Source organism: Malaclemys terrapin, chromosome 6, assembly GCF_027887155.1.
Source record: "Malaclemys terrapin pileata isolate rMalTer1 chromosome 6, rMalTer1.hap1, whole genome shotgun sequence".
Classification (NCBI taxonomy): domain Eukaryota; kingdom Metazoa; phylum Chordata; order Testudines; family Emydidae; genus Malaclemys; species Malaclemys terrapin.
The window spans coordinates 16,840,250-16,984,428 of NC_071510.1; the positions used below are offsets into that span (position 1 = coordinate 16,840,250).

The 144,179-nt window shown below is 43.7% G+C and overlaps 2 protein-coding genes across 3 annotated transcripts; one reads left to right on the top strand and one right to left on the bottom strand.

The window, feature by feature from the left end:
- Nucleotides 1–11,565: 11,565 nt before the first annotated feature.
- RIGI (RNA sensor RIG-I) lies at nt 11,566–48,595 on the top strand. Its single transcript, XM_054031693.1, has 18 exons — nt 11,566–11,976; nt 14,906–15,040; nt 19,234–19,412; nt 23,907–24,057; nt 25,839–25,970; nt 26,967–27,074; nt 29,425–29,578; nt 30,385–30,643; nt 31,321–31,483; nt 33,507–33,608; nt 35,932–36,089; nt 37,318–37,453; nt 38,634–38,782; nt 38,953–39,043; nt 39,819–39,989; nt 42,224–42,375; nt 43,968–44,114; nt 45,998–48,595. The coding sequence occupies exons 1-18, from the start codon at nt 11,871–11,873 to the stop codon at nt 46,301–46,303; spliced, it is 2,799 nt and encodes a 932-aa protein (XP_053887668.1). The 5' UTR covers nt 11,566–11,870; the 3' UTR covers nt 46,304–48,595.
- A 951-nt stretch (nt 48,596–49,546) lies between these two features.
- Nucleotides 49,547–97,760, bottom strand: ACO1 (aconitase 1). Of its 2 annotated transcripts, none has more exons than XM_054031695.1 (21): nt 97,676–97,760; nt 77,964–78,081; nt 77,205–77,373; nt 74,504–74,641; nt 72,177–72,246; nt 71,879–72,062; nt 69,862–70,001; nt 69,061–69,232; nt 68,310–68,410; nt 67,235–67,351; nt 65,861–66,020; nt 61,870–62,005; nt 61,116–61,200; nt 58,161–58,317; nt 57,482–57,606; nt 56,695–56,799; nt 56,114–56,256; nt 54,401–54,548; nt 52,888–53,010; nt 51,405–51,590; nt 49,547–50,328 (listed from the first exon to the last, which is right to left on the bottom strand). In XM_054031695.1, exons 2-21 carry the CDS (start codon nt 78,058–78,060, stop codon nt 50,215–50,217), a joined length of 2,670 nt encoding a protein of 889 aa, XP_053887670.1. In that variant the 5' UTR covers nt 78,061–78,081; nt 97,676–97,760; the 3' UTR covers nt 49,547–50,214. The 2 variants fall into 2 exon arrangements, with proteins under 2 accessions (XP_053887670.1, XP_053887669.1); XM_054031694.1 differs by lacking the exon at nt 97,676–97,760 and adding an exon at nt 97,343–97,529.
- Nucleotides 97,761–144,179: the final 46,419 nt, after the last annotated feature.

The following is a 144,179-nucleotide window of genomic DNA, read 5'->3' on the forward strand; positions in this document are numbered from 1 at the left end:
AATCCTAATTTCCCTTGAGGGGCTTTATAACCTTGGGGAGCTTTTGGGCTAAAAGACAAGCTCATCTTGGCTGAACTTATGACAACGTGGCAACCCTTCAGCACAACTCCTTTCACAAAAGAACAATTTCATATCTAGCGGGGTGATTGTTTTCAATTACTTGACTGTGTTTTCATGCTGGTGATGGTCAAATGCACAGATAATTGCAGCATGTATGCAACTGACATTTGCATAATAATAAAATGTTGAAATTTTATGACTTTCAAAAATATACACTAAATATACAAGTCAGAATGCATCAATTCTCCCCATGTATAAATCTGTGTGGTATAAATCTGCTCCTTGAACATCTGTCAGATACTTCTTTGTATAATGTGTGAGAAAATGTAAGTGCACTGATATGACACACAGAATCACAACACCGACTGACGTACAAGCAGAAGGACATAAATAGACAAGACAGAGGTGCTATAGTTGTTACCTAAACACAAAATCTTACACTAGGTGAAGTACCTCCACAGGCTACGGCAAAGGTGATTCCAAGTCACAGGAACGATGCTTTTCATGCCCATACAGGGTAAAACATACTCTTCAGTCTAGATTTGTTTTCAGGTCAAGGAAAAACATCAAAGAAAGGGCTTAAGCACTTAGAAAGAGGCACTAACCGCTTCCTCCAAGGTACTGAGCACCTGAACTCCCACTGAACTAGTGGGTGCTCAGCACTTCTCAGAATTGGGCCCAAAGACTGAACAAATACCATGACAGAGAAAACACAGTGACTGTAACATGCTGCATCTTAAGGACAAGATGGCAGCTGCATTAGGCAGGGAGAAAATCTACTTTTAAAAGTATAGTATTTAGAAAACAGCCTTTAATTTACATTGCTACGTGTAGAAAGAATAGTTAGACATAATAGGCAAGATTCTGCCACCCCGACTCACACTGCGTAATACCTCACTCACTCTACTAACACTGGTTTCAGTGGGGGTTGCTTGTGGGGTATTGTACTAGTCAACATAAGGGTGGCAGAATCTGGCCCAACATGAGAACAATGGGCCAGATCCTCAGCTCATGGAATGCAGCGCCTGGCTGGCCCAATATCATTAGAAGAAAACAGATAACCCAGAGTAGAAGTCAGGTACAGTGACTGGTGTAAGAGAGTGACAGCCAGAGCCTGACAATAAAATTCATATATATATATATGGAGAGAGAGAGAGCAACACTCAGAGATCATCCAGAGTTCTGAGATAATAATAGAGAGCCCTGACTAAGCCAGCCCTGATTACAGAATAGGCCCCACCTGAGAGAAATTAGGTGATTCCAAGTTTAATTACTGAGTGGGCCCAGCTGAGGCAGGGCTGGAGGAAAGAAAATGCAGGGAGTCAAAAGGTGCCTGCAGGGCCTTGAGTGAGCAAGGAGGCTTCCAGGGAATAGATTGGGTAGACCTGGAAGGGAAGTAAAGAGGTGAGGAAGGAAATAGTATACTGAAAACTGCAATATGGGTAGAGGATTTGGCGTAACTGTGCAGTACAGGGCCCTGGGCTGTAACCCAGAATTGAGGTGGGGACTGGATTTCCCTACCAGCCCCAAGGAAGTGGTGTACAAGGATAGCTGAGCCCAGTGAGGGGGCTGTAGGTTGAACGTGACCTCGCTGACGAAGAGCTGTGGAGAGGGTGGGAGCTTTTTATTTCTGTTAGATAGTTTTGAACTTTAGTTTGGATGGCTTACCCTGGAAGGAACAGGCTAAAGACTGTGCCCTGGCTGGAGGGATGCGTTATCTGAAAGAAACCACCAGGGCCGGCTCCAGGGTTTTGGCCACCCCGAGCAGCTAAACACACAAAAAGCTGCAATCACGATCTGCGGCGGCAATTTGACGGGAGGTCCTTTGCTCCGAATAGGAGTGAGGGACCATCTGCCGAATTGCTGCCAAACAGCTGGATGTGCAGCCCCTCTCTGAAGTGGCTGCCCCAAGCACCTGCTTAGTAAGCTGGTGCCTGGAGCTGGCCCTGGACACCACCACAGCCCCAGAGTGACTGTTGACAAGGGCTGCTATGCCACAAGGATGCTGTGATGCCATGCCTGGCCATGAGGAAGTGCATAGTGGTGAGTAAACCCTGTTACAATGCTTTTTCTTGCATTACTTTAACTGCAGCATGTCTGAAACAACTATATTTTTGTAGTTTTCCTTGTCCACTCTCTTTTCCTATACCTCATGGCAAGCCCTGTATCTCAGCCCTAGTCTACATCCAGCTCCTACTTCCTTCCAAGGCAGTCTCACTGCTGATAGCACCTTTGGCAAACAGTAAATGACTTACTGTCCTTGGCCACTTTTCTATTGTGTGAGTACATGTCCTGCCAGACCCCTATCTGCAGAAGGGAATCTTTCAGCAGCAGACTAACATGAAGTGATTTACTTTGTCCATATTGGATACAAGGTTAAGGGACTGGGGGGAATCACTCCAGGTTGCACTTGCTTTTGAAATCTTTACTTCCATATCCCATAAGTCCTTTTGGAAGAAATTTCATACAAAATGAAATCCAAGATTGCCTACTTGAAACTTTTTTTTGGCTGGGATAAGTATTGCTGGTAAGACATAAATAATTGTGCTGCTAAAATTTGAATTTACTTAGCTCCTGGCCTAGCCCAAATTTGGTTGGGTTTTTATTCTTTATTCTACATAGATTGTGCTGCCTTGGAACGATAATAAACTCCAAACTAGAAAAGGCAGATTTAATGCATTAAGAGCTGGCTTCCTCTCTTCTTTACTTTCACTGAGCAGTGCTTTTATTCCATGAGTCGTCCCCCTGATTTCAGTGAGAAACTTTACTCCTAAGATACTAACCGTGTGAGCTGTAGCAGCATTGCTCCCTTGTTGCCACACTTTCAAGAGCTCAGTTCCCATTTGGGTGCTCTAGTGAAGTGGCCAGACTTTCAAAAGTGCTCCATACCTGCCAGCTCCCACCATTCTAGCCTTTTGAAAATCTGATGTTAAATGTTTGTCAGTGCCCTAATTATGTTCTTCAAAGGCAGATGGAATGTGGGATCTTTTATGGTAGAGTAGTTCTGAGACATTGTAGCTCAGGATAATAGAACAGACTTGATGCTGCAATTCAGCTAATTAAAATGCTTGTAGTCGCTTGCTGAACTACATTTCCCAGGATTATTTCAACCTAAGAGCAGAACTCTTCCGAGGTATAAATGCCAAGCTCTGGAAAGTCTTGCTAGAGAGTCTGAAACAGCATAGTGTAGAGACATCTAACCAGATACGCATGCATGTCTAACTGACTCAGTTTCATTACTGCTCTGAAACCTGTGTAGTTTAAATTTTCCTATGTAAGCAGAGTCAGGATGAGCTCTAACCTGACATCTGGTGGTGAATTATGGCAAGTGTGGAAAAGAACTCCAGGGGCTGATCTTGTTTGCATAGGCACACCCACTTGCCTGGTATGAAACAACAGCAACTGAAAGTGGTTACTTCGGCTGGTGTGGGATCCCCAGTTTCTCTGTTATTGGGGCAGGGAGAATAAAGTTTTGTTAGCCTGATTCTGTGAATCAAGGCCAGTGGAACTGTTGTATGACAGAAGGACTCACCATTACCTAAGTAGCACCTGCTTGACAAGGGGCATGGGTTACAAAACCTAATGAGTTGACAGAGGTTGGGGGCAGGTATTTGTACCTGGTGGTGTGGGTGAGCTTTTTTTTTGTTTTTTGGGGAGCCTGACACACCAATTGCACCTCCTCCTCTCTCTACTGTTGAATGTTAGAGCTAACTTTGATTCCATTAGGAGTCTAGTTACAGGCTGCTGAGCTGAGTTCATGTCGGGCCAATAGTGCACCAGCACTGGGGCTCCCCTACTACTAGCTGAAATCACAAAAGAGCTAAAGTTACCAAAAGCTGAGATCACTGAGGCTGTGTTAACTAGCGGGGGAGCCTGAAGCTATATTGCTAAGCGGCTGGTGGAGCAGCTAGCAGAGTGGAGCCTCATGGGGATGGTTGGAGCGGAGCCAAGCGGCTCACAGGTCGGTGAGTGGAGCAGCTGCCGGAGCAGTTCGTGAAACAGCAGGAGCGGCTCACGGGACAGCTGGTGGAGTGGAGCGGCTCGTGGTGAAGGCTGCCGCGGAACCCCACGGAGAGGCAGCCAGTTGGCCTCTGATCACGTAAGGTGCCCCTTAACACCCTGTGCGCCCCCCCTCCCCTTGAACTCTGGGGCTGCACTGACCAGGGACAGAGACTTTGGGGTTGTTGGACTTTTGGGACTTTGGTGATTCTTGGGTTGCTGGTTTCAAGAACCAAGGGGAAAGGACACGGCCCAATCTGCTGGGGGGGGTCTTCGCTCATGGTTTGGTCTATGAATTCTAGTTGTGGTGTTTTCCCAATTTAATGCTATGTAATTTACCTCATGTTATTAAACATTTTCTGCTACACCGAGGCTCTGTGCTTGCGAGAGGGGAAGTATTGCCTCTTCGAGGCGCCTGGGGTGTGTGTAAGATTTTCCCAGGTCACTGGGTGGGGGCTCGAGCTGGTTCTGTGTCACGCTGTTGGGAAGGGACCCCTATGTACTGAACCCGGCCCTTGCTGCTATCAACTGGCCTGGCAGAAGGGTTACACCTGTAATTATATGCTTTCTTACATACTCCTTTTTCACCAACTCACTACCTGTCTGAGGTCATGACCTGCATGGTTCAGGATTGCTTGTGTGTTTGTCATACTCAATATGCTGGACACAAAAAGAAGTAGGGGGGTGGGGTGAAGCAGAACATATCCATGCAGACATCAGTTCATTTGTATACATGCATCTGCGTATTCCATACACTCACAGGAACCTGAGATCACCTGACTCATTTGCTCACTGGCATAGCAAGCCATGATTCCCCAAATGAGAAAATAAATCCAAATAAAGGATCACCTCCCCCCCCGCCCCCAGTCTAATTCACAAAATAGAAGCACTAGGTAATTGTGCAGCTGGTACCATGTCCAACTGCTGCAGAGTATGTATCTACCCTAGCCATGAGTAAAATAACCATCACCATATACTTTATATAGGTGGCTAACACTATTAAAAAAAAAAAAAAAAAAAGTTTATTGCTGTATAGAAAATGAGCCCTATGGGATGTATTGTGCGTTTATGGAACGGGACGCCTTTTGAAGTTTGCCCCATTGTCCTCTTTTGGGGGACAGGCCTTCAAGGATGTTCCAGCATTTTATTTTGTAAAATATATGGGCTCTTCCTGATCTCCAGCTCCACAGATCTTTTAGGGCCAAACCTCGGCATTTGCACACAGTCTTAAGCAAATCCGGAAACTACATGTAACTGACCAATTTGCCATGCACATAAATCTGCCTACAAACATTGAGGAAGCCTTTAAAGAGGTCTGTTAAACATTTGGCCCTGAGTCATACAAGAAAGGTAGAAATGTAAAAGTTGTTGCACTTATTTGTATCAAATTGCTTCTCTATTGTCCACGTCCAGCATATGTACGTGTGTCTTGATGATGACAGTCAAGGGATTGGGTAAATCTGCTTTAAATTGCAAAATCTGTTGGAAAGAGGGATGATGTCCCTTGCCTGTTTGCCCAAAGGTGGGAATGGGCGATGGGGTGGGTCACGTGATGATTACCTGTTCTCTTCATTCCCTTTGAAGCACCTGGCATTGGCCACTGTTGGAAGACAGGGTACTAGGCTAGATGGACCTTTGGTCTGACCCAGTATAGCCGTTCTTATGTTGAATAAATTTCAAAAAGATGTGTTTGGCTATTGAGGATCTAATCGTCCAAGAAGAAATGTAACATTTTCATGGACTCTCACTGGGCCAGCACCCGACTCTGGCTGCGAGGGTTTCACTACACCATTTACCTCATTCAGTTGCTTGATGACCTGAAAGGGCCTGTCCCAGGCAGCCTGTGGTTCGTTCTTTCTCATGGGAATGAGAACCATCACCTGGTCCCCGGTAGCATAGGAGCAGGCACGCGCTGAGCGGTTGTACCAGACTTTTTGCTTCCCTTGGGCCCTGGGTAAATTCTCCCCGGCCAAGTCCATGAGCTCAGCGAGCTTTTCCCAGAAAGTCAATACATACTCCACCTCTGATTTTTCCATCGGGGGAAGCCTTCCCTTCCCATTCGTCCCTCATCAAGTCCAGGGGTCCCCTCACTCTCCTCCCATACAGCAACTCAAAAGGAGAGAACCTGGTTGATTCCTGGGGCACTACCTGGTACGTGAACATCAGGTGGGGTAACTACTTGTCCCAGTCCTCTAGGTACTTGTTCATAAAGGTTTTCAGCATCATCTTTAGGGTCCCATTGAACCTCTTCACCAGCCCATTGGACTGATAGTGATACACTTAGGTTACAGCAGGTGTGTTGGACCCCACACTTCTCCCACAAGAACCGGAGCAGAGTTGACATGAAATTGGAGCCCTGGTCTGTAAGGACCTCCTTAGGGAACCCCACTCTGCTGAAAACAGTCAGCAGTGCATCTGCCACCGTATCTGCCTTGATAGAGGACAAGGCCACTGCCTCGGGATAGCGAGTAACGAAATCTACCACCACCAGAATGTATTTTTTCCCTGTCTGAGTTGCCTTGATGAGGGGTTCCACTATGTCCATGGCCACCTTCTGGAAAGGCTCTTCTATGGGGGGCAAGGGCCTCAAAGCTGCTTTCCCCACCCTCTGTCAGGGATTGCAGGACCTGCAGTACTGCTGGACGGCATCAAAGATCCCGGGCCAGTAAAAGTTCTGTAGCAGCCTCTGCCTGGTGCACTGGATTCCCTGGTCTCCCAAGAGAGGGACATCGTGGGCCAGGTACAGTAGCCTGTGGCGGTACTTCTGGGGGACCACTAGCTGTCTCCTGATCTCCCACGATTCCACTTCCCCTTGGGGAGCCCGTTCCAGTACAGGAATCCCTTCTCCCACAGGAATCTTTCCCAGAAGCCTTCCCCCAGGAGTTTCACCATGCTGTGGCCAGCAAGTTCCCTTAGCTTCTCTAAGGAAGGATACTTCCGCAGCTCAGCCTGGAATTCAGCGGCTGGGGAAGGGATGGAGACCTGCTCCCTCTCAGTGGCTGGGTCAGAGGCTGCAGCCCCACCAAGTCCTGTCCCCAGTGACTCCTTTCCCACCAGGGTAGGGACCTGCACCCCCAGCAGGGTACTGCCCCGGTGCCAGGGCAGAGTGCCCTTCGCTGGCTCTGGCTACAGGTGATGACTAGGGTGCTCTGGGGGCTGCCCAGCCAATCCACCAGGTCACCCCCCCCCCCATCAGCACTTTGGTTGGCAACTGATGATGCACCCCTACATCTTTGGGCCCCTCCTTGGCCCCCCCATTTCAGATATACCCTTGCCAGGGGTACCTTAAACTGGGGCCCACACACTCCCGTCAGGGTTAGGTAGGTGTTGGGCACCACCCAGTTTGGGGCCACCACCTCACGCTGGGCCAGTGTCACTTCAGCGCCCGTGTCCCAGTACCCAGTGACCTGCTTCCCATCCGCCTCCAGGGGAATGAGGCACTCGCTCCTCCAGGGCTGCCCCACACCCACGCTGTAGACTGAGATCTTTGAATCCAGAGCATTAAGAAGCTGGCCTGGGAGACTCCTCCCTCTTGGGCCATTGCTAAACTGCCAGCCCCTCCCGCCTGGGGAGCCAGCCCCTCCTCTGGCTGGGCTACCACCCAGTTAACCCTTCGAGGGCTCGGTTTGCTCATCCCATCCCTGAGCTTTTGGCACCGGGCCCATCTGTGGGCCCCCCTGCCCACAGTAATTACACCTCAGGTCCCGTTGGTCCCCTGGGGCCGGTCGGTCAGTTCTGGTACTGTGCCTCTCGGGCGGGATTTATCTGTGATTCCCTTAGGGAAAGCCCCTGGTGACCCCCTCTTTTGCACTGATATGGGCCTGTCCCCCTGGGATTCCATTCCATATCCTGTCCTGCTGTCTACAAACTCGTCAGCCAGCAGCCCTGTGCAGTGCAGGTCCTTCAGCCTCTTGTCCACGAACCACATCCTCTGCTCAGGGGGACAGAGTTCATATAGTCACTCCAGCCCCATTAGTTCAATCACATCCTTCTTGGTCTGGGCCCTGGCCCCATTCACCCACTTGCAGATGTATTTTCCCCCATCAGTGTGACCAGTTCCAGATAGGTCATCCCTTGCGTCTTCTGCACACTCCGGAACCTTTTCCTGTACGCCTCGGGGGTCAGCTCAAACTTGCGCAGCTGGGCTTGTTTGAACAGTTCATAGTCCCTTGCTTCCACCTCATCCATCTGGCTGAACATCTCTGTGGCTTTGGGACCCAGTGAGGGGGTGAGATGCCAAAGCCTGTCAGCAGGGTAAACCTGGTGCACGTTGCGGGCCTTCTCAAAGGCAGTGAGGAAGGCATCTACATCATCCCCTTCCTTAAACTGAGGCAGCACTTTGATATCAGTTCCCTGTGGGCTTAGCCACCCAGGGCCCATCCCCGCTCACCACGGTTGGAGTCTCTCTGCTTCTCAGCTCCACCATCACCAGTTCATGTTGCCTCTGTCTCTCACAGTCCTCCAGTTCCTTCTCACGGTCCTCCAGCTCTTTCGGTTTCAGTCCCATTTCCAATTCCAACCGTCTCAGCTCCACCAATGGGGATCTCGGTCGGGAAGATCCCCTGCTGGTCACGTAGGTGGATTCTGGGGCTGCCTGGCTGCTTTCAGCTCCTCCAGCATCCCTGGTTGGGTTGGAGGCTGGGATGACCCCTGGGGTTGCCTGGCTGCTCCCAGCCTCTCTCGTGGCCCCAACTGGCTCCGGAACCAGCTCCTTAGTGATCATCTTCTTCCAACTAGGCAATCAGCTGGGTAAAAATTTCTAAGTCATTGTAGTGACTTAGTCATTTCCTGTATTCTAAGTCATTGTAGTCCTTGGAATGTAAAAAGTACTGTTTCGTTCTTCATGTAATTATTAGTAAAATAAGAGGTTTGCATGTTTGATTAGCTGGTAGCCACAGCTAATTTCCTTTGTGTTCTTGCTCAGCTCTTCCCCTGGAGGGGTGTGTGTGACAAGGCTTGAGGGTACCCCACAGGGAGGAATTCCCAAGTGCTCCTTCCTGGGTTCAAAAGGTTTTTTTTGGCATTTGGAGGTGGCAGTGTTTACCAAGCCGAAGTCAGAGAGAAGCTGTAACCTTGGTGTAATACAAGCCTGGAGCAGCCAGTATTAATTTTTAGAATCCTTGAGGGCCCCCACTTCCTGCACTCGCAGTGACTGAGTGGGGATTCAGCAGCTAAGTATTGGTGCAGTACACTGGGAAACTAAGGTACACACAGTATTAGTATAGGACAGTAAGACTCACATGCAACATAAGATGAATAAAACCCCACTTTGTCACATCTCTTCTGCTCCAAGACCGTACTGAGCAGGGGCCACTTTAGCTAGTGGCCTGGGGAAATTCTGGCCCCCTCTCCAGGACAAAGTATCGGCTATAACGTTGGCACTCCACTTAACGTGGATCACCTCAATGTTATAACCCTGAAACTGGAGACTCCACCTCAGTACCTTGGCATTGGCCCCTTTCATCTGGTGTAGCCACGTCAGGGGCGAATGGTCAGTGTACACGGTGAAGCGCTGCCCAAATAGATATGGCTGCAGCTTTTTAAAGGCCCATACCATGGCCAGACGTTCCTTTTCTATAGCTGCATAGTTCTGCTTCCGGGCAGCAGCTTTCTGCTCAGATACACGATGGGATATCTCTCCCCGTTTCCGTCAATCTGCATTAGCACTGCACCAAGCCCTTTTTCTGAGGTGTTGGTGAACACCATAAAGGGCTTGTCGAAGTCCGGGCTTACCAGCACCAGGCCCTTGACCAGAGAGACTCCTTCAGAGCACAGAGAGCCCTCTGGTGCTGCTCAGTCCAGACCACCTTATCTGGCTTACCCTTCTTACATAGCTCAGTGATTGGGGCGGCTATGGAGCTAATGTGGGGTACGAACCTCCGGTACTAGCCTGCCATCACAGTGAAAGCCTGGACCTGCATAACAAACCTCCCACAACTTGTCTAGAAGCTCATCAGGCCTAGGCATGGGGTAGGCATCAAACTTGATGGCATTAAGCATCCGGTAATCCACACACAACCAGATTTACCTATCCTTCTTGGGGATCAACACCACGGGAGAGGCCCAAGGGCTGGAAGATGGCTGGATCACCCCGGCAGCCAGCATGTCCTTGATCTCTCTCTCTCTCTCTCCTCCCCCTCCCCCCAAGTTCTGGGCTGTTTTCCCTGTGACTCGGAATGGGGAGCATCTTGAGTAACTGGTCCACTGGATGGTGGAAGGTGCCCCCTTTGGTCCAAAAGGTAGGACCCGCAAGGCCGGGGGGGGGGGGGGTGCGCCCCCCCCCACTGCCGATGGCCGCAAGTTTCCTGTAGGTCAATAGTATTTCTGAAAATACTACTTTGCCTGAAAGGACGGGGGCAGGGAATCTAATGGGACCAGAGCTGAGATGCTGCAGGTCTCTGTGTCTGGAGAGACCTTTTTGATCAGTGCAGAATCCATAGAATGTGCTGACTCTGGAGCTGGAAGGACATCCAGGCCCATGAGAAAGTTGATGGATTAACCTGCCCCCCTCCTTCCTTCTGCCCATGAATGGACAGCTGTGGGAGAATCTCCGAGGGAGATACTTACAAAGTTTTCCTCTTAAGAAATGCGAGCTGGGATTCCCCACAGGCATGCCTGCTCCTAGTACTTACCTATAAAGCTCTGAGAAGAAAGAAATCAAAGCCGCAAAGTACAATATTATGTCTTCTCTATAAGGTGCCCTATGGGTGGGATAATTCCACCAATCTAACAAGTACTATGTGTTACAATGGTCAGTTACCCAAAGGCACCATTACCACCCGACAGTAAGATGAGATAAGGCACATTATGAGCTGGTCTATATAAACTGCTGTCTCAAAAATCTGTGTCTTTAGGGGAGGGGGGGATGCATGGTATGACCTGCTTTGGTTTGGAGTTTACTTGCTGGGTTGATTATTCTGCCTTTTGAATATGTTAATAGACTGTTTCCATTTGGTGGGAGGAACATGAAGGTGCTTAAAGGAGCTTGTGGCCTTGTTGAATCTGAAGGATTTGTTGTGCCTTTAATGGATGTAGGAACATAAAAACAGTGTCCTACTAGACTAGACCCAAAGTCCTGCTAGTTCAGGGTTCTGTCACTAACAGACGCTTTAGATGCACACTTTGCAGTAGGCAGATGTGGGATAATCTGCCCCCCCTCGCCCCCCGCCCATGAGCTCTGATCCTAATCTCTAATGGTTTGGGATTGGTTTAAATCCCAAAGCATGAGATTTAATATCCCTCCCAAAACTTGTTCCCGTTAGTTATAAGAGCGCTGGATAGTCTTGTCACACACGTGTGGCAGAGTATATGCGCCCCCTTCTGGAAGGGCAGGAACTTGTGGAAAGCAGGATCACAAGCTGTGCCTTACTGCGTCTACTGCTGTCATTCATTGCTGGTTATCCTGGCAGCCTGATTGGCTGCATCTCTGCACCTCCCCTCTGCGTGCCTTCTGCCTGTGCTTTTGGTCTAAGTTTCAGTTTCCTTTCTGCTGCTCTGCTTAGTTTCTTTTCTCCTACCCCGCTGGCTTGGGAGTTTTCCTCTTCCCTCGGAGTCAGCCCATTTTCAGTGGCGAGCTGTGAGCTTGCGCCGAGGTTGTCTCCCTCCTCTTTGAAAGGTCAGGGGGAATTTGCCTTCCCTGATTTCAGCCTGCAGACCAGAGCCGGGGGCACCACCGCCCACCAGTTGCAGCGACAGGGTGCTTTGCACCGAAGGGATTTTCTCTCTTTTGCAAGCGTGAAGCCAGAGCAAAGGACACAAAGGAAAGCTGGGAACTAGTTCTACAGGGGCTGCGCCAGTAAACTGGAGCCCAGATGACTGCGGAGCAGAAAGAGAGCCTGCGATGCTACAGGCAGTACATTGAGAAGATACTGAATCCTGCCTATGTGCTGGGCAACATGAAGGACTGGCTCTCTGATGGTGAGATGCTGGCTGTGGGCTGGGCTTGCTGTGGGTGGGTGCTCTGGGCAGTCCTTGGCCACGACACCCCTGGCCCGCCATCCCCGCCCCTCTCATGAATGCTTCTCTCCTGGAGAGCAAGTGATTGGTGACAGGGGATTTCTGTTCTCTTCTCCCCTCTCACCACTTTTGTTTGTCCCTCTTTGTTCATTCTGTTGTCTCCTCTTTATGTCCCATCTAATGAAGATATTTCTATTGAGTGTTGGCTTTGTTTAAAAAAAAAATAGTTTTTCAGACAAGTACAGCGAGAGTTCATGGTGTCCCTTTAACGTATAACGACAATTTAACCTCAGCTGTACCCTGCAACTCTCTACACAGCTCCTAAACCTCTTGAATTGCAAAATAGCTGTAGTTTTCCTCACTTAGTACCCGCTATTGAAGTCATTGGGAGCTTTGCCACTGACCTGAATGGACACAGGGTCAAGTCTTTTATTCTTTCTGTGCCGTATTGTCCATAGGTCTAGGGTTCAAATGGGAGAAAGGGAGATGGAGAGAATACCATTTCCCTTGTTAAACTGATGGTAGCTTAATACACCTAGCGAGAGGACTGAAGGGAAGAGGCAGTTTCCGTTTTGAAATTTTTGGGCCTTGTATCTGATGTACTCTGTGCTGAGTCTTTATATTTAGTTGCTTGGGTGCTCTGTCTATACTTGGCACTGTCTGTCTATGGAAATGAACATTTATTGCTTCCTGATGTTTGAAGTGCCAGTTCCTGCTCTTGGGTGGGGACCACCTTGATATGTGTTTCTGTACCACCTTGCACAATGGGTCCATTACCAGTGCTCCAGCGTGCTGCGCATTACAAACAGAACAATGCTGGAACATCCATGAATTAAGGGATGCTGCCGCTTTTTGCTGCTGCACATAGACTTTGGCAGATGACGGCAGCAAATGGGTTAATATGGTACCTAGCTTTGGGGTTAACAGAAAAGTATCAGTCTAATGCCCCAAAATATGGTAGGTGCCTTACAAAGCATATGAAATGCAAGGCTTGTGATTTTTTTCAAAGCCAGTTGGCAGATTTAGCCACACAGCTCAGTGACCGAGACTCTTTGGCAAAGGGTCCCCTGTTCTTTGCAAACAACTCTCACCCCAGAGCTGACAAACTCATTACACCAAATGCATGTATTTACCCATAAAGAGTAACAAGTAAGGTATCTACAGAAAGCTCTTAACTTGCAAAATACATGGTCTTTATATTTATATGGGTTGTATTTTAAGAAATTTATATGGGTTGTATATTAAGAAATAATATATTTATATTGAATGTATGCTTTATGGACATGGAGTAGAAATTAGTCACCAGGGGATAATGTGTGTCGGTGGTGGCCCATTCAGGCAAGAGGGGAAGTGTCACCCTACACTGTTTAGCTAGTGAGGCAATGCAAGGCTCAGTTGTTTAGCCTTCTGCAATACTAAGGCCTGGTCTACACTAAAAAATTAGATTGGCATAACTACGTCATTCAGGACTGTGAAAAGTCCACACCCCTGAGCGGCGTAGTTAAGTCAACCTAAATCCCTGTGTAGACAACTTTAAGTCAATGGAACAATTCCGTCGACTTAACTATGGCCTTTCAGGGAAGTAGATTACCTTTGTTAATGGGAGAACCCCATCCCATTGGCATAGGTAGCATCTACACTGAAGGGCTACAGCAGTGTACCCTCAGTGTTTGAAGTCTAGACAAGTTCGAAGACTTTGAATGGGGAAACTATCAGAGGCAAATGCAAACAATTGAAATCAGTTAAAGGGAAGTTAACAACAAGACGGGTTCACTCTGTCTATGAAAAGAAAGATAAAGATGTTGTTATACTGATAACACAGAGGAGGGAGAAGCAGTCTGCATCCATTCACTGAGGAAAAACCTTTGTGGAGTGCAGCGGTGCTTTTATGAACGTTTGGTTCTTGTTTTTTGAGAAACCAGCCAGTTTTGCAACAGACTGAACTTTGGAGGGTTATGGGGGGAGACTTCCTTTATTAGATAGGAAAGGTACTCTTGATAGGTTCGCATTTTATTATTTTGTTTTCTATCATAACCATTTGTTACCATCACACTCAGTTCTAGTGAAATCTTTACTCGTTCTTAAATAAACCTACTTTTGTTTTATTATAAGTGCTCACAAGTGCTGTGTGGTTTGCAGGAGCAGCAGTTTGGGGTAAAACTGGTAAATTGGGGTACAGTGTACATTTGAGGGCAGAGGATCTGGGATATCTGGGAATAGCCAGCTGGATATCACATGGAAATGATTCAAAGGGCCTCAGGGATTGGGTTGCATCTATTAGGGTTGGCATAGCCTAGAGGGCTTGGGTGGCTGAAAGGCTGGTGGTACCATGGAGCTGACACCCAGCTACCCCAAGACAGACTCCCTCTTGCTGGAGGCAGGGGTTAGGGTGACCAGATGTCTAGAATTTTTTTTTTTTTTTTTTTTTTTTTTTTTTAATAGGGACAGTTCCGATTATTGGGTCTCTTTCTTGTATAGGCTCCTATTATTCCCCCCCGCCCCCATCCTGATGTATCACACTTGCTGTCTGGTCACCCTAGCAGGGGGTAACATAGTGTCTCTCTCAGGCTTGGATTCCCCAAGAACTGTTAGACTGGCAGTAATTTCAGTGAGACTTGTGTGACCAAATCCCTTTGGCAGCTTTCTCAATTTCAACCAAGAACTTGTAGTCTGAATTTGGGTTTAATTTGTGCATCTCCAGAGATTGTTTCCCACTCATAAGGTGTATATGCTTCCTCTCCTTGCCTCGGGAAAGTGCAGTATAAAGCAGATACCCATAATGTAAATATACCCAGGAAATATTTCAGCACTCTGCACCAGGTGCTGTCCCCACTGCTGTCCGCACACGAGATCTACAATTTTGACTTATTCATATCTGATTTCACGCTAGGTGCCAGAGAGAGAATTCAGATTGAGGAACAGAAGGAGGGGCTGACTGCTGCTGCGGCTCTCTTTGTTGACTCTATACTGCAGCTCGAATCAGAAGGATGGTTTCAGGGATTTCTAGATGCACTGAATGAAGCAGGTTTGTTTTCGTTGGTAAAGCTGACCGTTTTCATTTTCCCTACTTTTTCATGTCGTGTGTGAATTTATTGCTTGTGAAAGGTGCTGGATTGACCACCCTGGAACGTGAACACCTTTTAGTTCCATAGGTCAAGTTGTAGCAGTACAAGCTTCTCCACCAATCCATCTCGTAGCTAGAAGGTTGAGAGCAGAGGTTAAATTGGGCTGGCTCATGGCAGCTTGGTGAGATAGGACATGTGCGTGTGCATACACCTGCACCATTCTGTGTCCCAGAATCTCAGCTTTTGTTAACTCAAAAAAGCGAGCCAACAAAAAAACAAATATTAAGTCTCTAGCCCTTGGGTTGCAAAGAAAACCTGCAAAATGTGAACCATGTAACTGATGCAGTGAGGTCTGCAGACAGCCTGAGACAGTAACTCCGAGAGGTATGAACTGCACCAGTTCCTCGAAAGCCTAATTATGACAATATAAAAGTCAATATTGTTAATTTTCTATGTTGATCAAAGCAAGAAGTTGTATTATGAGGATCTGGGCAATCTACTTTTTTAGTGATATCTTGTTTTGGTTGGCAGAAGCTGGTTTTTTTATTATAAAACTTAAGATAATAGCTATAAAAGAATGTGATTTTTATATCCCAGACTGTTTGCAAATATTGGCAGTAGGAAAAATCTTTTTATTTGGGAGTTGAGGAAATTTGATCCATGATTCAATGAGACTTAATAAATGGGGAACTCCAACATCATTCGTCATTTTTCAGAGTAAAGACCACACTCTAATGGTCACGCACAAAAGAAATATATAGCAGTTTCCTTTCTCCCTTTGATGGATTTACCTATAAAGAGTAATATTGTTTAAAAAAAATCTAAAATGACAATTTAAATGTAACTCTCTTCTTTTAATTTATCAGCATTGTATTTTATTTCCATAGCACTGAAGTGTATACAATGCTATATAATGGATGTGCCAAATAAGTAACAGGTCACTGCCTTGAAGAACTTATTTTCAAATGGTCTCTAAATGCTCTGATATAAGCACCAGCTTTTGTGTGTGTGTGTGTGTGTGTGTGTGTGTGTGTGCATGCGTCCGTCCCGAGGATTGCTATAAGGTAGCATTTAAACCCCTCTGACCTGAGAGAGAGGAGCTTCTCTGCTTTTAATATGATCAAAAACGAGGAGTCCTTGTGGCACCTTAGAGACTAACACATTTATTTGGGCATAAGCGTGAAGTGAGTTTTAGCCCACAAAAGTTTATGCCCAAATAAATGTGTTAGTCTCTAAGGTGCCACAAGGACTCCTCATTCTTTTTGCTCATACAGACTAACACAGCTACCACTCTGAAACCTGTATGATGTAACTCTGATGTAATATGATGTAACTCTTGATTTAATTGTATGCATAGGCAACTAAGAGTGAACTGCCAAAAATATATGTGCCCTTTGCGACTTCTGTATGATCTATACAGATAACCCCACATTGCACTTTCAAGTTTTGCTGGAGGACTCTTTCATAGAAGTTGGAGATTGAAAAGGCCCCACTCGGTTTTCTTAAAGCAGGATTGTTGCCTACTCTGTGTGTATAAACGTTCTGACTTAAGCAGTTCCAAGCAATGAGGCTTCTATCATTTCCCTTGGGAGACTCTTCCACAGCCCATCTGGGATTAAAAAAATCCTACATTGCCACTGTATAAGTCAATGGTATGTCCGTATGTATAACAGTGTTCAGATCTTGTCTGATATTTTCAGAAATAGAAGGGGTTCAGAGACTGACCATGAAAGTGATTTGAGGCCTGGGGAGACTTCCGTAAGAGGAGAGAGTAGAAAGACTGGGGATATTTAGATTCAAGAGAAGATGAATGAGAGGATGTAATGAAGGTACACAAAATAACGAAAGGCATAAAGAGTTAAATTGGGCATTCATAATTCTCAGAAGGCCTGATTTAAAACCAATTCATATCAATGGGAGTCTTGCTGTTGACTTCAGTAGCCTTCTGGTCAGACCCTTGGGCTGGGATTTTTGAAAGCACTTAAGGGAGTTAGGCACCCAGATCCTATTGAATTTTGATGGGTGTTATGTGCATGTGCCTCCTTTAAAAATCTCAGCCTTAATACAAGAATATGGGGACATCCAGTGAAACTGGAAAGCTATAAGCATATAATTGATTAAAGGAAACACTTTTTACAGCATGTGTAATTAACCTGTGGAGCCCATTGTCATGAGAGAACTCCGAAGCCAAGGGCTTAATAGGATTCACAAAAGGATTAGTCATTTATGTGGCTTGTGAGAATATCTCCAGTTATTTAATATTAGGCTAATATATGTATAAGGTGTATGAAGCCTCATGCTTCAAAATGTAAGCCAGCTATTAATTGCCTAGGGATGGGAAGAAAGTTCCCATACGGGCAGGTTATTAAATGATTGTCCATTACGGAGGTTTAGTGCAGCTTTCTCCGAAGCATCTGAGAGATTGCGATACTATAAGTATAGTACCTTCAGGGTGTGCCAGCTTTCTTCCACACTAATGGATTTTAACTCTTCCTCTCATTGGCACCCTGACTTACTAGGCTTCTTAACTTCTGAAAACTTGCTTTCATGAAAGCTATTGTTGCATTCTTTGAACTCTTTTTTTTTATTATGCAATAGTGCAGTTCCTGGTCAATTGCTTCAAGCTTCCTTCTTACTCGTACTTTTTATAAATTTCTTATCAGTAAGAAGTAGATCCAGGGTAGCTTCTCCTTGGGCTACAATCTCTAATTTCTGAATCATAAAGCTGTGTTACATATAATTTAGGAACATTTTGTCTGCTTGGTTGTATCTGTTACCCAGCTGATACGAGGGTAGTTAACCTCCAGCCCCAATGAGTGCTTTCAGATAGTTTATATTGCAGGATAAACATTGGCCCAGGAGTTAATTTTCTCTGTTCCAGTGTTGGTCTGTAAAACATATTGATCGTCTCGAGTCTCAGACTAAAAATTTAGCATCTCTTCCCTGCTCAGTGGAGGGCTGAGCTAGATGATGGTTTAGGTTAAACCATACTATGATACCAACATTTCATTCTGGTCCGTCAGGAAAAAAGGAGTTGTAGTGTAAACAGGTAAGCAGAACCCTATTTTCTCCTCCCACTTTTGTGTGCCTGCCTGAAGCAGATTTTTTGGGGAAAGTTTTTGTTATTCTCAGAAACGGCTAAACTGTTTTTGAGATTAGGAAACCATTAATTGATTTGTCCTTTTTTTAAATAACCTTTTAATTGAGACGCTCTAGCTCCCCCATGCTTTGCAACAGGGACTTGACGTTTGGCAGGGACTTGATATCTGGTGTCCGCAATGGACCTTTTGCTGTTCTCAGGAAAAACCTCCCAAATTTGGACAAGTGTATAAGCCTTTGAAAAATCTGTGTGCACATGCCCAGTAGAGAGGCTTGTTAGAGTTTGGCAGTCCAATTCTTTGAACATTCAGTCTGCACTGAGCATGTTCTATTCTCTCTCAGCTCCTGTGTGCTGACTGGACTGTGCATAGTCCCTTCCCACAGAGCAACTGAGCATGCTTGTTCCCAGAGGTACATGGACTGAAGACTTTCCCCATAACTGCTCTTCCTTGCCACCAGGATCAGTTGTGGCACTGAGTACCAGAACTAAGAGCAGGGATCCTCTCTCCTGTGCTCTGAGGGAAAAGAGGAAGCAGCTTGATATGAATGTAGAGGAGTGAGGAATGTATGGGGGGAGAGAGAAGAGATGCAGGGAGGAAGGGCAGAAGATGGGGAAGAGGATAGAAACAGGGAGGGGAGAGGGGCCGTAGCAGAAGCTGGATGGGAGAGGGACATGAGCCAGGGATGAGGAACAATAGGAGCTGTGGAGATGGCAGAGCATTCTGAGCGAGGCCCAGGTCCTGTGGGAAAAATAAGACTGCATCATAATGCATACGTACAAGGGGGTTGAGTTAAGGTTGCACAGGCAGTATTAATTTTGGCATTTCCTAACTTTTCTTGCTTGACTTTGCAGTCTTAAAACTTCTTTAACATAGGGTGCCTTTTCTGGGTTGTGTGTGTGGGTTGTTGTTAAATGTAAAGGTAACCCAACCCCCTTTTCAAAATGTGGTTGTAGTTCACCCAAGAGCTCTTAGCCAGTAATGGGTCAAAATATCTGTTTTAATTAAAAGCGGTGTTTGCTGGTGTAATTCGCCCCACCCCTTTTGTTTTCAAGGTTACACTGGTCTGAGGGAAGCAATTGAAAACTGGGATTTTAAAAAACTTGAAAGCCTGGAGGTGCATCGACAGCTGCTGAAACGTATAGAAGCTACGATGAGAGACATTGATGCAGAACAGATAATTCCTTACTTAAACACTTGTCTCATAGACCGAGAATGCGAAGAGATTCAGCAGGTATTATTTCAAAATCAAAATTGCAACTTGATTTGCAGAGTTTACAGTTCTATGATAATTGTGTAGCCCTGACTGCAGCTTCAGGTATGTCCGTATAATATAGAAACTAGGGATGTCAAACAATTAAAAATTAAACACAAGATTAAAAAAAATCATGATTAATTGCAGTTTTAATCGCACTGTTTAACAGAATAACTTTTTTATAACTATTTTTGGATGTTTTCTACATTTTCAAATATATTGATTTCAATTACAACACAGAATGCAAAGTGTACAGTGCTCACTTTATATAATTTTTTTATTACAAATGTTTGCACTGTAAAGAGAACCAAAGGAATAGTATTTTTCAATTCACCTAATACAAGTACTGTAGTGCAATCTCTTTATTGCGAAAGCACAACTTACAAATGTAGAATGTCTTTATTTTTGAGTGCAGTTATATTAAAAAAAATGTAAAACTTTAGAGCTTACAAATCCACTCAGTCCTACTTCTTGTTCAGCCAATTGCTAAGACAAAAAAGTTTATTTATGGGAGATAATACTGCCCACTTCTTATTTACAATGTCACCTGTACATGGGAACAGGTGTTCTCATGGCACTGCCTGTACATATTGGGGTGGACACCCGTTCCTGCCCTGAAGGGCTTGAAATCAGCCCTGAGAGAGGGCTGCAGGGGTAAAAGCAGCCCTGGAGAGGGCTGCAGCTCTAAAAGCTGGGTTGATTGGGGAAGCGGCCGCAGCTGGGCCACGCCCCAATCAGGCCACAGCTGGTCTATAAAAAGGCTGTGAGCCAGAGGCCAAACAATCTCTCTGTAGCTGTAGAGGGAGAAGGATCTGGCTGCAGAGAGATAGAGACAAGGTACCTGAGTGGAGCAGGACTGGGGAAAGGCAGAGGAGCTGGGGAGCTTCAGCCTGGAAAGCCTCAGGCTGTGGCCTAGCAGAAGGCCAAGGGGTACTGGGGGTTGCAGAGGGTAGCCCAGGGGAAGGCCAAGGCAGCAGGTCCGAACCCAACCTGGCCTGTGATGAGTGGCTTATACTGCAGTCTGCCCCAGGGAGCGGGGGCTAGTTGGTGACGGGCAGTGGCCTTATTCTGAGGCGAGGTGGGGATAGTGGGTGGGGGCTCCCTGGGGAGGGGAGACTCGAAGAGTGTGTGGGTACTGCCAAGGGGCAGCAGCCAGAGAAAGGGGCAGCGGGGTCCAGGGAGGGACACAGGGGCCAGAGGACAGGCAGATCACTGGCCTGCAGAGGGCGCTCCAAGGCTGAGGGAGCTAATTCCCGGAGATGACCAGCAGGAGGCACCGCAGGGGTGAGTCTGCGCCAGTCTACACTGCTGTAGCTGGCATTGCAAGGTATTTAAGTGCCAGACACGCTAAACATTTGTATGCCTTATCCTGCTTCGACCACCATTCCACTGTATACTTTGTATTGTGTTGTGTTTGAAATCAATATATTTGAAAATGTAGAAAAACATTCAAAAATACCTACAACAAATTTAAATTGGTATTCTGTTTAACAGTGTGATTAAAACAGCAATTAATCACAGTACATTTTTTTTAATTGAGTTAATTTGTTTTGAGTTAATTGCTTTAGTTAACTGCAATTAATTGACAGCCCAGATAGAAACCACATGTTCCTGTGTCTTTCCTTCTGCTTAGAAAAATAGGCAGCAATGTGTCCATAGACCTATGACTGCAATTGGGACCTGACTGTTGCATCAGGTCACAAAACATGTATTTATCTGCAGGATAACTGGCTGTAGCCAGTCATATCAGTTGCCCACTTTTATCAACACAAGATTGAATCATAGCATTTTAAATGAAAAATATATCTTGTATGTAAAATAGGAAACCAATTTGCTATGCCTTTTTCTGTCAATCTAGACCACCTTAAGAGTTATGAAAATGGATCTTACAGGGTGGTTCATGTTCCCATCAGTGGATAAAAGGGTTTGAAATTCAAGTTGTAATTTCTAATGCGTATACTTTGGTTAATATTAAACGTGCCTATTTCTAGATGAAGGCCCAGTCCTGCAAACACTTATGCACTCGAAGCTTCTCTTCCCAAAGAGCTCTCAAGTATGGGGAGCCATGCTGCCCCTCCTCTTCAGTGTGTATGGGGGTATTAATGTGGCCTGAAGGATAGAGCAGAGCAGGGATCAGCAACCTTGGGCACACGGCCCACCAGGGTAAGCACCCTGTTGGGCCGGCTAGTTTACCTGCCGCGTCTGCAGGTTCGGCTGATTGCGGCTCCCACTGGCCGCGGTTCGCCGCTCCAGGCCCATGGGGGAAGCGGCGCGGGCCGAGGGATGTGCTGGCCGCCACTTCCCGCAGCCCCCGTTGGCCTGGAGCGGCGAACTGCAGCCAGTAGGAGCCGCAATCGGCCAAACCTGCAGACGCGGCAGGTAAACAAACCGGCCCGGCCTGCCAGGGCGCTTACCCTGGCGGGCTGCGTGCCAAAGGCTGCCGATCCCTGGAGCAAAGAGTCATGAAGCTGATATAGACCTTTAGTGCGATACAGATTTGTGTTGTAGTAATTCTATTTAAGAGAAAAATGAAGCTCTTAAATTAGATTATCACTTGCTAGATAATTCACAATTACAGGTGCAATTGGGCCTGCTATGGTAATTATCGAAACTTGAAAAGCCTTCTTTTGTTTTCCAGCAATGTTCATGCCCATTGTGACCATGGCTGCTGGAGGAGCTATACTGAGAATGCTCAATCAGGGCAAACTGCAAAGAATAGATGAGATTTATTCTATAATTAGTTTTTACCAAGCCAGTAATAAAACAGCTTCTGTAGTACGTTACTTTTTACCTAAAAGCCAAAATACAGTTCCCTTTAAACAATCCAGCCTTTGGCTCCCACCCAGACCGCCAAGTCTAATATAGTGAGGGTTACTAAAAACCTTATTCACCATATATAAATTTCTACCGATCCCATTACTCATCCAGCAGGTCAATGAATATTTCAGATCTTACCAAATATGTGCTTACAGCCAATCCTTATGAACTACGTTTATTAAAGAAAAGAGTTATGAATAAAGTTCTTAGGTCAGTTTCATAGCCGAGATGGCGAGGTTGATTTCTAAAAATCCTTCTGAAATCAATTTAAAAGGGTATAGTCCAATAGGAAGTCCAGGTGCATAGTTTGTTGCGATTCTTCCATGAGAAATTGCAGGGATAATCCAGTAAAGGCCTGGAGACTTCAGTCTTGCAACTTAGACTTTCCCTGACAAAGTTGAAGAACATCTGAGATAAAACAGGATCAGGCCCAACTTCCTTTATAACTAAAGTTCAGTGGATAAGCCTCTTGTCAGCAAATGATCACAGCAGGCTTCCCTTGGATGAAGAATAGGGTAAGTACATTGTTGCTTTGAAGCTAATCTGTTTCCTAGGCATACACTGGTATCTAGTTGCATTCATTAGCATAAATCAATTAACCATTCAAACAGCTCACAGGTAGATTTACATTGTGGAGTCACACATTTCAAAGAGAATTGAATACAATAATGTCACTACACCACAAGTGCCATCTAAATTTTAATATCCCCTTTTGATCGTTGAATCAATAAAATACAATAATGAAACATTATAGACAGGAACAGCATCTACAAACTGCTTAGATCACATTGCTAAACTCTAACAAGATGCATAGATAAATACAATTAGTATCTTCTACTTGGTTCTCTAACAATATAGACCTACATTTTAAGGACTCTGGTTTATTTAACATGGCTTTGCTAACTATCTATAAGGAAGGGCCCTGTTTGCCATTTCAGTACTCTTCTAATATGTCCTTAAGGGTTGTTTTCAAGTCATACAGCCTGCTGGTTGCTTAACCCTCGCTGGCTCAGCCGCACACCCATAAAGGCCTTTAAAAAGCAAAATGAAACTTCTAATCTGTAGCTTTTAAATCCACCAGTTAGATTCCCTCTTCTTAGTGAGAGTTAAAGTTATGTGCTTGATTTTTACCTCTTTTGGCATGTTACAAGCCATGTTATTTATCTGTTAAAGCATCAGTATGCTTGACACATTACAAGGCAGCCAATAAGATGGTCTCCATCCCTGCTTTTACTGGCTTCCAGACAACTTGATAGGCCGAGAGGAACTTTCTAAGCTATTACAATATTTTATTCAGATTTAAAGCAGTGCATCATTTCTTTTGTATGTTTTGAAAAATGCTCCATTTCAGTTAACTTAAAAATCTTTCATCTGGGTTTATTATAATACTTCGTACTTACAAGGGACTCTTCATCATGTGATCACAAAGCACTTTACAAAGGTGGATAAGCATTAGTATCCCCTCTTCACAGATTGTGGATGCCCGTGCTTAAGTGTTTACAGGATCAGAACAATCGTGGGCTAGACAGGTATGTCGATACACAACAGAACTTTAAAGAGTTTTCCCCTGTAAAGGCTCAACAATGTTTTTCTTTCGAATGACACACTTTTTGATATTTTGGAAGCAGTCACAAACTTTGCTTGTGCATTATGCAGGTCAAAGAACTGAAAGGCAGAATGGCTGGTGCCGTAAAGCTCATTGAATGCCTTTCTAGGTCAGACAAGGAAAACTGGCCCAAAACCTTTCATCTGGCTCTAGAACAAGCAGGATATGACCGAGCAAGCAAACTGTGGAATATGAAAGAAGGTAATATGCAAATTTTATCATATTCTATGCTTAAGGTTCTGTTGTTGTACCAGACATGAATTGTCTTCAGGAAGATGAGATTACCTTAAAGGGACACTGTCAGTGTGATTCTTTTCTTTTTTTTTTTTTAATTGACTCAGTTTTAAAAAAAAGTGTGTTCTGGTAGTAAACAATCCTGAAATATAAAAATGTTCTAAAGATTTTTATTTATTTTTTTTTTTTTGCTGCCCTATTGATAATGATGATGATGATGATAGGGTCTTTTTTAGCAAAGGAGAAATTAATTATATAAGATAAATGAAGAAACTGACTGCACAAAGTGAACAACTGGAAAAATTTGTCCCACACCATCGACTGTATTTATTTATCATTATTGTATGTGTTTGTAAATGAAAGGCACAACATTTTCAGACAAATGTGATTTGTCAAGTTGATGTCTCTTATTGAAGCTGATAAACCTACCTTTGACTTGCCGTCCCTGTTGTAAAGTGATCAGTATAGGTTTCCACAATACCTAATGGACTGATCACCTTGTCCCTACACATCTGTGCACACAACAGAAAGGTAAAGACAGTGTGTTTCAGAATTTGTTGAGCAGCATCTACTGGCCCTCAGACTGAGCAACTCCTTTTGTTTTCTGCAAATGCGGAATTTCCCATTAAGTCCACCCTCTGCCACTGAATTTACCATGTTGTTGTGTTTTTCGTTTGAGATTCTTCTTTGAGATTATAAAAATACCCTCACAATTGAGCTTGCTTTGGAATTACCAGGGACATTCTTGAGTTGACGATGGTAGGATTGGGCACTACATATCTAAACCAAGTGATTGTTATGGGTGAATCTAGATTCCATTTTTTTATACTTGATCTGCTTTGACCTGGAACATAAGGAGCTTGTTTGAAATAGTTTTAAGTAGCAAATTGGGGAGAAAAAATATTTTTTTGTAAATGTTTAGCTATTTTAAGTAACTTATGTGGTTGGCTCTGATTTGGAGACAGCTTTATATTACAGTAACCTGGTCTGTGTAATTTTGTGTGTCTTTGGGTTCTCCCCTCCCCCCCCCAACTCCCAAATCACCTGTATTTTATAGCCTTTTTTTTTTTTTTTTTTTTTAAAGGCTTTTTGGGCCTCTTATGACATCTACCTTAATAAAACGAAAGTGTACGCAATTGGGGATGCTCTTGGATCATAAGAGAAATTATCCATGTTGGAGATGTCACAACTCGAACAGTAAAAGAGTTGCTGACAGGAGGCACTGCTAACTAAAGCCTACTCTTTGGAACTTAATTTCTTGGCTAGCAGTGAAGAGAAGAAAGGTAGCTCTGATGTGCTTTTTGGTTTTGTATGTTTTTTGTCACAGCTAAACTAATGATAGTTCTATGAGAAAACTGTTCCAAAACACACAATATAGGGGGAGCAAGGAATATTTAGCATATGCCCTCAGAACTAGTCAGAAATAAATCTTAGACTGATACAAGGAGGAAGAGGAGGTTGAATAGGCTGCGCTTTTATGAGCATGTGGCACTTCTAAAATCATAGGGGTCCACATAGTCATTTGTCTACCTTAAGCCCAGCCTGGACAAGGCATTTTATTTTTACCTCATAGACATAAGGCCAGAAGGGACCATCATGATCATCTAGTCTGACCTCCTCCACTGCCAGCAAACAACTTCTTTCCCAATAAGATTCGGCATTGTGGGAGAACCACTTTCCTGACCTGTCAAAAGTATGACTTTTAAAGTGGAAAAGATGGCTAAGATGCTTGCCTTGGTGTTGTTCAGGTGACAATAAAGAGATGGATGTTGAAATGATGGAGGACCAGAATGGGACCAGTAGTGCCTTCGACATAAATGTACAGTATTCCGAAGAAGCAGAAGTTCACAATTTCAGTGAAAGTCCGTGTTCTCCTTCAGGTAATATTCAGCAGCTTAACACGCTTGCAAACATTAGAACTGTGCACTCCTTTGCACTTTTAAAATGTGTGTGGTGTCCTTAAAATGGCTCAAAAGAAGATAATTGTAGAAAATAGAGCCTTCTGCATTGAATTTCGTACTTCCCAGTTTAATTGTTTAACTTCACTGTTTGCTGCTAAAAATGCCCAATGCCTTGGGCATGACATGCATCATATGCTGCTCCTTGTTTCCCATACACTCACTGGAAAGTTGGTGTTTCAGAGGAGCACCCTCATGAAGGGGTTAAAATAATGGAACTCAATCCATGGCTCTTCTCTGATTTGAGTAAGTCACCACATGACTTAGTAACTGGTAATTTAGATAAACAGCAGCATATTGGTCTGTGCCCTGGGTGGAACAAAGCTAAGGGAGCCCTAAAATACTGCTTGTTTTCTGAACTGTTTTGACAAATGTTAATTTGTGCTATCACTATCTGTTAGTCACAAAACAATAACTAGTAACTCTGTCAGAACGGCTCTTTGGTTTTTAAAGGCTGAGAGCCCCTGGATTAAAGAAAACATTGAATGGTGTAGGAGTCATTGGACCAGAAGGATTAAAATAAGACACATTCAAGCTGTACATAGTGTTCATACAATCTGTTCTGGGGAGACACAGACCGACATTTTTATCAGGTGCTATGCTTTCTGGCTTGAAAAGATTGGGTCAAGGTAAGATCAGTGTTGACTCTGCCAGCAAAGAGTTTGAAAGGAGTTCATCTGAGGGAGAATAAACAGGCTTTACAAAATGCCAGCTTGTAACACACAAACCACGTAAAGTTCCAGTCTGGTATATGGTCTGTTAAAAAAATCTTTTCCCTCAAGTGCTACTCATTAATTTTAGATCATAACTATATATGGGGGATAATGGATAAGTAATGCTTTGGTTTGAATACATTTTATATAATGGATCATGTTCTTCACCACAGCATATATTGAACTTTGCTTATTTATGTTCTAGAAGTGTCTCAACAACCTACTTATGGACCAAAGAAGGCTAGAAGTTATCAGATTGAGCTTGCCCGGCCTGCTGTCAGTGGGAAAAATACAATCATATGTGCTCCTACTGGTAAGAACGTGTATTCCCAGTGTTGAATTTTTTTTTTTTTGAGACATGCTCTTTATTTTGCTGTGTGGTATGAGAGGGGAGGGCTTGGGGGGGAAGAGTCTGGGGGAGGGGAAATGGACATCACAATGTTGTCGTTTAGGACAAGAATTTGTCAAATTCTCCCATCAACCTTTTATTTAAAAGCAAACTACCCATTAAATTTAATCCACAGTGATTACAGAGGACCCCCAAGGACTCGCTAGTTATGTCCTGCGGAGATAGTGGGTGAGGTTCTGTGGCCTGCAACGTGCAGGGAGTCAGACTAGATTATGATGGTCCCTTCTGACCTTAAAGTCTGAGTCTATGGCATTTACAGCAGAACTAAAATCCCTCTCTTTTGCACTTTGATATTTGAATGTTCCCTGTGAAATTTCCAAACTAGTCCTTCATGGGCCAATTACATTTTCCATAATGTTTGTATGGGGCAACATTTTGCTAACTTTCACAGAGAAAAGGTTTAAAATTGAGACCTTAGAAATTTATCTTGAGACTCTGCTGGAGATTTTCTGTCTAAGTAAAGAGCTGCAGTCTCTACAAACTCCAGACCTCAGGGACATTTTCATGTCCGCTCAGGAACAGGTCAATGTTAAAGTTTAACCACAAAACAGCTGTTCCCCTTCTGCAAAGAGTAGCTGACTGAGCAGTCACCTTTCACTGGCTACTTCCCTCAGATGCTGCCAGCCTGAATCACCAACTTCATTCCTCACAGAGGCTTTGGGAAGAGGGGCTGTGGAGGGAGAAACTGAAGTGTGTGGGAAGGGTGAGGAGGACTGTGTGGGGAGACTTGCAGATGAAGATACCGTGGCAGCAGATATGCACCAGTGACCTGATCCAAAGCTCATTGAAGTCAATGGAAAGACTCACATTGACAGGCCACAGATCAGCTTCTACCTGTAGTGTGAGACTATCGGAGGATCATAAGTCTGGCTGAGGGACTGGACCCCCCCACCACCTCACATACACCCACAATCCTGAAGAATCATGATGTCCTTCCCCCATATCTCCGCTCACTTAACTGTTTAAAAAAAAAAAAAGACTGCAATTAGGGAAGAAAGCTGCGGGAGGACAAAGGAGGACCATGGAGCAATCCAGACTCTGCACTGGGAGCAGTGTAAGGAGTGAGTAAAGGTCATATGGGGGAGGAGTGCAGCAGTATATGGCCCAAGGAGAAAGTGGGCTTCAGGGGGAGGGGAAGTGAAAGTGGGGAGAGGAGGATACAGAAAGTTGGGGATCTGTGTGGGGCACATAAGAGTTAATGCAGCGTGAATAGGGTAGCATAGAGGCCATTGTGTCGGGAAGTATTTGTGTGTTCTTTGTGCACTAATTCCCATATATAGTTACATTTTTTTGTATTCATAAAATAAACTGTGTGTGCAGCAATACACGAAGTAGTTACAAAAAGGTTGATATTCTGGCTTAAAGGAAAAGTTGGAAATGAGCAAAATTTAATGGACCTTAAACAGCTGTAATCTGATGAGGAACATCTCTGGATTTTACACTTTTTTTTTTTTTTCCCCCTTCTCTCTCTCCTTTTATTTATTTATTTATTTAAAGTTTTGTTTTGACACAAGTACTGCTCTAGAAAAACAAGCTTTTCGTGCATTGGGGAGTTCCTGTGATTATGAGATATAACTCAAAACACCGTTGTGGTTCAGAAGATAGCCGTAATGTTATTTAGAGTGCTGCTGATAAACAAGGAAGCAATCCTAGCAAAGCCATAAGAAACTGAAGTGAAATGAAATCAGGGTTTGTGAAACAGAAGAGGACAAAACTGATAGGAAATTTGCATCCCATTAAATAAATAAAGCCAGTACACTCTGAATGACAGCTATCACTCCCCCCTTAATCCATTGCTTTATGTCAAAGGACTATCATTCTATATGGTAGATAAGTTTCAGAGTAACAGCCGTGTTAGTCTGTATCCGCAAAAAGAAGAACAGGAGTACTTGTGGCACCTTAGAGACTAACAAATTTATTAGAGCATAAGCTTTCGTGGACTACAGCCCAGTCCACGAAAGCTTATGCTCTAATAAATTTGTTAGTCTCTAAGGTGCCACAAGTACTCCTGTTCTTCTTTTTATGGTAGATAAGTTGTCTTTGGTACTACTGAGTCTGTTTCAGTACCAAGATCACGAAATAGAGAGTGATGCTAAGTATCCTGGATCCCCCAACTGCATTCCTGCAGTGAGCTTAAAGTAAGAACATGGGTTTGCCCACAAGGAGCCTTAAATTGTTACAGCTGCACTTGTGGTGAGGGAATATTCCAGCTTTTTGTTACTAATCCTTTGTTTTCATGCTTGATGTTTAAAAGGATCTGGGAAAACCTTTGTGGCACTTCTGATTTGTGACAATCATCTCCAAAACATGCCCAAGGAACAGAAAGGGAAGATTGTCTTTCTAGCTACTAAAGTTCCAGTATATGAACAACAGAAAAAAGTCTTCACGCAACACTTTGAAAGAACTAGGTAGGTACGAGTCCACACGTGTAGTCTTCAGGTTTCTTTACTTCAGAGTTCCAAACCGTAGGTTCCTTTACATCCTCATGATCCTACCTCTTGGGGGCTCTTTTTTTTTTTTTTTAAACACCATTTCAGGACTGTCTCTCAATAAAGTTCTGGTAAAAAGTGTGGCCCAAACTCAGAAGATGAAAATACATCCAATCAAAAAGTGACCAAACTGTCTTTGAGGTGTAATTGAAGGCTGCCTCTGAAAAGCAGCTACTTAGGTGCAGCCATATAGAGCCCTTGTATGGACTTATAACTTTCATTTAGGTTTAAAGGAGCTAATTGACATGCATCCGCATGTAAGTGTCTCAATACTAAGTTCAGGAAGTGTCTTCTCTTTTCTTATAGCCCAGATACATAGAGGGTGGGATGGATTGTATTCAGAAAACCTATTTCATAAGTAAAGGATGATGGTTGAATAGATGATGCTGATAAAAAAATCCACTGTCCTAAACCAAACATGTTTCAGTTGGGGGAGTTGCAGGGGATCAGTACCTCTGAAAATGTGGTCACCTATTTAGAGTCCTGTTCCAAAGCCCATATGAATCAATAGACTCTCATTGACCTTAATGGGTTTTGTATCAGACCCTGGGTATCTAACTTAAGGCACTCACAATTGAAGATTTTGGGCCTGATATCAAATCTCACTGCCTTGGTTGATTCCCCAAGGAGATCTTGCCCTATCTTCTTGCTTTTCCTGCTCTGTGGATGTACTAATGTGAACATACTCTGTATTAATGTCACGACACACGTCTTTTCTCTCCCAGGTACGAAGTTGCGGGGATTTCTGGGGAAACGGCTGGGGATGTCTCTTCAGCAAGCGTCATTGAAGGGAATGATATCATTGTCTTGACACCTCAGATCCTTGTGAATGCTCTCAAAGATGGAACTGTTCCTTCCCTTGCCATTTTCACTTTGATTATATTTGATGAGTGCCACAACACCACTGGGAATCACCCCTATAATGTGTTAATGACCAGCTACTTGAATCTTAAATTTGACTCCGCTGTGAAACAGCTGCCTCAGGTAAGGCACCACCCAGGGTTGGGAGCATTTGAAATCAGGACCACCTGCTGAGGTTTTGTTAGCTATGCCTTTCATCTTTTTTCCATTTTTCCTGCAAACCCCAACTTGCTACCACTGCAACTTCAAATATTAACCCCGTGTTTCACTCGGAGGCTTCTGGCTGGGCCACTTTTCCAGCAGCAGTCTCCTTTTAGTCAGCAAGACAAGACCTAATCTTTTTAACTCCAAACTGGATTCTGATGAAGGGCTCATGGGAGGAAAGCCCAGGTTACAAAATATAATCCTTGACTTGCTCCTTCCAGGACAGCAGCACAGGAGTTGGGCCACAATGATTCAATTGTGACTTAATAATTTATAGCCTCTAAAAGTACATTAGGTGCTGTGTTGTCTTTAAGAAGCAAAATTGACTCTGAAGGGGCCAGAATTGAAGTTTCTCCTACCACTGATGCAAGACTGGCAAGAACATCTGGATCTTGAGAAAAATCTTGGAGGGAGGAGAACAGAATGTAATAGATCTTGCTAGCTTTTTATTCAGAATATCCATGCCAGTGTTCTTGATTTCTCCCACCTCTGACCTCTCTTTACTAACAAGGAAGATCAGTCAGGGGACTATCATGTTACTGGCTGCTTCTTTTTAATGACATGAACATGTCTATTTTGTACATGAATGTGTTCAGATTGTTGGCTTAACAGCCTCGGTCGGCGTGGGCAGTGCCAAGACCCTCGAGGAGACGATAGAATACATCTGTACCCTCTGCGCCTGCCTCGACATACAAGTCATATCTACCATCAGAGAGAACACACAAGAACTGGAGGAGATTGTATACAGGCCCCAAAAATGTAAGTGTTTCAGTAGGAATGTATCACTGCTAAGGTCCTGCGTCAGTCTAGTGTCTGAAAACAGACTTAACTGCATCTCCATTCAGGACAGCACTTCAATCGAATGCTCAAAATTAAGCAGCATGTGATTGAGTCCTGTTAACTTCAATGTGACTTATGCCCACACTTAAAGAATGTTCTGAAGTGCTGTCCTGAAATAGGGATGTTTTCCTGAATCGGGGCTGAAGTTCTGGTGGGCCTGATGTTCCTCTCACATAAACTGCTGTAAATTGGGAGTACCTTCTTTTAGATCAGTGGAGCTGCACAAATCCAAAACCTGTGTAAGGATCTCATCCAGCAAAGCACTTGCCCACGTGCTTAATTTTAAGCACACTACTCTCACACGCTTGTGCTTTGCTGGATCAGGCCTGAAGTGAGTGTGAAACTAAACTTGATCTATCTTTTGTTTCTTGTATATCTTTAGGGTTGGAAAACATAGTGCCAAAACATTGAATGTAATGTGTAATCCTGTTATGCCCCATTTTCTTGAGAAATTTTTCAGTCCAAGATGCACTCTCATCTGAGGTAACTTTGTAAAGATAAATGTTGGTGCCTGGTCATATTTGATATCTGAAAGGAGGGAAACAAATGTTAACCTGTCAGGAATTCTAGTGCCTGTCTCAGAATTACTTGACGATAAGCTCTAGCCGCAGAATTTAGATCCAAATCTTGAGCATTCCTGTTTGGATGCAGGTTTTGGTTTAGGGCTATTTCTATTAAATATGAATGTGCTGTCTAAAAGATTAGAGTTTGGAGTATATGATTAAGTTGGACTGTCTCCACGTCCCATTTAGTTTGCCTGCCTGTGCGGTGTGTGGAGAAGGAATATGTACAGTGCTGCTTCTAGAGTGTGAGTGTGTGAGTGTGTGTGTGTATATATATAATTTTTTTTTTAATAAAAGAAATGGATTTCTGTGATCTTAGTGAAGAATTGAGTCAGTTGTGAAATTTGGAAATAGGGGAGTTGGAACTTTTAACTATGGAACCAGAGTTTTAAGGTGTGTGTGTGTGTGTGTGTGTGTAAATTCATAGTGTTAACCAATATTGCCTGGGATAGCTCATTTGTACGGAAGCACGACTGTTAAATTCCAAGGTAAAATTCTGCCTGCCTCCTAGGTGGTTGCTAAGAATGGGCAGAGGGAGAGCACGAAAGGAGCCTTTCCCAGTGTACGTGGCCTGAGTCAGGGCTAGATAGAATGTCAGTCCGTGTGCTCCTCTAGTGCCAGGGCAGAGAAGTCTTACTACCCAAGGGCACCCAAAGGCAGCTGGACTGTGGATCAGTATCTGTCATAGACTTGACCCATGGATCTGGCCAGCCGCATGCAAGGTAGTGATCTGTATGCCATGGGTGCTCTGCCTCTGCGTGCCCAAGCCTTTTAGGAAGTGGCGTGCTTTCCTGAGCTCCTGTCTCCTGATGCTCCCTGTAGGGCCGTGCGACTCCATTGTGCTTCCACCAAGCGCATAGTCAAGCCCCTAGGGAACACTGCGCTGTGACGGTTGTAACCAAGCCTTTACTGAGAGTTGCATGAAAGGAAATAAAGGAAGAGGAATGGACTGAAACGCATTAGCTGGATGTTAGATGGGAATTTCCTAGAGCTGAAGGGCTCAATCATTTCCTAGGTTTGCTTTTTGCAGGTGCTATTTGCAGTGTAGTATAGATCAAGTAACTGATCGCATAATAGTACATTATGAATAGTAAACCTGAAATGGTGAAAATCAATTCTTTCCGCACTGATCTTGCCCATAGAATTTTGCCTGCATAGAGCTAGGGATTCTTTCTGATGATAAAGGCTTTTTTTTGATTGCATAGCTAGGTCCAACTTGGCCCTTCCAAGGCTCAAAGACACAGCAACAAAGGAAGTTAGCAAAGAACATCCAGGCCCACTGTTCTTCGGTCCAGGCTCCATGTAGCAGTTTGTCATGTTTGATAGAGGGCCTGGAAATGTTTATTAATCCGCTTTGTGGTTCCTTCTTGTGACTCTAGCTTTCAGACTAGTCGGGAAGCGCCCCAAAAACCACTTTATGGCCATTATCTCAGTCCTGATGTCTGAAACTGAGGCCCTGGCAAGCAAGATTTACCCAATAGGTAAGATTACACCAAATGCAGACCAGTGGGAGAGAACTGGGGATTCATTTTTAGACTATCAATAATGAACTCCTCTTACTTACTGCAGCAGCATTCGTTCCTTCAGCTTCCTTTCCCCTCTTTATTTTTACCTTTTCTTTTCCTTCCATTTTCTCTTTTCTAATAGCTCTTAGATTAAATAAGTTACACATGGAAAACTAGCTTTTTGCTTATCATTCAAGCTGTCTTAATTTGTAACATCACCGATCATTTGACATGCCATGAAACCAAGTTGCCTAGTCTGAGTGTATAGATCGTGAAACTGTCAAATAATTGTAAGTAAAAATACCAGAGCTTTCTTCAGAATGCAGGTGGTTTTGTTTTTTGTTTTGTTTTTGTTTTGTTTTTTCCTACAGAGAACATTCTGGTATGTGGTATTTCTCTAGATGTTGCCTATAAAATGAGCCTAAGCTAAAGGATCGCATAATGAGGCCTTGGGCATATCTTACCTTGACTATTGCAGTAGCATCTTTTCCTGTCTCTGTGCTTCCCCCTTCTCCTAAAACGGCAGCTGAAACTTATCATCCTCTTCTGCTACTCTGACATACACATGGTCCCTTACGCTCTTTGAGTTCGGTCACTGGCTTCCTGTGTGAATTAAGTTTAGCTTCTTTGTCCTTTGAGGTTCTATATGGCGCTGTCCTGCCTACATTTTACCTCATGTGCTGCATCTCCCGACTGTTCCCTTGGACTCCTCTTCCCAATTACCTATCTTAGGTGTTTATATATGCCTCCTCCCCTTACTGTCACGTATGAGCACCTCCTAATCTTCAGTGTATCATGATGACCCTTGTGAAGATAAATTTTACAGAGGGGGGAACTATGGCACAGAGACTGTCAGAGAATGAGCCAGGATTGTGTAGTGAAGGACGCTGCTGTCTGTAGGACCCCAGCCTCATTTGTTAGGTGTGTGGTGACTAAGGCAGGGGATTGCAGGACTAGAGGGTGGATTCATGGCTGAGATAGTTGATTGCCACCCTAGAAATTGGATTCTATGCCTGCCTCTGCTAGAGTTCCTGTTTGGGCAAATAACTTTGATTTATCATAGAATCTCAGGGTTGGAAGGGACCTCAGGAGGTCATGTAGTCCAACCCCCTGCTCAAAGCAGGACTAATCCCCAGATAGTGGTTTTTTATTTATTTATTTTATTTAACCCCAGTTCCCTAAATGACCCCCTCAAGGCTTGAACTCACAATCCTGGGTTTAGCAGGCCAATGCTCAAACCACTGAGCTATCCCTCCCCCAGGAAGCGCTGAGTGCTCACAGCAGCAGATGACATCAATGAGAGCTCTGTTCTGAATAGCTAGTGCTACAAAATGCTAAGTATTCTGAAAAATCAGGTCCTATGAGTCTTGGGCTATGTCTACACTGCACGCCTTAAAAAGATGTGGCTGTGCCAGTGTCGCTGCAGCCATGCTATTGTAAGTTGCGCGGTGTAGTTGCTCTTTATCACCGGGGGAGAGCTCTCCTAGAGACCAAATAAAGCCACACCCAATGAGGGGCGGTAGCTTGGTCAGCGTGAGCATCACGCCTGCGCTGATGAAGCACTGTTCACATGAAGAAGAACAGGAGTACTTGTGGCACCTTAGAGACTGTTCACATGGGCGCTTTTCGTTGTTAAAACTTTTGGTGTTTGGGATGTGTTTTTTTCATACTCCTGATTGACACAGGTTTTAACGACAAAAGCACCAGTGTAGAGACAGCCTTATATTGGGTAACCAGAAGTAGTGGCTATTTGTGACCTTAATCTCTCTGACTCCATTCCCCATGTATAAAATGGGGATAATACCACCCCCCCCCCCCACTTCACAGGAGAGTTGTGAAGTTAAACCAAGTGTTTGCAAAGCACTTGGATACGATAGTGATGAGCTCAATAGAAAACCCTAGGAGGAAATCAAGGCTTGGTCTACATTAGCAACTTCTGTCGGTATAACTGCTTTGCTCAGGGGTTTGGAAAATCCACACATTGAATAATGATGATAAAATTAAATACTGACTAGCTGTTCCTTCCGTGAACACTATCCATCCTGTGCATTGAATGAGGCAAGGGTCCTGTGGAGAAAATAGGATGTGATGATATAATTAAAGCCAGTGACACAATGCATACACACAGGGGCTGAATTAATGTTGCAAAGGTTTAATTCTGGCATTTCCTAACTTTTGAGTGCTTCGCAACCTTTATGCTCTTTTACTATTTCTGTAGAGTGCCCTGTATCTTGTTCTGGCTGTTTTAGTTAGCTACTCAGTAAGATGTAGTGATGCTTGCTGCCTCTTTCCGCACCAGATGCGTTGTCCCACATTAAGAGTAAACGTTTCGGAATGCAATGCTATGAACAGTGGATCGTTGACACTCAGAAGAAGTGCAGAATGTTGCAACTGCCGGATAAGGAAGAAGAGAGGAGGATTTGTAGAGCTCTCTTTATTTATACTGAACACTTACGGGTAAGTGAATGCCCTCTCCTGTTGCATGTACAGAGGGATCAGTCATGTTCCCAGCAATGCAGGTGCCTCCAATTGGAAGTTGAATAGGACTCTACACAGTTCCCAGATTTCTGGGTGCTCTTATCTTTGTAGTAATTATGGGATGATGCAACGGGCCAGACTTTCAGCAGTACAGATTGGCATAGCTCCACTTCCTTTACTGCAGAAGGAATGCAAAAGACCTTGAGCCAGATTGTGGGTTCTAGCCCACGAAAGCTTATGCCCAAATAAATGTGTTAGTCTCTAAGGTGCCACAAGGACTCTCGTTTTTACTAAAGCCAAGGAGCTATATCAATTTACACCAGCTATGGATTTGATTCAAGGTCTTGATTGAATTCTTTGTGCTCCAGGGTAATGTGTAAAGGACTGGAGCGCACTGGGGAAACCTGTGGCTAATTGCCTGTGGCACTTGGGAACTGGCAATAGTAACATTTTAGAAGAAAGATGACATTTATTTTGTGTTTCGTTCATACAAAACAGTTTTCAATGTTCTATTAAGCTCTATGGGTTAAATGGGTGGAACGCATTCTAATAAATGTAACGTGAAATGATCAAATAGTTTGTTTTCTTAAGGGCTTTAGAATACTGCAGAAATTAAACATTGGGGGATAGAACATCAAACATTTTGAAAATAAACCTCCCTTGAGCCATAAGAATATAAATTATGGGTGATTACTAACAGTGGCATTATGTCAGTGCTGGACTTTAAGCACCTCCATGAGTGCATTGAACTCAACCCTAAAATGCGTGTAAATCCTGTAGGATCACGGCCAGTATTTGTGGCTATATCAGGGCCTCGATTCCTATCTGGCTTACATTCAAACAGAGGTTTGGATAATCAGTTTGAGATTGGAATCAGGCTTCAGAAATTCACAGATTGGAAAATAAATTAGTGGATTTTTCTCAGAAGTCTAGTTTAGCAGAGAGTGCAAACGTATACTTGTTTGAAAGGAGCAGATACATTTTTAGCACCCCACATCTGAACTGTCTTGAATGCTTACTAAAAACTATACTGTTCAGAGGATACTGCTTGCAATCACTGTTTTCCTGTGCTACTGTAGAAGTAACAAGTATTTCAAATGCAGAAGCTTATCTTAGTAGAATTCACTGGGTTCCCCCCGCCCCATTACTGATAAGCATTTGGCCTGAGAAATGAGTGCTTTAAAAATATATTCATCTCTCTAAACAGAAATACAATGATGCCCTCATCATCAATGAAGATGCACGGACTCAGGATGCGTTGGCCTACTTGACTGAATTTTTCAATGACCTTAGAAGTGGAGGGTTTGATGAGATAGATCAACAGTTAACAGCGAACTTTGAAGGTACTTCATGCAGCCCATCTGAAAGGTGCAAGTACCAGGCAGGGGGAGAGGAATTGTTTAAGGTGGTCCAACTTGTTTCTCCTCTTACTTCTATCCATGTTTAGAGGCTGTAACAGTTGGGGTCCAGACCTTCCAAGCCAGTTGTTTGCATGAAACCAGCTTTGAGTAGCCATCTGTTTTCCAGCCCAGGAAAAGACTTTAAAGTTAATGGAAAGTCAGTGAGACTTTCCCTGTGCTCCCAGTGGACAAGTGTCCTGGCTCATCAGTGGGGGCTGAACTTGGGACCTTCAGTGCTAAAACCATGAGCTAAAGAAGTAGTAACCTTCACTGTCAGTTGTTATAGACTCTTATTCTCTTATGTGGGTCAGTGGCTAGCAGATAAAGACTCTCTCTCCTGCTGTGTTTTACATGAGCACTGGGAGCCTGGCAAAAGGAGAGGGAATCATGAGTGCTAGCAACTTCAGAGGGAGGAGCAAGGGTAGGACACAGCTGGGGAAAGGGCACATGCTGCGCTCTGTGCTACTTGGGTCATGCTACTCAGGCACTCCTGCAAGTATTACAGCAATGCCTCAAGGGGCTGTGATGCTAACCCCCTTCATGAGCTGTGGTTTAATGCCCCAGGGTAGCCCTGCATTTGGAGAACAGCTGATTAAGAAATCCAGTGTACTAAATTAGGCTCTGCTCCGGCAACTGGTTGTGCAGAGTAATTCCCGTTGAGGTCTGTGGGGATTCACATGGATACAGGGTCTGCCTGTACGGAGCCAATGGAAGGATCATAACTTTGGGGTTTGTCTACATGGCAAGCTAGGGCATTGTAGATTCACAGCCTGGCTGGCCACACGTTGAGCCCTCAGTCAATCAAAAGCCAGCAGAATCAATATGTCTTTAAAATAGCTGGGTTGTTTTTAGACCAATGTTCTGGTTTAGATGCCTGCTCGGGGGGTATGCTGCTGTGATTTCAGCTTTAAAATGCAAGTGATTCAGAAATAGCTCCATAGGGACACGGTTACACATATAAAACTTTTTTCTTTCTTTTTAAGAGGAATAGTTGAGAATTTTTAAAGAAGTGAAGGGCAAGGGAAAGTCACTTGACATTTGGCTGCTAGATGTGGGTCAGCTTGCTGTTTGCTGGAATGGATGATGCTAACTGCAATCTGAGGAGGTCAACGTTTTCTTCCAGCTAAACAACAGGAACTGAGAGAGGCCGCAGTAGATGAGCTGAATGAGAATCCCAAACTGGAGGAGCTCACCTTCATCCTGAATGAAGAATACCGTCTAAAGCCAGAGACCCGCACTCTGCTCTTTGTTACCACAAGAGCGCTAGTGTCCGTAAGACCTTCTCTCTCTAACACTACTAAAAGGGGCAACTAGAAAATAAATATGGGGTAGTGTAGTAGCCTGCCTGGGCTGCTCTTATTGCACATGCCAGGGGCTCCTTGCATCCCTTTCTGCGACCAAGGGTTGTGGAAAGTGTTACTAACGGGTGTCTTACTTTACAGGCTTTGAAGAAATGGATTGATGAAAATCCTACACTCAGCTACCTAAAACCGGATGTGTTGATGGGGCGTAACAAAAGAAACCAGCAGACAGGTATGGGAGTTTGCCCTGAGGGAAGCAAGTTGTTATACCATGTGTTCCCAGACCACTTAATGCAATAATTTATCTCTGTAGTCCATCTCCATGTTCCAGGACAGGCCAACAAGCAAATGCCCAAGCCAATACTACAATTCCTTCATCAATATTAGGGAGGGATATGAAATGTACAGGAGATTTTACCACATCTAAACAGACTCCTGCTTTTCCTGCCAAAACCTCTGGTTAAAACGCTAGGTGCATTAGCAACAATTCTCTGCTATACAGTTCTGCTAGATAATATTAAAAAAATCCCTCCTCCTCTCTTTACTCAGAGCGATGCAGTGGGTGTTCCCTGCCTCATTTGTGGCTCACAGAGTTTCCCTGTGGTTGGAGGTAAACACACGTTTAAATACTTGACTGCACCAAACAGAGTAAATCTGACTTATTTTGAGAATATCTTAGTGTTTTAAAATAGCCAGGGAACAGGATCTCATTAAAACAAACCAGTTTTTAAAAGGACAACTTCAAACACTTCGAAGTGTAAAATGTTGCTTGCCAAAGTGATTCACAGTGTGACACCTTAACAAGAGTCCCTCTTCGTTAGATATTGTGCAGTTTTCTAGTCCTCAAGCAGGCAGCTGTGTATCCTGATTTGAGGCATTTCTTTCACAGTCTCCAGAGCAAACAGACTGACTTTTGGTACTGACTGCAAGGATATGTGTATGATTTGAGTTAGGAACTTTTCAGCATCTCACCGTGCATTTTGTATTCTGACTTTTTTGTACTGTAGGGATGACACTCTCAAATCAAAAGGACGTACTGGACTCATTCAAAACCAACAGCGACAGTAAGATACTAATAACTACAGCAGTTGCAGATGAAGGGATTGATATTGCTCAGTGCAACCTGGTTCTCCTCTATGAATACTCTGGCAACGTCACCAAAATGATCCAAGTCCGAGGTATGTGTCACCGGAACTTAAACTATTATCATGTGAATATGGTATAGGTCTAGAAAATACCCCCGGCAGCCTCTCTGACTGGCTGTCATGTTTACTTTACTTTAAGCTTTGTGTGTGTATCTTACTTTTATTTCTCTCTGCCTCTGAGTGCTTTCAGCTGAATGAAGGGGCAGGACAAGTCTTGATGTCAGTTTCTTCACAGGACGGAAGAGCCATTGATTAGGGGTGTGTGTGTGTGAGTAAATTATACACATCACACGATGGTGCTACACATTCAAAGAACATCTCCTAAGTGTGCATGCAAGTAAATAGAAATATGCACAGAAGAATAATTTAATAGCAAGTGCAACTGGAAATTCTGCAAAACATGCCCCCATGGAGAATTCAGAAGAAACTCCATTAGGGAGTCTCGCATAATGGCTTGGCCCCTCTACGCATATGCATATGGGCACAATCTGTCCATAAACTTGTGTAATATAGTGCCCTCAGGTGGATTATTGGAAGTGTGGTTTAAACCTGGGACTCCTAGATTAAAAAACAAGTGTCTACTGTCTAAGCTAAAAGACACTATTAATGCAAAGAATGCAGTGCTCATAAACCACTATGTAGTCCAGCCACTAGAGGGGGATAGAGAGTCCTACTCTAAATATGGGTTACACTTTCAGCTACAAAAGGGAAAAGGTCATAAAATTACCCAGCCCTTTTAAAAATTCTGCTGCAATATTTAATTTTGTGATCTGAGCACGTAGTCAGGCTATGAAATTCAATACTATTGTGAAACGGTTATTTTACTCATTTTAAATGGACCTTTCATTGAGTGAGCTCCTGGCTTTTGGGGTTTATATCAGACACTCGATGGCATAGTTTCATTGTTATGTATTTTTGTATTAAATAATTACCTCAAAATTAGACACTTAAAGTGTGAGGGGAAAAATCTCTCTTGCTACAAGTGCTGTTGTAAATACCTGAAAAAGAAATTGGGCAGGTTGTCAAGTATCAGAGGGGTAGTCGTGTTAGTCTGGATCTGTAAAAAGCAACAGAGTCCTGTGGCATCTTTAAGACTAACAGATGTATTGGAGCATAGGCTTTCGTGTTGCATCCGACAAAGTGGGCATTCACCCACAAAAGCTTATGCTCCAAGACATCTGTTAGTCTTGAAGGTGCCACCGGACTCTCTGCTGCTTTGGGCAGGTTAACTCCTTAAAATTTTTGGAACTCTAACTAAATGTGAGTAATGGTTAGTTCTAACAAACCCCCTTTTTAAAAGCATAGGACAACATGGGAATCCTATGAATTATTATTCTTAGTTTGTATCACAGTAGAACCAGACCCCAGTTGAGATTAGGGCTGCATTATGCTAGGCATTGAAAAAATACATAGTGAAGAGACAATCCTTCCCCTAATAGTATTTCCTACTGTCAACTATCCGTTTTCATTTTGATGGGAATCCAACAACGGGATCAGGGCCAGCTCCAGGCACCAGCCCACCAAGCTAGTGCTTGGGGCGGCACCTGGAGGGGGGCGGCGCGGCACTCTGGCCGATTGGGGAGAGCGGAGCCCCGGCCGGGCTCACTGCCCCGCTCCCCCCCGGCTGGGCTTGCCGCCCCACTCCCCCGCCCCCCCCCCCCCCCCAGCGCTCTGGCCAGTCGGGGAGAGCGGAGCCCCGGCCGGGCTCACCGCCTTCCCCTGCCGTGCTTGGTGGGGGGGAGGGGGCGGCGGCGGTGGGAGGCTTTTTTGCCTTGGGCGGCAAAAAAGCCAGAGTCGGCCCTGAACGGGACAGGTAATGGATGTTCATCTCAGTCTTGATCCTCACCTAGCTTTATGGATCTTTCTAAAAGAAACGATATACAGTGGTTGCTGGCCACAAAATGTTTGAGCTAATCACCCCTGAAGGCCTTGTGCACCAATGTGTCGCACAGTACAGACAGAGAACACATACAAAATAGGGTGGGGTCTTTGTAACTTCAAAACTTCATAGAATGTGTGTTTTTTTTGGATGCTTGTTCGGATTAAGAGGGCCTGGGCCCAGTGAATTTTAATTGGGAGGCTTTTCTAAGCATTCGTAGTTGCTGCAGCTTGGGAATGGGCAAGGGCCATATAAGGAACCATGCAGAAGCATAACGTTTCCAATGTCTCTATGCCTGCATTGAGATCCATGCTTCGTGGCACAGCCTGGCTGCTGTTTTGCTCTGTTCTCTATAGAGTGTTATAAAAGGGCTACCTGTCACCCCCAGGTCGTGGAAGGGCAAAAGACAGCAAGTGCATCCTTGTGACAAGCAAAAGCGAAGTGGCTGAGAATGAGAGAAACAATATCTATAAGGAGGAGATGATGAACAAAGCCATCAAGCAGCTGCAGGAGTGGGATGAGGAAAAGTTCGCAAGGAAGGTGGGTCCACTCGCTGCCATTCTGCATGTTCCGAATCAGAGAGACAACCTAAATTGGCCATTGTCACTGGGCGCTCTCAGCTGCACCACGTATTCACTCAGTGTGAAATTCACTCTGTGCACAGACATGGCACAAGGCCTGTGTGCCACTTGAGGCCTTGTGCTGAACCTGTGCGCCAGGGGGAGGGATACATTTCCCCCTGTATGTGCTAATTCATTGTGTAGTGTTGCTGTGTGCCGCTGTTTCACCCCAATGGTAGCTGCGAAGCATTGGTGGTCAAAGTGGGTGTTCTAGAGACCTGTTTGCATAGCAATAGATGGACATGCTTATTTTATTTTTAGCATCTCTGCGTAGGGCTGTGGGTGGGCTTATTAGCACTGAAAAAAATTCTGAGTTGATGACCGAAACCAGTTTAAGGCCAAGTAGTTCATTGTGTCCACACTAGGTATTCCAATTCATGTTCTGAACCATTCCAGATTTGCTGGGTCTACACTAGCAATGTCCTGTTTCAGTTGCAGTAGCCTTTGGCTACTGATTTCACAGCTCCCTGGAGCAGTGGATTCTGGGAGATTTCAAAGCACCACTGGTGAGCAGGTTGGGACTGTACGGGGATGGCTCTTTGAATGGTTTGCGTGATTATGCCATTCCCTTCCATCCTCACAGGCACTGGAATGGTGGTCAGGTGCACTGCAAGGCAGCTAGTCCAGACAATATTTGACATTCACATAAACCATGGGCTTTATAAGTATCCTGGGAGTATCTCATACATCTTAGAACTGGAAGTCTCCAGTGTGGAGAAGGTCAGAGATGTGCTCTCCTTCATGCAAATTGTCCCAGTAGTGGTGTCTGGGCCAGACTCTTAGCTGGAGTCAATCCGCAAAGCTCTATCCACTTCAATGCCAAAATTAACTTTGACCATTGTTTAACTGCAACTACCGCAGAGATGAAAAGCAGCAGGTGTCAAACATTGTCTGTGGGGCCATGTGGCTTTACAGCAGATGAGGATCTGGGCCTATGAGACAGTATTGCATTGTAGTGAGCACTGATGTCAGAGCCTCGGGGCTCTGACATCACAAAAATCTGTCCTAAGCATGCTTGGAAGTGAGAGAGAGAGAGGTGTGGTTTTTTTTGTTTTTGTTTTTTTTTTGTTTTGTTTTTTTCCCCTCTACCCCGATGCTCTTCACTCATCAGTGACCATCTCAGACAGGTGCTGGCTTCATGTTTCTGCTAAAAAGAGACTTTGTTCAAGAATTGGATGTCAGGCTGCCTGTCAGATGCATAAGAATTGCAGTAGAAGTGGAAAATACATGGGGATAACTGGAGTTTGCAATTCTGAAAAGAATAGGTGTGGGGTCCATTGGGGAGAGTTATTAGACCTGAGACTGAGTCACATTTTCATAAGGAATAGCAAAGAGGAGCTTGAATTCCACCACAACCACCATTTTCAGGACCAGGTCTACAGCTGGTATAAATCGGCATAGCTCCATTGACTTCACTGTCGCTACACAGATCGACATCAGCTGAGCCTCTGGCCCTCCGTGTTTCTTTGAAGATCATAATAATCCATTTGTTTCTAATGCTTTGGTTTCTAGATAAATGACCTGCAAAACAAGGAAAAGACCCTGCGAGATTCCAGAAAGAGAGAAATTAAACAAAAACCCCTGGAGGGCAATAGACAGTTGCTCTGTGGGAAGTGCAAAGCATATGCCTGTAACACAGAAGACATCCGGGTAATAGAGGTAAGCGTATAGCTTAGGAATCTGTGAATGTTATGCTGTGCAAATAGTTTACCAGTTGAGCCTTACCAGTCCAATGTTAGGGTTACATATGTGGTGGAAGTTAAAATGACCAGTTTGATGCAGAATGGGACATAGGAACTTAAGTAACACATCACACCTGTGATTCATCCTGTGGACAGTGCCAAATATTTCAATGAAAGGTGCAAGAATCAGTGTAATGTACAATTAGGGAACAACAGCCCATAGGAGAAACTTCTTCCTAAGCCCAGGCTGTTAACGTTTAACTTACACTCAAACAGTAGTTTAGATTTTTTTTTTTTAATCCTACTTTATGTATGTTTATCCTCAATCATGATCCATTGGCTTGTAACTGTAGACAAACAGGAAATATTGATATCTAAACAAACCACCCACCTTTATAACCACACCTGTTCATATTATACATCTACAATATACATGGTACCTGAAGACTTAATGTAACTGGATGTTCACTTTCCACCCACAGGTTACTTTTAAAAAATTCTGCTAAGCTCTTTGCTGCAGGTTAGCACTGAGTTGATGTCCAGTGGCTGGTTATGCATTGTAGGGGAAAAAAAAAATCCATTACCTGCATTACCTTTGTTTCATTGGCTTCCCCCTTGTTCTTCTATCACGACAGACGCTATATAGGAGTGCGTTATTTACTTTCTCTATACCATTCAATATTTTATATAGCCCTATCATAGCGCTGCCTTCTTCATCTCCTCGCTAAAATGAACAGTTGTGATCTTCTCAATCACTCCTCCTAAGGAAGTCTCTCTAGTCCTCAGATGAATTTCATCACCCATAGCAGAGCACAGCATTCCAGGAGAAGACGTATATCATTGCTTTATGGAGTAGCACTGTCCTTTTCAGGATTATTTTCCTTCTCATTCCTTCGGTGGTGTAATGTTTGTTTTGCTTTTTTAGAACTGCTGCTGGGCATTATTCACATTTTTTCATGGGGCTGCCTATGGTGACCCAAGGGTCTCAGTCATGCTCTACTCCCACCCACTGAGGTTGGGAAAGTCAGCTGGGCAGCTCTGCACCTTGACATCAGGAAAATCTAAGCATTGATGTTGGGTTTTCCATACCTGGGGTATTTCATGTGCTGCAAACGGGTGGTTTCCAAGCTGTGCTCTGGCTGAGTCCCCACTGCTCGGTGACCTACTGCTCCTTGTTTAAAAATCCCCACAACTGACTTGCAGTCTCACTTATGCCACCCAGCTGTACATGCTTTAGCACTAGGAAATCACAGATGGGCACTAGCGGTGTCTCGATTGTTTGTTCCAGTAGCAGAGAGGTGTGGGGGTAGGAAGCAGCAAGGAGAAGCAGGGTTCTGGCTCTGAACTTCCTGTCTCTATGGTTCTGTAGGGGACTGACCCTCCGCCCGCCAGCTCCCCAGTGAGGCAGTAACCGACATTAGGGACGATGGAACATAATCCTTTAAAAATTATTCTTACCCTTTTAAGGACAGCTGTGCATTGTAGTACCACACAAGGAAAGATTTAATTGGAGATTTATAAGAGTCGACTCAAATACATTTTCACAAACTCTTAGCTGAGACTTCACCAATCCTTGCAAATTACATTTGGTTTTACAATTTTCGTGTGAGAAGGGGGATGAGTGACATTATCATCTCCATTACTTTTTTTGTAAGGGAATTTCCTTTTCCATAAGTGCTACTGCAACTCAAGCTATTTTGTATAGTTGTTTACAGTTTAAACCAAGTGACCAAGGCAGAACTCCCTTGGTAGTTGTGTAACATCAGCATATGAAGACCAACAAATGGAAATGTAAGACGTTAGAAATTATGATAAATTTCTGGTATTAAGCTGCATCTAATATTTTTACTGTCGTTTTAGAAGTCTCACCACACCGTCTTAGGTGCCCTGTTTCGGGAACGTTTTCTAACAAAGCCTCACAAAAAACCAAGCCGCTATGACCACTTTGAGAAGAAATGTAAAATGTCCTGCCGGGACTCCAAGTGCCAGCATGATTGGGGCATCACAGTGAGGTACAAGGCATTCGATGACCTCCCAGTGATCAAAATTGAAAGCTTTGTGGTGAAGGATATTACAACTGGGAAACTCGCAGTTTTCCGGAAATGGAGAGAGGTGGATTTTGCAATGAAGGAATTTGACATTAATGAAATGTCCAGCACAGAGTGAGTAACAACTGGTTCATCACTGCCCTACTGGGTGATTTATTTCAAGGTACACAAATGCATGTTCCTAACTCAAGTGTCACATAGATTATATGCAGAATGGGTAAATGGCAGCACTTGCTTAAAGAGGGCTCTGCAGTCTTTCATTGGTAATTCTATTATTCTGAAGGTTGCACCTTATTTTGTACTCAGAGTTCCAAGTGGATGAAGACTAATAACGGTCTAGGAATTATTTTATTTCATGCCATGGCTGATTAGATAAAATGGGCAAAAAGTCTTAACGGTCTCGCATTCTTAAATAATGAAGAGGGAGTATACGCATGTCACTCCAATAGACTACTTAGAGCACTCCCTAATTTGTATTCTGATGGCATGCTTAGTTAAGTCTTCACCTCTGCAAAATAGTTTGTGTAGTGTGTGGAAAAAACAAATTTGAATGCCTAATCAAACTTATTAGCTAAAATGTGTAGATATTTATGTGGAATTCTACAAGTGAACAGTTGAAGTTGCATGTGTTTTGCATTGATTGGATTTATCTGTTTTATTGCTATTTGTTCATGTTGCACTTTATGGAGCCTGAACTCATTAAATCTTAACATTCAGTTTGCCCCCAGACTTCATTTATGCTAGGATGTAGAGTTGTTTACAGGTGAAATACAAGGTAGATTGGTTCCTTCACAGTAAGGAACTGAAGTCCGATTTAAGAGATTCAACTTTCTGGATTTCGAGACTACGCTTGGTCCCTAATTCAGTATTTTGTGAGAAGAGCTGGATAATTTTTTGTTTAACTGAACAAACACACTTTAGATTTAAAAAAATCCGGTTCAGAAATGTTAGGCTTAACAAAATGAAGCCACTTACCTCCTCTGCAACTGCTGCTACTCAGTCTCCTAGTGGGAGGCAGGTCTAGCCAGAACTGATTTAAAGTCAAACCAAGATATCCCATTTATACCTGCAAGAGGTTAGCTTCATCCCTCCCATTAGACAACTGAAATCCACTGCTTGTCTGTATCATAACAGACAAGGATAAACAGTTCCTTTGTTTTCAACTTAAGCAATTTACTTTAGGAGGAAAACTTTCTCTATAGTGGTGATTGGCAGCTGTTTAACAATCTGCACTGCTAACTACTAATTAGCACAATAAATTTAAGTAGACAGTAATGCTCTGTTTTAATTCCTCATGAAAACAGATGCATTTAAATAAAATAACTTTAATGGAAGTGTGATTAGTATTCCATCATTAAAACAGTCTTTCTACAAACTGGTTGCTTCCTGCAGCAAAATTTGAAGTGTTAGTCAGAAGATTGAACGTGAGCATTTATTTCCATTGTTACACCATTACTTTCCTGCTTTAGGAGTTTAGAAAGTTTCCATTAATAAAAGCCAGTGTGTTTCTTATACTTATGTGACAGTGCCCCCCATAAGGCTTTATGGAAATATGCTTATGAATGTATACCACCATGTAACACATCTGAGTAAAGGCTATGATCTATTGAATCTATTAATCCTATTTGTGTGCATGTATCACTTTTGTATTTGAAGTCCTGAATATTGGCTGGGCACTGGCTTGATTTTTAAGTAGCCTTTGTAAAGCATTTGGTCAGCTTCTTGAGCAAGGAATGTGCAAATTAAGTGCCCAATCAAGAAGCACTTAATGGATCTTGGGAGGCTCGGATCCACAAGTCGTCTACATGAGGACCTTCAAGATAGCAGGTAAGCCATTCCTGCTGCCTGTAAAAAATAAGTCATGCATGGACATGTGACTTGGACATGTGACTCCAAAACACCATCTTAGAGCTGGACTTTGCATAGGAGAGGGGTCTCCACCTGCAAGAGTGTCTATTTTAAGCCTGTGGGAGACCCCTCCATTTTGTCTTCAGATGGCTAAAGAGAGAGCCTCTCCATCCCCAAGGATACCTGAAAAAAACTGGAACAAAGGACAGTAACTACAGGGGGTAGGGTACCAGACAGCAAATGTGAAAAATCGGGATGGGGTCGGGGGGTAATAGGAGCCTATATAAGAGACCCAAAAATCAGGACATCTGGTCACCCTAACAGGGGCTGTGAGTGATTGCTGGACCCAGACTAGAAGAAGGAGACTAATCTGTAAAAGGAAGCTTACTTGAATTCCTCTAAGGTTGAGGTTTTTATCTGTGCTCCATTTTCTTACTGTATTAGTCAGACTTGTGTGTTTTATTTTATTTTACTTGGTAATTCACTTTGTTCTGTCTATTACTACTTGGAACCACTTAAGTCCTATTTTCTGTATTTAATAAAATCACTTTTTACTTATTAATTAACCCAGAGTATGTATTAATACCGGGGGGGGGGGGGGGGGCGGCAAACAGCTGTGCATAACTCTCTATCAGTGTTATAGAGGGCAAAGAATTTGAGTTTACCCTGCATAAGCTTTATACAGGGTAAAATGGATTTATTTGGGGGTTTGGACCCCATTGGGAGTTGGGCATCTGAGTGTTAACTGAAAGCAGCTTAAGAAGTGTTCCTGTCTTTAAGTCTCCAGCTTTGGGGCACATGGTTCAGACCCTGCATCTGTGTTGGAGCAGACTGGTGTGTCTGGCTCAACAAGACAGGGTGCTGGAGTCCCAAGCTGGCAGGGAAAGCAGCCGCAGTAGTAGTCTTGGCACATCAGTTGATGGTTCCCAAGGGGGTTTCTGTGATCCAACCCGTCACAACTTACTTCTGCCAATCTTTGTTACTACAAAGTTAGAAATTGTACTACACTAAAGCACACTAGCAGGGTCCATGCACACAAACTAAGTGCATGTTACCACACCATGAAGACCAGCCCAAAGATCTTCTAATTCAAATAAGAGGTTATAGGCTTGATGCAGGTGGCTTTAAAAATCTATGAAAGTGTCCCCACCTCCTGCCGAGTAGCTAAATGGTAATAGGTCAGGAGCCTCTTTAGTAACACGGACTATGTTTTAGAAGCCACTACACCCAGTGTGTATGCAGCGAGGTCTCATGAGTTCATGTGTAGGTATTAGACACTTATTTAGAACCAAAATGTGGAGTCTTCAAAGAGTCAAACAATATTCTTCTAGCAATATTAGCATTACAAAATATTGCAGTATTTCTGTAATAGTAGTAGTTACTACTTACCTGTAAGTAGTTTGTAGGTTGGATGTTTATCACTGAAGAAACATCATCAAACTGTACTTCTCAAACATACTATTGCCCTATTGCTGAAGATAAATCAGTATGCAAAGAAAGTCCAATGCTATGGTCAAACTTTTTTGAAAATAGATTTTAATCTCTTAGAAATTTGTCCCCCAAAAGGTCCACTGTCACAACGAAACCTAGTGCTTAGAGAAGATGTTCTTAAAGGAAGATAATTCACATTTTGTAATTAAGAGCGAGCTAAGCAATTTACTAATTTCAGCATTAGCCTCTCAGAGAGGGATTCTGATCAAATGCTGCTTAAATAGGAAAGAGCCAACCTCTGACACTTAATCCAGATTGGGGGGGAGGGAGAGGAAAGGGGTTAAAATCCCAGTGTACCCTGTCAGTTTCTGGGAAACTAAGATGAGTACAGTACTGTACTCATCTGACTGACCGGTGTCATCAAACTAAATGCACCATGTACAAATCATCACTTGTTACAGAACAGGCTTTGGCAGTGTTTACAGATCCACTTTCTGCATCGCCCCATACTAGAATAGTGAATCTAGTCACCATACAAAAAAATAACAGGTATTTAATTGGGAAAAATAAATGATTGTGTCAGGAAACTGAACACATTCTACCTTTGTAAACAAGCCCCTGGGGAATACAGTCCACAAGGAAACAACTGATTTCATGGTTTAGACTTCTAAGTTCCATGATTATTGGGCATTTTCATGTGGCCATCAAAGGCAGGTTTCTAACTGGACAGTTGCTTGCTGTTGCTTTAAATTAGGACGCCATTTTACGGATCATGTAGTTCAGGATGCCACCATTGCGGAAATAAGTGAGCTCCACATCCGTGTCAAACCTCATGAGGGCGTGGAAGGTTTTCCCTGTATCCAGCTGTGGGGATTAGAGAGAGACCATTAACAGAGGACATCCTGCTATTTGAATAACTACGTTCTGCAGGTGTGCCAAGTGCAACAGGATCTGGAAGCCATTCTGTAGCAATAACAAACATTAAGTGCCCAGTAATGTGCAGAAGTGCCAGAGTCAGATCAGTGGTCTACCTAGTCCAGTATCTTATCTGACGGTGGTCAGAGCCAGATACAAGACCCAGTAACTCAAGTATGGAATAATTTATCTCCAGATAAAATTTCTACCTGAATCTAGTAAAAAATGACTTACTTGTGTCTTTAAACATGAAAGTTTGTATCCCTTAAAGTGGTTAACTCTTCATGCTTTTATTGTCTAAATACAACTATTTAATGTTTCTAAACTCTTGGCTTCAGTAATGTGACAAAAATATTAATTCCATTAACTTTTTTGCAGCCTCATTTTCTGTGGTGTTGGCACAGAGAGGATAGGGAATCAGGAAAAAAAGGTTAATCACTGTTTCTATACTAAAAACTATCCAAGCTAAGCATTTCAAGGAGGTGCACACTTTGTGGACTTAGATAGATATAGTTTCAAATGCATTAAGTGATGCACTGGGATTTGTAGTTCTTCCCTTGCAGTTTTTTTTTTAATTAAGCCAGCTCCTACCCCTATAACTTATACAGAACTAGACTTATTGACTACTTTGAACCTACACTATGGCAAAGGTGGTGGGGCCCTTTCCAAAATCTCATCTAAAAACATGCTCACCATTTGTTTGGCCCTAGTGTATTAATGCTCACAGTTTAGCTATATGTTGCTATTATGTGGCACTGACTGTATTGTGCAAAGTATACACTTTATATGGGTGGAGGAAGTCAAACTTAAGATTCAGTAGACTACATCAGTAGTGAGTAGTTGCATGAAGTACACTTTATGGACTTCATTCTTTGCCACACAGCCTCTCTACAAAGGTGGCACCCACACAACAAGCTTTACACCATAGCAGGGGCTGGACCAAGAATACTGGAAGGTGAGAGAGTGAGTTGGAGCTGCTAACTCAAGGGTGCTTTTGAAAATCCAACCCACAGGCTCCTGATTACCTTGATCTGGACTTTCATCCTTGGTGCAAGTTCTTCAGGAATGACAATTGTGTAACGTTCCCGTCCTGTGAGACCTAGACTCTCGGCATCCTCTCCGGGCAGATACTGCAGGGGAATCACGCCCATTCCTACCAGGTTACTGCGGTGGATGCGCTCATAGCTCTCGGCAAGAATAGCTTTAATTCCCTGGGAAATGCAAACAGATTCCGCTGTGTTTACTGTAGGTTTAGAATAGCCTCTCTATATAGGCGGTTGGGAAAATTCTCCTTATTACCATACAGTAGAGTTGTAGGCAGAGATTTGCAAAAGTGACTAGTGATTGAGTGTTCCAACCACCACCAAGCGGCCTCATTTTCAGAAAGTGCTCCTTTAAAGGTATTGTATATTGGGGTCTTGAAAACCTTGGCCATATTGTCTTTTAGAAAGGGGAGAAATAAAGACTCATAGCACACACACGGGCAGCCTAAGTAGGCTTGTGCTCTGGGCCATGTGACCTCTGTTCTGTGCATAGATGTTGGTTTATAGCATGCTCCTGTCTCCACTACTAAGTGCTGCACTGTTAACAGCAGTCACACCATTGATCATATGTAGTACAGCGATCCCTTAAATAACTCCCAGTTTCAACAAACTTTTATTCGAACCCAGCCTCTTGGAAAAAGTGCAAGTGTGGGAAATGAAACCAAGCCCCCTTCTACTCCATTGAAGCTAAGGACAAGACTCCATTGGGTAGTGAGATCAGGGCTCTTCTTTCCAAAATGTATTATTTATATATGAACAGCACATAGGAGCCCCCCTCACCAACTGCATCCTGTCAGCGTTTGGTACCGTGCAGCCACAGAACAGAGTTCTAAAGTCCAGGTAAATAAGTAAGTTACAAGTTCAGCCCCTTTTTGGTTGGAGTGTCATGCACAAACCAACACAATCATACTTGAGCTTGGGGGAATAATTTGCAAAGCGCCTGTAGTAGGCAATCTACTGCCTTTGGTGGATGGTTAGTTGTAGAGTGGTGTTGGTCATCTCAGTTGTATGCTATTGCTTCTGCGATAGCAAGTCCTGTTTAAGAGTGTGAAACTTACCTGTTTACTGGGTAAGTATGAATTTCCTTAGGAGGGATAACTGGCTTCTCTAGTATATAGCTCTTGTTGTGGGCTACAACACTGCCGGTATTGCAAAGGCTCTGCTGTGCATATAACTGTTTGCTTTGTTCTCAAAGGCAAATCAGTTTTCCCATCGGCAGCCCCTTCTTAACCAGCATAGGCAATAATCTGAATTCTCCTTTCATTTGGTCTCTCTCAGTGATTGACAGTAACATTCTACTTGGAATTAGAGACAGACAGACGCTCCTTGGAATATTCCTTATGAATTTACACTCTTGACCTTCGATGGGGAGTTTAGGCACAGGATACTCACAAGCATCTAGGAGAAGTGAACAATGAAGGGTGGTTCTAACTTCTCCACTTCCATTTACTACAGAGTCACTCACCAGTAGAAAAGGGCCCTTTGCTGCCCAGTCTCTGGAGCTTCCTGAGCCATACTCCTTGCCAGTCAGCACAATGAGGGGATGGCCTGCCTGCTTGTACCTCTCAGCTGCATCAAACACATCCAGCTGGAAGGAATACCAGATACATTAGATGCCTTGCAGGGACACAGGTATGTATGAAGTAAAGAGCTCTGCTGCTTCCAAGTCTACCAGAAGGGTGCTCTAAGAACTGTTCCTTCCATAATCTCTCACATGCAAAATACCACCATTCAGCCTAGAGCAACAGAGCTAGCCTACAACACCATGAAAGTGTGCTTTGTTCCGAACGCGAGTGGATACAGATGTAGAACAACAACATCATGTGAAATAGTCTAGCAGGTCAGTTAATACATAGAGTGTTGGCCATTTACAGCACTGCCAGTATCACTTATGCACCCCAGCCCAAATTATACTGTGTGTTCTCTCTTCACTGGTGCCCAGAAGAGCACAGGTGCTACTGGCAGAGCTGCAAATAGCCATTAATAGTGGAGGATGTATTTTTATGTTGGGATGAGAGCTGGTAAAGACTGCATGTCTACACACCCATGCTGTTATGTTCTCTCTATAGAGAGAAATCTAAGAACGGACGTACTGGGTCAGACCAAAGGTCCATCCAGCCCAGTATCCTGTCTGCCGACAGTGGCCAATGCCAGGTGCCCCAGAGGGAGTGAACCTAACAGGCAATGATCCAGTGATCTCTCTCCTGCCATCCATCTCCACCCTCTGACAAACAGAGGCTAGCAACACCATTCCTTACCCATCCTGGCGAATAGCCATTAATGGACTTAACCTGCATGAATTTATCTAGTTCTCTTTTAAACGCGGTTATAGAGATCTCTAGAAATATATATCTAGCTATATAAATATATATAGATCTGTAGAGCCTCAGAGTTATGAACTGACCCGTGAACCACACGCATCTCATTTGGAACCATTAGTATGCAATCAGGCAGCAGCAGAGATTAAAAAAACTAAATACAGCACAGTGTTAAACATAAAACAGTAAAGGGAAAGTTTCAAAAAATTTGACAAGGTAAGAACTGGTTGGGTGCTTGTTTCATTTAAAGTAGGATGGCTAAAAGCAGCATTTTTCTTCTGCATAGTACAGTTTCAAAGCTGTATTAAGTCAATCTTTTGTTCAGAATGATGAATGTCCATTCCTAAAGTGTTCGTAACTCTGAGGGTTCTACTGCACAGATATTGCTACACACAATATATAGACAGATACAGAATTATAAATAGATAAAGATGTATGCTCTAGAGAAAGCTCTCATATTTTAAAGGGACAGATTCTCAGTAAGTCAACATAGTTCCACTGAAGTCAGTGGCGATACATCAGTGGACACTAGATGAGGATCTGACCCAAAAAACTAGGAAATAGCCCCCAACCACCTTAAACCCAAAGTAAGTACTGCAGGCAAACTAGCTAGGTGCCCTGAGGTAGGCAGCCCCAGTGTGGATCAAGCAGTGTACTCACTGTTTCTCCAGAAGGGAAGTGGATGGTCTGGGGTGCCTGCTTATTGAGGAATTTGTTTGACAAGCGAATGTTTGCAAACGTTCCTCTGACCATGACAGCGTCGTTACCTCTGCGGGAGCCGTAAGAGTTGAACTCTCTAGGAGTCAAGCTATTAGAAAAAAGAGACACTGGTGATTATTTCTAAACTGAAGTGGCTGCATGAAATAAGATATGAAGAGGCATCTCTGAAGCTAGAGCCAGTCATCTTTTTAACTTGGTTTGAAAGCGCTCTCCAGCACTCACATAGTCCCCAGCAGTGTAGTATAGAACCAGCTCCCAGTTCATTATTTCTATTTCAACATCATTCTTACCAGCCCACTGTAGCGCAAGCATGTAACCTGGACCTAGCCAGAGAGGCTGCCAAAGCATTGTTACCCCAAGCAACACATGAGCAGTGCTACAATAATAGGAACCAGGCTGCATTTAGCCACAAGAACCAATAGCAATCCCTTCCGATTAGCTGCTACTTAATCACTACCACTGCTTACTTCTGTTGCTATAGGACCCACAGACCAGAGCCCCATTATGCAAGGCATTGTTCGAATCAGTAGAACTTGAGCTCTTTGGGGCAGGCTAACCGATACATAGGGGAAAAGGTAACAGTAAGGGTGGGTGTACAAGGGAATATTAATTTATACAGAGAGCATAAGAGTTATACATGACTCCCAAAGAAACACACACAGGTCTCCTTCTACCTGAGCCAGTAACAGATGCATAGCATAGAGCAGGGCTGTTTGTACTGGGATCCATCCAAAGTGTTACTTTAACATACACAAGTTGCAAAACAAATATAGTATGGGACTTTAGACTTTCAAGCCAATTGACATCACTGGGACTTGCACCCATGAAGCAAGAGTAATTTGCATTCAGTAACCTCTGGTACATTAGCACATTTCATTAAAAAAACCTGTTGAAAGGCTTTTGTTACCAAAGCCATGATTTTTTAAAAAAAGTATACTTGTAGTTTTCAGAAACAAAACTCGTGCCGCTCAGAGAGATGGACTAGGGATCAGAGGCACAACGTGTGCACGAAACTGAACAGGGAGTCAGGCCTGAGAGAAGATTCCAACTTTAGCCCAAGGCCTGGCAGACAAAACTCCAGTCCTCCCATATAACAGTAAAGCAAGAGCACCCGGTTCTCAAGCCTGTGCCAGTGGCAGCAGCTACTCTGACCAAGGAAGATCTGAACTCAAGAGCTTCTGTAGCTCAGGATGTCCTGGTTCGACCAATGAAGGAGTCCTATATTATAGAGGAAATGTGTTTAGAGTCAAAGTTTGGTCCCACTGAAATCTATGAAAGTTTTGGTGTTGACTTTAATGGAACCAAGATTTGGCTGGATTAGTTGGAAGGGAAATGGCTCCCTATTATCTCTGCACTGGCTGACCCAGCTCATACTGTAGCATGAAGCAGAAAAGTCAAGGGAGGACATGAGGTGAGAGTTGCTCACTTGCCATGTGATCCTAGGAAGGCAGCTGCTCTGGAGAGTAGAAGGAGCAGCTCTTTCTGAAGAGCTCCTGGCAGGTGCAAGAAGATGAAAACAGCAGGGTGGGAAGGCACGTGAATTTCAACCCTCTGACACGCACAGTACAATCACTGAACCACAGAGCAAGAGGGGGGAAGGAGCAAAAAGGGCGTGTATGAGAAGGAAAATATAAAGCATTTAACTTGACTTACCTTCTGCTGGTTAAATAACGAGCAGCAGGGCTGTTCCTTGCTATATTCCCAGCTGGGGATATGTGGTCAGTTGTTACAGAATCTCCCAAATTTAAGAGCACGTAGGCATCAACTATGGATTTAGGGGGCTGAAGCTCCAAAGTCTAGCAAGCAAACAAAATGCAATATCACTATAATCATTCTTATATAAATAAATTAAAGAAAAGAAGGAAAGTGACCCGGAATTTGTTGAGTTGGTTGGAAAGGGTGGGAGGTGCACTAAAAGGTAGCTAAACTAACCAGTCAAAAAAAATCCACCCATTCTTCAAACAAATCCTCACCCTCTGAATATTCATTAGTTGTGTTGGAGGATTTTTTTTTTTTTTTTTTTTTTTTTGATCTAAGCTATTTTTGAATGGGAAAAGATCACACTGAGGGAATTTGGCCCAGTTAACCTATTCCAGACTTCCACCTGTGTATCACATCAGTGGATTATTCCAACTATACACCATTTTAACAGGAGAATTTGGCCCTGAATATAGTGTAACTGCCCTGGAAGTGAACAGAAAATCCTTTGGAAAGGAGAAAAAAAATGTACCTACCAGGTTCTCAAAGAAAGGGGGTGATTTAATGTATGTAGATTTGGGATTCCAAGTATATAGTGTATCTGATGGCGCATCTAAGGCATTCCAGGATTCATTTACTGTCTGAAAAACAGAAACTCACATGAAATTTTTCAGAAGAATCTATCTTATTATCTATCCCTTTCTTAATGATTCCCAACGTTCTGTTTGCTTTTTTGACTGCTGCTGCACATTGAGTGGATGGTTTCAGCGAACTATCCACAGTGACTCCAAGATCTCTTTCTTGAGTGCTAACAGCTAATTTAGACCCCATCGTTTCATATGTATAGTTGGGATCATGTTTTCCAATGTACATTACTTTGCATTCATCAACACTGAATTTCATCAGCCATTTTCTTGCCCAGTCACCCAGTTTTGAGAGATCCGTTTGTAGCTTTTTGCAGTCTGCCTGGGACTTAACTATCTTGAGAAGTTTTATATCATCTGCAAATTTTGCCACCTCACTGTTTACCCCTTTTTCCAGATCATTTATCAATATGTTGAATAGGACTGGTCCCAATACAGACCCCTGGGGGACACCACTATTAACCTCTCTCCATTCTGAAAACTGACCATTTATTCCTACCCTTCATTTCCTATCTTTTAACCAGTTACCAATCCATGAAAGGACCTTCCCTCTTATCCCATGACAGCTTACTTTGCTTCATTACTTCCTTAGCAGAAAGACGTTACTAAACAGCTGCTGAAGCTCTTCTTGCTGAAGTACAAAAGTCAGTTAATGCAGTACACTAGGCAACTGAGTCACCTCTATTTTCTGGTAGACTTCTTTAAACATCCCTGGAATGACGTACTGCCGTTCAACGGCCTGGATCTCGTCTCTTGTTGGCCACAGGTCTTTCAGGAAAATTTCCTTCCCTTCTGCATTTACTCCTATAAGAAACCACACACACTTAAGAGTTTGTGTACAAACATTCCACTTGAAAAAGTGATCCAATTTCTGTGTGCTGTCCACTCCCACTATTCTCTATTGTACTCCAGCACTCAGGGACCGTGCTGCCTTTGCTTTCTAGCCTGGCTTTGACCCGGTGGACTAGGATCTCGTGGAAGCTGATGATGATATTGTCAGGGTGAACTCCCATTGGTATTTTCTGGTAGGTCTGCCAGGAGATGCTGTGTAAAGCAGGTGTCCTTCAGGTCTGCCTTGCCATGCCCCACTGAGCCTGCAGAGGCACAGCACCCAATATTCCCCTGAAGGAGCTTCCCTAGGTTCAGACTATTGGTGCTATTAACACACTTCTCCTCCACGTGCGCTTAGTGGCCACGATTGATCCAACACCTGCTCGTCTTGCATCTCATATGCACCTCACTGGGCTCCTCCCAAACCAATACATAAGCGCTGCTCCCCTCTGGACTCTTCACTTAATATCAGTTGAATTGACTGAAAAATAGTGGGGGAGAGGGGAGAAATCCCAGCAGTTTCTTACCTAAAGGTTCTATCTCAAAGTCAATCCTTATGGTCCCCGCGATAGCATAGGCTATTACCAGTGGCGGGGAGGCAAGGTAGTTGGCACGAGTATTGGGATGGATGCGACCCTCAAAATTCCTGTTTCCGGACAACACGCCCACTGCTATGAGGTCTCCCTGCAAGACAGCGGTAGAGACAAGTGAACACAAGCAGCAGAAAGTCAAGGGCCTTCTGGCTCAAATGTATTTGGAATGGCTGTATGGTTAGAGTCAGAGGAAAGAACAACGGAAAGGAAAGCCTTCTGGGATTGTATATGATTGAGGCTACATTTTAGTCAATGGTATTTTTAGTAAAAGTCATGGACAGGTCATGGGATTGGGGGACAGGGCAGCTAGCAAACAGCACGATACAGCTTAGAACAGCATGCAACAGAGCAGTTTACGTAATTAAACTGCAGAAGAATGGCTGAATGGTGGCACATGGTCTGTGTAGCCGGGGAGCACTCCTGCCAGAGGGATCGGCACTGACCAGAAGGCATCAGGACCTACATTTTGTGGCTATCCCAACAGGCAGTACTGCCACCAGCACAAGAGATAGCTCAGTGGTTTGAGCATTGGCCTGCTAGAGCCAGGGTTGTGAGTTCAATCCTTGAGGGGGCCACCTAGTGATCTGGGGCAAAATCAGTACTTGGTCCTGCTAGTGAAGGCAGGGGGCTGGACTCGATGACCTTTCAAGGTCCCTTCCAGCTCTAGGAGATGGGTATCTCCATAATTCTACTCTGAGGAAATGGCTCAGCAACACCTGCTGAATTACCAACACCACATTGTCTCTGTCCTGTATTACCCTGAAGGCAGGGACCATCTGTTTGTTCTGTGTTTGTTCAGGACTTAGGAGCCCCAGTCCTGGACTGCAATCCAAATAATCATCAAAATGGTCCTTAGTGGCGTTGATATCTAGGCTTGTTCCTGAAGCACTGAAGTGTTCCTTGGAGGTCTTCCATCCAAGCCCTGAACCAACCCAACACACTAAGGCCTGGGCTACACTGGGGAGAGGATCGACCTAAGATATGCAACTTCAGCTACGAGAATAGCGTAACTGAAGTCGACGTATCTTAGTTCGACTTACCTCCCGTCCTCACGGCGCGGGGACGATTGCCGCAGTTCTCCCGTCGACTTTGCTTCCGCCTCTCGCCGAGCTGGAGTTCAGCAGTCAATGGGAGAGCGATCGGGGATCGATTTATCGTGTCTACACTACACGCGATAAATCGATCCCCGATAGATTGATCGCTCTCCGGCGAGTAGCGTAGACGTAGCCTAATATTAGCCTGCAAGAGGTCTGGCTACAAACCACCTCGATAGCCTCACAGACAGCCACTGAATGAATTAATATCATTACAGTATGGCTGAATGAGAGATTCAAAGATTGGGCCACATACAAAGCAATACCAGCTTACACTGCTCCACTGTCTTTTATTTGTTTTATTAAAGACAAATATATTCATACCGGTGGCCTGACATTGTTTGTTACTCACAGCAGGGAATAAACAGAAGCTTATTTTGTCAGGGAAAAAAAAATGTTTTACACACAGAAATCCCTCCATAAGCTTCTTAAACATGCAAGTCAAAGACATCACATCCACAAACAAACAAGCTCATCACCACACAGTTGTGAAACTGGTTAACATTAAAGACTGCAAAACCTGGCTAAGAGATGACCTCTGAATCCCAAAGCAAAGCTACATTTTGAACAGGAAAACACAATAAAATAGAATCTTGCTACGTAGCCCTCAGCTAGTCGGAAGGGTCTCCTTTCCCACAGGGTGAGCAGAAAACCCTCTTTGCCTCTCCAAAACACAGGCTTAACTTTGGTTTTTTCCCTGTTAATGCCCTTGGGTTACTAGAAAATGCACGTAGGAAACATCAGTTTTGACCTTGCTATCAAATTCTGAGCTTCGGCTGAGAAGAGATTGCCAGTCAAGTGAAGATGCCTGGTTCTGGCACAGAAACATTCCTATGAGGAGACAATTTTAGAGACCCAGCCCCTTTTCACCTGTGATCTATTCAAGATTTTAAGCTAGAGGCCAGATTCAGTCCTGGTATAGACTGACTGGAACAACCCTGCAGTTGATGGATTTGCACCCTCTTATAATGGGGTTCTATTTGGTCCGAAGTCTCTAGTGGTCAAAGGGGAGAGAAGTGCTTCCAGACTCCCTTGAGATGTCTGAAGGCTCGGTTTTCAAAGGTGGGTAGTGATTTGCTCTACTTCAAAGGGCCTGCTTTTCCGAGGACAGGCGCTCAGCACTCCTAGAAGTGAAACCAGGCCCCTTTTAAAAAGGTATCTCAAGTTGACCACCCAAAAACTGAAGCATCCAAAACCACTAGTCACGTTTGAAAACGTAGGCCTCTCTCTCCACAAATCCAGCCATACAGACCCATTTATAAACAGAATCAGAGTCATTTGGGTGGGGGATATTATTCCAGGGGGCTACATTTGTTCCATTTCCAGACACCCATTCATTCTTTAATTAGACAGAAAGCTACACTGCATTAAAACAAGGACATCCCAACTAACGAGCATTTTCCCTTTTATAAAGCTGGCTTCTACAGAATCTCCAACGATGATGGTAGAACTTCATTCGCACTCAGCGACTGGCTGCCTTGCAAGCAGATAGAACTCTACATTCCCCACTGCTGACCAGAGAGCTTCTCGTGGGGATCACCGTCCTGAGGCTTTCTAAGGCTGCACCACAGGATGATTTAAGTAGGCTCTCCTGCTCTTGCTGCAGCTTGCCATTTTGTTTGCCGGGAGGGAGTTCTCATCTGAGTTTAAGTATCACAGCCCTCTCCTGCATGGATCCCTTGGCAACCTTTGAGATGTACCTCAATCTCTTGACCAAGTGAAATAAATACGTGATTTTGTCTCTGAAAGACCACGAGTATTGCATGCTGCAGAAGATTTAATAGCAGCTGAGTACCTGAGTGATGGCTTCTGCAACAGCCTCTGGTAGAGGTCCACTGTTCCCAATGCAGGTCATACACCCGTAACCCACCACATCAAACCTAGAGACAGTATTAAATATATTAGTGATCACAAGATAGATATTAATTACTTATTGATAAAGCAAACGATCGGGCAATTTCCACTTTGAGGAAACGCGTTACAACACAAGCTATTCAATATCGTTTTCTCCTCAGAAAACTGTCTGATGGTCATTTGAATTCTTTTGCTGCTTCAAAAAAAAAAAAAAAAAAAGCGTAGATAGGTGCACAAATTTGTGCACCTAACTTGCACACAAAATTGCGATGAGTATGATGTTTTGCATGCAAACAGTCATTAGTGCATGTGATTGCAACGATGCATACTGGAGACCATATGGTTTATCATCAGCCAAGGCTTAGGACAAATTCCTGACCTAGAAGTCTTAAGTGAGATACTCGTTTAGAACAATTACATTTAAGAAATAAGCCATTCCCTTGCCTAACAACAAGTAGCCTTTAGTGAAATAGAAGGCTCCAATAGCCAGCTGAGCAAATGGGGCGGGCTGGGTTACACAGTCGAGAATCTAGCCCGAAGGGCTCAGCTATGCCTTTCAAACTGTGGACACCCATCATTGTCTTATGGTCCATCACTTGCTGCAAATGCTTTGCTTGCCCAGTCATTACATTTGCCAAGGATTATGGGAAATAGGCATCAACGAGCCTTGAGACTAAAATGAAATCCCCTCTTACCCTAGCTGAGCAAGGTAAGGCATAACTCCACTCTCCCTCAGATAGTAAGTGACAACCCCACTGCCTGGGGACAAGCTGGTTTTAATGTATGGCTTCACAGTAAGACCGGCATCAACAGCTTTCTTTGCAAGCAATCCTGCAAAACACAAAGGGCACCTGTGATTGTTCTTGGCAATGGCACAATCCACCTTAAAAAACACCACCACCACCAAAAAATCGTCTGATGGCTTTCTTGAATAGCTTAAAACAGAAGAGATTCTATTTCCGCCATTTGACTGTTTTGAATCAGCAACCCATGTGCTTAAGTTCCAGGACTCCCAATGTTTTGATGAACTGTGGTACTGGTTTCTTTCATTTTCCATGGAAAGCTGTGTGCAGCTACATTCAAAGACACACACACACACACACACACGGGAAGAATACCAGTATAAGATAAGGTGCTTGATCAATTTAGGAGGTATTTCTATGCATTAAACAAGGGAAGAGGAGCCATAAAACATTCCACACAAGACAATCTGGTGAGCCAGGGCTGAACTAACTACTGGCATAAGTTCATCTGGCCCCTTGATGTAAGCAAATGGTCTCACAATGTGTAGCCTGTTTAAGCAGCATTATCTAATTGCCTTCGGAGTGTGACCCTTTCAAAGCAGCACTGTATCACAGTCCAGCTCTTAGAGCTTGTTAACAAGAATATATTTACCCAGAGCCTGAATTCTTCTCTTGGACATTTTATTCCTTTTGTCTGTGGACAGGCGAATTCAGTGCTGATGGTACAGAGTTGACAGCTTTGGAGACTGAAGCCTGCCATTTATTCACAGCAGCCCTGCAAGCTGGATCACAGTGCCCACCTCTGTGTCGCTGGGGCAAGAGGACAGCTCAGTGTCTCTAAAACCTGTGACCCCTCCGATGAGGCTGCTAACAAAAGGTGGCTAGTTTTTGCCAGCTGCCGTGGTCAGTTTGGATGATGCAAACAGACCACCAGGTCATTGCAGATAACACTAATGGATCAAATTGAAGGCTTTTATTTAGGCTTGACACCTAAATAAAAAACGTCCCAACTTTCAGAGGTGCTGAGCGCTCACAGCGTCCAGAGACATCAATGGGAGCTGCAGGTGCTCAGAAACTGAAAATTGGGCTACACTGAGGTGCTGAGATAAAACTAAGGCCCAGATTTTTTTAAAGCCATTTAGGCTTTGCAATGCTGAGCACAGCAATGCCTAACTGATTTAGGAACCTACATCTTATTTGCAAAAGGGATTGAGGCATGAGTCTAAATTTACTCCCTAATGCTTAAATTCCTTGGGTGGGGGGGGAAGAGAGAAAAGAAAAAGAGATTTAGGCTCCTAAATCAGTTAGGCATTGCGACGCTGAGTACAGCATCACCTAAATACCTTTAAAAATCTGGGCCTAAGAGCCTAACATTAGACACCCAGTTTGAAAATGGCACCTATTTAAAAACACACAAAACTGTTAAAAGAACATTATTAAGGTTGCAAGTCAAACCAACACTCAAAAGTTAGGCAGTGACAGAATTAAGGTTGCTTGTGCAAATCTTAATTCGGCTCCCGTGTGTGCCCGTATTATGATACAATCTTTATAACTGCACGATCACTATTTTTGCCATACGACCCTTGCCTCATTCAGTGCATGGGATGGATAGTGCTCCCTGAATGAGCAGCTATTCAATATTTTGTTTTCTCCTTATTGTGCAATGTACGGCCCCAAGCCTTATTTACTGCACACTGAAGACAATTATCTATTTCCTCATGGGCTTCTCTATGCACTCATCATTCTAATGTCTGAGTTCTCCATAAATATTAGTGAATTTATCTTCACAACACCCGTTAGGTTGGGAGAGGTATTAGTAAAGATGGGGAGCTGAGGCAGAGAGACTAAGGTCAAAATCATCCACCGATTTTGGGTGCCCAATTTGACATGTCTAGGACCTGATTTCCCAGCACACTTATTATATAGCACTTTATATGTTCAAAGCACAGCTCCCATTGATTCAGTTGCAGCTGTAAGCACTCAGGACTTCTATAAATCAGACCCAGGGTCTCAAGCCAAGAATGAAGAACAGTTAGTGACCACATGTGAATAGTTTGGTTTAAGTGACTTGCTCAGCATCACATAGGAACTCTGTTGCAGAGGCAGGCACAGACTCCAATTCCCGAAACCATCCTGCCTCTTCCTGCAGCTCCCTGCCTCATTCACTCCCCAAATTCCAACTTGTGCAACAAATGAGCTCCAGGTTTTACAGACAGACAGTCTCCTTTATTACACAACCCTGTTTCATCCCCAGAGCTGGTCCATCCTGCGCACTGAATGAGGCAGGGATCCTGGGAGTGAGGGAGAATATATGACAACGTAATTGACAACTACCCTAATGCACATGCACAAGGGAGCCAAATTAAGGCTGCTTGGGCTGAACTGTTTTAGCCAAACCTTTTAAGTCTGGCAAAGTTATAAGCAACTGAAAAGAGGGTCTTAAAATGGATAGCCTTAACTACAGGCATTGCTACCCGCTCAGCCTAGAATATTGGCAATTGTTTTTTATTTGGAAAACAAACCAAACATGACGACCACCTGAGTGCTGCATAATGTGCAACTTGCAACAGCAGTGTGAACATGCATCTTTATTCTGGCCAGTCCTGAACAAGTGCACAACTGCCCTCCCACACCCAGATGATTGGCAGGAGCAGTGCGGCAGGGTCGGGGGGGGGGAGAGGAGGAGTGCTCCCACAACCAGGTCCTGGAGCAACTACACAAATTACACCCACTTGCCTGCTCTCTTTCATCCCCTCTCCCGCAAGGTTCTGACCTTGAATATCCTTCCACAGCTTCAATCACAGAGGAACAGCAGAGTCACCTCTGTGTTTCTTTGGAGGGGAGCCAGAACTGGGGCAAAATGAGGCCATTCCTCCACCCAAGGTTTTCTGGCACATGCACAAACATGGCGGCCAGCCAGCATTTGGCACAAAGATGAAAAGAGAAGAGAAGGAAACAAGAAACTGAAACCAGGAACGTGAGTGAGAAGTTCTTCCCTTTTCCCCCAGGGCATGAATGGGAGGGTGAGCATCAGACAGAAGCATCCAATGACCGCTGAAGAGTTTCATCATTGCTATCGGAGTACTAGATCTAGAACAAGGAACCTCGGGGACTGAAGAGAATGCTGTTCTTGGGACTGCGTACCATGCAGTTCAATACAAATTCCAACACATACATGAGCCTAGCCTCCAGCTAAAATCCATTACAAAATCACCATTGACTTGAATGGCAGCCGGACTGAAACATACATTATTTAGGCCAGTGGTTCTCAACCAGGGGTCCAGGGCCCCCTGAGGGGCCGTGAGCAGGTTGCAGGGGATCTGCCAAGCAGGACCAATGTTAGACTCATTGGGCCCCATGGCAGAAAGCTTAAGTGCTGCTGTGCAGGGCTAAAGCCCAGGCCCGGCCCCGCCACCTGGGGCTGAAACCGAAGCCTGAGCAACTTAGCTTTGCGGGGCCCCCTGTGGTGTGGGGCCCCAGGCAACTGCCCTGGCTTTTATATGCAGAAAAACAGTTGTTGGGGCACTGGTGGGCCGTGGAGTTGTTATGGCATCTTCGGGGGAGCTGGGGATTAAGAAAGAAAAAGGCTGAGAACCCCTGATCTAGGCTACCATACAGACAAAGCAATTTGACACCACCCTTGCTTAGCACTGCATCAAACGCCTGAAGGAGAGAGCAGAGGCAGGTGATAATTAGTGCAAAATGAAACTTACCACACTTATAGACTTGTCAGCGCAAGGAAAAAAAACATGTGATTAGCAGCCAGAGTTTCCAGGTATCAGCCCAAATATTGGTCCCTGGATTCCTCTTGCCAACTCTATGGGCTAACTTCAGCTCTGGCATAAAGGGATGTGATTCCTTCAATGACAATGGGGTTTGCTTTTATGACCCAGACCTAAAACTACAGAGAAATTGCTGCAGGCAAATGATCAGACACACTTACCAGCTCCTAACATAACCGAGGGGTTGCTGGTATTAGTACAGCTGGTAATGGCAGCAATCACCACCGAACCATGGGTGAGCTCAAAGTCAGAGCCGTTATGAACAAACTTCACACGGTCACCGTGACGTTCCGGGGCGACATTGAATCCTTTGAAACCTTGCTATAAAGGGGGACAATCAAAACAAAGGGAGATGATGGTTAGCGTGTGAACTGGGAAAGGGAGACAGAATGGTACCAGAAAACAGCTGTATTTTAAAAGGGGAAGGAAAAGTGTTTGGTGACACACTGTGTGTTATAGGCCCCCTCGTGCCCAAGCCACAGAAGATGAGTGTGTAACAGCTTCAGCACAAGAAGTAGCAGCTCTTGCTTTTAAACTCGGGATGCTCCTGCTTCTGTCCCCAGCATGTCAACCAACATGGAGGCTGTCACATTTGCTTAATTGGGGCCAATCCTACCCTCTCATCCCTTGGTGATCTACAGCCTCTTGCAGTAGAACACAGGGTGGGATTTTGCACAGGAAGACACCAGAACTCCTTTACTCTGCTCCTGTGTCTCTTGGATCCCAGATCAGACTGTACATCAGTGCACAACATCAGGATCTAGGAAGCCACCCCACTCCCCGAGCCGGGTCACTCAGGTCAGACCTGGGATTTTGGCCCGAATGCCCAAGATTTCATACAATTAGCACTGAGTGGTCTGAAGTTTGTGTCAAGATCTAGCTGACTAGACAAAAGGTTGAGTCTTATAAAAAAGGGGAGAGAACTAGCTTCTCAATGCTACGGACTGGGATAGAAAGTCTGAATGGCATAGCAAACCTGGAGCGTTCAGCTGGATTTGAAAACCAGAGCATTCTTCATAAGTATTGGCTTTTACAGGGAATAAGCCTGAGCTGTAAAGTTTAGATCTGGATTCAGGTCTGAGATTCCCCAGAATTTAGGGGTGTTTAGACTTGGGTCCTAATCAAAATCCTAGACGCAGTTCTATTGATTGCTGTTTTTAACGGGATGGACTGCAAAAGGCATTTAGGATTTTTTTTTTTATTTTAGCTGGGCAAAAAGCACTTCTGGAAACCTGCAGTCTCAGACTGGTATGCCATTATCAGATTGAGTCAATACTGCAAACGCTTCACTAATGGGCCAGGAGCAGATCCATGGACTACCCATGACCCATAACCACCACTTTAGAATACTTATTCCTTAGCGTTATCTTCTAGGCTACCGTTGAAAATAACCAGGAAGCAACATTCATGCAAGGTCATTTGTACACAAAGTGTCCTGAACTGATTGACGCAGACCTGTTTGTCTAGTGACTAAGCACTACAGATAGCTTCTAGAAGACAAACATCTTTCCATTTGCAATGCCACGTGCCCTTACCTTGGCTCCCAGGCAGGTCTCAAAGTCCTTCTTCATTTCTGACACAGCTACTTTGTCCTGAGGTCTTTTGGGCCCACTACAGCAAGGCACGACGGTATGCAGATCCAGCTCCACAACCTGTTCAACGGGAGGAACAGGACTGCTCTAAGCTACTACCAAGGAATGAGCCAAATAATACAATATACATTGCTCTAAAGGACACTGGGTCCCAATGCAGCAATGCTCAACACAAGCAGTCCCGCTGACTAGTCATGCGCTTAAGCGCCTTACTGAATCCTAGACGGCATGAGAGAGTTGAAGGCACATTTAAGGGCAAAATTTCTCAAAGCCATTTGAAGCGAGTGACAAGCTCAGATACTGTTAGCTCCCAAGGAAAAAATTTCACAGCCCCCTCAAGTCCCCATTTCAAAATGGCACATAGGAGCCTAAGTCTCATTGACTTTCAAAATAAAGCCAATACGATACGTGTCGAAGTCACTTTTGAAAACAAACAGATTTGAGGTGGTTTGAAAATTTTACCCCCACCCTCAAGACAAATCCTAGCATCAGGAAGCATTCTGGGAAATCCTAGCACAGGGGTAGGACACAAGATCACGCAAGTAGCCTCTTGCTCACCATTTTGATAGTTGGTTTATAGATAAAGTTGTGCAATTAGAGAAAATTTACAAGATTTCAGAGAAGATCAAATCCCTTTAATCTTGCCTTGTTTGCTAATTATTAAGAGATATTTGGGGGCAAGTTCTGTCCTCATTTAAATCCATGCCACCCTATTATAAATCAACTGGGTTGAGATTGCTGGACAGCATTTCCCTCAAGTTTTCTGTGTGGTCATGAGGCTGCCTCAAATTCTGGCCTATACAGTCACGGAATGGACCAGGGCGTGCTTTGGGATGAGATTACAAAAATCAGAGTCCTGTTAATTTTTTCCTTGCTTTGTGAAAATTCCTCTTTAAAAAAGAGGAAACTGAGAACAACAAAAATAAATAAAATGAAAGAGAGGAGAGCGAAGGGGTGTACGTGTCGGAGAGAAATAAAGGAAGGAAGGTACAAGATTAAATGATGATCAGAACTCTACCTGGGTAAAATCTGGATCCTGAGTGGAGTTATTGAAATCTCTAAACATCCCCACAGCCACAAGGTAATTCTTTATGTGCTTAATTTTTTCTTCATCACGACCTAAAATGAAATCCAGAAATAGCTAAATAAGAACCAGTCAAGACAAAGAAATTGGGGCACTTTAAGTATGCAGAATGGGGCCTTGAATGGGATAGATCGTATTAGCATCAGCTTCATGTTTAACTAGAAAAGCCAGAAGAGAAAAGTCACTGGATCTTTGATAAGTTAACTGGGACTGTTACTTGCATTCCAAGGTTGGAGTTGAACTCTTAATGTTTTCTACGCAGAAAGTTTCACATGTTGGAGTTCATACGGGCTCAACCCCGAGACACACAGTAGTAGGGTTACCAGATAGCAACAGTGAAAAAATGGGATGGGGGTGGGGGGTAATAGGTGCCTATATAAGAAAAAAAATCCCCAAAAAACAGGCCTGTCCCTTTAAAAAGGGCATCTGGTCACCCTACACTGTAGCTCATATACATTATTTTAAATGGATTCTTTGCCGAGCCCAAGGTTAAGGTTTAGGAAGGTGCTAGGACCAAATGCATGGCACTATGGGTCTGATTCTGATCTCTCTCATACCAGTGAGATTCTGAAGTAACTCCATTCTGGTCAATGGAGTTACACCAGAGGCAGGCCCTGTACCACTAACTGTCAGAGCCCAGGTTTATAATCTGGATCTTCAAGTTCTGGTTTCTTTTTGCACTTACCCGTTTGGATCAGGTACCTGATGCTGACTTCATCGACTGGGAAGAAAGCTGCAGTTGCTCCATATTCGGGGCACATATTGGCAATGGTGGCTCGATCAGCAATTGACAGCTGGGCTACGCCAGGCCCAAAGAATTCCACAAACTTACCCACCACCCCGACCTGGCGAAGATGCTGTAATACATGAACCAACAAAGGTACTCAAACGCCATTGCTAATCCGCGGAATGCCGACTGCATTAGCCGTACGCACTAGAGACAGTTCGGGCCTATGGGGTTCTGCTCCAGACAAGAAGCCAGGCTTCCTCAAAGTTCTGGGCCATTTGGGACCAGGGTTTTGTTTGGTGTGTAACAGAGCTTCAAAACCCAATGCCAAACAGGCCATACGTACGCGATTCTGCTACCACTGCAGACAATGGCAAAAAATTCCTGTTAGCATCAATAGGAATAGGTTTGGGTCTCAAACGTGACCAGGACAACAATGAGGATTGTAAGAGCCCGTGCAGTGCCAGCTCTTCCTGTCCCATCCAATCAGATAGGTGGGGGGAGGGAAGGGAGCAGGACCGGATGCTGATTCCACCCCATCTCGGGTGCGGCTGATCAGCAGGCAAGAGGGAAGGAGCTGTAGAACTACTGCAGCCCAGGCCCAGCATGGTTGGGTCTCAGAAGATGAAATCAAGATGGCAGCCCCAGAGACGGGACTCCTAAGGCTGCTGTATACAACCGCTCTAAGATCACCCCATGAACACACATGCTGCACTATGGCCCATTATAAGAAATCCCAATGGCACAGATGTCGGTTACCTTGGTAACGGTGAGCACTATGTCTGTGGATGTTACCAGGGGATGAGGATTTCCCATTAACTTGTAACCAATCACTTTAGGAAGCACCATGCTGATTGGCTGGCCCAGCATCACCGCTTCTGCTTCAATGCCACCAACACCTGGATCCAATTGGCAAGACAAAAGCAGATTTATTTATTTTTTAGATGAGGCAATGCATGCTGAAAGTTAACTACCCAGTGAAATAATATTACTGCAAATAAGGGAAAAGAAGTCACCACACAGCAGGGCTTGGAGTGAGCTGGTCCTAGGGGATATTTCTTAGACGTTCTTACGCTGTTCCAAGCTTTTGTTTTTAAAAAAAAAAAAAAAAAAAAAAAAAGTTTCTAGCCCTTGGGGGTTCACTTTCATTTGGAAATTGAATCATGTTTAAACACAGTCAGGTTAGCGGACATGAGGCTGGCTGGTCAGTGCAGACAAGCACATGTTGGGCTCAACACAGGGATAGCTGGTCCTGAGTAAACACTAGTTGCAGAAGAGTTGGTCCATACCTGCTGAGCACAACTGAGCCTTCTCTACACTGTCCAGTCAGGGTTTTATTATTTTAGTACCTTCCACCTAGAACCCCAGTCATGGACCAGGACCCACTGTGCTAGGTACTGTACAAACACAGAACAAAAAGATGGCCCATGCCTCAAAGAGCTTAAATACAAGTGCAAGCCAAGAGTCAGCAGATGGATACAGGCAGATGGGGGAGTACCAGGAAACAGAAAGACGATATTGGTGCTAGGCACTGGTCACAGCCCACCAGCAGCCTGACCACTCTCAAGTTGTCAACTATTCGATTGTTTTTCAACTCTATTTGTAACAGTTTCCTTGTGAAGATGAGGCCATGGTTATAAAGAATCTTCCCAACGTAATAATTATTAATTATTTGTATTGAGCTAGCACTACAAACCCCAGTCACAGGCCAGGACCCAAAAACACAGAACAAAAAGACGGTCCCCATGCTCCAAAGAACTTACAATCCAAGTACCATGAGCTGATATAGTGCTGTATTACCAAGGCTGCAGATACAGAAACTCCTTATACAGATTTTAATCTATAGCACTATATAAAGTAGATACACATATTACGACTTACACTGTGTGTGACCGAAAACTTTATGAGCGTCTTTGTAAGCAATCAGCATTATTGTAAGCTCTTTGAGACCAGGACACTTTGTTCTGTGTTTGTACGGAGCCTAGCATGCTGGTTGATGGAATCCTGGTTAACGAAGGGACTCATAGGTGCTTTCACACTACACCTGAAGTATCACTGCAGTATTCCCCAGGTATTCTTTATACTAGGGATAGGGATGACTACAAAATACTTCGGCTAGACTATCTACTTATACAGATAAAATTGAAAGTTTCTATTGTCTACCATTGGCTAGGAACATATTTCTGTTTGCTATTCTGGCAAGCATTGTCCCATTATTGTCCAAGCAAAGAACATCTGGTATTAGAATACTGGCAAAGACTGATCAAACCTTGTTTTGATGTACTTCATCCCCTCTCATCAGTGTAGGCTTTGAATCAGAGTCTTTGATCCAGCACTGCTTTTACAGTTACTGTTGCCAGGTAAACATTTTCAAAAGCATCTAAGTGATTTTACACTCACGGGTCTCATTGAAAGCCAGTGAAACTTTCAATAGGACTTAGGTTCCCAAATCATTTAGATGCTCTTGAAAATTTTACATCCGTCTCCCTCACCACTATCCATAGACGTTTTAAACCCTCAGTAAAGAATATTTAAAAATAAAAGCACAAGCACATCCCCCTACGACCTGACACGTGACTGAAATGTGATTTGTCTATTACTCTTACAATCATTGGGTATGGAATAGGAAATCAGGTTACAAAATCCTGATTTATAGGGTCCTCTGAACTGTACACAAAGGAGTTTGTTGTACTTAGTCATTTTATTGTATATGTGATTTGATAGGAAGACAAGCCATAACCTAGCCAACCAGTTCATAAAACTTTAGTGCACTTACCCCAGCCCAGCACTCCCAGACCATCAATCATTGTAGTGTGCGAATCAGTGCCTACCAGGCTGTCCGGATAATAGTACCCATTCTGATCGAACACCACTCTTGCCAAGTATTCTAAATTCACCTGGTGGACAATTCCCGAGCCAGGAGGAATAATCTTCATGTTGTGGAAAGCTTGGGAACCCCACTGAAACACAATGAATCAGAGCCCCAAATATTAAATACACAATACACAGGAACAGTGAAAGGAGTGGATTCATCCGATCTTGCTACATGTAAAGAGGAGAAATTTTCCCCATACCTTTAAGAACTCAAATCTTTCTTTGTTCCTTTCAAACTCCAGCTCCTGATTCTTCTGCAAACTGTCTGACCTGCAAGTGAATAAATGAACAACAGAGCTACAAGTCTCCAACTGAATTTAGTGTGTGGTCTGATGTGTGCGTATGGTGAAAGAGAAAACAGAAGAGCACTTGTATCTCATAATGCCGATCAGTTTTATATGTTTCAAGCAAATGCAGCAGTGAGCTAAAGGCAAATGTTGAAAAGGGCTTAACAAGTCTTAACAGTAATACCTACCATCTGTCTCAAATGTTAATGTCTACATTCGGTATGGGATTAAGTTTGCAGTTTGCTAAAGTCTAGTCTACATCTTAAAGCAATGGGAAGTTTTCAAAACCTAAATTATACACAAGCTGCATAGCAGTAAAGGAAGCTGATGCCAATAATTGTGATTGAAGATATGCTAATACTGATCTGGAATATACACTACAGTTCAAGCCTGTACTTCTAAACAAATATACGAAGCAACTGTATATAAACAAAAAATCCCCAAGAAGTGATTCTTTTTGGATCAGGAACACGGCTATACTCTCTGAGCCACATAGCACCTTGTGGTCACTGTGTAAGAACTAAACAGCAATTATAGCTGGTCAGCAATTTTTGTATTTTTTGAGAAATTTGTCCATCTAAAATGGGATTTCATCAAAAACTACTTTTTGTGAAACACTACTTTTCCACTGAAAATATTGGGCTTTTGTAAAAACAAGAACCACAAATATTTCTATTTTTCAATTAAATTGACAAAAATGACATTTTTCACGGTCACAAAAAATTCCCACAGGAAAATATACTTTTCCCCCAACCAGCTCTCATAATAAATATAGATTCAAATTAAACGGAAGAGGAGTATATTTAAACAGATCAGTACCAACATGTACATATACTCCAGAGACCACCCTTCGGACATGTAATTCCAAACTGAAATCCGTTCCTGAACTTTTCTCAGTGATATTTTAAGACTGCAGTTTAAAAGTTAACGAGGAGCAGATCTCAGACAAATGATCCAAGTCAAGATCTGGGGGGGAAAATTGGACAAACTGCTGATCTTTTCAGTTAGCTGGGTCACTGCCAATGGAGATTTGTATCCATATGGCTTTTGAGGTTTAAAAGAAACCTGCTTTTCTAAGAATCACATGGAGGGAATATTTTACAAACAAATCAATCTGTCAAGAGGCTTATTTCCACAAATAGGATCAAAATCTTTTATTTAAAAACAAAACAAAACAAACAAACAAAAAAAAACCAATCTGAGATGGGACACTAGATGGGGAGGGCTCTGAGTTACTACAGAGAATTCTTTCCCAGGTACCTGCTGCGCCACATCGCAGGATGTAACTGCCATATTTGTGGTCAGGAAGGAATTTCCGCCCAGGTCAGATTGGCAGAGATCCAGGGGGTGGGGGGAGGAAGAGGGAGGGGTTGCCTTCTCTGCAGCATGGCTCACTTGCAGGTTTAAACTGGTGTAAATGGTGAATTCTCTGTAACTTGAAGTCTTTAAAAACATGATTTGAGAACTTCAGTAACTCAGCCAGAGGTTAGGGGTCTATTTCAGGAGCGGGTGGGTGAGGTTCTGTGGCCAGCAACGTAGAGGAGGTCAGACTAGATGATCATGATGGTCCCTTCTGACCTTCAAGTCGGAGAGCTCTTAGATTCTAAGATTCCCCCCCCCTCCCTTTTTGTATTGTTTTCATTCAAGTGGGCAGTTGTAATATTATTTCCTACAGAGAGTAACACATATGGAAGAAGTTACTGGGTAAGGCAACTGGAGTATGATGAATTGAAGGAGTTTGGAAAACAGAAGAGAACTAGGGGATGACATGAGAAAGCAGGACGATATCACACACTTCAGTTAGGAAATGCAGGAGAGTAGGTAGATTTCTAAGCTCCAGATACTGCAATGAATTCTGTGCAGATGGACCCCTATGCCTGTTCAGAGTCCCACGGATTTCAGCAAGGTTCTATACAGGTGCAAAGGAGCTCGCTAAAAGGAGATTAAGTATTCTAGTGTTTCCAGTTCGCTGTTCCTTCCTTCCCCCCTACATAAAACCAATGCTTTGTGCTTTTTCACCAAGGCAGCGATGAGCTAACAACCCCATTCTCAGAACTGTGCCAACACAGCCCACTGTAGTAAACAGTCTAACTTAATCAGTCTTTGGCCTCTATAATGCTAGGAGACAAATTCTCAGTTTGCATAACGCAGTGTAGCTTCAACGAACCTACGCTAATTAATACCAGCTGGCCCTGGCTTCCTAGCAAGCATGGAAAATAAAATCTGTTTTATTTCCTTACCTCCTGTTAAAATCCACCTGGATGGAATGATCAATTACTAGATCAGCAGGACAGATGGGATTAATTTTTTCAGGGTCTCCACCCAGTTTCTTCACAGCATCACGCATTGCAGCAAAGTCAACCACTGCAGGTACGCCCCTAAAATGAGAGAATTAAGCGAACTGAGGGGACAGAGCCCAGATCCTCAGGCATAGCCAGCCGATGCCACACTGCCAGTAGATTCCGACTCTAAAGCCAACATTGGAATCACCACTCCATTGCAACGGGACACAGAACTGGGGTGGCAGAAAGAACAAAGCCACATTTGGATTCATCAGTGCGGAAGACTTGAGTGGAAACTCATAAGGTGACAGAGGGAGGTGGTTGTGCACCTTAGGCGTTGGACTGGGAGACATGAGACCTGGATACAATCTCTGTGACCTCGGGCAAGTGACTCTTCCATGCTCTGTGCCTCTGCTTCCCATCTGTAATATGGGGATAATACTACCACTTTTCTCCTCCTATTAGCTGTATGTACAGTGCCTAGCCCAATGGAGATCTGATCATGGTTAGGCCTTCTAGGAACTAAAGAATTGTAGATCATGTTAGTATGAGTCGCTAGGAACATCATCGGCTTTTGACTTGCAAGCCAAACAAAGGTGACCCAGAACCCATGAGAGTGGGTGTGACTATGGAACCCCTGTGGGAGCGAACAGGCTGGCTTTCTGGAGTAGAACTGCACTGACCGAGGGAAGAACAACAAAGCCCCCACCCAAGTGTGCCAACAAGTTCTTGAACTTGACTTAAGAAATGTCCCCAAACCGACCACCCACATGCTTCACACTCCGTAAGTATTTCTGTTAGGCTGTTGGTCAGAAGTCACATTTTCACCTCTGGTGACAAGACTTTGTAACAGTCCTATAAACACGGCAACTCCAAGAACTGACATGGCAACAAACAACAGACCTTCCTCTGGGTTTACAGTAGTGTTTCATCAGAGCATCTGGAACCACTTATCAGTTGAACCCTCCTGTGCTGAAGTGAAATAGGTCAACCTTTCTTTATTTCCCAGGTGGACAGACTGAGGCACAATGGGTTAAGTGGTTTAATCCAAGGCAACACCGCTAGTCAGGATTAGAAACCAGGAATTCTGGCAGTCCGTGTCATGTTCTAACCATGAGACCATAACTTTCCATGTTTGCTTTTGCAGAGCAGATGGAAAGCTTGTGGCCCATCACAGATGGTACATTTTGGCATTTCCAAGGTTACCCTAACTGCCCCTGCCCATCAGGGGCATTTTATGGAGCACTCAGCACTTCACTTTTAGGCTGTTATTTTTGGGAAACATCCTCGCATAACAAAACATCTAATTCAGCAGGGTGCCGAGTGCACATAGTGTCCAGTGATGTGGCCATGGGCATTCAGGACCATTTAGGATTAGACTCCGAGTGTACTTCCTGAAATAGCAGCCCAGAAGAGAGAGACTGTTTTAGAGTTCAAAGTGCAACAAGCAAAGATGTTCTTCGCTGCAAGGGACTAAAAATAATCAGCCTATAATGTTATAGAAGACTTGTGTGTAAGAAAAATAGTGCAGCTTATTAAATACAACAGGATCAACACAGGGAACGGGGTAAGGGACTATGCTTTTCTTCTTTGCAATCCTAAATGTTTACAGACAGACAATACTCCAACCAACACAGCTCACGTTTATATTATGGCAGTTCCTGGGATCTAAGAAAATATGCATCTGAACGTAGTGAGTGTGATGTACAGTGGGTGCATTTCAATTTCCCCGCACTATATACAGCAAAGAAAGCAACTGATATTATGAGCTAACTGGTTGATACAGAAGAGAAGAAACCGGGCAGTTATTTTCAACATTACGGGAATTGAGGGAGTGACACCAGAACACATGCATTTATGTACCCAGAAGCACTCAAGGTGATGTAGGCCAGTGAATTACAGAATGCACAGGGCTGAAAATCAGGAACCCTCAAAATTCGAATCCTAAACTAGCAATTTACTCACTATGGGGCCTTGTGCCAAGAGCCAGATTTTCAGTACAGCTCACTCCCAGTTAGGCACCGATACAAGTGCTAATCTTTTCAAGAAAGCTCAGCACTCGGCGGCTCCCACGGTGACACTTATGGACAGATTTTAGGAGATCAGCAGCGACCCCGGACATTTATTTAGGTGTCTAAATAGGAACTGAGCTCTTTAGAAAGTATAGGTCAACCTCTCTGTGCTTCACCGTCTCCATCTGTAAAGTGGTCACCATACCGCACACCTCCCAGGATGTGAGCTAGTTAGGACCCCAACGCTGTTCCCAACAGAAGTGATGACAGTTTTGCCACTGACTTCCAAAAGTGAGCATGATTGAGCCCTCAGTGCCTGTGGTGCATTTTGGAGAATGCCAGGCAATGCATTATTTGCTAGAGTGAGAAATGGAATGAATCTGTAGTCCAGTAACGTGGAGAACACCAAGGCTGTGCTGCATTCCTTCTTATCACCTGGGTCCGAGGTCCAAAGGACAGTGGATTTTTGATGAAGTACTTTTAAAATGACCACTGTTTGCTTAAAGGAGCTCTGCCAACTAGACATCCAGTATGTTTAGAATAACGTGGCACCGCATCCACCCCCTACACCCCTCTGCTTTGCCCACTGCAAATGGTTGTGGTTTTTACAATCCCTTTTCCCTAGTCTTAGGAAGAATTCAACTCACGTTAAATCCTGCAGAATAACTCGTGCAGGATTGAATGGCACTTCGACATTCTTGCTCTGCATCACATTCCAGTCGAGGATATTCTCAACATCTTCCTTCTTCACTAGGAACTCGTCACAGTTGCGGACGGCTGCCTCCAGGAGGACCCTGATAGAAAATGGCAAACGTCCTGGGGGAAAGAGACAGAAAGCAGATTGGTTTTCACCTTTTAGATAAAGTTTCCAGATATCTGGGTGTGGCTGTGTCCTTTCACCTTTTGGGTAGCGAAGTTCTCGCTCCACTAAAGTCAATAGGAGTCTTGACATTGACTATAATGGGGCCAGGATTTCACACATCTTTATTGGTGGCATACATCTTGATAAGAGTGTGTGATTGCAAGTCCATCACATTATCAAGGCAGCATGGGCGAAACTTGTCCTTCCACTGATCTGGCTAGACCTTCATGCCCAGCCCGGGGGATACACCTCACCCGTAGGAAGCACTCAACTACCACATAAAATGACTAACGTGCAGTCCAAGTTTAGAAAAAAGAACCTCGTCATAACAGGAAATTAAATAAGCCTATATGCTAGTACCCCAAAAACATGATTAGAAATTGATCTTCAAGGAATGGCTTTTGAATTTGTACCCATGTTTCTGTGCCCACAAATCATCGAGTATCATCTAGAGCTGCAGTGCCTTCCCATAGTTATTTCCAATGCCCACCACAGCCTGAGTACACACGTACCAGGCAGTTCCTTCCGAATGCTGCCAACGTACCGTATCTCGCATCTCCCAATTTGTTCAGATTGAAGAACTTCTTCGCAGGCTGGTTGGGGTTTAGCGGCTCTGCAATCCATGCAAAAGGGTTGCTCATGATTAAAGCCCCTGCGTGTCACTGAAAGCACAAAAGAAAATCATATCAGCTGCTCTAGAGGTGAATTCTGTATCCGCTGGAGCAAATACTTCGCAGTATACATTAAACACACACAATTCTCTTGTGACTCCTCTGCAGTCGTTATTGTAGGAGTGTTGTGAAGATTATAAACAAGCTCAGCTGATTTCCACAGGGCTCAAACGCCTACATTTACAGCACTGTGGGTGTTACAATGTTTACATGGTGACTATCTCCGGACAGACTTTGTGCCTTTCCGCTTTGCTAATCACACAGAGATTGCAAAGCCGTTTCTTCAGTGGAAACTGCGAAGTCTGAACTGACCTCAGGCCACAAAGTTTGCCGGCCCCTACCTGCCCACAAACAAAAACTTCAACACCGAGACAGAAAGAACCTATTAAAACAGGGGCCGGCAAACTTTGTGGCCTGAGGGCAGCATCGTGTTTCCGAAACTGTATGGAGGGCCGGCTAGGGAAGGCTGTGCCTCCCCAAACAGCCAGGCGTGGCCCAGCCCCACCCCCATCCGACCCCTCCTGCTCCTCGCCCCCGATGGCCCCCACGGGACTCCTGCCCCATCCAACCCCCCCAGTTCCCTGTCCCCCAACAGCCCCCAGAACCCCCACCCCTGACTGGCCCTCGCCACCGCATCCAACCCCTGCTCTCATTCCTGACTGCCCCCCCGGGACCCCTGCCCCATCCAACCACCCCTTCTCCCTGTCCCCTGACCGCCTCCGGACCCCCTGCCCCTGACTGCCCCCCTCCGCCCCATCCAACCCCCCCCCTTCCTGACTGCCCCCTGGGAGCCCCTGCCCCCATTCAACCCCCCTGTTCCCTGCCCTCTGACCACCCTGACCCCTAGTCACACCCCCGCCCCCTGACCTCCACCGCGAACTCCCCTGCCCTCTATCCAAACCCCCGCCCCCTTACCGCGCTGCCTGGAGCACCGGTGGCTGGCAGTGCTACAGCCACAGCACCCAGAGCACCAGGACAGGCAGCCGCGCTGCCCGGCTGGAGCCAGCCACGCCACCCTGCAGCACAGAGCACCGGGTCAGGCCCTGGCTCTGCAGCGGTGCTGCCCCAGGAGCTCGCAGCCCCGCCGCCCAGAGCATTGCCCAGGTGGTGGGGCGAGCTGAGGCTGCAGGGGTGGGGGAACACCAGGGGAGGGGCCAGGGGCTAGCCTCCCAGGGCAGGAGCTCAGGGGCCGGACAGGAGGGTCCCGCGGGCCAGATGTGGCCCGTAGTTTGCCCACCTCTGTATTAAAATGACTAATCCCGTGAAAAGATTTTCAGAGGTGCTGAAGTCTCTTCTTGACTTGATTGTCCATTATCTAGTGGCCTAATAGACAGAGCACTTGACTGACTCAGGAGATCTGGATTCTATTCCCAGCTCTGCCACTGGCCTGCTGGGTGACCTTAATCAAGTTACTTTACTGACGCATGCCTCAGTTTCCCCATCTATAAAAGAAGGATAATGATACCCACTTCATCTGTAAAGCGCAAGAGCTAGGTACTATTAATTATTATATTAATATTAACAATAATAATAATAAATAATAATACAGGGCCATGTTGTGCACACCCCAATCACAGTAGTGAGATTACTATCCAAATAGACCAGTTGATTTCACTGGGTCTACCTGACTCAGTAACAGGTTCACAATCTGTCCCGCAGTGTTTTCAGACATCAGTCACACCTCACTCAGTTTTAATGCTTATAATTAAAACTAAGCGTGTGCGTGGAGAGGAGAGGTGCAGAGGGATTTGAGTTTGGTTAGTGAAGCGGGAAAGGCTTGTAGAAGTCTATGATTTATATTTATACAGAACTGCCAATAAGGTACAAGGCACGAGACAGGCTCGCGAGCAGGCAAAGGCGCCAAGATGAGGGAATACACTGTTTACCTAAGGTAACAATGCATTTTGCATTTACTGCTTTACGCAGAAAAAGGAAAACAAAACCAAACCACAACTCACTCCGTGCCACACTTTCACCTCTGGGAACGCACACAAGAGACTGTCTTATTTAGGAGAATGAACAAAGTATTGACACTTCACTTTGCACACACACAAATATCAAATATAAAAATATCAAGTCCATATTATTTGCAATTGCTGCATAAATTGAGTTGTTATCCCTACATTTTCATAACATCAGAGCAGGGACCACTTCAATTCCCGTCTGCACAGAAATTTCTAAATTCCCTTAAGACACCAATTGAGGTTTTGAACTTGGATTCTTCAAGTAAATAGGCTCATTTCATTCATTCATTCATTCATTCACACACACTCTCTCTCACACACACACCCTCTCCATCTTATTTTGATCTGCTACGTGTTACTTTACAAAGTGACTCTTCTTCCCAGTCTTGCAGCTATGAATTACTCACACAGCGATGTATTAACCGCAGCGTTCCCTGAAGTTTTGTTCCTCCATTTCTTAGAGCCTCCTGGATCCTGCATGACCATAAGAGAACTCATCTGCTTCTTTCCTGCTATTCTAGCCAGTCATTCTCCTGGATGAATTTTATACCATCTTCGAAACTCAGCCCTTTGTTTCATGCATGGTTAGTTTTCACAAGATTATTTAGTACCGCAGAAGATACAAAACACTGGGATGTTTCCTGACAGATAAAGCAAGTGACCATTGCTTTGCAGTGGCCATAAAACCTGTTTTCACTGTATCCATTTGCCACATTCTCGTCTAGCTTTACAGTTTCAGCTACAACAGCCAGTCATATGTCAGTGTCAATCATGCCGGTCATTACCTATGAATAGTGGGACTATAAACCAAGTGATGCTGGCACAAAGTTCAAGCCAACCACCCATCTAGAAGCTGCAGGGGGAATGAGACTTGCCAAAAGCCCATGGTTCTGCACGGATTTGTAAGTAATCATATGCTTTGGATACAGATTAACTGTCTATCACAGTAGAGTGTTTATTATTATTTTGCCTGCCTTGAAATGGGAACATACAACAGTCGGCATGCCACGGAGCTGGTATCGCTGGCCTTCCAGGATTTGTACAGTATGGAAGGTCACAAGCATTTCGTTGCTGGGTCATGTCCATGGTCAGCAGTGCTGCTGACATTTTCAACGAACAGAAAGACTCATAGCTGAGCACACAGTAAATAAATCGTTGGCACTTTCATCCAACAATCTCAAAGCGGTCTGCAAAATTAAAATGAGATTATACCCCAGATAGTGGCTTTTAAAAAAATTAAATAAAAGACATGGGATTCTATGCTGATCAGCTGCCAGGAACTCCAGATCAAGTCGCTCAGTTTACACATAAAAATGTTTTCTAGCTGCCAATCTTGTAAACAGAGTCAAGCTGAAGTCTTTCTGGTTTATGCATCGCCACCACCACCAAGATTCTGTGGGTTAAATTCTGCGTTGAGTTACCCCTGGACCAGTCTTGTTTAGCTAAACTATAGAAGTCCATACTTTGGCGCTGAAGGTCCCAGGTTATAGTCCCTGTGTATAAAACCATTTCACACAGGTGTAACTGACCAAAACCTGGTAAACGATTCTGTGGGGGATACACAGGAAGGAGTAGAATCTAGCTCGCTCATTCTGCAGAGCTAACACCGTAAAAAATTATTTTTACCCATAATGTCAACAGATAGCACTCAAAATGCAAATAGAGAGCAGATCTGATGATTAAGAAAGTGCAGGAGGTTCACATTTTATAGGGGTCATACCAAAACTGGATCCAGGCCATCTGATCAAAAATAGAGGGGGGGGGGGAAAGAACACTGAAAAGGCCCTAAATTAATCTTGATTCATAGATTCATAGATTCTAGGACTGGAAGGGACCTCGAGAGGTCATCGAGTCCAGTCCCCTGCCCACATGGCAGGACCAAATACTGTCTAGACCATCCCTGATAGACATTTATCTAACCTACTCTTAAATATCTCCAGAGATGGAGATTCCACAACCTCCCTAGGCAATTTATTCCAGTGTTTAACCACCCTGACAGTTAGGAACTTTTTCCTAATGTCCAACCTAGACCTCCCTTGCTGCAGTTTAAACCCATTGCTTCTTGTTCTATCCTTAGAGGCTAAGGTGAACAAGTTTTCTCCCTCCTCCTTATGACACCCCTTTAAATACCTGAAAACTGCTATCATGTCCCCTCTCAGTCTTCTCTTTTCCAAACTAAACAAACCCAATTCGTTCAGCCTTCCTTCATAGGTCATGTTCTCAAGACCTTTAATCATTCTTGTTGCTCTTCTCTGGACCCTTTCCAATTTCTCCACATCTTTTTTAAAATGTGGTGCCCAGAACTGGACACAATACTCCAGCTGAGGCCTAACCAGAGCAGAGTAGAGCGGAAGAATGACTTCTCGTGTCTTGCTCACAACACACCTGTTAATACATCCCAGAATCATGTTTGCTATGGAAGAACTGCAACAGTACACCACATAGACTCATAGACTCCTTATGAATTTTCTTCACAGAATAGGTTCTACACAAATAAATAGGAAAAACATAATACTTGCTCTATCTCATCCAGAACTCTCCCCCTCCCCACCCCCGCACCAAAAAAAAAAAAAAAATCCCCACACTCCATTGTGTTCAGTGTCTGGACAACCAAATAGCGTTTGCTAGACTCCTGATCTCTGAGGTTCACATGCAGAAGGAATCAAATCAAGATTTCTGTAAATTTCACCTGCTAGCCAACACATGAAATGAGTGGGAGAGCAATTAGAAACTCCACCCCAGCAGCATAGTGGGATCGAGAAAAGTAGGGTTCAAACTGAATGAAAGATGAATGCAAGGGTGGGGGGGGGGGAAGAGGCGGAGGAACAGCACAAAAGACCACAAAGAATGTACTGTTAAACGTGTGGTTAAAATAGAAAAAGAAAAAAAAAATCATCTGTGGTCAGATACCTAGAGTTTCCCCATCCCATGAAACTCTCCCTGTTTAGCTGCATTTCACCAGTTCAGTGCTCTGCTCTTCCCTTCCTTGCAGGATTTCTTCAGAATCCAGCCCTCTGCTAAGAAGCCCTTGTTCATGAACTGAATCCCTTGCTTAAAGGCTACTCACACTACACGAAGCTACTGCCTGTTTTGTACAGAGCATCCATGAACAAAATGGCAGATGAAATTCCATGTTGGTAAGTGCACAGTAATGCACACTGGAAAACATAATCCCAACTATACATAGAAAGTGATGGGGTCTAAATTAGCTGTTACCACTCAAGAAAGAGACCTGGGGTTGTGGATAGTTCCCTGAAAACATCTGCTCAGTGTGCAGCAACAGCCAAAAAAGCCAACAGAACATTAGGAATCACTAGGAAAGGGATAGATAAGAAGACAGAAAATCTTAATGCCACTACATAAATCCATACTTTGGATACTGTGTGCAGTTTGGTTGCCCCATCTCAAAAAAGATATATTAGAATTGGAAAAGGTGCAGAGAATGGCAACAAAAAATGACTGGGGTATGGAACAGCTTCCGTATGAGGAGAGATTAAAAAGAGTGGGATTGTTCATCTTAGAAAAGAGACAATGAAGGGGCAGGTGGATAGGATAGAAATCTATAAAATCAGGAATGGGTGGAGAAAGTGATTAGGGAAGTGCTATTTACCCCTCAACATAACCTAAGAACTGGGGGTCACCCGATTAAATGAATAGGCAGCAGGTTTAAAACAAACATAAGGAAGTACTTCTTCACACAACACACAGTCAACCTGTGGAACTCATTGCCAGGGGATGTTGTGAAGGTCAAAAGTATAACTGGGTTCAAAAATAATTGGATAAGTTCATGGAGGACAGGTCCATCAGTGGCTACTAGCCAACATGGTCAGGGATGCAACCCCATGCTCTGGGTGTCCTAAGAATACATTTACACTGCAATAAAAAACCCACCACTGATTCTCAGAGCCCAAGTCTGAATGTCTACACTGCAATTATTAGCCCCGCAGACTGTGTCAGCTGACCCAGGCCAGCTGTGGCCACGGTGCAGGTCTCCTATTGCACTGTAGACATGCCCTAAGCCTCCAACTGCCAGAAGTTGGGTCTGGATGACAGAGAATGGATCACTCAATAATTGCCCTGTTTTGTTCATTCCCTCTGAAGCACGTGGCACTGGCCACTGTCGGAGACAGGACAGCGAGCTAGATGGATCATTTGTGACCCAGTATGGCCATTCTCATGAACTGCAGTGCACAAGGCAAAGCTATTTAAAAACCCAGTCAAATAGAAATATACGAGCAGGTACGTATTAATCTCTACCTTTATAGATACAAGTACCGTATTTTCCGGCGTATAAGACGACTGGGCGTATAAGACGACCCCCAACTTTTCCAGTTAAAATATAGAGTTTGGGATATACTCGCCGTATAAGACTACCCCTCTTCCAACGCACACCAAAAAAAAATTAAAAAAACATCAGATTTGATTTCAATATGGTAATTTTAATTCAAATGCTTATGACATGCAGGTACTTAGCAGGAAAACTGTCACTTATAAACATAAGGCTGTTTGTCATCAAACATGTAAACATAAAACAGTGCAAGTGGATTAAACTTTTCCTAATTCACTCTAAAGCTGAAAGGAAGGATAAGACAATAAACCCATGGGAGCTGCCATGCTGTTTGTTTTCTAAGCTGTCAACCAAACTGGAACTGATGATGATAGGAGGAAGATAACAAACAAGAGAGAGAGAGCAAGTGCCGGGCAAGTCCCTGGCGAGTTAGCAACGCCCATCATAACTGCAAGCTACGGTATTTTTACAGGTTTTGCTGGCGTGACAGTTTCCCTTTAAAAGCCTTCAAAATCCTCCTGTTCGTCATCTGATATCATAAGTACATCAATGACATCTTGTGATACATTTGTAAGGCAGTCGTCGTATGGATCGAATTCCGTATCAGATGGTGTGGTCTCAGCTTCGGCTTCCTCTTCATCTTGCCACAAGTAGTCGTCCTCCATACCATCTAATGAATTTGATATGCCACACTTCTTGAAAGACTTGATTACTGTTTCTGCATCAATATCATTCCAGGCTTTTATGACAAACTTGCACAAAACATCCAACTGTGGAGCACGCATGTTTCCTTCTTTTGTGAATGACTTTTCGCCGCTAACCATCCATTCATTCCACTGTTCTTGAATGCGATCTTTAAATGGTTTGTTTAGGCACACATCCAGTGGCTGTACCAACGATGTCAATCCTGCAGGAATAACTGCCGCATCTGTGTTTAGTCTTGCAAGCATTTGCTTGGTGCTGGGAGTTAAATGAGCCCTGAACATATCCCACACCAGTAGACTACATTTTTGAATAAGTCCACCTGGTTGCCTGCTCCATACATTATCAAGCCATAGCTTTACCACTTCTTCATCCATCCAGCCTTTTTCATTAACATGTACAAAACAACCAACAGGGAACTTGAATTTCGGCATTGTTTTTCTTTTAAAAATAATCATTGGTCTCAGTTTGGCGCCATCAGCTGTGCATGCTAGTACCACTGTAAAACTGGACTTCTCATGTCCTGTTGTTTTAATTAAAATTGTTTTTTCACCTTTTTGATGGACAGTTTTATTTCCAACCATATCAAAATTCATTGGAGTTTCATCCATATTTCCAATACTACTTAACGCATAGCCATGTTTAGTGCGCTGTTGTATTACATATCGATGGAAACTATTTACTTTGCTATCAAGATCTGCAGGTAATTTTGGGGCAATTTTCATCTTTTGCCTCAGTACCATATTATGCCTTCCCATGAATCTAGTACACCAGGATACAGTGGCCTTAAATCTGTTGCTGTGATCTGGGTTAGATTTGGCCCACTGAAGTGCAAACAAATGTATTTTATTTCGTGTCACTACATAACCGTTTTGGCGATGCTCATTCACCATGTCTGCTACATGTTTTTCGAGTTCTGGCCAATGTGCAGTGCCTCTTCTTAATGCACACTTACCCCTTGGCATACTCTTTAATGCTTTTTCATTTGCTTTCCAGTCCCGAACCATCTTTTCTGTTACTCCATATTGTCTTGCAGCAGCGCAGTTATTATGTTCCATGGCAAAGTTTACAACTTTAAGTTTGAAACTGGCTTCATATTTCTTTCTTCTTGCTGGTGGAGCCATGATGGGGTTTTGACTGTTGGACATTTGTATACTGTACTGTATGTACTGGTGCTATACTGTATGAACAGGTACAGATACTGGTGCTGTACTGTATGTGGTACCCAGTATACAACAACCAGCCAATCACGGCAAGCGATGTACCTTACTGGCGATTGGCTGGTTGTTGTATACAAAGCCTGCTTGGATTGGTCAGCTCTCCCTGCCTGCCCAGCCCTCCCTGTCTCCAAGACTATCAGAGCGGTAGCGCAAACACGCCTCTTTCACCCGTCTGGCCCGCCCTTGTATCCTATTACCTCCTTCTCTGCCTCTCAGATCTCGCACATGCGCGCCTGCGCCGCTTCACTGCAGTCCTCAGGAGCGAGATCTGAGAGGCAGAGAAGGAGGTACGGTAATAGGATACAAGGGCGGGCCAGACGGGTGAAAGAGGCGTGTTTTTCTGGGCACAGCGCCGCTCTATCTCTTTTTTCCATACCCCAGGCGTCCCGGACGCCTGCAGCTTGCTCCGCCCTTCACTTACACCTTCCCGGTGAGGCGCCCCCTCACCTCGTCATCGGGCGGGGATGCAGCCGCGGCCGTTTTTGAGCTCCCCCCACCATATGCGGCGACCGCAGATTCTCCAGTCCGTCTCGGAAGTTTCAGCACCCGCCCTATAAGATGACACCTGGCGTATAAGACGACCCCCGACTTTTGAGAAGATTTTCCTGGGTTAAAAAGTAGTCTTATACGCCAGAAAATACAGTACATTGTTTTCCATACGCATAACACTTGGACTTTAGAGTAAAGATAGAATCCTTATGAATGTTTAGAGTGTAGTTGTAGCCATGCTGGTCTCAGGATATTGAAGAGAAAAGGTAGATCAACTTGTTTGTGAGAGAGACAAGCTTTCGAGCTTACACAGAGTTCTTCTTCAGGTCCTTAGGAACCCAGTTCTGTTTGTACTCTATTCCTCCCATATCATGTAGCTTATATATGCAAGCAAGCAGGCTAGCTCTATATCTTATGAGTTTAATCATTTGTTACATTATAGGTTTGTTATTACAATAGGTTTATCAATTTGTATTAGAGTATTTTAGCTGTAATGCAAGGAACCTACAGGCAACACCCTGTATATTAAGCTAAGGCAAGTTATCATACATCTGTTTGAGACCTTTACCCTAGATAGGTGGCGATGAGCTAAAGCATATAGTATATATGTTTGTGACCTTTCACATAGATAAGTGGGCAAGTTAAAGCAAGTTGGTAGGTAAAACCACCCAAGTTCATGGCCTTTTTCAGACTTAACAGGTACACCACGAAGTACGTGGAAATAACCGGTTAGGACAGAAATAACAGGTGAGGATGAGCTAATGGTCTCTAATAGTTACAAACATGTCATTAATATGGACAAACATGCCAGCCTGAGTGTACCCTAACATTTTTTGTGGGTGAGGAAGTTAAGTTTGGACATGGAAGGAGGGCACCTAGGCTCTAAGCTCAGGCCCTATAATAGGGGTAACCCACCCTGCTGAGGGGGTTCAGCTTGTTTTTTTGTTAGTTTGTCATTGTTAGTTCTTAATTGTTAGTTTGAAGTAAACTCTAAGTAGGCTTCTATAGCATTTAGTTCTAGCTGCTTCTAAGTTGTGCACCTCTCACTCAAGACTTGAGGAACCTGGGCCATTGAACTCTCTTGGCATGCCAGAGACAAGGCTTATCAGCAGGTTCTCAAGGAAGGGCGTGAGTACATTCATCGAGAAACCTTTCTAGTATATAACACAACATGTACTGCTAGAACAATATCGCTGCTTTTGTAATTGCTTGATTATTTGATTAATATTCCATTACTGTTCCATTTATCTCAATAAAAGGCTTAAAGCTGCCTTTTGTTCTCAGTGTGAGTTTCCTTGTCAGACATCCCAAGGGTCCCTGCAAATTCTGTGTAGCCTGATTCTGGGACCTTATTATCTTTAGATCAGATTAACTGGTGATCCTATAATCCATATTATCTAAATAATATTATTAATCTCCCATAAAATCAGGCAACCACCAGGTGGAAAGAGGGCGAGTTTCTCCAGCAACAAAGGGGTTAATATTCACATGAAGTTACTCACGTGCTTTGAGACAACATCCCTAAGTGACTAACTAGTCATCACAACTATTCATTTTATTATTACTAAAGCAAGGGGGGAAAATCAGCAGCATTCCCAGATCTTACTGCATCAAGAGACTCATTGAGTTCAAGAAAGCTATGCTCTCACACACCAAATTGCAACTGAGGTGTGTTTGTAGCACGTTTAGACACAAGAGCTAGATTACTAAGAGCAGTGAAGCCGCGACAGCACAGGCTAGGTGACTGAGCAGTTTGAGTGGGCTTATACAGACAGTACTGAAGTTCATGCTGTCACAGCTTCACTGCCATTGCTATCTGAGCTTGCTTGGGTCTGTCTCCATGTACTGTAGTGTAGACATACCCTGAGTGACTTCACAGGACCTTAGACCAGTGCTGAAGGGTGGGAAGGGAGCTGGCAGATCTTTTCCCATAGTTTTATTTCAGTACCATACAAGACACATGTTTTATAAGCCAGCTGGTGCTCTCTGGTGATTCTGACAGCTGGATTCTCCTCTCACATACACCAGTTAGGAAGGGTAACTCCACGGCGGTCAACGGAATTGAATCAGTGTGAGACAGAGCATCAAGTCCACTATGTCTGGTGTGTTCGTGGAGTTGCGAGTTTGCTGGATTTGGTGGAAGTATCTAAAGCAGATGACGGGTGAGGAAATTTTATGTTGTTTTACTCTCTGCTACATATGGTGGAGTAATCCACGAGGCAGCCCTCGGCATCAGTTCAGCAATATGTGGTGTAGCGTAATGCATTGAAGCCAGAACACCAACAGTGAAAATCAACATGGCAAAGCAAAACTATAACTGGTTCTTTCACAGGATTATTGGCTGCCTCTTCTAATCCCTTCCAGTAGCAACTTCACATTAATGGCAACAAAAGTATTTGGTTTTTAAAGGACCACACGGAAGCCCACTCATCTGCTTTGCTCTGCAGAAAAAGTCTTATTGCCTAGAATATTTTACTTCCAAGATCCATGTGCATGGGAAATTGGAGGAGGTGGGGAGGGAATTGTGCTGGTGAAAGATTCCGGGTTATTATTGATCATGTTTTTTTATGATAGTGTTAAAGGACCAACCAAGAACAGGGCCCCACTGTGCTGTACAAAGCACAGAGCAGTAGACAGTCTCGGACCTGAGCAGCTCAATCTAAATAGCAGGTGTGGAGACCAAAACTCCCTATCAATCCATAGAGTAGGTACAGAATAGGCAGAAGCAGCACAAGCTTTGTGGCACTGTCCCATCAATGCAATTTAATGCTGACTGACGTGAAAGGATCAACTTTAGGGCCAATAGGATACTCAAGTCTCCATGTCTATCCAGTCCCTGGCCTCATTAATGACTTGGATAGTGGAATAGAACGTATGCTCATAACATTTGCAGATGACACCAAGCGGGGGAGGGTAAGCAATTTGGGGGACAGGTTTAAAATTCAAAATGATGTTGACAAATTGGAGAATTGGTCTGAATGCAACAAGATGAAACTCAATAAAGACAAGGGCAAAGCACTTCACTTAGAAAGGAAAAATCAACTGCACAACTACAAAATGAGGAATAACTGTCTGGGTGGCAGTATTGCTGAACAGGATCTGGGGGTTATAGCGGACCACAAACTGAATACAAGTCGTCAATGCGATGCAGCTGCAAGAAAGGCTAAGGCTAATATGATTCTGGGGTGTATTAACAGGAGTGGTGTATGTAAGACACAGTAGAGTTCCACTCAACTCAGAAAGGACAGTTACCTGTTCTGTAACTGGCGTTCTTCGAGATGTGTTGCTCCTGTCTATTCCACATTAGGTGTGCGTGCTCATCACCTAATGTGGAATACACAGGAGCAATCACTTGAAGATGAACTGGTGAGGCCCCAGCTGGAGTACTGTGCCTGGTTCCGGGCACCACAATTTAGGAAAGACTCCAGAGAAAAGTAACAAAAATGATAAAAGATTCAGAAAAACCTGACCTCTGAGGGAAGATTAAAAATAGTTGGGCATATTTAGTCTTGAGAAAGGAAAACTGAGGGGGGAACTGATAACAATTTTGCAATATGTTAAGGGCTGTTATAAAGTGGACAGTGATTAACTCTTCTCCATGTCCACTGAAGATAGGACAAGTAGTAATGGGCTTAACCTGCAGCAAGGGAGATTTAGGTTAGCTAGTAGGAAAAACTTTGTAATTAAGGGTAGCCAAGCTCTGTAATAGGCTTCCAAGGGAGTTCGTGGAGTCCCCACCATTGGGAGCTTTCAAAAACAAGTTGGACAAAACACCTGCAGAGAGGGTCTAGGTTTACTTGGTCCTGCCTCAGTATAGAGGGCTGGACTTGATTTCCCCAACGTCCCTTCCAGCCCTATATTTCTATGATTCTACGCTGAGGTGTCTTATATTTTGTTGTGTTTTAAATGACCTCAAACATTTAGACGGGGGCCATTTTTTGAGCATCTCTCCACACATCTAAATAACTGCCAACTTGTCTCACATGAGCCACCAGAACAGGCTTCAGAGAGTAAAAAAAAACCCTCACCGTCACTGACGCTCCATGCTGGATTCAAACTATCCCTTCAAGGCAGAAGGTTTTGAATCACATTACCAATTCCCCAAGCTGCCTATTACCCCTCATTTTAACTATTAAAATTGTCAAAAAACATTACAGTGCGCACACTCACACACTCAAAAGCTTTACTCATCTGTGTTGCGGGCTGCTGCTCCTCTGTGTTTAATCCAAAAGGCATTGGAGCAGAATGCCAGACTACTAAATTAAAGCTCTCTCATGACAATATTGGGCACAAATCCCATTGATATAAATAACCAGCGCGTACAACTCAAGGGCACGACCTGACCCTTAATTTGTCTAATGCATACAGCTCGCCTTCCAAAGGGAAGGGGGAGGGGATGGGGGAAATAGGTGAGACTAAAATCTACAGAAAACCCCTAAAAGCAGTCTCTTTTCCATGCTCTCACATTCTGATTAGATATGGGCCTGAGTGGACACATGCAAAGCTGGTTCCAATCTTCACCAAAGTTCAAAGCGATGCAAGCGCAGGTGGTCTGGCACAGGCACCATCTCTAGCCCTGTTAACCCTGGAAATCAAAAGATATTGGAGCAAGGGATTTCCTGTCCAGATGGAATTTTAGCATATTTTGAGCACCTAATTCCTCCCTTTGTTCCCTTGAGAATACCTCTTGTCCTAATGCGCCGTCCATGGATTTATCCAAACTATGGATTAGCCAAAGAAAGACAGAAGCGGTCTCTAGCCAATCATGAAATATACCAATATATCAATATTTTACTTACTCAAGAGTCCATGTGTCGTATAGAATCATGGACATGAAAACAGCTTTATTATTTTGAAAAAGGACAATGCACAGTGGACAAATATTTTAGATTTACGCTTAACTACTTTAATCATCCAAGGCAAAACAGGACAGTTACAGCCCCTGTAATATACACTACATGGAATCAAAGCTAAAGATATCTGGGTAAAGTTCAATGCCTGTGATATCATTTAGCGCCAGCACAACCCTTGTTTTACAATGTATTTTCTACATTTGCATTCTCGTATACCTAGTGGAGTGTATAAACAAAGGCGCTATTGTAGTAAAGACGCTGATTCTGGTTAGAGAAATAACAACTCTTTCTAGTTACCATTCGCTCTATTTATGTCATATAAACCCACTATATAAGAAACAGACAGTCTTGTGGTATTGCTGTAAATCAGTCCATTTAGTACTGCGGTTTCAGTGCAATGCATTACAGAAGCCTGAAAAAACAGAGCAGTTTTAAGATGTACATAATGGAGAAGGAGACAAAGAAGAGGCCACTGACAATTTGGCAACTGAACAAACATTTTGCTGGCATAAAGCAATGACACAGCTGGGACCACCTGCACTTGCAATAAAATGCAGCAAAGCATAAAGGGACTTGATAGCACTGCATGTGTGAAAACTTAAGGGCTCCACTTTCAATATTAGTGCTTTAAATGAAAAGTGCACTGCAACAACAAGAATGGGGCCAAATCAGAATGTATATAGACGATTTGCTCCAGAGAGAATTTATCTTTTTTAATTGATAACATGTCTGACCTAAAACCTGGCTAGCCCCTTTAACATCAATGTAATAATATAAATATAATACAGAGCCACTCTGGACTACATTTTCAGTGCACTCTGCAAGCACCTAGGTGGCTACTTCTTATTGTTTTAGTTTGTACACATCAGCTCATCTTATTGCTTAAAATATGCAGGGGGGTTATTTTATCCCACATCCCATTGCAGTTCACATCTGTGGGTTTCTTGTGCAAATTCTGCGATTGAAAGTGTGAGCAATCAACTCAAGGTAGTCTCAAAAAATTCCAGCCACAGGAGCTTAGATGAGCTGTCAGACAATGGTATAATTTTCTGCTAGAACGGAAGCTCAAGGCAGGTGAATCCAGTCTTTGATGAGGACAGGTGTGTGCCTCCCACTTGAGAGCGGTTGTCAAGTGTTACGTGTTATTATGAAGTTCACTCAACTTGTTATCCAACATGATCAGAGCTAGCAAAGTGACACTGAAAGTCCCACGGTGGACCAATCTCTGGGAATCTGAACATCTGCTTTCTACTCCATCAAGTCACTCCCCTCCCAGGCGCACACTTCCCCATGCTAATTCACTCACCATCCTTCCTTGCACTGCACACACAAATTGATACTATATAAGTAATGGCCCAAAAGGCTTCTGTGGTTTAGCTTTTGTTTTGATTGATAACTCAGAGATGCAAGACACACATACCATCTGTGGTCTTTTCAAAGAAAACCCTTAGAACAGAAGCTGGTTTTACAGGAGCTAATGAATTCAAAAAACTAAATGCTGATGAAGGCATAAAAGTTAAAGAAACACTGTAACTTTGCTTATGCAGCAAGTGTTCTTGTTAAAAATAAAGACATTCTGTAACTACCTTTTTTGTTACAGGGAAAGAAGTCCCAAACAAGTAACATTAAACATCCCTGCATTTCTGGGGTAAATATTCTTAGAGATTAAAAGAATGGCAACACTGAAAATTAAAGCCATGCCTTTTACCCAGATGGCAGCAGCAGCTCTGAACTTTGCCCTAAATCCAATCACTGAATTGCCTTGCTACTGGTCCCTTTCTAATGAACAGGCACAAGGCAGTTGATTGTTTAATATGTAGCATGGACTAGTTTTAACCAAGCTCCCCTCTTTATATAAAAGTAGAAGTCCACCTGTGTGTTTTTCTGCATATCCATGCTAAGGGGAGGAGTTATGCGTATGCACTGTGAGGAGTGCACATGTCTCTCTGCAGGAGTTAAAGACAAGTGCAGCAGCTAGCACTTTTTTCATCTATTTCAGAAAAGGTTGGGGGATTAGGCCTCAAAACAGGACAGAACAATGCATTGGGGGAGGGAGAAAGAGTGATCAGAAGATAATGTAAATCCTTCATTCTTTCACTTCTCTCCCATTCCATGGGACAGACCCACAATTGGGCTGCTTTAGTCACACACCTGCATGTCCTCTGTCTTCACCTGTGATCTGAGCTGCTTGGGAATGATCCAAAGGGATGTGCAGACACGTAGGTGGAGGCAGAGTCAGAACACCTTTGGAGTCCTGAGCGTAGGAACCTGGGACTCCCTTTCTGTTTGTGTAAGCAGAAGGCAAGTGCTTAGGTGAGAGATTCTGATCCAAACAGTGCCTTGAGGCCAAACCAGAGGGCGGGACCCTGAAAATGTACTTGGCTCCAGAGCAGGCAGACAGAGCAGAAGGGACTAAAGATTCCTTCCCAGCCTTCTGCTGTCTCAGGCAGTGGAGCGAAGAGGGTCAGTCCCCACTTTGTCCCTCCTTAATTACCTTAAGTGGATTACTGCCTTCTGGCCTCCCAAAACCACTACAACCACCCACAGCAGTCATTTAGTGAAATCCCACGGCAGGTTTCTGCATTAGCAGCTGTTTGACAAAGGTCTCTGTGCTGCTTTTATATAAACACTGTTTTCTCTTGAGCTTTTATGCACTTCTTTTGGAAGTGTCAGCCTTTTACCCCTACCACAAACCTTAGTAAAATATAAGGGAGGAATGGATTGCTCAGGGGAATGGTCAACAGGGGAGGGGCCAGAGTGCTAACTAGGACTAGTAGCCAGAACTAAAAGCTTTCATAGTCTTTGGCTTGGGAGGGAGTTGGCATTATCCTGCCTGGGGCCGCTCATTGCAAAGCAAACCTCTCCCTTGGTGAGACAGTAGCAAGTAGAGACACATTGTCGCCTGAAGGAGCCCAGCTACTGCGCGGAGTAGGGAGCTAGACACGTACAGGGGCTTTGCAGATCTCCTCTAACCCATATTGTGATTAAGGACCCTAAAGTTGAGGGAGGCAGAACCCCAGCTAGTTCACTGATTGGGGCGATGCAATCTGGGGGTGTTTCCCATCCTCCCCTATAACGAATGCTAAATTCTCTCTTAACAATACTAGAAGTTCAGCACTCCTGAGCAATTCCACAGGCACCAACCCATGAGAGAATTCAGTTGTTTTCAGCCAAAGAGAGTAGAGAGAAATGTTCAAGTGGTCCTTCACTTGAACAGTGTAGAAGAGAATAGGCCTCTTATCATCAGGGAGGGGTCTAGCCCAGAGACCTTGATGTACTAATTCAAATCACATTGACATATTCGAATAGTAAGCCCTTTGAAACAAGGACTCTTCATTGTGCGTCTTGCACAGCTCTGAGCTCCTCACTGGTGTCAGACTCTCCCTCACCTTTCCTCCTCTGACCCGTGCACCAGCTCTATGTTGTTAACACAGAGACTGAGGTCTCGGAGTACAACTGCCACTCCACAGATAGCTTCATGCTTCTCTCTCAAATCTAACATGAATCATAGCCTCATGAAACAGCCAAAATCTGGATGGGGACGGGGACTCTCTCTTTAGATGTCACTCCTCCAGACTCAGGATCCGGGCATATTGTCTCCACTAGGAAAATTCCAGGCAGGGTTAGCCGACAAGGTGGCAAGAGTGTCCGTTCTGTGTTTACACTACAGCCTTGACCATCAACAGGAAAGCCGCAAGCAGTGCACTGTTTTATGGCAGCAAGGCACTGATGCAGCTGCGCCAATGCCAAGGATTATAGGGCTTTACCACCATTTCATGAAACCTGCTAGTAGTAGTTACTCTAAACATGGGCAGTAATGTTTCTAGTGTAAAAGCAACATGATCCAGTCACTGGATAAGGCATTGGGCTGGGACTCAGGAGATACAGGCTCTATTCTTGGCTCTGCCACTGACCTGCTGGGTTGCTGCTCTATGCCTCAGTTTCCCTCTCACCCTTTGTCTTAGTTATTTAGAGTGTAAGCTTTTCATCAGACATACTCATACTATGTGAACATACAGACCTAACACAATAAAGCCGTGATCTCATTTGGAACCTCTCACGCTACCTTATTACAAACACAGAGTGGTAAGAGACAAGGCTGAATCGCTTATAATGAACAATAAAGAATTAAAAGTTATATTTAAAGCAGTACTCGGCACACTCTTTCCTTTCCCTGATTTTATTAAACGTTAATTGTCTCTTTCCCCATCCCCTGCATGGAACCTTGAACTCCCCATGGGGTTTTGTTTGCTTGCATGTCACCATCAGAGATAGCAGCAGAGCTCTTTCTTCTACTGCAAACACACACAGTCTTTGGCCATGATTCTGCAAGCTAATCCATGCAGGCAGGCCCCTGCATAGCCTCACGGACTTCAGTGGGGCCACATATGAGCAGAAGGGTTAGGGTGACCAAATAGCAAGTGTGAAAAATCAGGACAGGGGGTGGGGTAATCGGTGCCTATATAAGAAAAAGCTCTCCAAATCAGGACTGCCCCTATAAAATCGGGACATCTGGTCACCCTAAGAAGGGTCCATCTGTGTGGAGCTGTGCTATGGTCACAGAGACACCATATGGATGCAGAGGTCTGCCTGCTCAGATCAGTGTGCAAGATTAGGCCTTTGTGTAGATATACTGCATGGGTAAAATATAATTTGATATATTATAATATAAGATATATAAATTTATATAATTAAAATATATATATTTGAAAATCTCCCTATTTTAATTTAAGGCAAATTATATCTTACCCATACAATATATCTACACAAAGGCCTAATCTTGCACACTGAGCCGAGCAGGCAGACCTCTGCATCCATAGCGGCTTTTAATATTTAACAACATATATAACATCTAGAACCCAGAGTTAAAGTCTCAATATTTTTAAAGTTACAATATTTTATATTTGTGTTGTACACTGAAAAGGTGGCAGGATCACCCATTCATAACTTGAAGCCCTGCTCATTTGGAGATCTGTTTCACTTGGAATAGGAAGAAAGAACTATGCAGTCATCACAGAAACACTGAAGAAGTCAATAGAGTTACTCTGGATGTACACCAGCCTGACAGAGGAGAATTGGGGCCTGTGTGATTACAGCCAGTTACATTAAAATCCCGGCCATTCCTGAAGGCCACAGACCTTTGCCTCTATTTCTGGGAGCCACCCCTCCAGGGCAGCAATGTCACTTAAAAACACGGATCAGTGCCGGGAACAGAGCTCATGTGACCAGCCTTCCCTCAAAGGGGCCTACCAGTTTTCTCCTCCCTTCTCAAGGGGACATTACGAGAAAATTCAGGACCTTGTGAAACTGACACAAGGGGAGGGGGTGAAAGATACGGAAGAGCTCAGCAAGGCCAACGCTGCGTGCCCCCGGTTCTCAAAGCAAAGGAAACGCTGCCCAGGCTGGCAAACGGGGCAGTGCTCGGGGGGAAGGACCCAGTAAGGGAGAAGGACGGATACACGTTTGCAATGACTGTCCAGCCAGGGACACCCCCTGCATCGCCGGGAGAGGAGAGGCCTGTTCATTTTCACCAGCACGTCTCTCCTCCCCGGCCCGGCAGCGCAAGCACCAGGCCACCCCAGTGCCCCAGCCGGCAGCTCCGACCCCCGCGGGAGCCCCCGGGCCAGCAGCGCTGCAGATTACAGGGAGGGGGCTCCATTGTAAGGCCGTTTCGGGCGGGGGCAGAGCCAGCGCGGGTCAGCTGGAAGGAGACCCCCCCCCACGAGCGGATCCTACCTTCCCCGCCGGGACCCGCGGCGACCCCCGCGCAGCGCGCTGCCTGCCGTCCCTGCCAGCGGGGACAGGACGGAGAGGCGCCTGGCCGGCCGGGGAGCGAGCGCCGAGGGGACCTAGGGCAGTCGCTGCCGCCTGCCTCCGCCGCTCGCTGCGGGATAGGCTGCTCCGCCCGCCCGGGGCGGCCAGGCTCCTCCCCGGCTGCTAGGGCGGAGGTGTGGGAACCAGAGTCAGCTGCTTCCCCTTGCCAGCGGCTCCCTGCCCCCGGTCCCGGCGCTGGCTGGCCGGGCCCCCGCCCGCAGCCACAGGGGGAAAGGGGCCGGACCCCAAACGTACCCCTCCTCCGTCCGTCCTAGCGTACGGGGGCAGAGGCCGGCGATTTCAAGGCCAGATCATCTGTCCAGCCTTTCAGGGTGTGTCGCCCCCCCGCCCCATCCAAAGTCCAGCATTATCCCCTCCCCTCTTGACATTTACTCTGCAAAGACAAAAGAGGTCGCCGTGACAACGAGCAGCCCAGACGATGGTTGGTTGGTTGCGGCGTGTTGAGAGGCGGAGAGAGCTAAGACGGGTAAGGATGTGGGGAGTGGGGCAGAGACATCTTGCTTTACCGTAACACAACATTTCAGTGCCTCACAACCTCCATCCCCTCCCTCTGTATTTTGTGACACCCCCGTCACACCCAGCAGTTAAGAAACACTCCCCTGATCTCCCCGGTGACTTGTGTAACACAGGCCATACAGCTGCACCTAGGATTCCTCTGGGGGTGGGGGGACAATCCCAGAAATGCAGGCAACTAAACCAAAGCAATTCACCGACCGTGCACTTCTGCACTAAACAAACAGCAGGTTCCAGACGCATGGTCTCTTAGCTCTAGCACCTCACACGCTCTGTTTACAAAGGGAAATGGTTTGACTTCTGCCTGCCAGCTCACTCAGGGTTTGAAGGCACTAGTGCTTGGACAGCAGGTGTTGCTGATTTGAAGAGGGGACCTGGCACAAGTGTCACTGAAGGCCTAATCTGGTCTTCAGACCCTTTGTTTTGCGTGACCACACATGAGAAAGGTAGCCCCTCTCCCCCCAGCTTAACTCAGAGCCCAGGGTGAGTTTGCAAGGCTGGCTCTTGTTACCTACAAGCTGGTCAAATTTAATGTCACGATGCCATTACTGTAGAGTCACTTTCTAGAGTACAGCCACCTGATCGCACAGAATGAGCTATGAGTGGGACCAACTTAAGCTTGTTCTGGGAACCTTAACCTTGAGTTTTCTGACTTTATAAGTTGGTTGTTTGCCATTTGGCCCCAATGCTGGCAGACTCCGGTGCTCTTGTCCTGTCCTGTCAAGCTCTGTGTGGGTGCAGTGGGCCTCTAGCACTAAAACAGCTAAAAGATCAGGGCCTTATTCTCCATTTTTATAAATAACCCCCCTCCCCATTAACTTTCCTTTCTGTCTTAAACTTGTGGATCAAATTTTGCAGTCCTTACTCACACAAATCTTCCATTGACTTCCATGGAAGCTTTGCCTGAGGAGGTACAGTACAGCCAATTCCTATGTTTACTAAAATCATTTCTTTATTTGAACATTGCTATGATACCGATGGTGTTTTAACCCCTTCAGACTATATAATTATGTTGGGGCCTGATTTTCCAGACTCTCACACTTGTGAGTGACATTATGTATGAGCAGAGTCCCACTGAACTAGATAGAACTGCACACAAGAATAGATTTGCTCACATATGGAAGTGTTTGCAGAATCAGGCTGACAGGATAATATCCTTATGTTCTGTGTGTGGCTAGTTCATGAGGAATTTTACACGCAGCAAGTGTATATTTTGTTTTTATAGATTGCAATATTTCTAAGACCCATTTTTGGTTCTGTTTTTACAGATTTATCCAATATACACAGGGGCTTTAAGCACATGACTGCAGACTGTTTACAGTTAGCACAGAGTTACAATTTATGGTTCTGATTTTGCAAACCCTTATGCAAAGGAGCAGTCCTGTTGATTTCAATGAGATCATTCATATGAATAAGCACCATCCACATGATTAAACTTTTCAGGATCTAGCCCTGCTTCTGTTCTGTAGATGAGGGGTAAGAGGTAAAACCTTAATAAACACTGCAAAATGGCTCCAGTGCTGGTGACAGGAGAAGCTGAAGAATTCCCAAGACCCTTTAGAACTTTTCTCAAAATCCCAAGTGCTTCATGTATCATCAAGAGCATTTTAGTTATTCATGTATTTTGTTGATTTTGCCAGTAATAAAACATCCATAACCTCGTAGTAAGATAATCATTCCAATATGTGCATCACACAGTGATTATTTAGTTAACATTAAGATCAACAGTGCTGTGAAATAAATAACTTTGGAAAACCCCTTTTTCTAGAAAACATGGTGCCACCCAGGCCTTCAGTCCTGCCAGAATACAAATCCCGTACAAGTCAATAGGCCTATACAATTCTAGACCCAATAAATAAATACATAATAATCCTTACTCATATATAAGGCTTCCTCTGTAGGTCTCAAAGCACTTCACAAAAGAAGGTAAGCACAGTTAGTATTAAAGAGGAGACAGAAGCAGAGAGAGGTGAAGTGATTTTCCTAAGGTCAATCAGAAGTCAGTGGCAGAGGTGGGAATGGAATCCATGTGTGCTGACTCCTGGTCCAGTGCTCTATCCCTTAGATCTCACTACCAGCCTCCTTTTGCCGTTAGACTTCTCCGAAGCACTTTGTCGCAGTTCTTAGTCTAGAAATATGGCAGTGATTGCCAGTGATTCCATCTGCAAAGCTTTATTTTCACACGTCTTTCTCTGAAAAAAGAAGAAATTCCTAACTTTCAACCATATAATACATTAACAAAGGGGTGCCCGAGCAATTGTATTTGTGTTATAGATACTATATGTATAGTATATATTTTTAGTCTAATGCAAAACCACTTGTCTTGGTTTTATATGTTCAGCAGCAGGACAAAAAGGATTTTGGAAGGATGGGGTCGAAAGATAAGGTTCACCCGGAGGACCACTGTCAAGGGTGTGTGTATGCAGCGCTGTTGTAGCCATGTGGTTCCAGCATATTAGAGAGACAAAGTGGGTGAGGGAATATCTTTTATTGGACTAACTTCTGTTGGTGAGAGACACAAGCTTTCGAGCTTACACAGAGCTCTTCTTCAGGTGTGTGTGTGTGGTAATTTTGGTCTATCAGACTTGACTGTTCTTTCAATGGGTCTAATTTATGGGATTTGGATTCTCCCATTTCAAGTGGTGGTGGTTTGGGTCTCATCCTACTAGCATCCACTTGTGAGAGGGACACTCCACATGGATATCCCCCCTCCCTGGTACAAAGCGGATGGTGGGGGGTTGCCTCTGTGATGTTGCAGCATCCGCTGTCCCCCCATGCACGGGAAGGGGATAGGGTTGGAATCAGGGCATGCACATTGCTCTTTCAAGTGCCACAGACACTCCCCATTAATGCTATTACAGCCCCAGGCCGGTTGGTGTTTGCAGCACAGAGGTCAAGCATTAACTGGGCATGGGGAATAATGCAGCCCCTCACCCCACATTCCCAGTAGCAGGGTCAAGTTTGTACTAACGTACCTCACTGCCTGTTGTGCAGGTAAGTACAAGCTGTGATTTGGCAACGCTGCTAATCCCTCACCTTTCATCAGCACAAGAGTCACCCAGTGTTTGGAAGTAAGGGTTGCATTGAAAATGGTGCCTGTGTTTAGGGTTAGGTTACGGGGACCACCAGCCATTCACCTGGGAAGTGCTGAAGCAAGTCACATGTTGTTCTGAGTCAGGGCCACGGGCCATAGTTCTGCTAGCCAGAACAGATACAAAAAGAGTAGCGTGCCTCTCTCCTTGCCGTCATGGGAGCCCCAGAGCCTGTAAGTTCCTGTTTTCTGATGTGTTTTTTAAATAACACTTCACAGAAGATAAAATCCAAGGAGGAGCCTCATGTCAAGCCTTCCTCCTCTCCTCAGTGTTTGGAAATTCACTAGCAAGTGCTATTGACAAAGCCCCGGCTCTGCACACAAGTCCAGTAGAAAATGCCCTGTCAGGCCACTCGTCACCTGATGTCCTGAAAGCCTATTGGATTGTGTCACCTGTGTCTACCCTCTCCCTATCCTCCCCATATCCAATGTGACTTGTGATTTTGCACAATAATTTCTGTGATTAAAGGTTCAATCCCCTGCAAGCACTTAGTCATGTGACTTGTCCTTACCCAACCAAGTAGTGGCATGCAAGATCATGCCCTAAATCAGTGGTCTCCAAAGTGGGATGCGCAAGAGGATCCTTCGGGGAGTGCGGCAGGAGGAGTGGCTTTTTTTTTTTTTTTTGCGCTTGGGGTGGCAAAAATGGTAGAGCCGGCCCTGCGGTGCAGTAGGGGGTGTGTGCTCAAAATTTTTTAACCAATAGGGGTGCGCGATCAAAAAAGTTTGGAGACCACTGCCCTAAATCACTGCCTTTGAGATGAGAGAATGTTCAGATCAGAAGTTTAACTGGCAGCTCACAAATGAACTCATGTTTAAGCCTTTGTATTACTCCTCTGTGTCCTGCCATGCTGTTTGGAAATGTTGCCATGCAACCGCTACACAAGTCTTCAAGCAAAGAGCATCGGACAGAAAGCTAGTTAGAAATATAAAAGTGGGCAAAAGTTGTTATAATATTTGATGTTTGCTGCTCTTCTGACTAAAAGATCTTTTATTAAACTGATCATCCATCCCTTAAAAGCAAACATTGGGGGTGGCAGAGTTTGGGGAAAGAGACTGTCATTTCTCTCTGATTTAAGCATTCGCTTTTGTTTTTCTTCTTTTGTGCAATCATAGGACTCCCTTAATCCCTTTAAATGACTTGCTTTTAAAAACAAACAGAAGCAAAATAAGGAATCATTTACATCATTATGGGTATATTTATACACCGTTAGCGATGATATGGAAAGAAACAATTGAGTTCTGCCCTCTGGTGGTCAAATTGGTATAGTGCAACAGGTGGTGAAGGCTCAGTGCAGGAGAAAGGGCATCTTACTATTTATTTGTCTTGTGGTAGCACCTAAGAGCCCAGTCATGGACCAGGGCCCCATTGTGCTTTATAATGTAACATTTTGTATGTCTATAGCACCCTGCATCCATAGAGGTCAAAGCCCTTTAGAAACATGAATAGCTTTTAGTCATACAAACCCCTGTGAAATAGGAATCACAGTTCTTGTTTTACAAACTGGGAACAGTGGCACAGGGAGGCAAAGCAAGGGGCACAAGACAAAGTAACAAGTCTGTGGCAGAGCCAGGAAGAGATACCAGGCATCCTGGCTGTCAGGCCTGTGCTTTAACTGCAAGACCATCCTGTCTTGCACTTAACTACTCAGACAGAATTTTCAAAGTAAGGAAGGAGACGGTCCTTACCTCCCATCTCCGAGTGGCTTATAACCTCCATGTTTCAGGAAGCAGGACAGATCTAAAATCTGCAAAGGGAAGGCTGCCTGTTCCTACTGAGATCAATGGGACAACTCGTGTAATGACAGGGGAATTCCCATCTGCCCTTTGAAGTCAGTTTCAGTCCCCTTTGCATTGCTGGAGTGGTGCAAAAGGGACTTAATTTGGATTAAAATATGGTGTATGGTATTTATAGAAAGAGACACATTAGAAAAGCACTAGCTGTTTGAACTGTTGGTGTGTAAACAACATGTCATACATGCTAGCCTGTACATGTGCACAACTGCCTTCTGCTGGATCAGTACTGTTATTATACAGTGCCTAGAGGCTCTCCAGCTGAGCTAAGCGCCCCATTTGCTAGGTGCTGTACACGTTAGACAGTCCCTGGCCCAGACAGCTTATAGTATAAATAGACAAGTCAGACAAAGGCCGGGAGCAAGGAAGTCATTTTAGCTCCATTTTACAGATGGGGAACGGAGACATCATTAAATAATTTGCACAGGATGTCTGCACTAGAGACAGATTTTGAACCCAAATCTTGTGAGTCTCAGTTCTGTGCTCTAAGCACAGGGCCATCCTGCCCCTCAATTTGCTGAACAGAATTAAATCTGCTTAAGTGTTTGCAGCTGCGTTGCCCTCCAGAATTTGGTTTCCATACCCTATTATTTAAAAAAAAAAAAAATTCTAACTGAGCTTCTCTTCAGCTGTAAAGCCATGACTCTGGAAGCAGAAAGTCATGAGTTTTCTCCCTCAGACCAGGGGTGGCCAACCTGTGGCTCCAGAGCCACATGCGGCTCTTCAGAAGTCAATATGCGGCTCCTTGCATAGGCACCAACTCCGGGGCTGGAGCGACAGGCGCCAACTTTCCAATGTGCCGGGGCGGGGGTGCTCACTGCTCAACCCCTGACTTCACCCCTTCCCCCAAAGTCCCCGCTCCTTCCTGCCCCGTTCCCTGAGCCTGCCCCGTCCTCGCTCCTCCCCCTCCCCCCAGAGCCTCCTGCAGCATGGGGAAGGAGGGGGAGGCGCTGATCAGCAGGGCTGCTGGCAGGCGGGGGAGGGAGGAGCTGACGGGGGGCTGCTGATGTATTACTGTGGCTTTTGGCAATGTACAGGACATGGGTAAATTCTGGCTCCTTCTCAGGCGCAGGTTGGCCACGCCTGCCCCAGACACTCTGGGGGTAGCTCAAGTCACGTCTGTGCACACATGCAACCACAGGATCATTCCAAAGACACAGTTAGGACTAAGCTACTTCATCCTCATATGCTTCAAAAACCTACATATGGAAGCTCTGATGAGAACTAAAAAGCTCCCAGTAGTCTTAATGGTAGTTTGGTCAACGTCGCTATTTAATCAGTTAATCCCTTTTCTAAAGAGACTGCTTTTAACAAATATCACATTTTTATACGCTTGAGCTTTACTTTTTCTAACTTTCCATTTTTATAATAATAATAGAGTCCTGATCCTGGTAGGAGCTCCAAAGAGGCCTGCCTGAACAGAGCTCAGTGCAGCATCAGGAGCTAAGACTCTCACCCTGAAAAGTATAAGGCTCCAGTCCCACAAACGCGTATGCATGTGCGTAACTTTATTCACAGAAGTAAAGTTAAGCATGCGCTTAAGTGTTTATAGGCTTGGTGCTTTACTCACATGCTTAACTTTACATACTGAATGGTATGTACCTTTAACTAAAGGTAAGCACATGAGCAAGTCTGTGCAGGATCAGGACCTGCAAACTTTTGACTTTGAAATGTTGTGTATTGAGTCAGACTGATTTCTGCAATATTAAATTTATCCTTTTCCATCAAAAGGAATGGATAAATTATATACCCCATGTTTGGGAGAGTGGAGTTTGTAAGACTTTGAAACAAGACTCTTGCAACACCTGTGCCTTTGAAAAACAGTTGCAATATAATTCCCACAATCGCATTTCAAAACAAATAAAAAGGAATTATATTCTGTCCAAGTGAGTTACTAACTTGAGTGGATGGAAAGCAGCTGACTTTACAGAGGAATAAATAGGCTTCAGGTTTTCTGGAGTCCTCCCACTTGAAATCAGTTTTATAAGCACAAAAGCCTATACACATCAGTCAATACTATTAAGTCGGACTAGATAGATCCGGGTCTGGTGAGTCTCAAACCTGTTCTATTGAATTCTGTCACTTCCAGTTAAACATTTCTGATTTTATTCTGGTTTAACCCATGAATTGCTCCACTTAAAGAAATAAATAAAAGGGAAGGATAGGGAAGGCATCTTACATATATAGAAAGGGTACAGAATAGTATCCTCAATGTAATGTATAGTATTTACACAGCTTGCTTACAGCTTACTGGATTTGGGATCACACACACACTCCCCTTCTGTTCTCTATTGATGGAAGTCAGCACCATAAGTCACTGATCCTCACAGGTATTTAGGCACCTAACTCCTATTGATTTCAATGGAAATTAGGTGACTAAATGCATCTGAGGATCTGGGGCTAAAAGATCAGAATATTTCTCCAATCTAAGCATAAGTAGGTGAGGTTGTGTGTGTACAAGGGGAGAAATAAACATACCAGCTTCCAAATTCCTGGTGCCCTTTCTTATGAAACAATCTTTTGAACATCAAAGTTACTCCCTAAATTAAGAGGGCAGAAACAAACTTTATACCTATCTTATCTAATTATACACACTTGAAACCTCCCTATTGTTAGGCCTTGATTCAGCAAAGTGCCCAAGTCCCATCGACTACGTATCTTAAGCATGTGCTTAAAGTTAAGCAAGTGCCTAAGTGCTTTGCTTATTTGGAGTATGAAAAGGAAAGCTAGTTGGCCCTGCCAATTCTCTGGGCACGGTTGAGTCTCTGGGACAGATTCTCAGCTGATGTAAATTGTTATGGCTTCACTGAAGTCTAGGGAATTATGATCATTTATGCCAGCTGAGAATCTGTCCCTGTATTTCAAAATAATCTTCACCTGCAGAAAAGTATTAAAGCAAAATATAAATCCAATGGATAAAAGAAACATCCTCGTTGTAGGGACCAGAAACAACTGTGGTAGATATTTAGGTTTTTCACTTATGGGACTTATTGCACAAAAGCTGTATGACATTACGACTGATTAAATTATAGTGGACACAAGGGTGATTTAAAAATAATTGTGGACATATTTAGGTAAAATGAAGGTCAGTTTGAAAGCAGTTTAAATAAGATTACTTTAAAAACAAATGTCATTTTATATCGCAAATGAGTAGCTTGAAAATAGCCATCATGAGAAATGTATTGGGAATAAAATTAGGTTGGAAATAATAGGGAGCGGGGGGTAAAAATCAAATTGTATTGAAAGGGAAGATGGGCATTGTGAATAAATAAGATGAACAGAAAACAGCATAAAAGTTGAATCACTTTATCAAAATGTGAAAAAAACCTGCTGGTGGAATCTGCTGAAAATTCATTGAATACGTCACCAGCCAGAAATATTGGAAGGCTTGCTGAATAATCATCAAATGTTAAGTTGTCTTTTGGTTGACAACTAAGGATGCCCAGAAAGACATGACCAGATTCTCTTGGGTGTAGCTCCACAGCTGTCATTGAAGCCATGCTGATTTACATCAGCTGAGGATCATGTCTAGGAAGTTTCACTGGTTTATTGGTAGACTCTTGCACTTCCTGTCACACTTCCTGGTGTGACATCCCTTGTGCCCCGGTATGGGGAACCTCTTGCAAGAAGGTGCTTACCAATACTGCAGCAGCTGAACTGCTGCTCTTCCTAAGTTTGGAGCCAGAAGGCAGTCTGGAGAACCCCTTTCTTCACTCCTTGCATTGAGTTTGGAGGCAATGAAAACATGAGGGACTTGCACTGACTTCAGAAGGGGCTGGACTGGGCGCACAGTGAGGGTTATGCAAGAAACATTCCTTCTGAGTTATTCTTAGTGTAACTATTTCATTTGAATACAGTGGTTAAGATCATACTCTAACATCTAATAAAGGTTACTGAAACAGCAAAAGAAAATGTTTCACTTAGAGGGCTACCAACTAAAGGTAGCTTTAACCCATCTGTCTGTGTGAATTTATGTGCCTATTTAAGCCTTGATGGCAAATTACCATTTTCCCCCTCAGGCAACTCCAAAATTTAGAAAAGGACAGGGTAGGAATTGGCAAATGCAAAGGCACTTCAAGAGCCAGGAGTTCTCAATCTCGCTCTCTCTTTTTCCTTCCTACTCTCATCATATTTATGTGAGAATTTTTTTTATCTAGAAGTAAATCCCACTAATTTCACCGAAGTGTGAGAGTGACAGAATAATACATTCCCAGCCGGAAATCAGTCATTTTACACCTACCCCAAAACCAAACAAGTATTTTTAATTGGCAGCTTTAAAGAACAGCTGGCGCATTATGGAAAACAATGAAAATCATTCCACTTGGAAAGAATTCTGCATTTTATATGCCTATACACAAAGAACATTAAGGTTGCAAAGCGAAGTACTGACAATACCACCACCAGCACAACCTTAACTCTGCTCCTTGCGTGTGTGCACTATGATAGTCTTTAATTACCTCGAATGCTAGATCAAAAATTTTCCATCAAATTTGTATATCAGTGGAAAACTAGATTTTCAACTAAATTCATTGTTTTCACAGAGTCTGCTTTTTGCAGAAAATTTTAACATTTCCAAAAAACCCACACATACTTCTCCCCACCCCTAAACAAAACAAAACCCCAGACATGGAAAAACTGAAATATTTCATGCAGAAACGTAAATATCTTGATCCAAAATGGCATTACAATATCCCACAGCAGATGTAGTTCAGGAACTTTATGCCTCCATTCTCCTATGTATGATAGGCTCTCTGGCTGGACTACATCTCCCATGATGCACTGTGGTCAGGGTCTCCTTTGACATACCCTCTCCCCTCACCACAGGGGAGAAAATGGTGCATTGTGGGGGAGATGTTGTTCTAATGATCACACAGTACAATATCCACAAGACCTCACCTCAATGGCCACACAGACTGGAAGGTGCACAGAGAATGAGTTGGCAGTTCATATATATATATATTTTTAATCCTTACTGTCTTTTTCACAGCTTCCAACACAAGGACTGATTCTATCACCCTTACTCATGCAGAGTAGTCCCATACCCTGTGGTTAGTCCCAGTAACATTGCTCTCCATGGGTCAAGGTGGTAATTCCATTATAAACCCCCGGCTTTGGTCTCCTAACAACCATCCCTCATTCACCTTCAAACCTGCACACTGAATGAGGAAAGTGTCCTTCAGAAAAATTCTGTGTGATCATGTGATTAATGTGCTGTGATGGATATATACCAGGGGGCTGAGCGAGCAACCCAAATGTTGACATTTCCAGATACCAAAGAACTCAAAATCTGGAAATGTCAAAGTTCCAGTTGCCAGTTCAGCCCCCTTGTATATAAGAAAAACACTAAAGCAAATACATTCCCCCAGGCAGATCTAACTGCTAGACTGCAACAGAACACTTGGACACGTACAACACGCAGACTCAGTGAAGTCAGAACTCCCTAACAGCCATGCTTCATTGCACGCCAATTTTATATACTGCCTAGAATAAGGCAGGGCTCAACCTGAGCATTTTAGGGATGTGAATTTCAAAAGTGCCCAGCTTTGCCCTAATGTTGCCCCATTTGACCTTACTGAGAGTTTTACCATTGACTTTCGTGGAAGCAGAACAAGGCTTATGGTGAGCCCTTTAGAAAATCCCATCCTAGGAATCTAAACTCACAACCCAAACGTAACATTAACCCATTGAAGATGATTAAGTTTTTTCATCATTGAATTACGAGTAAGCTGCCAAGCCTTAAAAGCTGAGCAGTCGTTCTTTGATCTTTAGAAAACTCGTTAAGGAACAATCTCAATGGTGCATTCAAATATTTGCTGGTGATCTGAACTTCTCAAACCTTCAGTGATTTGTGTTTGAAATGGCTTTGAATAAACAGGTGAGAGAGCAGAAGTGTGTTAGGGGAGAGTCAACAGAACTTTTTATAACCTAAAAGAAAGTTATTTTATTCTGATTTAGTGAATAGACAGAGTCATTTAAAAAAGTATCCTATAGAACAACAGCTGGACCATAGAATCATAGAATCATAGAATATCAGAGTTGGAAGGGACCTCAAGAGGTCATCTAGTCCAACCCCCTGCTCAAAGCAGGACCAATTCCCAGCTAAATCATCCCAGCCAGGGCTTTGTCAAGCCGGGCCTTAAATACCTCCAAGGAAGGAGACTCCACCACCTCCCTAGGTAACGCATTCCAGGGTTTCACCACCCTCCTAGTGAAATAGTTTTTCCTGATATCCAACCTGGACCTCCCCCACTGCAACTTGAGACCATTGCTCCTTGTTCTGTCATCTGCCACCATGCAGAAGAGGTTAAACTGAAAATCAGAGGACCCTTAAAAACAGAAGTTTTGCACTTTAATAAGGATATTTTTTCCTAATAGCTAATCCCAGATACTTATGCTGTCCTGTAGTTGGGTTGATGTAATGAAATACATAGAGCTAGATTCCGCCACGCTTACAGTGAGTAGTACCTTACTCCTTAATTAGTCCCAATGGCATCACTTCTGGAGGAAGGCGTTACTAAGCTTGAATAAGGGCATCAGAATTCAGCCCATAGAGAACATTAAAGTTAATTGGCTCAATCCTCAGCTGTGCCAAACTCACAGGCATGCCGCCCAGAAAGGGGAAGAGGTAAAGGTGACTGGCTCCAAGCCAGTTTCCTGCATCTGGTGATCCTGGGACCTGGCACAGATTATGCCAGCTGGAGTGCTCCCCTTAGGTGGCATTCCACTGGCCTAAGGTCAATACAGCACCGTTTCAGCCACTCTCCCTTCCATCCCCCTCCAGTGCCTGAACATCCCTACAGGGGATCCCTGAGGGAGGAATGGGTAGCATGAAGTTGGCTACAGCTGCAATATAACACCAAGTGATTCCCTTATGGCAGGAGACTCCTTAGCTTCCCCTTTAAGGCAGATTTGAAACCTTTTAGCATTGTGATACAACCTGACCTGGGGGTCTGCCCCAATGGGACTATCTAGGATGTTAGAAATAATCATGGTTATAAGGTACATTCTGATGGTCAGGATCACTGAGCTGTCTGCAAAGTGATGGGCAGAAACCTGTCCAAAGGCTCTGATTCTTGTGATACTGGCAAATAACCTTTGAATTACTGCTTTCAAGAATTCATTTCTTTTTACGGGTGTGCTTGAGGGGGCTTAGAGAACTGCTTTTGAGCCAAGCCGTGGCAATCTTTTATTGTCTAGTATAAAGTGAATATTCCATGTGTAGCTGTTGAATATTCCATTTGTCAGGAGTGAGGGAGCCCAAGTCACCTGTGCCGCCTTCTCTTCACAGTCATTTGCTCTGTGCACATGGGGTAGCCCTTACATCTATTGATCTACATTGCTGGCTTTATGCTGCAGCTGTAGTGCGTCGCGGTTATACTTCCAGGCTTATTGCCTGGTGCCTTGTATGCTTATTTACATCTCAGCAACGCAGGTGTGAAATGGGACAGCTCTGATCTGGCAGCATCCGCTGTGCATTCACCTTGTGTGACCTGTGTGACTCTGCGACCTGTGTGAATTGAGCTGGTGATCTCAGTTTAACCCTAGCAGACAGGCATTCACAAAACAAACCAACCTTTCCTGAATAACATTAATTTGGCATTAACAGGAGTCTCAGACCAAAGACTATCCCCTTCTCCCGAGCAGGACTGCAGCACATTTGCCTGTGCAGTGAGAGGTAACTTGCAGTGCCACACGTGTGAATACAAAGAAGGCTGTAATGAAATAAACAGAGCAGCGCCCAGTGCGACTGTATCACTCCCCTCAGCACAGATTTGTAAATTACTTTTTGAAATAATGCACAAGCCTTCTATTATGGTAAGATGTAGAATACACCAGCAGTAAGTGTCGCATATGCTAAAATAATGCAGGTGCTTTCAGCCTATGGAAAATGGCAAGCTAAAGATTTGCATGCTACAAGACAGCCATTAGTATCCATTCTACTTCTAGGGTCATGCCCTGCTCTTAGTCTGCACAGGACTCTAGCTTTGCTGGAGAACAGAGAACAAGAGTAAGAGTCCCCACCCTAGGCAGACAGCAAAGCCCTCATCTGGCTCTGCACCCCTGCCAATTTCCAGCGACCAAGTAAGGCTAGATTAAATACTATCGTCCTTTGCCTAAAGCCACATACAGCTCCTGAACTAATGGGATCGACTTTAGCATCTCAGTTTTAAAACAAAGGATGTGTGCAGCCCTTATGCTTGCAGAGGGAACCTTGGAAGAGTAAGACAAAGTAACCATTTCAGTGATGATGGTCAGCAACTGGGCCATGGGCAGTCTGACCTACGGGGTAGAACCAGAGTTTGGCCCAGTAGTTAGAGCCAAGGCCAGGAGTCGAAGCCGAGGGTCAGAGCTGGAGTTAGAAGCTGGGTGAGGGAGCAGGGGTGGAGCAAGGCTGGGAACAAGGTCGGCACAGGAGCAGTTGGAGCTGCAGACCAGCCAGCGACCTGTTGGGGCGTCTGTGGGGCTTAAGTCCACGCCTGCTGGTTCTCTTTAGCCAATCATGGGGTTCTGCTGCAACTCATCTCGGTTCATGAGGCTGCCTGCAGACCGAGCAAGCTAGTCTGTCAACACAGTGGTGTCTACACTGGGGCTTAGGTCATCTTAATTTCATGGCACAGGGTGTGACATTTTTCACAGCCCTGAGCGATGTAGTTTGGCCAACCTAACTTTGTAGTATAGACCAGCCCTTATACGACAAGTTTTGCCCGAAGCAGATTAAGCTGCTTGAGACCTTGAAACCTGACCCTGTCCAAATAATTCATGTTTTATTATTGAAATCCTGACAGACCTTTACTTACAGCAGTGGTAGCTGTGCGTGCCTGTAGAATACTCAAGTGGGAATCAAAAGTAAAGAGCCCATCCATCTGATATTTCATGGATTTATTCTTCCTTTCTTTATGTGTGTGCTGGCTTCTGTTGGCATACATCTTAGGATCTTTCCTGTATAGGGGGCTAGTTTAATTATGCAAAGTAAATCTATTGAAAACAGCTCAATAAACATTAACAAGAAACCTGTACTTCTGAAGTGGGCTCTGGGAGCTTTTCTGCAGAGAAGTGCAACGTTACATTAGACCACTAGGTGGAGCTATTGTTTCACTCATTATCAAAGAAGGTGCCCTTGCCAGTAGGGAAAACATGGCAAAATACAGCTTCACCATAAACCTGGAAATAGATTTACCTAATAATAATATGAAGCATGGAAACTGAGTTACTTAGAGGCTTTAACAAAGAAAATGAGCTGAGAATAGGAGCATAATTTAATTCCATCCTTCCTTCCCGTCCCTCTCTTCTAACACAGATGGGCACGTATATTTTGTACATAAGCTGTAGGCCAATGGAACGTGTTTGTCATAAAGCAGAAACCTCTAACATCCTAATTTGTGGACATAAGAAATATATTTTATTAATAGGGTTACTTTGCTAGCACATATTTAGGGTCAATCTGATTTTGATAATGTCTGGGTGTTTTTCAGGACAGAGCTGAAGGTGTGCTACCACTCCCTTAACAGCTCTCTAAAGTAAGTTATTAGCATGGATTTGAAAGCAGGAATCAGCTTCTTTTCACAGGTATTCCTTCCTGAGAGCTTCCAGGCATTATGATGCTTCTGCATTGCAAATGTATTGAGTCCTTGAAACATTATTGATTTTCAGTGACTTCCACTGTGTGAAGATTCTTTTCACCCTGTTCAGTTTTAGGAAATTTATGCTAAGAGGATTTTACAGTCCACTTCTCTTGCAGCTGGTGTTGTGTTTGCGTAGAAACCCTCCCTCACCCCAACTGCTACCTCCACAATCTCTCCAGTTACTACCTAGCTTCTGGTAGTCCTTTCCCCTTTTAACCTGTACACTCAGCATTAAATGAGATATTTGTATCCTGACATATTTTGCATGTTCCCATCCTCATGCAGAAAATCATGCAAATGAGTGTCAAGCAGTAAGTGAAAGTCCAGCATGCATCAGAGTCACACCAGGATCATTTACTCTGAAGTCAGAGACTGGGCGCTGAGCATAGACATCAAAGCTAGTCTAAGCCAGTTTGTTCAAATGTTATCCTCTGTGTGATGTCCACATCACTGACAGGTAGAAAAAAAGTAGCCCAGCTGGACTGTCAGAAGAGGAGCCATAGGCTTGTAATCAATGGTTTGTCCATTAATCTCCTGCTAACCCTCCCACCACTGACAGACAGCAAGGCAATATGTTCAGACCAATACAGCCAGCCTCACGGCTGTCTTCAATCCACTGGATTTTATTGCCAACTGCTGGGAGCTATTTTGTAAGGTGTTTTTTCCTTCTCTCCCCCACGTCTTCCTTACACCTGAAAAGCAAAATAGGAGCGGGAGGGGACACACAAGAAGGTTCTAAAGATGGCTGCTTGTTATTGGCAGTTGGCCAAATTCACCCCTACATTAACTCCATTAAACCTATTGGGCCAGATCTTCCGCTGGCATAAATCAGCAGAGCTCCAGTGTCTTCTCCACTGCCGTTATATGCCTGGGGAGGATCTGGCCTAGAAGAGTTACACCACGGAAGAGTCTGTCCTCCGATTTTTTCTTTGGTCTTCTAAGTCATAGCTGTTTATTTTTCTGAATGCTTCCACCCCCACTTTTCCCTGTTTCCTCCTCTTTCCCTACAGTTAGCATTACAAAGGCAATATGGCTAAGGAAAAATGAGGCGAATTCTGCCTCATGCATCATCAGCAAAATTGCCAGTTAAATTCTAACTTCAGAATCTTTATTGTTGCTAATGATGTTCAAAGTGGAAAGAACGGAGCTTAATTTTCAATAGGAGGGTGAGATACATTGCTGGCAGTCAGAAATATCTTATCTTTTGTCAGTAAACTAAGCAGATATGACTCCAGATGATACCTTTAGGATATATTGTAATCTTTCTCCACACATTACTTGTATTTGCATTTACAGACTGTAATTTGCTATGATGTGAAGTGCTTTGTGAAACATTCGTATGAAAGATTTCTACAAAGCAAGCAAACAAACATATAGCTGAGTTATAAAACTGAACAAATGTGATCTGGAACTCATTGGGGGAGAATAAATGTGGAATACTCAGATGTCACTTTCTCAGTCCTTTTTCTAGTCCTAGCTGCACAAATTTTATGAAATAAAAATATACGGATGATGTACAGGCTGAGGAAGGGAGAGAGGCAGATTTAATCAAATCCTCAGCTAGTGCAAATTTATAATATAGCTTCATGGAAGAAACCAGAACAATGTTGCTTTACACCAGTGTGACGTTCCCCTGGTGTTTTCTGGACTGGTGATCTGCTAGGTCACTCCAATCCTCGACTCTGGGAGCCAGCCTTACCCTGCTCTGCTGTGAGAACCCCCACCCCTGGGCTGTTCACGCACAGCCTCTAGCATGTAAGCTGCTCCTTGGATTGTGCAACTGAATGACACTAGCCAATATCTCTGGTCGCAGACACAACCCTAGGAACTTCCGTCTTGCAGTGTCTAGTTATGCCCACCGGACGCTGCAAGCTTATATGAGTTTGTCAATTTAACAAAGAAATTGACGTGGACCAGGATTGTTCTCCCAAGGGGAGTCTCTGACACACTTCAAACCAAATGCACTGCTTCAGGTAGAACAAACAAACACATTTATTAACTACAAAGATAGATTTTAAGTGATTATAAGTCAAATCACAACAAGTTGGAGTTGGTCAAATGAAATAAAAGCAAAACGCATTCTAAGCTGATCTTAACACTTTCAGTGCCCTTAGAAACTGAGATGCTTCTCACCACAGGCTGGCTGGTTGCCCTTCAGCCAGGCTCTCCCCTTTGATCAGTGCTTCAGTCACTTGGTGGTGGTGTCTGTAGATGGAGGGGGAAGAGAGAGGAAGAGCATGGCAAACGTCTCTCCCTTTTATCATGTTCTGTCTTCCCCATTGGCTTTGCCCCCCAGGGTCAGGTGAGCATTGCCTCATCGCAGTCCCAAACTGACCAAAGGAAGGGGGGTGGCTCACTCGAGAGTCCAACAGATTCTTTGTTGCTGCCTAAGCCAGCATCCTTTGTTCCTATGAGGTTGGGCTGTGTTTGTCCCATACATGCCCTGATGAGGTGTGAACTGCCCCTCTGTTCCTGGAGAGTTTTGCCTGGGCTTGTTTTAAGCCATGAGGACACATTTTCAGCCTCATAACTATATACATGAAATTACAACCTATAACATTACTGTACCAACAATTACTATAACATTACTATAACCACAATGCTCAGTGCATCATGAGCCTTCCGAAGACACCTGACATGACAAACTTTGCATTGGATACCACAGAATCATTTTATAAGGATAAACATGGGGGTGTAGGATGTTCCCACGAGGTACAGAACGTCACAACCAGCTAAGTTCCTGGGCCACTATCTTTATTCATTCTTCCTCATGTCACTTGAGTAAACAGAGTGGGAATTAATGAGCTACAATTAATCTGTTCCTCCCCAGACTAGTTAGCACTAGTGGCAATTTAAACAGAGTGTAGGATTAGTACCCCTCCCCTACTTTAATGGATGTGCCTTACTTTTGTTCTTAGTGTCCTCCAGCAGATCAGTATTGGGCATAGGTTGTTCTGTCTGCCAGCACTGTTCATGCAAAGGATACAAATGCTCCCATACAAGTGTATGGTTTTTGTACACTCTCTGATTTTGTATCAAAACATAAAACTGGCCGTACTAGGTCAGACCAATAGTCCACCTAGCCCATAGGCGCCGACTCGATGGGTGCTCCGGGGCTGGATCACCCACGGGGAAAAATTGGTGGGTGCTCTGCACCCACCGGCAGCTTCCTGCCCCAGCTTACCTCCATCTGCTTCTCCCCTGAGTGCGCTGCGTCCCTGCTTCTCCTCCCAGCGCTTGCCCCTGCGAAACATTTGTTTTGCGGCGTAAGAAGCTGTGGGGGGGAGGGGGGAGGAGCGGGACCATGACACGCTCAGTGGAGGAGGCGGGGCCACCATGTCTTCTGGACCCTTCTTTCTTGCCCAGCCTCCTTTTCCTGTTTATATATAGCCCCAGTCACCAGGCATCCAAGGTGATTTGGCCATAAACTCCAGAGTGTCCCTCAAAAAGATGCTCCACCCTGCCGCAAGGTGGTAGCCTTAAGTGAGGTTGCTCTACACAAGAAATAAAGAGAGCACAAGCCTGGAGAGGGGCAGGAGGGAAGAGCATGAAAGCTGTGGCTGGAAGCTGAAGCCAGACGGATTCAAATTACAATCAGGAAGTTAAAAAACAAAAGAAAACCCAAACCAATGAGGGTGATTTACCATTGGAACAAACTACTAAGGGGAGTGATGAGTTGAAGAATATGAGACTGGATGGCTTTCTGTAGACCTGCTTTAGCCAAACACAAGTTATTGGGCTTAATGCAAGGGGAAGTGAGTGAAATTTTCTGGCCTGTGTTATACAGGAGGTCAGACAAGATGTTCTAATAGTCGCTTTTGGCCTTAAAATCTGTGGATCAAGATATGAACAAAGGGAGGAGTAAAAGGAGGATTGTTAAAGATGAAGTAACTGAGAGGAAGGGAACACCAAGAGGATAAACTGAAGAGAAACATAGAAAAGAAGAAGGAAAAGCAAACGCTAAGGCGGGGGGAGAACTATTAAAGAAGAGAAAAATGAATAAGAAAATTAGAGCAACTCAAAGCCCACTGAAGTCAATTGAAAGACTTCCATTGATTTCAAAGGGCTTTGGATCTGGCCCATAAGCAATCAGAATTGAGACCTTTTTGAGATGTTAGAATTTTTTTAAGCATTTAGAAAGGTAGTTTGTCAAAACGTTTAAACTGGAGTGCCTACAATTAATGGCAGTTGTGGGGGCTCAGCACCTCTGGAAATCCAGCCACTTAGTTATCTGAAAACTGTGGTCACTGTCTCGGCATTTGAGGTCGACCGAAAAATTAAATCAAGGAGCAGCTGTAACACCGACAGACCCCGGTCATTGGCGGGCAGGATTGAATCTGGGATCTTCTGGAGCTAAATGCATGAACCAAAAGCCACATGGCTCTTAGTTAAGGCTGTAGCAGACTTATTAATCTCTAAGTGGTCTGGGAGCCATATAGGGGACAGAAGACCACACCCAGGAGGTGTGTGGGTTATCCAGCTGCTTAGAATGATGCAGTGTGCCCCTCTCTATGCTAGAGCTGAACCAGATCACAGGCTCTGGAACAGGCAAAGCACTGACTGTAACATGGAGCCAACATGTTTCCTCAGTACGGGTGTTAGCACTATTACACTCATTCCACATCTGTCGACCCAGGATAGTAGCATCATTTGGGTTGACACAAGAGAGAGTATCTTGTCTGACCTGCCAGATGAAGGTGAGGTGACACCTCAGAGAACGGCAAAGCTGGAGACAACTTTGACAGAGCTTGATTTTATTGGCAGCCATAGAATGAGGAGGAAAAAAGGGCACTATTTTTAGTGTAATCATTCTTCATACAGCAGGTGCAGAGTTCTGGGCTAGGAAGAATGTCCGTCATCTATATCAATATCATGAGCTGGCTCAGTGGAGCAGCTGCTGTGGTCTTGAAAACGTGGGTTACAAACTGCCTGTGTATATTAACCACCTGGGGATAACTGGAAATGCCCACCGTTATCTGCCTTAAGCAGGGGTTTGTTAGCGGCACAGTGCCTTGCGGTGGATCAGTTCTGAAATGGAAGGTGTCCCGTAACCATGTTTTACTGCGTCTCCTTTGACGCGTCATCAAGTTAGAGAGCGGGAGATCTAATTTGGAAAGGTGCCGCAGGGATAGACACGAGGAAATGGCGCTGTGCCTGTGAACTGGTGTGCACTGCAACTCCAATTGTGTTCTTCAGTTCTGGGGGAGTTCTGGTTCGAGCATGAGTTCAGTATCCTCCATGCAGCCATATAGAAGCATCCTGGGTAGGAGGCCTGCTCACCTCATAGCACTGAGATCCACTGGCAGTAGTACAATAAGTATTTTCATTGCAAAGATAGTAGGCTGTGTACGGAGCTATTACAAGTATATTTTTGTACTTTGCCTTTCCAAAAGAGGCTGCGTGCAAGGTTCCCCCTCTCTTCCTTCAGTGGTGCCTTGCTCTTTGGCAGCTTGGGTCCCTGTCCCTATCTCACCCCTGTGTCCTCAAGTGAGTTTCCCCAGCACAGAGGGGGATGTGGAAAACTTAAATACAGTGATTTAACTGTTCACTGCTTTTTCTGCTGACATTAAGGGCAACTGATGGATGTCTGGGTCCCCCTTCCCTGCTCTCCTCTGCAGCTATGGATACCCGATCCCATGGAGACATAGTACCACAGAGATATGGCTGTTCACATCTACTCAGGACAGGGGGTAAATGTGTTTCGGGGACCATCTGTGCAGATAATCCTGGCGGAATGAGCCCGGTTTTATTATTACCCATTATACACACACACTTGTAGATTGTAAGCTCCTTCAGGCAGGAATTTTGATTTTTGTGGACACATTCTGTTAATTGTAAAGGCACGCCGCATGCCTACAGCACTACATACCTGCCTAACACATTCATATACACGCAGATCCATCTACGATCCGATTCCTTGCCTTAAGGAGCTTGCAATCTAAAGGCATAAATACAATATGGAGAGCTACCCGTGGGATATGATATGATCATTGCATCTGGCATGCTTTACAAAACAGGTGGAGTTTTATGAAGGAGGAAGCGAAAGGGCTTGGCATAGCTAATTGAGAGGTTGTTCCATATTTAGTGGGAGGCATGTACAAAAGCACATAAGACAAAGGGATCAATCATGATCATGGAAGAAGCATGAGCGAACGGGGAATAGCAGTTGCTATTATTTCAGGGAAGAAGGGCAGAGCCTGGGTCTGCTCTTGCTGCCACCGAAGTCAATGGGAGTCTTTTGATCAACATCAGTGGAAAGGACCTCAGGTCAGGTGTGAGGATATACACTGTTTTCTGCAGCTAGAAGTCGGAGAGCATGGTGCCAGGGAAGGTTCTAGGCAGACATTAATACTCTCTCTCTCTGCTTCACAGCAGAACATTATTAGACTAAGGAAAACAAAGCTTTTTGTTCAGTGTTAAAAGCAAGCAACTAATTTTTTTTTTAACGGTGGCCACAGGACACGGTGTCTGAAGTGAAGTCATTATGAACCCGCATGAATAGGAGGAAAAGAAAATGCTGAAGTTCAACCTTCCACAAGCCTTTCAGTGTGATAAGGCCGAATGACCTGACTGGAAGAAGCACTTCACGGATTGCAAGCCTCATTCAAGCTTAAACGCAGAGCACAGGAGTGAGGGTCAGCTTACTCATTCATGCAGTGGAGGAGTGAAGCTGAACATATTCATGAATCATTTGCCTTTGCTGAGGAAGGAGAGAAAAATAAAGATGACATTGTATATTACATTCCTTTTCGGCACAAAATACTCAAGTATTTAAAGAACAAACAGACATTGTGTCACCAAACGGTGACAAAGCCCAGAGGAAACCAGCAGAGCCCTGTGACTTTAGCATCAAACAAGAACACAAAAGAGATAATCTAGATGGTGAGATTTTAATCAAGAACTTTCAGAAAAAAAATTATGATTTCTGAGCTGCTGGAACAGGTGGCACAACTAGGATAGCAGTGTGAGCTAGTGAAAATGTACTTCACTCAGCAGGAAGGTGGTATATGTGTGGTACAAAGAAACCCCCCGATTCTTATGGTGAAGAGAGAGAGGGGGGGAGAAAATCCTTTGAAGAGTTCCCTGGCAGCAATGTATACAGAATGCTGGAGGGACGGGAGGGGGGGAATGGGGACGATAAGGGAGGCACAATATAGATGAGACCTACCCAGCCATTGGAAGCATGTGCAGGAAATGTATGAAAAGAGGACATGTGGAGCATGCATCTCAAAGTGTAGGAATGGAGGAGATAACCCAAGTAAGGGTGATTGATGCCTGTCCCTGGGATCTGTGTTTAGGGACAACATTTGTGAACCTGCTTGGGCTGTCAATCTCAAGATTTGCAAATACAGCTCTTCAATTTAAAACCAGTTCTCTAAAAGTGGTGACTGTGACTTGTAAAGAGACTTAGAAGATAAGCCCCAGCCCTAAGTTAGAACAGCTCAGGGCAGTGCTCGGTAGTACAGATCAGTCACCTGGGCCAATTCAAAGCCTGTAGTAGCTGTAAAACATATGGGATAAAGTATGTGGTATTTAATATGCTGCTGTTTGGAAGGTTAATTACATTCTGCTCAGTGAAATCTGAACAAAGAGAAATGTTGAGAACCAAAACATTAAGGGCAGATAAAGACAAAAACAAAAAGAAAAAAAAAGCAACCCTCACACAGCCAAAGAAAGGGAAGATTCACAGGGATTCTAGGGACAAGCAATACATCTCTGGGCGTTCTGTTTCCTCCCCCTCTCAGCATCGGCAGGGGTGGAGTGCTGTGGGAATCACTGGGTGGGAACAGGTAAGAATGAGTAACTTGGATGCCAGCCTGTCTTTCAGGAGACCTGCGTTCCATTCCTTGCTCTGCCAGGGGCTTCTTGTGTGACTTTGGGCATTTACAAAATAAATTGGCTTAGGTTTACCTTCCTCACTCTTATGTTTCTTGAACTCCAAGTCCTACGTTTCATCAGTGTCTCTTCCCCTTGGAGGTCAGGAAAGTGTTCATCTCTCGTTCTCTGCCTCGTGGCATGGGGAATGGCTAAAGGTTTTGTCCCTGTTGCTGGATGCCTGGATACTCTCCTGGGCTGTGTCGGGCCAACATTTTGGCACAGCTGTGGTGTCTGACATGAGAAAGGCAGAGGTGGCTTGCAAAGGTTACATTAACACACTGGACAGCCTTGGAATACCAAGATAGGAGATTAGAGTAACATTCCTGGTTCTCTTTCAAATTCCAAAGCCTTTGTAACAGAGCACTCCATTGTGGGATTCAGGGTTGGTAAAAGACATACCCCAAAGCTCGCCCTAATATTTAATTTCCTTTTGTTCCCTGGATGGTATTTTGAGCTGTAGGAGCACTAGAGTAGACTTGACACTTGTTTTCCAGGCTGTTCTAGATGTGCTCTGACCAGGATTGGGAAGCTGGCCTCCTCTTGACCGTTTTCTCTATTGAGCAGCAGCATCTTTCTCTCCTACTCAGTTAGAGCAAAGACTGAATGCATCACTTAACTGCTGCATTCCCAGGGATTGCGTATTAACTGCTGCATTCCCAGGGATTGCGTATTATCTGCTGCATTCCCAGGGAATTACAATGGAAAATGACGACAGTGGAGACCACTTTGAGGAGCACTGGCGTTTGCCATTGAGCTATAATATGTAAGAAACAAAAAAACAATGATTTCAAACTGAAATTATATTGTGCTGTATCTAGAAAGATTTCAGTCTGATATCTATCTAGAGCTGTAATGAGTCATAACACAAGACTATCATACTTAGACTCATGGGCCAACATGTGCATAAGAATACATCGATTACTTTTATATAGTGCTCATTGCAACAGGCAGCCATCCGAAGTTGCAATTCAATACTTCAACAATGCACAGTTCTCTCTGTGTATAACACTATTGCACTAAACATCGGGGCGCCACCGATCAGCTGCGGATGGTGCACGCTGAGCACCCACTATTTTTTTTTCCTGTGGGTGCTCCAGCCCCAGAGCACCTATGGAGTCAGCGCCTATGCACCTAAGTACATACTCAGCACAGCTAAGCCATGCCTCTACTCATGTTACTGCAGCTGCACTTCTATTTATACTCACACTACCTCTCATGGAGCTAGGGGAATCACACCCCGAGCTTGCAGAATAGACATATCCCAAGTTAGGTCTAGTATAACAATACTGCACCTAGCATACCTGTTTTCTTACCTGCATATCACATCTGAAATGGTTCAACTTGTAAAGTCCTTACTTGGAAAAATTCCCATTAATCTTAAAGAAAGAAAAGCAGTTGCGGTTCAGGAAGCGCCTTGGGAAAGGTGTCTACATGTTTCAACAATAGATGAACTCAATATATTGCTTTAGAAATTTGTAGCTAGTGGCCTCATTCATCATAGTGACAACAATACTGACAGGGATCTGCAGTGATTCATCAGAGAAATGATTGACTAGCAATGAGGGCTGGCTAGCAGGGAGCTGAGAAGATGCTCAAAAAAAAAATCAGAACATTTCAATATTTGCATTGTCTCTGTCATGTTTTATTCATCATGTTTAATGGGACAGAACCAGGTTTTGTATTTACTGAAGATTTTTGAACTGAACTTTGTGGGTCTTAGAGTCTGACCATTGGTGATTTGCACATTCCTGCATGGAGTTTTGATTTTAAACAGCATGTCACTGTAGCTGGAGAAAGAGGAGGGGGGAAATTCTCGGTAGGCCTTACATTTTAAAGCCTGCTCTGAGTGCAAATGCAGAATAGTTGGTTAGGATGGAAGAGGAAGCCAGTATCTGTGCAATTTGGTTCTGGAACAAAATTGGCCTAGGTATAAATGACCAGAAGTGATTTTAAAGCTATAAATCAATCTGCTGCATGTAGAAAGGCAAATTAATGGTGACATAAATCTAGTGGCTTGTGTGGTTCAAAGAGCAATGGAAGTTAGAAAGCCATGACAACAACAGATGTATTAGTAGATGATATGAAATAGTCTTGTACATTTGGAAAAGATGGGTTGAAAAAATACACACAGGACATGAGTGAAATGCTCCCTGACAGCACCATGCTACTCTGCTTTTTCTTCTTGATTGCTATGATGCTGATAGGAAACTCGTTAAAGTGGAACAGTGGCGGCATCCTATAGGCACCATATAGTTAAGGGTCTGTGTCAGCACTTCCATTATAAGCCCTGTTTTCCCGAGAGTTTATAGTTCTGCAGTAAAAAATTCACTCTGGCCTGAAAGTTGCTGCACAAAATATCAGTCTAGGAGCACAATAAAAAGTGTAAGAGCCTGATCCAAAGCCTACGGCAGTCAACAAAAAGGTTCCCATTTACGTCAGGCCTTAAGTGAATTTATTAGTTATGAAAAAATGTGAGGGTGCTGGGTACTGAACATCACCAGAGCACAATGCAAGTTTCCTCAGAATGGTTCTCTTGTGAACTTATCTATGTAAGTTTTTATAACAGGTATCAGTGGCCACCAGGCTAAGAACTACCTATCTAGGAACTTACTACGGCTTTCATAACCATAGTATCTGTGCACTTCTCAATCATTCATGGATTTTAGCCTTACAACACTCCTGTGAGGTCAGGAAGGATCATCCCATTTCACAAATGGGGAGGGGACACTCATTGATTTGCCCAAGGTCACACAGAAAGTTTGTAACTGTTGCCAGAGTTCCTCCCCTTGGGTACTCCAAATGCTCTGGGCAATGTCGAGCTGGTTTTCCCACTCCAGTTCCAGTTCTAAGACACTCAAGCTTCCAACTGGGCCCCAGAGAGTCCTGGAAGAGGTGGACTATCAATGAACAGTTAAGAAAAAAATAAAGAAAAAGGGGAGGGGGAAGCAACACCAAGGAATCAGACCCCCACACTGGGTTACAGCTCTCTTCCTTCAGAGGGCACTCATCAGGCTGTGGCCTGAAACTGAGTTCATACAGAAATAGAGCAGAATAGTCCCCTCTCATGGGGAGTCATCAATGGACCCTCCCTTCCTTCAAGAAGTGGCTGTCAGGCAACAATCACCCAAGAAGCACCTGTCTTCAGCCATCCCTCTCTTCAGACATTAAGGATTGAAGTTCTGTTCTTCTTGGGCTGCCATCCACTGAGCTGGGGTCTCCCTTTTAAGCTCCTCCCTCCAATTCTCAGAGGTGTGACAGAGTGGGGCTACCTGAGCCCACATTAGCTCATTAACTCTGTGTTGCCCAGCGTAGGGTCTGTATATTCCATCTGAGTAACTAAGCAGGGAACTGAACCCAGTGCTGAGGTCTAGCCAAGTGTCCTATCCACTCGACCACCACATGTCACACTGTGATAGCTCTGTGACACTCTGAACCTGTTCTCCCTCAAAGTTGAAGACCACTTTCACTGACCACAACAGCTCCTTGTGGTTCATTGTTTAAATAAGCCACAAGGGAGGCACAGATTCATGGTTTTGGGAGTAACTAACTAAATTATGATGAAAGCCTCTTATGACTTTGATCAGGAGATACTACGGTCTGCACTATATGTATTGGGCTGGATCTTCCAGACCACTAAGGTCACGCAACACCGTGCAAGCAGCACAAAATGGCCGGAGATGGCCAATAGAGATTTTTTCCTGTGCATGGAGGGCAGCTCTCAGCTGGCAGAAATCTAGCAGTCAGTTCGCTCCCTTTTGTGCCAGCCAGTCCCTTCCTCCTTCCGGTGTAAGGGGAAAGAGAGGGCAAGGCATGGGAGGGAAGCAGATGGTATAGCAGAGTTCCATTCAACTAAATTCTCCATTGGTGTAGGGACCTCACATCAGTGGCTTAAGTTAGGATTGCATTTGTGTATCACTACTTTGAACCAGGGCTAGGAAAGGCTGATACAGGGAGCCAGGTTCTGTGCCACTCAGTCCTCCATTCAGGCAGAGCGTGGCCAGTGTGGAGAATCAAACGCTTCCTGTCAATAGTGTGTGTTTTTTCATGAGTCAATAAATGACATTTAAAATGATCTATTCTTTGTGCAATACGTGTAAAAATACAAAGTTCCTGTATTTATAAGCTGTAATAGCTTATGACTGTTTTATTGGTAGGCCTGGAATGAAGAATCATTGAACCATAGACAGGGCCCCATGTATAATGCAATTATGCGGCCATGTAATTTTCTGCATGAGGGTAGATTATTTTAAAATTGCTGAATAACTGTACTTCAAAATCTATGCTTTCATTTTCTCTAGTTCTAATGGCTGCAAGGAAAACTTTCTGTACATACGAATGTAACTGATGCAGTGATGTCTGCTGACAGCTTGGAGTAGTGGTTCTTAAAGAAGTGAACTGCCGTTATTGATCATAAAAATGTGTTGACTCTGAAGCCTAATTATAGTAATTAAATATCAATATTACCAATTTTAGTGCTGATCAAAGCAGGCAAGAAAGATAGGAAACAATCATATGAAGATCTGCACAATCTATTGTGAGGGGTGTCTCATTTTGGTATCTTTTGGGAGCAGAGCTTGGTTTGTGGGCAGAGTCTGGCCTAGGAGCTGGAACTAGGGGTGTGGCAGCATCCCCTAACTTGGAATGGTTTCCATCATATACAGGATTTACAGTTAGGTTTAATGGCTCTCAGCTCCCCCACTCTACAAATTGCTCCAGCACCCCTGGTGTCTTGGTGAATACCACTATGTTTATTTTCCTTTCCAGGTTGACTTCCATGAAATCAAGAGTCCAAATCTTAAAAATCACTTCCATTGCTCAGGTTAACTGGTATCTTTGTTGGCAACAGGGAGGAAGGATTGCCTAGTAGTTAGGGCACTAACTCATGAGACCTAGGTTCAAATCCTTGCTCTGCCACAGACTTCCAACCTGACCTTGGGCAAATCACTTACTCTCTGTAAAATAGGGACAACAGCACTTCCTTACCTCACGAGTGTGTGGTGAGGATAAATACATTATGGATTGTGAGGCACTGTGTTAATGGGGGCAATACATATTCCTAAGATGGCTTCTCTGCTGATATATTGAAGTCTGAATGGGCTATGGAGAATAAACTACCATCGCAGTCCCAGAAGTGCCCCCTCCCATTCCCCCATCAGGGTTGGGTTACACTGGTTGGACCGTATGGAGAAACTTGCACTGCTGATGGACATTTAATGGATGTTCTGGAAACCTGGGTGCCAGTCCAGCACCGTGCACCAACAATACATTTTCATTAACAAATAAAACCCTCAATCCTGCAAAAATAAGGGAAAAGTGCAGACACAAGAAATATATTTCATGATAGATAAGTAAACAAACAGTAAAAAAAAAAAAAATCTCCAGGAAATTCAGTTAAGGCTATAACTCAGTCTTTTACTCATTGTGATTTGGCATTGCAGGAGTGTCTGCAGATGGGGAATTTGTAAAACAAAATAAGGCATTTTTAAAAGTACTGGTTCTGTGCTTCCATTGCTTTTATGGCGATTAATGTTATTTCAGGCTTTTTTTTTTTTTTTTTTTTTTTCTCGCTGAATAGACATTTGTACTGACTGTCCTGAAAGCAAACCAAGTAGTTCTGAAATTTCCAGTGATGAACATTAGGCTTTGTCATAACTATAAAGGGAAGGGTAACAGCTGTCCTGTGTACAGTACTATAAAATCCCTCCTGGCCAGAGACTCCAAAATCCTTTTCCCTGTAAAGGGTTAAGAAGCTCAGGTAACCTGGCTGGCATCTGACCTAAAGGACCAATAAGGGGACAAGATACTTTCAAATCTTGGGGGGGGGGAAGGCTTTTTGTTTGTGTTCTTTGTTTGGGAGTGTGTTCGTTCTCGGGACTGAGAGGGACCAGACATCAATCCAGGTTCTCCACATCTTTCTAAACAAGTCTCTCCTATTTCAAACTTGTAAGTAAATAGCCAGGCAAGGCGTGTTAGTTTTCCTTTGTTTTCTCAACTTGTAAATGTACCTTTTACTAGAGTGTTTATCTTTGTTTGCTGTACTTTGAACCTGAGACTAGAGGGGAGTCCTCTGAGCTCTTTAAGTTTGATTACCCTGTAAGGTTAATTTCCATACTGATTTTACAGAGATGATTTTTACCTTTTTCTTTAATTAAAAACCTTCTTTTTAAGAACCTGATTAATTTTTCCTTGTTCAAGATCCAAGGGGTTTGGATCTTGATTCACCAGGAGTTGGTGGGAGGAAGGAGGGGGGATGGTTAATTTCTCCCTGTTGTAGATCCCAGGGGGGTTGGAACTGTATTCACCAGGAGTTGGTGGGAAGAAGGAGGGGAATGGTTAATTTCTCCTTGTTTTAAGATCCAAGGGGTTTGGATTTGTATTCACCAGGGATTTGGTGAAGGTTTTTCAAGGTTTCCCAGGAATGGAATCCATTGAAATGGTGGCAGCCGAACCAGAGCTAAGCTGGTAGTTAAGCTTAGAAGTTTTCATGCAGGCCCCTACATTTGTACCCTAAAGTTCAAAGTGGGGATCCAGCCTTGACAGGCTTATTTTCTGCTTGATTGTGTTAACAGGAGGGTGAAGGGAGAACTATAAAATATAATCAGGTTTATGCATGTATGTGTCAAAACTGGTAAACCAAAGATAACCCCAGCTGAGCCCTAAGGCATTTTCTAAGATGAGGTCAGTATCATAGAAGTCTTTTCCTAGGATCATGACACTAGCGTATTGAATTAGAAGAATCACAGCATTCCAACCTATATGACCTTAAGTAAATTATTGACTTTTAACATATTATTATTATTTGTATTACAAGCACCTCCTCTGGGAGGAGGGATAGTTTAGTGGTTTGAGCTTTGGCCTGCTAAGCCTAGTGTTGTGAGTTCAATCCTTGAGGGGACCATTTAGGGAAGTAGGGTAAAAATCTGTTTGGGGGTTAGCCCTGCTTTGAGCAGGGGGTTGGACTAGATGACCTCCTGAGGTCCCTTCCAACCCTGACATTCTATGATCTGAGTCCTATTCTCCATACAGATGGGTACTATACAAATACACACTATAAGACAGTCCAAGTAGAGATGAGTCCAAAGCAAAACCTTGAATCCAAGTGCCCCCAAATATTGGGAAAGTTCAGATCCAGATATGCAATCTGTGGATCAGGCCTATCTCTAATTTTGAGCAATCAGAGGTCAAAGCAGCTGTCTCCCCAGCTTCTAAAAGCTAGCACACTTCATAACACTCAGCTCTGTCTCCAAAGAAATCCATATTCTAACCAGGACTTAATTAAAAAATACAGTCACTTTATATTATTAAATAGTTTATAAAGGGTTTAGACATGATTAATAGATGTTTAATTTAGTCCTTGATTAATCAACTAATAGAGTCTAACAGATGTCTCCTAACCATGGCTTATAAGCCTCTTTTGCACCATTTACTGAAATTATTAAAATATAACCAACTATAACACATACCCAATGCTCGTAACGTGCTTATAACATCTATTCATCATTCATTCATCCTTTTTAACCTGTTTCAAAATGTAAAAAATTTGACCTAAAAATACCTTATGATGTTAAGATTACATGGATAAAGAATTCAAAAGGTTGCCTATACCACTTTAACTCTGCCCTCTTGTGTGTTTATGTTATACAGTCTTGAATTATACCATCACCTAGTGTTTCTCAAATAACAAAAGGAAATGATTGTTTTCTGCAGCGTTAGATTTAGACTGGTGTAGTATCTTCTATGATTGTGTATTATTTTGTATGCTGAACAGAGTTCCTGAAAGTGAGTTAGGTACAAGCTGTGTAACCCTGTCGTGTTCAATGATGCACATGTGTACTACATAGCTAAGTGAGCTATGCAGGCATGCATAGAGGAGCCAACATCCCTATCAAACATTGCTGCAAAAGTACTATTGTGAAAAACGTGTGGCTCAGGCCAAAAGCTCATACTATTTTCAAGGCTCATAACTTGGGCAAATCAGAACAAACTTCACCTAATCCCCTAAGGTACTTTTCCTTGGAGAGAGCTATTTCCCAGCATCCAGCCATTTCAGCTGTGGAGTTGGTCATAAAAGAGTTGCAAAAACATTTTTGTAATGCACACAATGTATTTTGTCACTCTCCTTCTACCCAAACATGGCTGAATTATTTCTGCTTAAACATCTCTCTCCGCCCCAAAAATACATCTTTGGGTTGGAACCAGGGCTGAAATACTGTTCCCAGTGAAGTCAGCGCCATAACTAATAATAAAATAAGGAGATATACCCTATCTCATAGAGCTGGAAGGGACCCTGAAAGGTCATCAAGTCTAGCCCCCTGCCTTCACTAGCAGGACCAAGTACTGATTTTGCCCTAGATCCCTAAGTGGCCCCCTCAAGGATTGAACTCACAACCCTGGGTTTAGGAGGCCAATGCTCAAACTACTGAGCTATCCCTATCATTGACATTGACTGGGCACAGATTTCCTAGATTCTCAGGCGAGAAGGGACCACTGTGATCACCTTGTCTAACCTCCTGTATAACACAGGCCATAGAATTTCCCTGTGTTAATTTCTCTTTGCACTAGGATATACCTGTGATGGAGTGTGTATGGCACACAGGCCCTGAAAGGCTTAATGTGGGCCTGAGAGGCAAATTAACATACCTGGCAGCACCTGTAAGAGAGAGAAAACCAGGCATAATTGATAATGATGCCCACCTGGGGAGCAGCTGGGTGGTGATTATAAAGCCAGGAGGTTTATAGGAGAAAGTGGTTGGTTACCTGGCCTAGGCTCTGTGGAAGTAGAGTAGGCTGGGAATTAGGGCTTGGAACTCAGTGGTGGCTTTGGTGGGCTGGGTGGACAGACAGGGAAATAGAGGCTGCAGGGAAAATCTGGAAGTTATGTTGGAAAACAAAGGAGAAGCAGCAAGGGATGAGGAATGCCTTCAGATAAGGAAGGAAAAATTAACCAAAACATCTCTATCTCAAAAAGAGGGAGCAGAGTGGGATTGGGGAAAAAATATTAAGGAAAAAGATCGACATCTTATAATCAACTCACTGGCTGAAGATGTAAAGATAAGAGATATGAATCCCTTAAAACAGCAGAATGGATTAGGCAGTATATCTGAGATACATTAAGAGCTAAAAGAATTCAGGGTGGACAGATATTAGTAGAATGTACACATAAAGAACAGGCTGAGAAACTTATTAAAACTAGAGCTTTAGAGAAAATAAAAGTAATCTGCCAGCCACCTAAATTTGCCACAAGGAGGAGTAACATATGAGGTGAGGAGAGATAGCTCAGTGGTTTCTGCATTGGCCTGCTAAACCCAGGGTTGTGAGCTCAATCCTTGAGGGAGGGATTTGGGGCAAAAATCTGTCTGGGGATTGGTCCTGCTTTGAGCATGGGGTTGGACTAGATGACCTCCTGAGGTCCTTTCCAACCCTGATATTCTATGAGGTTCCACTAGGCCTGATGGAAGATGAAGTTAAAAGGGGTATAGACAAGGACCAAGTGCTGTTTGTTAAGTGACTGATTAGTAGGAGAGGGGAAGAACCCCAGCCATCTGAGTAACATAAATACTCACTACTACCTGACAGGGTTAATATAGGATATCAACTCTTCTGGGTTAAACCATATATTCCAGTCCCCTTTGGGGTGTTATAAATGTTAAAGGTTCGGGCAGCTGCCTGCAAGGAGAAAACAAGGTGTGTTAAACACAGAGCAGAACTCTCGTATAAGGATTGTATGGAAGGAACAGAATTAACATGCAGCAACTGTAGGGATGAGCACATAGAGTGTGTAGCAGCTGAATGAGCTAGACAGTTACAGAAAATTAAAACTATCCATAACATATCCTAAGCAGAAGCTACCAAAAGATATCCATAGTGGAATGTGGAGAAAGAGGAAAATGGCAGTGGGAGGGGATGAGGGAGAGCTACTGGTACAACACATGCAGGTCAGGAAAGAAAATCTTAAATGAATCAAACAGTATCGTAGAATCTCTCTGGATAGAAATTCCATGCTTGAATAATAAGAGCGCAGCAGCAATAATATACTGCTGACAACCTGACCATGATGGTGACTGTGAAATGCTCAGCGAGATTAGAGAAGCTACTAAAACAGAAAACCTAGTAATAACGGGGGATTTTGACTATTCCCCTACTGACTTGGGAACATGTCCTCTCAGGATGGGGTGCAGAGATTAAATTTCTAGACATCATTAATGATGGCTTCTTGGAGCCACTAGTCCTGAAACCCAAAAAGAGAGAGGCAATTCTTGATTTAATCCCAGGTGGAGCAAAGGCTCTGGTCCAAAAAGTGAATATAACTGGACTGCTCAGTAATAGCAACCATAATGTAATTAAATTTAACATCCTTATGTGTATGCGTGGGGCAAAATACCAAAGAAACCCTTCACGGTAGCATTTAACTTCAAAAAGGGGAAGTTAAACAAAGTTACACAAAAATGAGGAAGCCAATTAAATAGAAATTAAAAGGAACAGTCACAAGAGCGAAACGCCTGCAAGCTGCATGGGAACTTTTTAGAAATACCATATGTATTCCCCAAATAGGGCAAAAAAAACCAGTAAAAGGACTAAAAAAAATGCCACCATGGCTAAACAGAGTAAAAGAGGCAGTTAGAGACAAAAAGACATCTAAAAATTGGTAATAAAATCCTATAGAGGAAATGAGAAACAAACATATGAACTATAATTAGGCAAACAAAGAATTTGAAAAGCAACTAGCAAAAGACACATAAAATAACAGTAATTTTTTTTATATACATCAAAAGCAGGAAGCCTGCCAAACACTCAGTGAGGCCATTGAATGATCAAAGTGGTAAAGGATCACCCAGTGAAGACAAGGCTGTTGAGCAGAAGATAAATGAATTTTCTGCATCAGTCTTCACTAAAGAGTATGTGAGGGAGATTCCCACATCTGAGACACTCCTTTTAGGTGACCAATCTGAGGAACTGTCCTAAACTGATTTGTCAACAGGAGCTTTGGGAACAAATTGATAAATTAAATAGTAGTAAGTTACTAGGACCAGATGGTATTCACCCAAGAGTTCTGAAGGAGTTCAAATAGGAAATTGAAGAACAACTAACTGTGGTATGTACCCTATCACTTAAATCAGACTCCATACCAGATGACTGGTCGATAGCTAATGTAACAGATTTATTAAAAAAACAAACAAACAAACAAAAAAACCTCCTGAACTGATGTTGGCAGTTACAAGCCAGTAAGCCCACCTTCAGTACCAGGCAAGCTGGTTGAAACTATAGTAAAGAAAAGAATGGTAGACACATAGATGAACATGCTATGTTGGAAAAGAATCAACATGGCTTTTGGAAAGGGAAATCATGCTTCACCAATCTATTAGATGTAGCCAATGATTTTAGTTTATTATTCATTTGTGTGATATTATGATTAACATGTAATATCATGTATTCATTGTATGTTAGAGTTAATTTATAGGATTATAAAAGTATAAGATTGATCAGTATTTAGAAGAAATCATGTATCAGACATAAGTAAGACAAGCTGAAATGCAAGAACCTGTAGGCTGAGGCCTGCAAGATTTTTAGCTTAGCTATTTTAGGCCCTAGAGACCAGAAATGATGACATAAGCCAATGACCGGAAAATAATCTGATGGTTTTATGGGAAAAGATGTTCCAAGTGGAAATATTGCAAAAAATTACCCAGAAATTTAATATTAGATCATTAAAATACTGTAAAGGCATATCTGTCTCTGACATGTCTTAACCACAGGATACAGGTTGTGCATCAATGCTAATGAGAATAAAGGGAAATTACATGGCCTGTGGAAAATTGGGATCCTTTAAGTTCTAGGGGACACAGACCAATAAGAGAAATAGGGTTGACACTTTTATGGACATGCGCAGAATGTATGTATAGACAGAATCGCATTATAAAAGAGGGTGCCTAGATTAGGAAAATTGAGCTCCCTATGGGAAACTCCAGCAGGAACCATCCCTCTACTGTTGATCAAGTCATGAGACCCATCAGACCCTAACACTATAGTTAAGGATGTGAGTATAACTATATTTGTAACTTGTGCATAGGCCTGTATAGAATTTCTATATGCTTGGGTAATCATAACTTTAATTGTAACTTTAATAAAACTTGTAAAACAGACTAGAAATTGTACTTGTGAACGTATGTGTCATCACTACCCTTGGTCTTTGTGCTTCTAGATCTAAATCTGAAGCAAGTAGCAGAGGTGACTTTCACTCTGTTAAGCTTGAAACTGTAGCCGTCAGAGCCGAACTCATGAAGGTGTAATACCACATTACAAAAATTCACCTTAAATAGAATAAAAGGCTATGTATAATTCTTTGAGGGAAACAAACAAACATGGGGACAAGGGTGATCCAATGGATATAATCTACTTGAACTTTCAGAAAGTCTTTGACAAGGTCCTTCACCAAAGACTTTTAAGCAAAGTGATTGGTTAAGATAGGAAACAAAGGGTAGGAATCAATGGTCAGTTTTTACAGTGGAAAGGTAAATAGTTGGGTTCCCCAAGGATCTGTACTGGGAGCAGTCCTATTCAACATATTCATAAATGACCTGGAAAAAGGGGTAAACAGTGAGGTGGCAAAGTATGCAGATGATACAAAAATTACTCAAGATAGCTAAGTAAAAAGCAGACTGTGAAGAGTTACAAAGGGATCTTACAAAACTGGGTGACTGGGCAACAAAATGGTAGATTAAATTCAAAGTTGATAAATGCGAAGTAATGCACATAATCCTAACTAGACATACAAACTGTTGGGGACTAAATTAGTTATCACTCAAGAAAGATCATGGAGTCATTGTGGATAGTTCTGTGAAAACATCTGCTCAGTGTGCAGCAGCAGTCAAAAAAGCGAACAGAATGTTAGGAACCATTAGGAAAGAAAGATAAGACAGAAAATATTGTAATGACACTAGATAAATCATGCTACACCCACACCTTGAACACTGCATGCGGTACCGGTTTCCCCATCTCAAAAAAGATCTATTAGAATTGGAAAAAGTACAGCAAAGGGCAATGAAAATAATTAGGGCTTCCATCAGAGGAGAGATTAAAAAGACTGCGGCTGATCAACTTAGAAAAGAGATGACGACTAAGAGGGGCGTGATTTGATAGCGGTCTATAAAATAATCAATGGTGTGGAGAAAGCAAAGAAGGACGTGTTATTTATCCCTGCACATTACACAAGAACCAGGAGTCACCCAATGAAATGAATAGGCAGCAGGTTTAAAACAAACATAAGGAAGTACTTTGTAACAACGCACAGTCAACCTGTCGAACTCGTTGCGAGGGGATACTGTGAAGGCCAAAAGTATGACTTGGTTCAAAAAAGAATTAGATAAGTTTATGGAGGATAGATCCATCAATGTCTGTTAGCCAAGATGATCAGGGACCCCATCCTCTGTGTGTCCGTAAACCTCTAATAAATTGCACTGTTTTCATCCCCTTTGAAGTATGTTGCATCAGCCATTGTCCGAAGGCAGGATAATGGGCTAGATTAGCCATACTGGATCAGACCATTGGTCATTCTTATATAAGGGGAATAGGTAAAAATGTACTGCTTGTAGGCAAATACATTTATAGCATTCATGATAGAAGTGATTAAACTGAACTTTTCCAACAGGAAAGAAGACTGAAAGAATAACAAAGGTGGCAGAAAAGTATTTGCATATACGCAATGTCTTGATAGACCACATTCATGCCATTTTAAATTAAGGTAATGTAGCTTAAAACAACATCATTCTCATGGGTTTTTTTTGCTGGAACATACAGGGTTTAATAACACATTTTTCAGGAATTAGAGAAAACGTTTTTTGAAATGGAATTCAAACCCGATGTGATGGTTACAAGAAACTTGATTAGTGAGAACTTATGCATAGACTTTCAGGATATGATGTAAGCAGATATGATAGAGAAATAAGAGGAGGAAGGGTCTCTGTGTTTATATAGGAAGGTCTTAGTTAGTTAGTTTACACCTGTAAATAGATGTACAGAACTTAAGTTTTGAGTACAGTACTCTTGAGATTCCTCCGCAGAATAATAGCACCTTTATATGAATCCTTAATGTTTATAGCCCATGTAAAAAACAAACAAACAAAAAAAACACTAGACAATCTAGAAGTGGAAGAGCTAGTTAAGGGTGTCAAAAACCTGTATATTATTTGTACAGACCTTAATAGCCATAATGAATTATGGGGAAGCAGGAAAACTGAATATAATGGCAAATGCCTGGAACAGTTCATTGACATGCACAACTTGGTATAGCTCAATACTGGGGCTCCTACTAGATTTAATTCAGTAGATGGAACCTTTTCAGGTTTATATCTGGGAATTGCAAGAAGCAATATAGCAAGTAAATACAGCTGGGAAATCTATAAAGAAGATGGAATGGGTAATGATCACATCCCTATGCCAATTACATATCAAGGCTAAGCTAATATTGAAAAAACTGAAGGAATTCTTACCTGAGGCCTTAGAAAAGTAAATTGAAGATTCTTTAGGAGTGAGTGTGCTGAGTATCTAAATAGCAATTGTATAAGTGATAATTGAGAGGAATTTCATGATAATATAATAAAGGGAGTTGTAGTAATAGCCAATCTAACTATATATAAGACATCAATTTGCCACAAACTCAAATTCGGGTTCCTGGTGGAATGAAGATTGTAAAGTTGCAATTAAAGAAATAAGGTATACAAACAAGTAAAAAGTACAATGCATAACGAAGATTTAAGTATAAAAGACAAAGTAGTGGCACAAGGAATTATTAAAAAGGCAGAGTTGAAGAGAGTACTGTGGGAAAATGTACAAAGATTCCAAGGTTTCAGAGCTATATAAACAAATTAAAAGTATAAGAACGTAATAGAAGAATGGCCAGACTGGGTCAGACTGGTGTCCATCTAGCCCAGTAGCCTGTCTTCTGACAGTGGCCAATGGGAGGTGCTTCAGAGGGAATGAACAGAATAGGATACGAAGGAAAAACAAAATTTACACCTGGACTTGTATAGTAAATGATAAAATTGAAAGTTCAAACTTAGGAAAAGCAGACATTTTAGCAACAGTTCCAAGAGTTAGTAGTGATATACATCAAAGAGTTTTGTGAACAAAAAAATGTTTGCTGAAGAAAATTGTGAGCTCTTACAATCTATGTAGAACATAAAGATGACACACTGAATGAAAATTTCAGCATACAAGAAAACTCAAACCTTAGACAAAATTTAAAAATACAGCCCCAGGTAAAGATAGCATATGTAATGCTTAAGCACCTAATGAAAGGGAGTTTACCAGTTTTATTGTAATTGCATAGTATTCCTTTTCCCCATATATTAGGATCAGCAGAATGGAAGCAAGTGGTGGTTATACTGAAGGAAAACCTAGTAAAGTACACACAGACCTGATGCATATCAACTTACTGCCTTCACACAATGTGTGTGCAAAATTATGGAAAGAATGATAAATTAGATATTAGTAGCATACTTGGAAAAAAACTATATAAACTGTATAACAAATGACTTCAGAAAAAGAAGATGCACAGTTGATCATACTGCAAGATTAGAAACAAATACAAAAAACTATGAGGCACAGAGTGTTTATGATAGCTGTTGTTTGGGACATTGAAAAAGCATATGACATGCTATAGAGGGAAGGCTTGCTGTATAAACTAGCCACAATTGGAAGAAGAGAGAATGTTCTGGTGGATAAGAGACTTCTTAAGAGAGAGATCCATACAAGTCAGGGTGGGGGCAGCTTTGCCAAATATTTATAAACTTACTAATGGCACTTCACAGGAGAGCGTTATCAGCCCAACCCATTTAACATTATGATTAATGATCTCCTGGAGAGTATAGGAGCAGGAATAGGTATTACTCAATTTGTGAATGACTGTGCTATCTGGGCCAAACATGGAAGATTTAGGATAGCTGTGGCGAGAACCAATGAGGTGCCCATGGGGATTTCAGACTGGGGAGATATTTGGGGATTTAAGTTCCCACTTGCTAAAACAAAGGGAACGATCTTCACGAAAAGGGAGATTGGGGAAGAATGAAACCTATATTTTTATACGGAAAAAATATAGGTAGTTTAAAATTAAATTCTTAGGAGTTATGTTTGATAAAGTAACTTGGAAGGGTCATATAGATCATAGGAAGATTAAATGTAAAGGCAGGATGAATCTGCTTAAAAGCATTGCTGGGAACAATTAGGGTGCAGATAAGAACACGTTGTTGATGCTGTATAGGGCAATAATAAGACCAGTTATAGATTTATGGATGCCACACCTATAATTCACCTTCTAAATCAACACTAAAAAATTAGACTATCCAAGCCCAAGCCCAAGCCCAGCGAATCACATATGGTGCGAGTATTAGGACTCAGTTGTGTGTGCGGCAGGTAGCAACTGGAGAAATACCTATACATTTCAGGATGTAATTTTTAGATTTAACCTTTTGGGCTAAGGTTAATGGAAATCATGAAGACAAGAGTACCACAGGAGGGGCTGGTATAAAGCCAGTAGGTTGACAACAGAAAGGGGCTGCAGGGGAAGTAGGCTGCGGTCGCTCCCTGGGAGTAGGGAGGTACATTTGAGGCTATGGAGTTTACTAATCTGCAGTTACTCCCTCCGAAGAGGAAGTTTAGCTGGTACACTCAGAGGCGGGAGCCAGAAGCTGTAGGAAGGAGTTTAGGGAAAGAGCAGTATCCAAGGGAAAACAGACCACATTTGCAGGTATAGAGTCCTTGGCTGGAACCTGGAGTAGTCAGCAGGCTTGGGTTCCCCTAACAGCCACAAACTGCCTAGGATGGTTTTCCAGTGGGACTTTGGCACCCTAGAAAGGGAGGACTATAGTGACCTGGCCAGAGGGCTAAGTCACGAAGAACAAGCATCTGGAATACTAGAGAAAGGGAGAGAGAGACCACAGGGAGAGGAACTAACGGAAGGGGGTGTCGTACCTGCGAAGAATCAATAGCCAGACCAGCCAGGAGGAGGTGCCCTAGCAGTGACTGGACCCCATGACCGTACCACAAATTCCTACATGCTAACAGGGTCAAAAGTGGTTAAATACTTGGGTGAAAAAGGTCCGGAAGAAATTAAAATTTTTAGCATGGGAAATCAAACTATAGCTGTACAGGTCTCTCCTGTTACGGATTTGGAATTATATGATAAAACAAAGGGAAGAGCAGGCCGGTCAAATATGACTACCAAGATTGATGAGTTTATAGACAACAAATGGGGTCAGCATTGCCAAATTTATATTAACAGCTCTACACAGGTAGAGTGGGAATAGTCTTTTATATCCCTGAATTCGGAATTAAAAGATCCAATTTTGTGGCTATTATGATGGATGAATTGATGGGCATACTATTGGCATGGACCTGGATAAGGGATGTATGCCCAACTATGACTGCTATCCTATCCGATGCTTTATCAGATATAATGGCGATTAGAAAGGGAGCCTTGGAAAGCAGGAATGATTTAATCCATGAAATATTGTTCTTAACTATTGAGATAGTACAGTTACGTATACATATAGTCATAGTGTGGATTCTGGTGCATGTCGGGATTCTGAGCAATGAAATAGCAGCTAAAGTTTCAAAAAAATGCCTTAAAAATGGAGGAGGTTGATATGAAGATCCCTCAGAGTAAACAGGACTTCAGCAGTTTGATTCAGAGAGAACTTGAGAAGGAATGGCACGAACTATAGACCAAAGAGAGAAAAGGGCAAAGTTTCTATGAAATATATTTTAAACTTGCTGATAATGGTACACTTAATAGTTACTTCACTTCTAACAGCTATGTTTAGCATGCCAACAGGGCACTGTGACCTGAATGGTAATTTATATTTACTAAAGCCGCACAAAGAGATGCTGTGTGACACATGCAAAGTCCAAGAAACCGTTGAGCATCTGCTGGGCAATGCAGATAGAATTTTACCAAAAGAGAGATTCTTTATGAAGAACAGAGATGCCGCCAGGTGAAAAAATCTAGTCTGAAAGGATTAGAGAGTGTACCAGGAAAGTGGGGTTACATTAAAAAAGCATAAAAGTGCCCTTAAAGATATAGGACTGGGTGAGAGGATATAGATTTTTGCTTATTCTAAAAGTGCGATAGGTGGTGGTCATAACCTCATGTGTTCAGGCTGCTGTGCCATAAATGACAGGAAGAGAGAAAGAAAGAAAAGAGAGGGGCTGCAGGGAGTCTGTAGTCACTCTCTGGGAGTAGAAAACCTGAGGGGAGAATAATCCCTGGCATCCTAGCCTTGGAAGAAGGGTCAACTCTAGAGGAGTTGCAGAGAAAGGGAGCCTGAGATGGCTGACTAGGAAGACGCCCAGGGAAACAGCAGCAAGGGGAGAGGGACCGCATAGACCTTGGCTGTGGGTCCCCCCCCAATGGAGATATCCTATCTCCTAGAACGGACCTTGAAAGGTCATCAAGTCCAGCCCCCTGCCTTCACTAGCAAGACCAAGTACTGATTTTGCCCCAGATCCCTAAGTAGCCCCCTCAAGGATTGAACCCACAACCCTGGGTTTTGCAGGCCGATGCTCAAACCACTGAGCTATCCCTCCCCCAGCGTTATAGGATCCCTGGGCTGGAACCCAGGGTAAAAGGAGGGCCTAGGTTCCTCTGCTGGCCACTGAGAAGTAGCACAGTCTTGTTGGAACTGCAATCTGGCAGCTGGTCTGGTGAGACTTTGATACCCTGGAAAGTGGGTGGGTGGCATATAGTGACCTAGATGGAGCGCTGAGTTGTGAAGAGGAAGCAATGTGAATTATGGGAAGAGAGACCACCACAGCGATGGAGTGACCATCAGCAGAGGCACTATGTGGGAAGAAAACTAGTACGCCACACATTGCAAGAGTGCCTCCTCCAGGCTGTGTGTGGAACCCATAGCAATATCTTTATTTTTTTTTTAAATCAACCCTTCATTTAAAAATTGCCCATTATGGAGAATCTATTATAACTCTTGGTAAATTGCACCTTCACTATTATTTTATTTTACACCTTCACTTTATTTCCAGTCTGAATTTGTCTAGCTTCAACTTCCAGCCATAGGGTCAGATTATACCTTTGCTAAACTGAGGAACCCATTATAAAAATGTTTCCCATGTAGGTACTTATAAACTGATCGAGTCACCCCTTAACTTTCTCTTTGTGAAGCTAAATAGAGAGACTCTAGGAACTTAATCTCTATAAGGCACAATCCTTTAATCATCATTTAAGCATTCTCATTTTTCTTCTCTGAAACATCTGCAATGTATCAATACCACTCTTGAATTGTGGACACCAGAATTAGACATTGTTCCAGAAGTGCATGCCAAATAAAAAGGTAATATATCCTCTCTAAGTTCACCCCAGGGATGGCAAATGTCAGATGTGATGAATAGATGAGATAATATTGGAGCAACTTCTGTTGGTGAGAGAGACAAACTTTCAGACTTACACAGAACTCTTCCTCTGGTCATGACTACAAGAACAAGGTGTGATAGATGAAATTTTCAGAAACTTGAGTGACTCAAAACAGAGGCTTAGAATGGAAATGCTTAGGCAACTTTAGCTGCAGCTGTCAGTAGAATTCAGCTATGTTACAGAGGCAAAGAGATGACCCGTGTTCCCCCTCACTTGTCAAAAGCAACAGGGGACTCACACACAAAAGTACTAAGAACCCACAGTTCCCCTGGAGGTCATCAGGAACTGTGAGTGCTCAGCACAGCTGACAATCAGGACTTCCAAGCTCAGGTGCATAGATGGTGAGATCACTAACTTTGTCATTAGCCCTAACTATAAGGCTGCAATGAATGTAGTTAACACTGTTTGTATATACAGTTTAGCATCTGCTCGTAGTGGTACCACATTAATTAGGAAGGAGCTGCTTATTTAAAAATATTTTAGCAATGTTGCATACCATGCATGTATGATGTATGCAGGCCTGGAATGGATTGCTGAAAGTCTGACAGAGGAAAAAGCCAGTGGTTTGCTTTTTTCAGGTTATTGTAGCAGTAGGAGGAACTGAGTCACTACTTTACTTATATGGTTTCTGCTTTGAGCAGAAGATTAATGTAATTTATTCCACTTGTGAATCCAGAGAAGGGGTATTAATCAGGATTTTATCTCCAGAGATGCCTATGTTTCCCCTCTTCCTGGTATTCATGCTAGAGTCCCTTGTAAGATGTTAAACATGCTTTCTGAATTCTCATGTTGTGTGACCAGTAATGGGATTCCTCTCGCCTCGCTGGCAGAGGGCAGCAAATCTTAGCGTCTGACAAATCTTTGGGGAGGCTTCGCCAGAAGCATTTCAAAGTTAGAAAGTCCTTCCACTCTCAGGTTCTCAGGAAATGCTGAAGCAGGAAGACATTTTCTTTGAAATTTGAGAATCCTAATGAATTTACAGAGATTTTTTCATCCTTCCAGTTCACTCCACTGTTTTTCTGAGGACATACGAATGATAAAATGACTTCAAAACATTCACATAATTTACAATAAATGGCACCCGGGCCACATTTTCATAAGGTAGAACTTGCAAAAACAAAATTGGAGCTAAAGTGCACACGTAAGTGCATATGCATTTGCCACTATTGTGTGTGCAAACGGTGTATGCAAAAGGATACTTAGACACCTAATTATATATGTGCATGAATAGACGTGATTTAATGTGAAATCATAAGTATGATTGTACTTCTATACATTTTTGGTAACGTTAGCTTTCATGTCCAAGAACATTAGCTAACGCTGAAACCCTAAATAAAGTTGAAGTGGGGGCAAAATGCCAGCTATTTCTAGCACAAATGCCAGCTTCTAGCCTGTGTCTGACTCACTGGCACTCCAAAAAATGTGGGCCAAGAGTATAGTGTCTGACCTTGACCACCCTAAAGATAAAACAGCTAGTGACTCTGCGTGGGGCCGAGTGGACAGAGCCCTGGTGTGGGACTCAGGAGGTATGGGCTCTATTCTTGGCTCTGCCAATGGCCTGCTGGGTGACCTTGGACAACTCACTTGACCTCTTGGTGCCTCATATGAAAATGGAGATAATGATACCAACCTCTTTTGTAAAGCGCTGTGAGATTTATGGATGAAAAGTGCTAGATAAGAGGTAGGTACTACTCTGATTGTTGATCAGAGAAAGTACCTGCAAAAAGTTCTGATTCCTGAGAACCAGGGGTGTTTGGAGACAGGCTAACAGGTCTGAGAATTTTTGATATTTTTTTTTCCAGACCTTTCATTAATTTAATGAATGAAAATGCAGCTCCAGCCTGCTTCAGTAGCCTCCAATCTGGCTTCACTACCAGAAGTATCAGCTTTTTATGACTGTCAGGAAGTGACTTCACAGCATGGTGTTAGGAGAATCAGAGAAATTGAAGATTAGCACATCCAATTTATCCTGCTGCCAGTGAAGGAGTGCCCACTGCAGTGAAGTTTTAAATGAGTCGAGTCGTTCCCTCCTTTGGGAGATTAATCCACAATCTGTTTCCTCTCCACACTAAAATGTATTTCTTAATATTCAGAGTAAATTCCCCTTTGCTCAGTTCCATCTGTTACTCCTAGTCTTGACTTCTTCAGATCAAACTCCTTTCCCTGTTCATTACTTATGCAGGAGGAGGGTTAATTTTTGGGGGGCGGGTTGCACAGTTTGCTTTCATTTCTTGCAGTATTCAGCATTGCTACTCTTCCAAAGAGGAAGATAATGGAAAAGGAGAAGTGTAAAGAAAAAAATAATGTGTCTTAGCTGTGCTCTTGGCTTTCTTCAGGGCTTGCCCTTCAAACCTTCCCTAGGAAACTGGTGTGTGGCTTTTACTGCAGATAAACACACAATGACAGCATCACAAACCAGCTTAGCAAGTGAGTGTCTGTCTCTCTGTGTATGACGTAGAGAAGAAAGATGGATTTGTGGTTACAGCACTGGACTGGGACTCAGGAGATGTAGGCTCAATTCCCAGCATTGCCACTAACTTCCTTTGTGACCTTCGGTAACTTACCTCAGCTCTCTATTAGGTAGTAATACTTTCTTTGCCTACTTACAGTGTAAGGTCTTTGGGGCAGGGCCTTTCTGTCTATATGTATTAGCAGAGTATGTGGCATGAAGGGGGCCCTCTAGATACTGCTTCAAGATAACAACCATTAGGAGCCTCCCTACAGCACTTATATCTCCATTGCCAGCATAGGCGCTGACTCCATGGGTGCTCCAGCGCTGAAGCACCCATGGGGAAAAATTGGTGGGTGCTTAGCACCCACCGGCAGATCCCGCCCCGCCCCCCGCCGCAGCTCACCTCTGCCTCCATTCTGCCTCTGCCTCCTCCCCTCCTCACCGCGTGCCCGCTTTTCCCCCCTCCCTCCCAGTGCTTGCACCACGAAACAACTGATTGGCGCGGCAAGCGCTGGGAGGGAGCGGGGAGGAGGGGGAACGCCGCACGCTTGGGGAAGAAGCGGGGCAGGGATTTGGGGAAGAGGTCCAATAGGGGCAGGGAGGGGGCGGAGTTGGGGCGGGGACTTTGGGGAAGGGGTTGGAATGGGGGCGGGGCCAGGGATGGGGAGGCGCGAGCACCCACTGGCGCCGGGGAAAGTTGGCGCCTATGATTGCCAGCACATGGTTTGTTATGAATCGGACTACACTCTTGCACACAGCTCCCTTTAAAGCTGTTAGAAATTGTCCTTCATGACATACACACACACACACTCCTAATACCTGCTCACCTGGGCTCCTGTCTACAACCGTAGGAAGGGACCTACACTTTATTGCCCTCCCAAAAGTAGCTGCTCTATTTTCTTCCACTGTAAGTTAGGAGACTCTTCAACTGCATATTTCAAAACTGCAGAAAGCTGGCTGTGTTCTCAATATTTCTTTTGATGTTAGGCAACTTGGGAGCAGATAAGATTGTGAATGCTCCTTAGGTTATAACCTGAATTTACAGTCTTGACAGCTCTGTTCAGGCACAGTGCCAAGAAGCTCTGGGTACATTTAAATAACGATAGGACGAACTGATACTGCCTCCTAAGGGACAACAGGAAACAACTTGGCCTTTCAAAAATGTTACATTGATGTGTTTTCCTAGGAACATCAAGTCTAAGTATGGCAATCTTATGGTAAAGTATCTCCAGGGATCTTAACTGAATGAAAGCCAAGATGTGATGAGCCTACTGTATGGAGTCAAAATAAAAAAGGATGGAAACGGAAAGCTGATTCTGATTACACACACCTTAAATCTGCAGAAATAATGTCTCCATGGAAAACCAGTATTTTTTTTATCCCATTAGATAATGATTCGAAGGGACACTTTTGTGGTGATTATTGCATGATTCAAGTGCACAATGGATATTTACTATAATCAAAGGCTAGGCACTGGCACACAATACCACTGGATTTTGTGTCTTTTATATTTTGTTGTTTTGCAGCAATCACTTCTTTGTACATGCAGTGTCAAATTTATCCCATGGCCTTGCTCTTCTAAGTCCTTTTGTGGTATATGGAATTGAGCACAAGCTTATTGTGTTTCAAAGTGCAAGTGGGGCTTATGGGTGGGCACAAATAGGATGAAGCAGTGGACACAGCTTTCACGCTCTCTTGGCTTTACTATAATATTTTATCATATAAGAGGTGACAGGGACAAGTCAAGTTAGTTAACACAATGCTGGCCATAACTTGGCAGTCAGTGTAGACAAAGGCAACCTGTGAGCAAGCAAATGAGAGGGGCTGTTCTTATGGGGATTGATTCTCCAGGGCTATGTGCTTTGCATAGTCGCTTACACATGTGCAAAATGCTACTCATCTGATTTAGTTGTGCTGTATGTGCACTTTTTGCAAGTGGAAATAACTATATAAGGTGCAAAGCATTA

What these genes read in the sequence shown, in the direction of transcription:
- ACO1 (XM_054031695.1), bottom strand. Translation starts at nt 78,060, where the DNA reads ATGAGCAACCCTTTTGCATGGATTGCAGAGCCGCTAAACCCCAACCAG. An exon ending in TCTGGGAGTGCTGGGCTGGG is followed by an intron (nt 70,002 to 71,878) that starts GTAAGTGCACTA and finishes AATTGGATCCAG; the next exon opens with GTGTTGGTGGCATTGAAGCA. An exon ending in TAGTGCTCACCGTTACCAAG is followed by an intron (nt 69,233 to 69,861) that starts GTAACCGACATC and finishes CATGTATTACAG; the next exon opens with CATCTTCGCCAGGTCGGGGT.
- RIGI (XM_054031693.1), top strand. Translation starts at nt 11,871, where the DNA reads ATGACTGCGGAGCAGAAAGAGAGCCTGCGATGCTACAGGCAGTACATT. An exon ending in AAGTCCGTGTTCTCCTTCAG is followed by an intron (nt 25,971 to 26,966) that starts GTAATATTCAGC and finishes TTTATGTTCTAG; the next exon opens with AAGTGTCTCAACAACCTACT. An exon ending in CCACAAGAGCGCTAGTGTCC is followed by an intron (nt 38,783 to 38,952) that starts GTAAGACCTTCT and finishes CTTACTTTACAG; the next exon opens with GCTTTGAAGAAATGGATTGA.